The following is a 144,179-nucleotide window of genomic DNA, read 5'->3' on the forward strand; positions in this document are numbered from 1 at the left end:
TTCTACTAGAATTCAACATCATGTTTCAGTATTCATGAATATGGAACGCAAAAGATGAAACACTTGTGTCAGAGACTGCTAACTAACCCAGAATTAGTTCTTTCTTTCCTCTTTATTATCAAAACCTGAATTGTAGCTGGCCACATTGCTGCTCAATTTCCCTTGAAGTTGGGTACAGACTATTCCCAAGTCTCCTGATGAAATGTATTTATGGGACTTCGAGGAAGGCTGCTCAAAGAAAGTTGATTAAATAGGGAGGGGTCTCTCTTCTGCCTTCTTTTGGTAGCCCTCAACTCAGAAACAATGATTGGAGCTCCAGCAGCCATCTCGGACCATAAGGTAACACTAAAGATGAAAGCTGGATGATAGCATGGTGGAACAAAAAGATTATGGCCCTTGCCTCTCATGACATTTAAAAATGCCATCGCAACCTTGGACTTCTTTTATGTGAGAAAGAAATAAACATTTATCTCATTTAGCCAACAGTGATTTTGGTTGTCTGCTATATGCAGCCAGAACATAAGTCTAGTTATTGTAAACTCATTTTGTTTGCCTGGCCCTATATAGTTCCCCCATCGTAATGCTCATCACAGTTTGGTTTAACTGTTTGTTTGGTGGTCTGTTTTCAACACTAGACCCCAAGCTCCTTGAGCATCCTGTCTAGTTCCCTGTTGCTGCCCTAGCCACTAGCTCAGTGTCTGGCACATTTTAGATGCCCAGTAAACATTTGTTGAATGAATGACTGCAGGCACACATAAATCTCAATTTTCTCTCCTCTTTTCCTCTTCTCTATCCTTTATATATTATCCCAACTGTCAAACTTCTCCATCTGATTGCCATCCTTCACGTCTCTCCATCACTAATGACAACCCGACCATCTCTCTATCGCACCCCCTCCCCCACCATTCCAGCTCTCTCCAGCACATCCTTCATTCCCAAGTCAGGGATGCCTGGGATGCACACCACCAATTTCACAAGGGTCAAGGACCTGAGTCTTAAAAGGGAGAGCTAGGATGCTAATATGGGTGTTCTCTCCAAGTTCACTTGAAGCTGGATCCCATGTGGCACCTGGGCCTGGGGTTCCAAGGACTCTGAAGGAATTCTGAGAGGCAATTCCAAACCTAAACCATGGTCTTAACAGTTCTCAAGGTGTCCCTTAGCCATGGCCTGGGCCAGGGCTTGGTGCAAGCCTCCCCCCTTATGCGACAGAATTAGCACTCCCCCTTTCCCAAATCCCTGTGGTCTCAGGCCCAGGTTCTGTCCCCAAGACCTGGTACAGTAGCTGTTCAGATGAGGAAACCTGCCCATGCAAGTGAAAGGCTGCCAGGGATGTCCACATGGAGCTGCTTTGTTCGCTCCCCTGACAGAGGAGGAGAAAAGCCTTTAAGAGGCCCCACCCTCAGCGCAGCCAGATCGAATCCATCATCCCCCAAGATTTTATTTTCCTAAGAGAAAAATGCAGAACTTCCAGAAGTAATTCTGTGTGGTCTAGAGGCAGTATGTTATTAAGATGCTGGGTACATGTGGTATGGGATTTAGCATCTACTTCTCCTTCCTAATATATATGCCTTACTTCTAATCTTTGAATCTCTGCCTCCTCCCTAGTAAACCTAGTAAACCTAATACCTAGTCTATTTCTTTCTTTCTTTTTTCTTTACAGCTTTAAAAAAATTATAGTAAGATATATGTAACATAATGTTTATTATTTTAACCATTCATAAGTATACAACTCAGTGGCATTAAATACATTCACAATGTCATGTAACCATCAACATCATTTATAGCCAAAACCTTTTCATCATTTGCAACAAAAACTCTGTACCCATTAAATGATGACTGCTACTCCTGGTCTGTTTCTTGATCAGGGACCCTGCCTCCATCTTGGCCATCCCCTGGCCTCAGCCATATGGTTAGGTAGGTATTACCTATTTGCCAACAATCTTCCTTAATGTGATTTTCTGCCTGGCCTCTTGAAGAATACACCAGGATGACCTACTTGTTATGACATCCCTTTGCTGGACCACGATACTGGCTGTCTCTTTGATCTTGTCCCATTTTGAAAGTGCCCTATAGTTGCTGGTTGCCAAAATGAATGCTCTCTAAGCATCTACAGGCTAAGACACAGTCTGTCCCACCGTTGGGGACTGGCTTACTTATAGGTCATAACTCCTAATTCATGCCAGTCTGTGAGTCTGCTGAAAGTAACCGGGCTGTTGTATCCTTCTGACAACCATCTCCTTCCCAAGCACTTCAACCTCCTTGTCATTCGCCTCCCAGACTGCAATCCCTTTGCCACTTCTCATTTTCCTAGTCTTCAGTCCTTCTATAGCTTCAGTAACTTCTGGAAGTATCCTAGAGCCAAAGCCAGCAGTTTGATGTTGTCTATTATAGTCTCTTACAAGTTTCTCATCTCCTTGACATTCTTTGATCACTCTGCCAATGTCTTGCACTGAGTTATTTGAAGAGACTCCATGAGATGTGTTAAGAGACTTATCTTTGGAGTGAGATGTGAGTCCACTCCTGGCTTAGCTACTCCAGAGCTGGCTTCGGGGGCATGCAACTTGTGCAGTCACAGGGGGCCCAGCACTCAGAAGGGCCCCACTTGCTTTTGAAATTATTATTATTTTTTAAAGATTTTATTTATTCATTTGAGACACAGAGATACAGAGAGAGAGCATGAATAGGGAGAGAGGCAGAGGGAGAGGGAGAAGCAGGCTCCCCGCTGAGCCAGGAGCCCGATGTGGGGCTCGATCCCAGCACCCTGGGATCATGACCCGAGCCAAAGGCAGACACTTAACCATCTGAGCCACCCAGGTGCCCCTGCTTTTGAAATTATTAATAACTTTATCTTTGAACTCGTGTCTGTACGTCTGACAGGGAAATGGAGCAGGCGTGTGAACAGAGGAGATAGGTATGATACATGTGCCCAGCATTCCTTGCTGCCCCATTCACACAGGGCATTCACAATACCCCACGAACACAGAATTCCAGTGGACCCACAGTGTGCAGAAGTTTAGTGAGACTCAAAGTGAGTACAAAATATGCCTGTCATGTCTATGACTGAGCAAGCAGGGGTGCTGATAGCCCTTGGAGGCCACATATTCCTTTGGGACCAGAACTTGGTTTGAATGCAGAAAAAAAGCAGTGGCATTCTAAGAAACACAAATGATGGGAACCTCATCATATTCTTTCTTGTTCATGTTAATAGCCAACAACTTACCCTAAATAGATGACACAGAAGGAAGGAGAAGGACAGTGTAACCCATAGCTCCTTTTCCTTTCAGGCCTTCCCTATTCTTCAATAAGCAAAGGTAGAGAGTGTTGGTAGAATACACACATATAAAAAAATAAAATAACAGTTGAGTTTGTTTTGTGCTACATTTCCAATGTTGTGGTAAGAGCAAAGGATATATGCACGTATGAGCTATGAAAAACAAACTGTCTAATTTTGGTGATTCTACATACGAATTAGTGCATTTTAAACAGCCATTGCACAAAATAAATATGAATGGTAAAATTCATGCCATTAATTTAAACCTCTAATTTTCCTTGACTTAGAATGAAATTAAATAGCAAATAAAAAAATGCCATGGCAAGTTGAGGGAGAGACCACAGAAGAAAGGAAAAGGCTTTTTATGTTTTAATACCTTTAACAGCACTTTTTCTTACTTTTTGAACAAGCAGGTCTACATTTTCATCTTGCAGTGGGACCCTCACATTGTACAGGTGGTCTTGACTACCTCTTTCTATGTGATTCTGGGCTTCCTTCCTTCCTTTAAGCCCTTTCTGATCATCAGTTTCTTTGTCTGTAAAGTGAGAATGATGCCAAATCATGTCAACCTACATCAAGTGGTCTCTGCTGCTGGGCAATCATTTTATTCATTTCCTATTTTTTTTCCTATCTAACTTCCATGAAGATATCTATGGGGCATTCTGGTGAGGGGGAATTTATGGATAAATGGAGGAAAAGAAAATTATATAAAAGGGGGGGCAGATTAAGCCTTTAAGAGGGTTAGCAGTGATTTTTAGAGAAAAATCCATTGAAGGGGTCTGTGATACTTGGCTTTTCCCCCCAATTAATGGAGACTTTTGCATGTTTGCAGGCAGAAAGAAGGAATTGATAAAGCAGGAGAAATAAGAGAGTTAAAAAATAATTGTAGGAACTCCTTACATGTTTATATGATTTTCAATGCTCAGAGATTTCACATTTCAGCATTCTTATAAGAAGGCAAGGTAGGCATTTCTCTCTCCAAGAACTGAAGAAGCTAGTTCTCAGAAGAGACATGAAATTAGAAGCCAGAGTCTACCCTGGAAAGGCATTATGTGTTAGCACTGGCTGTCAATCCGAATTATTCCAGCCAGCTTTGGGATGCCTTTAAGTTACTACCAGCAGGCGGCGCTTTCAGGTAGGCCTCTGAGCCTGTTGTTCTTTTTTTTTTTTTTTTTTAAAGATTTTATTTATTCATAAGTGACAGAGAGAGAGAGAGAGAGAGAGAGAGAGGCAGAGGGAGAAGCAGGCTCCCCGCTGAGCAGGGAGCCCGATGCGGAACTCGATCCCAGGACCCTGGGATCATGACCTGAGCCGAAGGCAGACGCTTAACCATCTGAGCCACCCAGGCTCCCTGAGCCTGTTGTTCTTAAGAATTTAAAGTACACTTGTAAAATTAAAGTATTGGCGATTGGTAGGCAAGTGCCCATTAGCGGTGGTATTGAGTGCAAGGAGCTTTCACCAGCGTTGCATCTTTAGAAAAACAGCTATTCTAGTGTACAAATTTAGTATTGCTAGGTAATAATTTACCTCCAAACTACGTCGCTTAATGTAACAACAAACATTAACTGTCTTCAGTTTTTATGGGCGGGGGGTTCAGGAATGGCTTAGCGGTGTCATTTTTGGCTTGGGTTCTCTCAAGGACCTAAATACATGATCATCCACTGTTGGATTTGAATCACCATATTCCCTAGGATGTGGGAGTTATTCTCTGGCTCTTGCCACCTGTGGCCTTGTCAGGTAATCTTCCCAATCTACCATCTGCCTGGTAGTCTCATTAGCTAGTCTTACCTCAGGTACCCCATGAGGAAGGGAGAGCTGGACATAAGTCAGCCTAGTCCTTCACTTAATGTCATACTTATTCCCATGTTGTACTTTTGAGCCTTTGCCTAGAATATACCATGGCATCTAAATAAGAATCAAAATGTATAGATTGGGCTCTATAAAGTATTATAGAGTTTATAAAATGGAGAATCAATTACAAATAGCTGGAGAAGGTGTCAAAGAGAAGATAAGACTTCAGCCTGGTTTGGTATGTCTCTTTTCTTTTTCCTACTGGCCCCGACACAATCAAATCCCCATCTCTGCAAGTTGTTAGATGTGTTCCCTGAAGCCTCAGTTTCTTCATTGGTAACCTGAGGGTTATAGCACTCTTTAGAGTGGTTGCTCATATTAGGGACAATTTATGTAAGTTCATCATTACAATAATTGATACATGTTAGGAGCTAGTAATTGGTAGCTATTGTGTTGTCATTATTTGGATACTCTTTAAAAGTTGGGAACCTGTCCTCTATGCCTGACTCTGATAAAGCACCTGTCAAAATGCACTGGAGTTTAATAGGTCTTGTTGAGATGGTGAATTAACATTTCTGGCCTTCCTTCTTAATGACTGAGCCACCCAGGCGCCCCTCTGGCCTTCCTTCTTAATTCCTAGACCTACTCCTGGGAAGTAAGAAAATGTTTCAAACAGTATCTTTCATTAGGGTCAGAGTGAGGATGTTCTTTTTGAGGAAAGACCTCTTACAGCTGATGAGGTAAAGTGGTAGGGTGCACATAATCTGCTAATGGAAATCAATGTCATAAACAAGAGAAAAATTTATTTAAATACCTTCTGAAAAGTTTCTGGTCTGTGGGAACCTTTTTGTGCTCCTTTGCTCACTAAGTTAGAATATCAGACTCCCAGGATGTAGCAATTAGATGGACTCTTAAGAGGTCAGTCATCTAATCCCAGACCTTTAATTGACAGTAAACAAACAAAAGAAGTAGGGGCAAAATTCTGCTGTGTGTTCAATGATAAATATTCTTTCATCCTGAGATTCATGCTACCATTGGTGTGGTGTTCTGCCTGGAAGCAGCCAGGAAAATAAAACTATATCAAATACAGATTGCTACAGTGCTGTGCACGTATTTCCAAAAAAGAATGGAAGGTCATAAATCTGTCTTAACCAATAATAATAATTTTCAGATAATAATTTTCAGATGGTCCATTTTCGGACAACCATTTTCTTTTCTTTTCTTTTTTTTTTAAGATTTTATTTATTTGACAGAGAGAGACACAGTGAGAGAGGGAACACAAGCAGGGGGAGTGGGAGAGGGAGAAGCAGGCTTCCAGCTGAGCAAGGAGCCCGATGTGGGGCTCGATCCCAGGACCCCGGGATCATGACCTGAGCCAAAGGCAGACACTTAACAACTGAGCCACCCAGGCGCCCTCGGACAACAATTTTCATGCTATGTGTCAAGAACTATATATATATTTCATTTCATTCTCCCTTAGGCTCTATGAGGCATTATCATTTGATCTTATAGACAATGAAAGTGAGGCTCTAAGCGTTCATTAATTTGCCCAAAGTCACATACCTAGTTAGGTTGAGTCAGGATTTGAATTCAAGCCTCCCTCACTTCAAACCGTCCTTTTTTTTTTTTTTTCCCAATGAAATATTTCAAACTTTTAGGAAAGTACAGCAACTCATCTATCAAATGCCAGTATAACTGCCACTAAACTTCACAGAATTATTCGTAAAATATTGCCATGCTGACTTTAGATCTTCCTTTAAAACAAAAGATAATGGATACAGTAGAAACACTCTATATACCCTTTTCCTACCCCTTCCCCAATTCTCCTTCTCTTTCCAGATATAGCTATTATCCTGATGTAGTATTTCTCTTTCACAGTCATATGTTTATGTTATTACTACTGATGTAAATGTCTAGAGACAATAGCATTGCTTTGCGTTTTTTAAACTTATATAAGCGTTACTATGCTTTTTGTGTCATTTTGTGGATTGTTTTTATCAGCCAACATTGTTTTCCATTGCATGAAAATGCAGTAATTTATTCTCTCTTGTTCTAGGTTGCTGCCAAATTTTGCTATTACAAATCATGCTACAAAGACCATTCCTGTACTGGTCTCTTTGGGCAAATGTGTGAAAGTTTTCTGGGGTAAACACCTAGAGTTTTCACTTTTCCATTATCCTCTCCCAGGCCTCTTGCAGTCTGTGGTGAATTTCTGAGCAATGTTGGGATACCAGGGTCTGGGATATTGGATACAAGTAAGGGATTGTGAAGGAACAAGGGACTTATAGAGGATTTGGTGTTGACAGCCCAAGTCACTTGGGAGAGGGCTTGAATTTGCAGCTAAAGCAGTGGCTCTTGGGCATAAGGAGAAAAGAGATTGGCTTCTCCTTTGGCTTGATCAACTAAAAAACTAATCCTTTAGCTTGATCAGCTGAAAAACCAATTTCAAGCTGGACTTGGAGATGTTGGTGGAAGTAACAGGAATGGACCAAGTGAAACAAGAACACTTGGAAGAGGTTGTTTGGTGCTTTAAGTCGATAGTTTTTAAGCCACGTGTCCAGGGACCCCAGAGTTCCCACTGAGCCTCCTGGAGGGCTACCTGGGGGTGAACGTGGGGGAGACAGGCAGACAGTAGGGTCACCCCTTTCTGCTTCACCTGGAGCACCTCTACTCTATTTTACACATTGGAATTTTTGGTAAGACTTTGTTTCAGTAAACTATTGTAGCTGAATGTTTTTGAAATCCATTTAAATATATAGGAAGACAAGTGACTCATGAGAGATATTTATTTAGGAGGTCCCCAATTAGATGTAGTTTGTACCCCAATATTCCGTCTCACGCGGGTGTTACGGTCGAGCACTTAAATAGACGGAGTAGGCTGCATTCTGCAGTACTGGAAGCAGTAAGCCATATATAGCCCATAATTCTCCTGACGTACCAAATTGAGGGTATACATAGGTTAAGAATAATAATAATAGCATTTGACTGTTTATTCCCCTGGCAGGAACACCTTCATGCCATGGTGACTTCGGGGAATAATAAGTAATTAGGCTACTTGGCTGGAGAATCAAGTAGGACCCAGATCAGGAAGGGCCTTATGAACTAAGTGGAGTCATTTGGGCTCTGTCCTGAGGGCAGAATTGATGTGGCATTAGCAGGAAGATCAGGTGACCACCAAAGTTTCTGCCAGACCTGGATTCTCTTCCTTTAGAGATTCATATTTGTATAAAAGCCAAAGACTCCCTCAAAAGACAACATTTTAAAATGTGAAGAAGAATCCACCTCTGAGTCATGTTTAAAAGGCAGATAAAAAGTTTAAACACTTGAACATGAATTGAATTTTGGTTTTATTGAGGACCTTTGAGATCCATTATTTATTTTATTTTATTATATTTTAAGAGACAGAGCACATGGCGGGGGGGTGGGGGGGTGGACAGAGAAGCAGAGTGAGAGGGAGGGAGAGAAGCAGGCTCCACACTCAGTGCAGAGCCCTACACGGGGCTCCATCTCATGACCCTGAGATCATGACCTGAGCCAAAGTCAAGAGTTGGATGCTTAACCAATTGAGCCACCCAGGTGCCCCAAGATCCCTTATTTTAAAATATGTTTTCTACCAGGAAAACATGCCAGTGGTTTGCAAATATCATTTATCAATATTGACTCTATAATACAAGCAAACTTCCTTGCACTTAAAATACAAATATCCATGATGATTTGAGTATTCTTGCTTTCTCCAAAGTATCCTTTCCCGAAAATGATGGCAAAAGGACTTTGTTTTAACTTGATCCATCTTTCGCAACCCAGTTTAATCATTTTACAGATTCCCTTTTGAAACAAATGGGCTAGATTGTCAGACAATTGTGGCAGATTTTTATCATTTCAATAACATTTGCAAGAAATATCATTAGTGAAATTTGTGTATCAAATTTTCCTTTGTGTGACTTTTTTCTAATGAGTTTAATACTAAAGTGTTGGTAAAGTAAAACCTTATTAATTCAAAGCAAGGAATGCCATGTGACCATAAAACATCTGAATTATAGAAAAATGTTTAGAGAAATCTGTTTTGTTACTTTAAAATAGAGTGCCTAATCTGATCTCAGGGTCCTGGGATTGAGCCCCGAGTCAGGCTCTGTGCTCAGTTCAGAGTCTGCTTGAGATTCTCTCTCTCCCTCTTGCTCACTCTCAAAAAAATAAATAAATCTTTAAAAATAATAAAATAGGGGTGCCTGGGGGGCTCAGTTGTTAAGTGTCTTCCTTCGACTCAGGTCATGATCTCAGAGTCCTGGGATCGAGCCCCACTTCGGGCCCCCTGCTCCGCGGGACGCCTGCTTCTCCCTCTCCCACTCGCCCTGCTTATGTTCCCTCTCTCGCTGTGTCTCTCTCTGTCAAATAAATAAATAAAATCTTTAAAAATAATAATAATAAAATAAAATAGAGTACCTATTATGTAGTAAGGTAGAAATGAGTACAAATAAAAGGAAGGTCGTATGTAAAAATTTTTCCAGTGAACATAAAACATAAAAATCTCAAAGACAAAATTTTATTTCATCCTCTAGTTACTAGATTTATTATAGGAAGCTTTGTTTTTCTTTGGTTCTCATATTAAAATTATTAAAATCTTCATTGAAAGGTATAAACGTGAGTTTATTTTTTTAAAAAGATACACTCCATCAGAATGAATGTAAATTTTGAATTTGTGTCATATGAATTAATAGATATTGGAGGATATCCACTCCCTACTAAATATGAAAGTATTTGCTTGGTTATCACCTAGAGAATGCTGCCAGGTCCTCCACATGGCATTTTCATTGCCTCTCGCAACCTTTCCTCTACCTAATGTTCAACTTCTTCTCTAGACTGGGGTGACGAAGGCACCATTCTACAGAGCTTCTTTGCAGATCCATCTCATCCTTAGGCCATTTCCAGTGCCACGGACACTCCTGCTCAGGATTTCTCTAGAAAGACCACCTCACGAGCCCTGTCTAAACCAGACCCGTCCGAAAATCACCTCCTTTTGAAACTGAATCCAAGTAGGTCTCTGTCAGTATCAGAGTGCATCTACCGGAGGTATGCTCACAGATGATACATCAGAATGATTGTCCTGATAAGAGGGGAAAGGCCAAAGGCAACGAGATTGACTTGCTCCTAGCTTTGAGCCATTCACTGTAGTGCCAAAGTCCCATGTTAGAATATCCTTATTTGTATTAAGCAAAATAAACCTCTAGGTGTAAATCCCTATAAAATATCTCCTACCTTTACATCTGGACATGAAAGGGTGTTTCAGTTCTGATTTTAGTTTTCCTCCTTAGTAGTCCCTCTTTCTGACATTAATCATTAACCAGTAAACTAACTTACCCAAATTCTTCAAGCTCAGTTTACATAAAAGGAGAGTAATCTTCAAGAAGGTTATACCCATGGTTTACTGCGAACTCCAGCCATGGGCCTTTGGGGCACACTCTGTTTTTTAATATTCCTCGGTACAAGTTGGGGACAGGAACAAACGTAAGTAAAAGAACCCATCTTCATTTTTCAGTGTATCTTAGGTGAGAGGAGTGGAAAATTTAACAGACCGTGTTAATTTGAAAATAACTTTCTACTTCCTAGAACACCAAGTGAATAGTCTCATCTCTGAATGAGAAAGTCATGGAAGCATCTTGATGTGATGAGTGGCTACCAATACGGCAGCTTTATGGGATTATTATTTATAAAAGTTTACCTAAGTGATTGTTGGAATTCCTCTTCCAAAAAGCGCAAAATAAACTCAAAATGATAAACTTTCTTGCCATTGATTGCTTATTTGTATTTGGTACATAGTTTTTTCTTTGTATGTTCCAGGTACTGCACATAGTAAAGCAAGTGTTACTTTGGGGTCAGTTCTAATACTGTGATTTGAAAAAACGATTGTAATTATTTCTAAATTTATGAATTCTTCACAAATTTCAGTGTTATTACTGGAATATTGTGCATTTTAAGGTATGTCTTAAAAATACTGATTTTGTATCTAGAGATAACATTTATTATTGAGAAGGAACTGGAGAGTATCTAATTGAATCTACTCATTTCACAAATAAGTCCAGACAGAGGGGAAAGTGACTTGCCAAAGATCATGCTGCTGGAGGGAGACAAAAGCAGGGCTTTTATTAAAGACTCTTTTTTACCACTTCAATTCATTTTTTCATTTGTCATTTCATTTGAAAAATTTCATTTTTCATTTGTATATATATATACAAATATGTAAAATATAAATATATACTCAGGATATCATAAATTTATAACACTCTCCCACCCCTAATCTGATTTTCTCACATGGCCACAATCACCCCATTCCCCAAGTAGTTCTTGTATAACCCTTTTTAAAAGACAAGTGGCAGAAGTTCAAGAGAGATTGAGATTAGCGAGTTCAAATCAGTGGTAGAACTAGGACTAGCACCCGGGTCCCCTGATTCTGAATTCTTTCCACGACACTGTACTGGCCCTTAATAAGCATCTCCTCTCTTTCTCTGAAAAAAAAAGCGAGAATGTACCATTTACAGCATGGCAACCAATTTAATTAACTTGATTGACTGATTGATTCAACAAAAATTTATTGAGCACCTACCATGTGATAGGCACTAGGGATACAGTAGATGGTATAAAGCTTGCATTCTGGTGGGAGAAGCAAATCATGGATGGGTGAATGAACCAATGAATGAAGGAATAAATAAGGTCGAGTGGTTATTATGCAAGGAGGAAAAAAATAAAGGAGAATCAGAGGATAAGGAAATGATGGGGTCATTACCCAAAAGTGTAGAGAGGAAAGGTTCTTTAAGGAGGTGATGCTCAAACAGAATTTGAAGGACGTGAGGCGAAAGCAAACTATGCAAATATCTGGGGAAAGAACATTCCAGGTAGAGGGCAAGATAATATTGTTGCCTCTCTGCAAGCTCAGTGGCCTGATCCTCTTAAACTATTGAAAGAAAATAAGAAAAATGTGATATATTTTTTAAATATGATTTTTTTATATGAATAGATTGTGGTCCTGATAAACCAGTAAAGACCAAAATCTGTATGATTCCAAAGCCATCTTTTAGAGACTTCTAAATAATGAATATTTTATGTTTTATCACTGCCACCACCACATAGACAATTCAAAATTAAAACAATATGAAACTGAAAAAGATAAAATTTGCAAGAATGCCAAAACTAAAAGAGCTTTTTTTCCCCTAGATTTTTCAGATTGCGAAACTCTTGCTAAATCCAGTTTAGTATAGCAATTGAAATTGTTAATTCCGGAAACAGGCTGCTTGGGTTGAGTTCCCAATTCTATAACTTAACTGTGTGACCTTGGGCAAGTTCATTATCAGTTTCTTCATCTGTGAAATGGGAGTAATAACAAGACATTTCTCACAGAGTGTTTGTAGCCACACAGTGAGTTTATATATATATAGTCCTTAGAACAGTGCCTCGCACAGGGTAAGATTTCAGGAAATATGCCTTATTATCAGCAGAGCTTAACTTTTCTCATTTTCTACTGTTCCTGGGTAAGCATTTGAGGAATTCAGATGATGGTTGGAAGTCTGGAGATTCTTTTCCCTCTTTTATCATTTGTCTATAAGTGATTCCAAGTTAGTTATCATGTAGGAGACTGACAGATGTTTTAAAAGGATGTAATTGCTTCCAAATTAATTTTATGGTTACTAGAGACTCGTTGGCTCTTTAAATGTCGTAGTGTTGGCAGGGGCCTGTAAGAATTCTGCCAGGTGCGGTGGCAGGTGGCCTCCAGGCCTGTTCGGCCACTTGAATTAGTCACTATGACCTTTTGTGTTGAAGCGCACTTCTCTCTTCCTCTGTAAGAGCACATGTAGCTCTCACTGTTCAAATTAGATACTTTCATGATATTTAATTAATAGCCTAGTTTATATTCTAAGTTTTCTTTTCATAAAACATTGAAAATACACACATTTTAAAAATGTTACTTCAAAGACTTATATAAATTCACTTCCATTCTTGTATAAACCACATGAAAAATAAAACTGGAAATAATAGCCTGTGGTTGTGAACATAGCTTCTAATCTTGACCTCAATTATACACGTTAACGACTGAGAGAAAGATGTGACTATAAAGTTCTGCCTCATTCACTTACAAGCCGTGTGACCATGGTCAAATTATCCTCTTTTCACTTGCAAAATAGGAATAATATCAGTATCTACACCATTGGCCTGTTGTAAAAATTAAAAGAGTTGTATATAGAGTGCCAATGCAGCCTCTCCTATGGTGATAATATTCACTTAGTATCATCATTGTTGTATGATTGTTACTATTCTTCAAAGACCTCCATCCCTCCTTCCATTTCTAAATGCATTCCCCCAGCTCACTCTTACCGTATCCTTTTCTTTATCCACTCATGGTATAACACAATACTTCTAAGATTACTTCTTTTTAACTAATTTAGTGAAATTAATGAATCTTAACATTTATTGAGTACAAAGCATGCTAGGTGTTTTCATATACACATTCTCATTTCCTCCTCACTGCAAGCTGGTCAGGAAGGTGATATTTTCACAAGTCAGTTATTTTGGTCTTAGAAAGTGTGAGTGACTTTACCATGGTCACTCAGCCAGTAGATGACAGAGTTGCAATTCAAGCACTGGTGTCTTTTTTTTTTTTTTAAAGATTTTATTTATTTATTTGAGAGAGAGAGAATGAGAGAGAGCACATGAGAGTGGGGAGGGTCAGAGGGAGAAGCAGACTCCCTGCCGAGCAGGGAGCCCGATGCGGGACTCGATCCCGGGACTCCAGGATCATGACCTGAGCCGAAGGCAGTCGCTTAACCAACTGAGCCACCTAGGCGCCCCACAAGCACTGGTGTCTTTGTTGCCTTTTTCTTCATTGAGCAAAAATATTGACCCTATTTACATGTTCCAGTCAACAGCTTTTTAAAAGTCTTTCTCTGCTGCAGTAGCTCAGGGAAAGTGTTATTATTTCTAAATGTTAACTAAATCTCCAGTTCTGTTTCTCAAGTCTTAATTCTAAGCTACTTCTTTTTGGAAACTATGTTGAAATTATCACAGATCACTTATAAACTTTGATTTAAAAATAATCATTTTTAAGTTGAGAAAATGTGCCTATTTGAGTCTCTCAAGTGAGATGAAAAAATTAAGAATATAATGAAATACATCACCTCAAGATATTGGTCCTACTCTTTTCCTGTTTCAACAGGTATGTCATTTCAGCCCCAAAAGTATTCCGTGTCGGAGCATCTGAAAATATTGTAATTCAAGTTTATGGCTATACTGACGAATTTGATGCCACCATCTCTATTAAAAGTTATCCTGATAAAAAATTTAGTTACTCTTCAGGCCATGTTACTTTATCCTCAGAAAATAAATTCCAAAACTCTGCAGTCTTAACAGTATGTATTTATTCTTCATTTTCTTTATACATACAGGATATTCTCAATAAAATGTGTACCAGGTTTGAATGTTGATAACGTAGAGATTTGGGCCATTTGTATCACCCACCACTGTGTGATTACTAAGCGATGTCAGTCACCAATGATCACATGGATGAAACAGAAAATTCTAAATTGGAGAGTCGTATCTGCTTTTTGTGCAATGCATGTAAATTATGATGTTTGTATTGGAAAATAAAATTGTACTAATGTACATATTTGGAAATGAATTGAAAATACTTGTTTACTGTGAAAATTATCATTACATAAAATAGAAAAATATGAATATGCATCTTGATCTGTAATGCATTGCCTACAAAAACCCAATTAAACTCTGATATTCATCAATTATAGCTTCCAAAGCTAATAAAATTATTGATTACTAAACTGAATAGCTCTCATTGGAAACCTGTAGTTAATACAAAGAACAATATGGATCAAATAACTTTTCCTTCTATTTAGATATCGTAGTGTACCTTGGTTAGAGAAGCACTTGCAACTCATTTCTAAGATTTTATTTATTTTTTAGAGAGCGAGCGAGAGAGAAACAGCATGAGAGGGGAGAGGGTCAGAGGGAGAAGCAGGCTCCCCGCAGAGCCGGGAGCCCGATGTGGGACTCGATCCCAGGACCCTGGGATCATGACCTGAGCCGAAGGCAGACGCTTAACCATCTGAGCCACCCAGGCGCCCTTGCAACTCATTTCTTATTTAAAATTCTAACTAAAAATTACTTTCATACTCAAAATATTGTTTTAAAGTCTGATAAAAATTCAAAAATAAAAAACGAGAAAATCAAAGACTACTAGAATTGGAAGGGGCTCTGAGGTTAATTTAGACCAGTGTTTATTTTTATTTTTAAAGATTTTATTTATTTATTTGACAGAGAGGTAGGAGAGAGCACAAGTAGGCAGAGCATCAGGCAGAGGGAGAGGGAGAAGCAGGCTCTCTGCTGAGCAGGGAGCCCAATGCAGGGCTCGATCTCAGGACCCTGGGATCATGACATGAGCCGAAGGCAGCTGCTTAACTGACTGAGCCACCCTGGCACCCCTAGATCAGTGTTTCTTTAAAGTGAGCTCTTTAAAAAGAAATTTAAAATTTAAATTTTAAAACAGCTTAAGATTAGAATTATATTGATATTTAGTATTTTGAATTTATTTTGTATATTTGTTTTGATTTTATAATTATGTAAAACTCATAAGCATAAGATTACACCCAGTCTTAGGTTTGTACATATTTAAGTACCATTGTAATAAAAATAAATTTTTATTATATTATAAATAATAAGAAGTCAGCACTGAGAGTCCTCCAGAACATTTTATCCTTTAAAAGAGGTCTGTGTATTACTCAAGTTTGAGAAACACTGATCTAAATATGTTCTAACCAAATGTAAGAATTTTTTCATTAATGTTCTTGATTGTAAACGCTTGAATTTCTTAAATACTTCCACTTACTAGATTTATTAAGAATTAAAATTAATTGCCCAATTAATTTCAGTGGACACTCTTATCTGATGTCACTAAGCTGTTTAGTGTGGCTGTTACCTTTAAATTTAGATCAATCAAATTTAACTATAATAAAAAATTCAGTTCATGAGTCACAATAGTCCCATTCCAAGTGCTCAAATAGCCACATGTGACTGGCAAGTACCATGTTGACAACATAGATATAGAATGTTTTCATCATCATAGAAAGTTCTCATGACTCGTGCAGACTCAGTTAATTGAAAGATTAACTAGAGATTCATAAAACTGCATGCATATCTTCAGCATTTAATTTTATCTTAACATTATAATGTATCTTTGTTTGCCAATTGTTTGATGTCATGCCAAGGTCTTTAAGCATGGGTCCCCCGGTTCGAGTGTCAAATCTTATTTATTACATGTCATACCTTTAACAAATCATCTTTGCTTACAGTTTCTGTTCCTTTAAAGTGGAGACGGAGCTTAAAGACACTTGCAAGGCAGTCTGAGTGCAGAATCTTTATAGGCTGTTACTGTCTGTCTTCCAAACTTTGACAGTGCTCTCACGTTTGATTCCATAGCAGTTGGTTTTAGTGATTTACTTTTATCCCATGTGTCCAAAGCCTGAGTTTTCATAAAAACACTCTTCTTTCTTTTATTTACTCTTTATGTATTATATTTGCATATCATGCAATGTAAAGTGGATAATTACAATTACATACACCAAATGAGAAAGCATGCAGCTCAATGGGTGGGAGCAGAGGGATAGAGATATAGTACAATGTGTCCTGAGCATCAGTCAGGATGTTGAACTGAGGGAGTGGACAGCATATTAATCAAGTGCTGACCAAGTGAAAGTTTGTTAAGAAGCTTCTGTGGTAGGGGCGCCTGGGTGGCTCAGTCATTAAGCGTCTGCCTTCGGCTCAGGTCATGATCCCAGGTCCTGGGATCGAGTCCCACATTGGGCTCCCTGCTCGGCGGGAAGCCTGCTTCTCCCTCTCCCACTCCCCCTGCTTGTGTTCCCTCTCTCGCTGTCTCTCTCTCCATCAAATAAATAAATAAAATCTTAAAAAAAAAAAAAAGAAGCTTCTGTGGTAGTAATTTTACTAAATACATATAAAATTTAGGAAACATGGAAACCAAAAGACTTTTAATTGCTTAAAGCTAAATTTTTACTATGATATTTGACACTGACAGGCTTTGGGTAAAATGTATTCACTATTCTGTCTCTACTACTTTTTAAATGGTTAAATACATATGCTCTTTTTTTGCGTGTTTTAGTGAGGTGACAGTGGTATTTAGATAATCAACATGTTTTATAACCTAAGTTATACTCTATTCTGTCATTTTTTTTTTTTTACAGATACAACCCAAACAATTGTCTGGAGGACAAAACCCAGTTTCACATGTATATTTGGAAGTTGTATCGAGGCATTTTTCAAGATCAAAAAAAGTGCCAATAACCTATGACAATGGATTTCTCTTCATTCATACAGACAAACCTATCTACACTCCACAACAGTCAGGTATGGTATAAGATGCTGCTTCCTCTGGTGGAGAGGGGGTGATTGCCATATTGTAGAGATTTTTTAACACTTGAAATTAAGTGCAGACAAGTTTCCAACTTGCTTAAAGAGTCTCAACTCCTAATGACTTTTACATTTATAAATACCATTTTAATTTAAAAGTTATATGGAAATTGCTAAATACATAATTTAAACTTAAACATAAATTTTAAGTTCATATGGAAACTGCAAAATCTACAATTACATTATCTGCCCCATTAGTTATTTTTATGAAGAAAAAAGCTTTTTAAAAATTGTGAAATGTTGTGTTATATCTTATTTATTAAACAAGTGTAAGACGTAATTGCAAATATAGTTTTGACAGTGGGAAAATAATTTATTATAGAGCCATGTTCATAAAAAAAATTCCTTTGACTTTGGAGCTATTCTTCAAATTCAGAAAATAAATCCAACCCTAGGGGATCAGATATTTCAGCAAAGAATAAACTAGATCACAGAAATATATAGATATTAATTTTCTAAGGGGAATCTACCTAAGAAAATTTCTAATAGAACATGGCTTCATAGTCATGGTTCCTCTGTTAGTGGGAAAAAGGGCAGAATAGAGATAATAGAATTTACCTCACTGAATTGTTGTGAGAGGTAGCTGAATTCATATGGGTAAAGCATTTAAAACAGTGCCCAGAACAGAGTAAGCACTAGGAAAGTGTTTTCCATTACTGTTTAATCTGTGGAATAGCACAAAGCCTTATTTACACAGAAGAAAAAAAAAATTACTTAAAAGTAGTTCTCTTAGAAATTGATTAAATCTTGCTATTTATAGCTCTAATATCCTAATCCACACATTTAATCTGCAGATCCTTGAGGGATTTTTAGTATAAGCATCTTTAGGATAAAGGTTTAAATCTTCAAGGCTTTGTAGGGTAAGGAATTTAGCATATTGACCAAAATCCTTCAATGCCATGCAGCCTGTGTCCTGCCTTCCCCTCCAGCTTTCTCAGTCACCATGCTCCCCTTCATCTGTGGAAACCAGACCAAATGACCTCTTTCTATTTGCTTTCTCACACTCTTCCCCCCACCCCCCACCCCCATATGAAGACCTGTATATCTCTGCCCGGTACATCCATTCCCCGCCCCCCCACCCCTCCACTTTGCCTTATTAATACCTATGCAACCCTAACATGTCATCCCTAGAGGGCAGCCTTCTCTGACCTCTCTGATGGCTTCAACTCTCCTTCTTCTATGCTCTCAGGAAGCCGGGCAGTGCTCTTTGTAATGCTCCCCACCCTGGAATTGTACATACACTTGTGTGATCATGTGTTCACTCTCTCCTCCCCTCCATTGGAAGACTTCCATGCCTGATCTGTCTCACCGCCATATCTCCAAGTGCAGCATAGTGCCTGTACATAGAAGACATTAATAAGTTTTTTAAAACCTAATAAGCCATATCTTTGGTACTAAAGAATTAGATTGATCTTGCCTCTGATACACTGTTGCTATGAAGACAAGATTAATTCTATTCTAAACACAAACTGGGTTAGAAATTAGATAAGTAGTAGGCATAGAAATAATAATACTAAAATAAAAATAATAAGCATTTATTGAGTAGTTATTATGTGCCAGGCTATATAAAAGCTTTGTCTCATTTAGTTCTCATAACACTATAAAGCAGATACTAGCGTTTCTGTTTTAAGATGAGAGAACTAAGATTTAGAGGGATTTAGTATCCCATTCCAGGGCCACTAGGAAGTGGTAGTCGTAGGAGTGAAACCAAAGTTTTGAACTCCAGGGCATGAGCTCTTACTTTTTTGTGATATACTGCCTCTGGCAGCCTCCCAGTGATGCTCAGGGATGAACTGGGTATGTCCATAATATAGGAGGGAGCACACAAGGTGGGAGAAGAATATAGGAGGGAGGACGGAAGGTGGAGGACACAAGATGGGAGAAGAATATAGGAGGGAGGACACAAGGTGGGAGAAGAATATAGGAGGGAGGACGCAAGGTGGGAGAAGAATATAGGAGGGAGGACGCAAGGTGGCAGAAGAATATAGGAGGGAGGACGCAAGGTGGGAGAGGAATATAGGAGGGAGGACGCAAGGTGGGAGAAGGGGGGGACAGCAGAGTGTGTATGTGTGTATGAGGGATTTACTGAACATTTTGCTTTGACCTTATGGTCTTAGTGAAACCAATTTTGGAGAGTTTAATGTGACTTCTCATGTAGAGCTTTACATAGTACTGACCCTTTAAAGGGCTTATGGCTCCAGTTCAGTTTTATTTTGTGAGTAAAGTTTTGGCCATGAAATGATTTGAGCCTCAGTAAATGAACATCAGAGAAATTACAATATTTCATATTGGAAGGAACTAGAACAGCATGTCTCAAGCAGCTAAGAGTTCAATTCTAGCAGATGCAATTGTTTAAAAGGCAGGGATCTCTTAATGGACAGAAACAAATGAAAAGAACTAATTTTTCTTGAGCTCTTGCCATTACTCATTTAACAATGATGGAACAATTAAAGGATCTGGCTCAATGAATCTAACAAAACCATACAATTCAAAGCTGCCTTTAGCTACAATAAGGGATACTTTGGGGACTTTTTGGTTTTTATATGTGCAAGAGTGTATAATGTCAAAATCAAACTATCTAATTTTCCATTAAAATCTACAACTCTAGGGGCACCTGGGTGGCTCAGTCGTTGGGCGTCTGCCTTCGGCTTGGGTCATGATCCCAGGGTTCTGGAATCGAGCCCCGCATCGGGCTCCCTGCTTGGTGGGGAGCCTGCTTCTCCCTCTCCCACTCCCCCTGCTTGTGTTCCCTCTCTCGCTGTGTCTCTCTCTGTCAAATAAATAAAATCTTAAAAAAAAAAATCTACAACTCTAATATGAGACAATATAGTATGCTCCCATATAACCATATGGGAGAGATTACTGTTTTGCTACAATGAAATTCTCAATAAACAATGGTCTAATGTATGTTCCCAAAAAGTTGTATGGAAATATATTTTAATAAAGTGGACTGTACTTTAAATTCACCAGGAAAAGTAGCTCTTTAAAGGAATCCAAGAGGGTTCTCTTTAAAGGAAAATAATCTTTAGTAATATATATGTCTGTAAACTAACTTTTTCTCTCCTTTAAGTATGAATTTTTGTGATATGATTTTTTAAAAATCATACTCATCTCCTTTAAGGATGATTATTGTAAAAAATCAAAATACCCTGTGTTTAGCAGAGGTTTTGATGATATCAATTGTTCTTACAGTAAAGGTTAGAGTTTACTCACTGAATGACGACTTGAAACCAGCCAAAAGAGAAACTGTCTTAACTTACATAGTAAGTATGTTATTTATTTATGTAATAATTTAATTCATCTTTAGGGTAAGATACATTGTTCCATAACCCTGCCCTAACACCACACTAACTCATTCAATGTTGGGTAAATGGTTCCTGAACATCTTCTATAAGTATAACATTGTAAATCTATACCTCTGCAATAGATATATGTAAAATGCTCATGAAAATTCACTTTCAGCAAGTTATGATTTTGAACTAAATCCTTTAAATATATACTTCATGGTTTCTTTCTTAGAGAGCATCAATCAATCACTATGAATTGATTGAATATTAATTGAGTATTACATATGAGATTTTTGATTTGTACAATTCAAGATAAAGAATTACAATCTGGGCACTTACACTTAAGAAACTGAGGTTAGTAACATACTAGCACATGTGAAAAATAGTGTTAAACCATGAGATAAGGATCAGCAGTTATCAACACTTTACCAGTGATGTGTAACAGATGACATGCCTACGTGCAAAAAGCTCCCATGGTCTTACCCAGTTTGTGTCACAACCCTACAAAATTATTGTGGGGAAATAACTGCCCACCTATTAACAGTAGGTATATTACCCATGGCCCTTCCCTGTAGGCTGCAGCACTTGTTTTCCTACTAACAAACCCTAGAAGCTAAAAACCCTTACCAGAACACAAGTAAAAAAGAGGAATGTATACGGATAACTTTGAATGCTTTATAGCCTACACAAATCATAAACCTTTCACAAACTTTAACGTCTGACTATTTTATAGTGGATTACTTGTGAAACATCAGAGTATGCCAAGACTGTGGTTGATAACTACTGATATAGACGGTAAACTCCCGTAGTCCAGAAAAGAGATCAGGGAGGCTAAGGGACCCGTCAAGGTAGAGGTGAGATTTGAACTGGGCCTGGAACAATGAGTAGGATTGAGAGCAGTGGAGAAGACATGGGCGGGTTGCTGGAAAGGAGCAACAGACAGCAGTTCGAGGTGAAAGGGATCGGACATGAAGAAAGCAACCTGATTCCAGGGCAGAGGCATCCCTGGGAACAGAGAGGAAAGTAAGATTTGAAAGTTAGGCTAGGGCCACAGACTTGAATCACCAGACCTGGAAGTGAAGACTTCACGTGGCAGGTGGTAGGGAGTCCCTGCAGATTTACTGAAGGGACAGGACCAAGGATGGAAGGGAAATGTGTAACCGTGAACCCCACTGCGGTGGAAGTGAAGGAGTATGCAGTGAGGGAACCCTGGGCTGGGCTGCGGCTGAAGCCCTGATGCAGGGAGAGAGAAGCATGCTGTCAGCAGCAGGAGAAATGCAGAGAATGGCCTCCCAGACAGCCTGACTGAGGGCGGGGAGAGTCACATGGAATGCCGCAGGGAAGTGGATGGGAAGCTGACTTGCCCTAAAGCTGTGTGTCTTTTCCTCTGGAACCCAAGATGTGAGTGTAGGAACAGACATACACACTGGGTAGATACTACAGGACAAAACCACACTTAGAGTACAAACCAAACAAACGATACGGTGGGGCAAATGACACATGGGCTCAGAAGGCAGACCAAATGGAGGTAAGAGTCATGGCTGACAGTGATCCTTTTCTGGAATAGAATAGGTTTCAATTAAAGGAATAGACACAGAGTTTTACAAAATAGTGAAGAACTTCCTATTAAGAAATAGCACGAGTTTTCCAATGGCAGCAGGAAGGACTAAGAAGTGAGATAGCAAATAAACTGGCCTAGTGGTATAGGGAGTCTGGAAGGGAATGAAGGAGAGTGTCCAGCTCAAATGCACTTTTTCTGTCAGAAAATACTAGAGGGTGTGGACAGATGCTTTTTATTTTATTTCTCCTGGTTGAGCTTGAGTGATGAAAAATCCTGGCACCACACAAGGAAGAGTGGATGCCAGTTGTCTCATGTAGGAGCTGCCCCAGGAAGAGAGGATTGAGGAATCTGATCCCAGAGCGGCAGAGAATCAGTATACAAGAAGTGTCCTGAAAATGGTGCTCAAGAGAGATCATCTTAGAAGCACTGTGCATGATCAACTGCAGGGATAAAGAGCAGCCCAGATGATATTTAGCTGCGATCCTTACCCTTGTTCAGAATAGATCTTTTTAAGTCCAGGGAAAAATACCTTAAAATCCTGGCCATGAATTCCACAGTCATGACACATTGTGGTAAATTTCTGTGTTAAGGTCAAAAGGAACCTCTACATGTAGTCCATGTTTTGATAATTTTCAAACCCACACACAAAGGGGAGTTTATGGGGAAGCTTTATGAAAACTTTCAAGTTTGTTTAACCATTTTGAGTGTTTTATCAAGTTCAAAATGTCCATAGTACACAGTTATAAAATGTCTAGCTAGTTAAAGCATTTTATAGAATATTTGCTTTGGAAAACTTCAAATGAACAGATATGAAATTTAGATTCTGGTATCTATAAAGCCTGTAAGTTCACATTTGGTTAGTTGTAACATCAATTATTGTTACATTTCTTTTTTTAGTTATGCAATAGAAAGTTGAGTCTCTTCTGGATAATTGAGGCTAGGATATCCTTGATACCAATATAAACCTTCTTTCCCTCCCTTCCTCTGTGTGTGTGTGTGTGTGTGTGTGTGTGTGTGTGTGTGTGTAGCAGGAGGTGGAGGAGAGTTTCAAAAAGGAGGGAAGTAGCTTAAATGAACCCTATTTGCCTTCCACAACATTTAAGTGATCTTCCTCCTTCATATTTAATTTGAAGACGTAGATTTTGTTAGTAAATACTTCTGTAGGTCAAAGATATTATAATCAGCTGATTTTTTAAATGTGGCTTAAGTGCTTTGAGGATGTTTGTTTTTATTCAAAGGATCCCGAAGGATCAGAAGTGGACATTGTAGAAGAAAATGATTATACTGGAATCATCTCTTTCCCTGACTTCAAGATTCCATCAAATCCTAAGTATTTTAAAGATTTGTTAATAAAGTTTTCTCTAGAAAGCACATCTGGATCTTTGGGTTGTGAGGCAGATAACCAGTCAAATGGAGCTACCTGGTGTTAACAAAGGGCATAAGCGTGGAAGAAATGAGGGTGTGCAAAGGAGTGTACTTGGGATGCGCACGGGGTGGTGTACAGAATTGTTGCATCACTTTATCGTATGCTGAAACTAATATAACACTGTATGTTAACTCACTGGAATTAAGATAAAATAAAACAGATAAAAAGTAGAAAGACCCTAAAATTTTTTAAATAAAAAGTGAAAAGGACATAATGTAAGTTTGAACATTAAAAAGAAAATTTAAGTCTAATGAGAAGTGAGGCTCAGTTTCTGGCAAACAAAAACCTCCCAATACTTCCCACCAATCCTCTTTATATATAGAAATAAAAATTTGGAAGAGGCAAAAATAGTCCGTGGGCTTTTTTTCATTAAAACCATCAACCTTCTACCCTTCAAGGAATCTAATAGACTATCAGTCTAAAAGGCTGGAGTGGTCCCATGCCTTGCTCTGAGAGTTATAAAAATATTGATCCTCCATAGTCTTTGTCTGCATAGATTACCAGAAGGCAGATTTCAAGAGGGAGAATGTTCTCAGAGCCATTTCCTTTTTTGACCTCATATTAAAGGATTTAAGAACACATTTTAACAGAATGCAACATAATAAATATTTGGTGAACACATTCCTGGTATGTGCAAAGCACATAGGGAGTGAGATATACAAAATAGAAATGAATAATCCACAGCCCCTGCCTTCAAGGAACTTATAATAGAGTAGGAAAATAAGTGTACTTATAAATGGTTGAATATAACTTTAAAGCAGAATCTCCTTGTGGTCATTTTTCTGCCCTCTGGAAGGGAGTTCACAATTAATTTGTTGTTTGTAGTTAATTCACTGAATATTTTCTAGAAATGTGAGTGAAATTGGGGATTTAATTTTTAAATTGTATACTTCCTTGAAAATACTACATGCTCTATAATACAGAATTGATCTTATTACTTTATAATTATTATCATTTATCCAACTATTATCCAACTTTATTTTGTGCCATTTGCCCCTTGACAGATTACGTGTCAGACATGGTGGTCTCTCATGATCACTACTTTTCTATCCCAGTACCTTTGCACATGTTGTTCCCTCTCCTTAGAATGTGCTTCAGCTTGCTCTTCACAAGGCTGCCTTCTCATTCTTTAGGACACAGAGTAACTGCTCCCTTTTCAAAGAGGCTATTCCTGGATGCATAGTTTATTGTAGTCCCTCTCTTTTTCTAACTCTCTTGTTTATTTACTTCATGGCACTTATCTCAATGTTACACTTATTTGTTTTTTGTTTATTTGCCTTTTTGTTTTGTCTGTGTTGTTCACTGTTGTATCTTCAGCACTTTAACATAACAGGCACTTGATACATATTCATTGAATTAATGATGATGATGATAGTCATAATATTAAGTGTATTGATTGCATAACCAACATGCAAGATAAATATTATTTTTTCATTGCACAAATGAGGTTAAGCAACTTGCCCAAATCCAATCTGCCAGTAAGTGGAGAAGCGGGAATTGGAAATCCCATGGACTGTTAGCTCTATGAAGGCAGAAATTCTTCTGTTTTGTTCATTTTTATCTCCTGTTCTTACTCCAGTGCTCAGTAAATATTTTTAAATGAAGATTGTTAATTAAATTCTGGTCATTTTCCTCTTTAAACGAACCATACTTTGTCTCTAACCATAACTTCTTTTATGTGAGGTGTGAGTTTTATCATCTGGATCAGCTTGACCTGTTGTATGTTTCTAGAGGCGTTAGTATGGATGTCCTACTAAAGTGTGGATTTTAGTATTATGTTAGTATACTTATGGTCCAGGATTAAGTTAATCCTCAAGTTTCATAAGCTCTTCAAATCAGAGCTTTTGACTATATTAAGACAAAATATCTGAAAAAATAACACAATATATGAAAGACATTAATGAACAGTTTTTATTATCCTAGAAACACTCAATTATTTCTGTTTATTACTTAAAGTTCTACACAAAATGGCTAAATACATCTCTACTTTCTTTTTCCTCTTTAAAACAGCAATCGATTAGATTTCCTCTGGGCAAATTGAAAACATTTGATGACTTCTATAAATTTGAATATTTTTTCTCCACAGATACGGTGTGTGGACAATCCGAGCTAAATATAAAGAGGACTTTTCAACAACTGGAACCACATATTTTGAAATTAAAGAATATGGTAATTTGTGACAATTAAAAGTTTACCTGTAAAAAGTTAGTGTTTTTGTAGTTACGCTTTTCATTAGTGAACTTAATGCCAAATCACTCCCAGATGAAGATGAGGCAGCCTGGCTGGGATGGTTAGAAGTACAGGTTGAGGAGGTTGGGGGAGTGGTCGTTGCTGGAATGCCTAGACTCTAGTTCCAGCATGCCCTTGTTACCCTTGAACAAGCTCATCAAGTTCTCTGGACTTGTGTTCCTCATCATAGAGCCAGAAGAGACCTACTGCCCCATGGAGCTTGACGAGTTAAGGTCAAAAATTATGATTTTAGAAGAAACTTAAATAGGCAGAGATGAGGTGAGCAGAACCCAGTAAGACTAATGATTTACTCAAGTCATTACAGCCAATTAGTGACAGTACAAGAACAACTGGATTTCCATCCCCCGTTCAGTACCATTTTCCTTCTGGCTCACAAATCCCTAATATATTTATCTGAAAATTTAAGATATTCTTATTTTGAAATCAATCATATTAATGGACTAAAATTAACATATAAATAGCTTATCTTTCCATTTCTTTTTCTTTTTAAAGATTTTATTTATTCATTTAACAGAGAGAGAGAGAGAGAGCACGGAAGGGGAGTGGCAGGCAGAGGGAGGGAGAGGAAGAAGAAGGCTCTGCCCTGAGTAAGGAGCTCAATGCAGTGCTCAATCCCAGGACCCTGGGATCATGACCTGAGCCAAAGGCAGACGCCCAACTGACTGAGCTACTCAGGCGCCCCTATCTTTCCATCTCTTATAGTTGTTTACTAGAGCACTTAGGTGTTCTGATACCAAATTTAGATTTCTTTTGCTTGAAGTCATTTTTTATTCCTCCAGAAGACTTATAATATGGAGAGTAAGTACATAAATTTTAACAATTAGCAAACAAAACAGTGACCCAAAAAATTTGTTACATTGAAACAACTTTAAAGATTTTGGGCTCTCAATAACCTATAATCCTAACTGATCTTCCTTCCTCCAAGTATTTTTACTGCTTCCTGTGTATATCTAGAATTCATCCACCTCTTACTATCTGTGGCCACCCTCATCAATTCATCACCAGGCTCCCTCCTGGACTACTGCAAAAGCCTCCTAATTGCTATCTCTTCTTCCAAGCTATTTTCACTTGGTATTGGCCAAAATCTTGAAATGCAAATCTCATCATGTTATTTCACTTTTGAAAAGTCCCCAATAGTTCCTCCTTCCTTTGCTAATCAAAATCAAAATCCTAATTTTGAGCTGGCCCCCACCTTCCTCCTCTCGAGCCTCATTTTATACCATTCATCCCCTTCCCTCCAGCAGTGGTGACTTTGGATATGATGTTCCATCTGCCTAGAATACTTTTCCCTCCCTGATTACCTAGCCAGCTCCTACTCATCTTTCAAGTCTCAGCTGAAAAGCCATTTATTCAGCAAATCTTTTCTTAACTTCTCTTTCCTGAGAAGGATTCCCTATACTTATATATTGGTTTTCATAACTGTGGTGTAGGTGTTTATCTGGGTAATTATTTGCTTATCGCTGTCTTCTCTGCTTGACTGTGAGTTCAGTAAGGACAGGATTTGTGCCTTTCTGTTCACTGGGATATCCCCATTAATAGGAGTGTGCCTGCTGTATAGCAAGTAGGTACTAGACGAAGGGATGAAATGTTTTCCTCCACCTCATACCATAGAGAGAACACACCTGCCTTCATCTTTGGTAACATAGGAATGCAGCCTAGAGCAACAAAGTGCATTCCTCTTTTAGACTTCTCTATCTAGAAAATATGAGCCATATCTGAAGCCAACTATCTCATATTTATCTTATATTTATGTGTCAATCTTTATCCAGAATATCAGGGCCACTTGTTACCCAATTTTCTATTAATGGTTGTGCTGGTTAATAGAATTAGAGTTCATGAGCCCTGGTACATGGTCTTAGTTGGTCTAAAGAGAAGGCAGTGCCATTTTGACAGGTGAAATGATTTTCTCTTAGGCAATCAATGAGAGAGAGGGAGAATGCCTTCCTTTCTGCCCTAATTTTAAATTTTGCATAGGTGGTCTTTCTTTTAGCTAATTGTAAGCTTTCTCTTCTTGACTAAAGTCAGAGTTTTATGTTGGAATTTGGAGACCAGATGGGTTTTATCTACGAGAAATAAGAGGGAACTCTTAAATGAGCAAGAGTTTTCATTTTCTATTTTTTTTTTAAAGATTTTATTTATTTGACAGAGAGAGACACAGCCAGAGAGGAAACACAAGCAGGGGGAGTGGGAGAGGGAGAAGCAGGCTTCCCGCTGAGCAGGGAGCCAGATGCGGGGCTCGATCCCAGGACCCTGGGATCATGACCTGAGCCGAAGGCAGACGCTTAATGACTCAGCCACTCAGGCACCCCCATTTTCTATTTTTAATTTAATAAACCTTCATTGAGTGTGTACTATGTTTAAGACTCATGAAAAGGGTGGGAGGGGGAGAGATACAAAGATACATAGAGTATAGTCTTTTCTGTTTTCAAGGAGCCCATACTCCAGTGAAGGAAATAAGCAATTGCCTATAATAAGTGCTATAGTCGAAGTAGAAGCAAAGTGCTTCTGGTACATAAAGCTGGAGAGACCACTGACTGGTAGAGTGACAGGTGCCCCACGGATATTGTTGACAATGATGATGATGATCTTGACGATGAAAAGGTGGATGTTGTGTTGATGTTACAGCTTGTCCAACTATACCAGAAAGAAGGCTACTCTAACTTAAATGGTAAAATCACCTCTTTGTTTTTATTTTCAGTGATGCCACATTTTTCAGTCTCAATAGAACCAGAAAAGAATTTCATTGGCTATAAGGACTTCAATGATTTTGAAATTACTATAAAAGCAAGGTAAAAAGTTTCTTTTCTTTTTTTTTTTTCAGATTATCCAGCTAAATCAAGAGCCAAGTCTTGTTGGTGATAGTTGCTCAAGTGAGAAGTGTGATTTCCCCCCACTTTATTGAGATATCATTGACATGTAACATTGTGCAAGTTTAAAGTGTACAATGTGTTGACCTAAACACACATGTATTGTTGTGATCTGTGATTTAATGGAAGTGTTTTCTATGACTTTGGGATTGACTGATTGAGGAGACATCAGGCCTATAGTTTATTTACTCATTCCAATTTTCACTGATTCTGATTTTAGCTTTTTTGGTTACTCAAAAGCAAAAAAATCCTAAAGTTTTAAGTTCAATGTGTATGTTTAGGAACCAGCATGACTTAGGATATTGGGACTGAGATATGAAGCCTTTACTTCTTGTCATTTTTTAAAAAATATTATTTATTTATTTATTTGACAGAGAGACAAAGGGAGAGAGGGAACACAAGCAGGGGGAGTGGCAGAGGGAGAAGCAGGCTCTGTGTGGAGCAGGGAGCCCGATGCGGGTCTTGATCCCGGGACTCCAGGATCATGACCTGAGCCGAAGGCAGTCGCTTAACCAACTGAGCCACCCAGGCGCCCTTCTTGTCATTTTTTAATGGCTTAATCAACCAGCTAATGCTACATGACTACTTCAAGACCCAATGCTTTAAAACCACAACCATTTACAAGACAGCTGGCAATTTCGCTGATCTGGGCCAGGCTGAATGTCAGCTGAGCTCACCTGCGTGCCTGTAATCAGTTGGCAGGTCACCTGGGGGCTGACTGGTCTAGGGAGGTCTTACTCACATGTCTGGCAGTTGACTAAAGCGACAAAGACTGTTGGACTTCGTGCATCTCTCATCATCCAGCAGATTAGCCTGTAGTAGCAGCAATGCCCACAGAAAGAATGTGGCAGAATGGAAGTCCTCTTGAGACCTGAGCTTAGGACTGGTTCACCATGACTTCTACTACATTCTTTTGTCCAAAGCAAGTTATAAGACAAGCCCAAAGGAAATAGATTCCCTTCATACCTTTCATCTGCAAGGAGCTACAAAAGTGGTGGATTTACGGGGCGGTGGAGAATTGCCATTAGTTTTGCAAGAAAACTCAGGTCATTTAAAAATGACAATATAGGGCGCCTGGGTGACTCAATCAGTTAAGTGGCTGCCTTCAGCTCAGGTCATGATCCTGGAATCCCAGGATTGAGTACCCGCATCGGGCTCCCTGCTCTGTGGGGAGTCTGGTTCTCCCTCTGACCCTCCCCCCTCTCATGCTCTCTCTCTCTCTCTCACTCTCTTTCTCTCGAATAAATAAATAAAATCTTAAAAAAAAATGACAATACAATGTAGTAATTAGTAACAATAACCAATTTATATAACTGTATGTGTTGGGCATTTCTCTAAGTACTCTATATATTAGCTCACTTAATCTTTATGAAATCTCTGTGAGGCAGATACTATTTCTATCTCCATATGACAAATACAAAAACAGAGGTACATAAACATTAAATTATTTGCCCAAGATCACACAGCTAGTAAGTTGCATGGCCTGTCTGGTTTCAGAATTCAAGCCCTCAATACTACCCTATACTGCCTTTCTTATTAGCATTTATTCCTAAGATGGAGTGTTACATAGCCTAAACCAACACAAAGGCTCATTTGACAGAGAATTCTAGAAACTGACTTCTTTTAATGGAGATACTTTGTTCAGACTATGGATAAGGAAGGTTAGCTCTTGCTATAGTGTTATTTGCTATGCAGCAAATTTCCTTTAGCCTCATTTTAATTCCAAACTAAAAAGGAAATATGCAGTTAGAATGTTAAAAAAGAACTTATATTACAATGAGATTGGGCATGCTGCTTTTAAAGATGTAAAAGAAAATAGGGAACTGAGCCCCACTGATATCAAAATCATCAAGGAAGCAGTATATCCTAGTCCTGGACCTGAGACCTTTTGATCTCCTCAAGATCCGTTTTTTCATCTCGCACAGAGTAATAAAAATCTGCACTTTGGTTTTATTTTTATAGCTTTATGAGGATGAAATGTAATAGTGGATGGAAGACACATGAAAGTGTATCAGGTGCTTTACGTAATTTTAAATTGTTACATTGGATCTGAATTTTATTGTAACCATGTTAGCAAAACAATTTTATGGTATTATTGTTTGGCAGATATTTTTATAATAAAGTTGTCACCGAGGCTGAAGTTTATATCACTTTTGGAATAAGAGACGACTTAAAAGATGATCAAAAAGAAATGATGCAAAAAGCATTGCAAAACAAAATGGTAAGATGTTAAGATGGGTTCACTTGTACCTAAAGACACATCAGGAAGGCTGAAGAAAAGTCACTTCCAAATCATCTAGTCCAACCCCTCATTTTACATAGGTGTGGGAATCAAAGCTAAAATGCTCTCTTGGCTTCTCCTGGTCCTCAGGATAAAGTCCACTGTCCGTGACATCAGCTTCCCTCGCCAGCCTATCTTGCACCCCATTTCCTCTCCCTGGTGCTGGTCACTCCAGTTCCTGGAACTTACACTAGTCTCTCTTGCCTCCAGGTGTTTGCAGTGCTTCCCCGTCTACCTGGGAATGTTCTTTCCCTTTGTCCCTTCTGCTTCTTTGATGCCTGGCTAATTCCTTCTTAATGTCTCAGTGTTAACTCCCTTTCTCTGGGAAGTCTCTCTGACTCCTGTAAACTAGGTTGGCTGCCCCTGCCAGGTACTCCCTTAGGCCTTGAGCCTCCCTTAGTGGAGTATGTTTCATACTTTATTACAGTGGTTCTCAACCAGAGACATTGTTTACAACCCAAGGGGACATTTAGCAATGTCCAGGAACATTTGTGGTTGTCACAACAGGGAAGGAGGGTGCCACTGGCATTTAGTAAATAGAGGCCAGGATGCGCCAAACTCCTGCAGTGCACTGAGCAGCTCCCAGCAGCAAAAAATTCCCCTGTCCAAAATGTCAATAGTGCTGACATTGAGAAACCCTTCTTTATTGCTGTGGTTTATTTATTTATCATTCTCTACACCAAACTCTCTGTGGGTCTGAATTGTTCCTGTTATATGCCCAGAGCCAACCTGAGTCCTGGCAAAGAGTAGGTTCTCTATAAATATCTGTGAGTGAATGAATTCACTGGGAAGTTATTTGTCCACAGTTAAGGGCTAGTGGTTGCTGGAGCTCAAATTTGAGCCCTGATCCCCTTTTCCTTGTTCAGTGTTCTTGACATTATACCTCAGATGATAAGGACTCCTGTCATTCTGCTCACTCTTGCATATCCGTGTGGTTTGTATCATCAGTTAATTAGCCTATGCTTTTCCAAAGAGTTTTATTTATTCAAGATATAAAGCAGACAAAAAAAAAAATTAAAAAAATTAAAAAAAGATATAAAGCAGACACCTCTTTTTAATGTAAGATTCTATGCTAGACACTGAGATTTGAAGGTAAACGACAAAAATCTCTGGCCTCAAGCTACTCAATTTTAGAAGAAAAAATAAGGCAAAAATCTATTTTACTATTGTGGTTAATAATTAAAAAATATGACTTAACTCCATCTCCCTCTATCCATTGTGTGTTTTTAAATTAGTGTTTCAATATGTAAGCAGTGAGGTACAAATTAAATAGCATAAAACCCAACAAACTCTCTGGAGCAAAAGTAAGCTGGAAAGCAGGCCCAGAAGATGGACGATGACTCAAAGATCGGGAGAAGGAATCTTTGTCAGCTAGTGCAAAAAAGTCCTGTTGAACCACGTAATGTTTATGACTCTTCCTATACATCTATATCTATAAGGTAGAAAATAACATTCTGGGCTTATTTGTAGACTTAATCATTCACCCTACTGATGACAATAAACCATTCCTCTAATAGTTGCCTTCTATTCAGAAGCTAGTAAAGGCAGATTTTGTTAATTTTTCTCTGTTAAGTTCTTCTCTGAAATACTTCTTTCATTTTCTGCTTTTAAAAGTTGATAAACGGAATTGCTCAAATCACATTTAACTCTGAAACGGCAATTAAAGAACTGTCCTATGACAGTCTGGAAGATTTAAACAACAAGTACCTTTACATTGGTGTAACAGTCATAGAGTCTACAGGTAAGTTTTTTTTATTTTTTAACTTTCTCTTGAATAATATTTAGACAGCATATTAAAAGTTTAAATAATTTCTGTAATTTTTTTGTATTTTATTTTCTTTCTTAGTTAAATTTTACTTTTCATATCATTAAAAACAGATTAGAATAGAGCTCTCCCACACTCTAGTCATTTGTTCTCTTATCACCCCAAGTGCAAAATGGGATAGCATCTGCCTAATTGATATTGATATCCTGATATCTGGCTTGAACATCTAGCACCCCAGTGTTCTTACCTGGTAAGAATAAAAATCAAAATGAGATTATATATGTAAAAATGTTTGATAAAGTACTATGCAAATGAAAGATACTGCATTTAGTCTCCTTATCTGTACAATGATGGAGTTGAACTAAATACCTCCTAAAGCCCCTTTCAGCTGTAATATTCAGGAATTCTATAAAATTGGAGGTAATGTTTCTAAAATGGGTACAATAATAGCATATACCTCATAGGGCTGTGGTGAGGATTGGAGAGTCAACATATGCAAAGTACTTAAAACAGTACATGTCACATAGTGAGAACCATATAAGTGTTAGGCCCCCTCCTCCCCCTTCTCCTCTACCTCCTTTTCTCTTTCTTCTTCTTCCTATCCTCCCTCCTCCTCCTCTTTCTTCCTTACCCCCTCCTTCCTCCTCCCCTTCTTCCTCATCTTCTTCATCCTCCTCCTCCCCCCTTTCTTCCCCTTCTTCCTCCTCTTCCCCTTCTCCTTCTCCTCCTCTTCCTTCTCCTCCTCTTCCTTCTTCTTCTTCTTCTTCCTCCCCCTCCTCCTCCTCCTCCTACCTACCTACCTACCTACCTACTACCTTCTTAGCATCCTTAAAATCTTATCTAATGCTCTCAACCCATTCCAGTGGTTTTTAATAGTCATTAATTATTACTCCAAATTAGGTCAATTTGTCTTACTTCTGGTATCTTGATTACTGATGTTCTTTATATTTTCAGGTTTATATTGAATCCTTAAACTAACTTGAACAAATAATTTAACCACACTAGTCCTTTTTTTTAATAACATGGGAATTAGACCAGATGATCCCTAATGCCCCTTCCACCTCTTTAAATTTGTCCTTTAAGAGTAGTAGAATGAAGTATTGAGATAATTATTCAGTTGTTGAGTTCCTTGTATATATCAGATGATCAATAGATATTAGAGAATGATACTCCTTGCCCAGGGTATTATTTTTGACATGACTTTAATGTTTCTTTTTTACTTTTACTTTTTCTCAATTTATTTCAAATAAATACCATTAAACAATATTTATGAGATTTTCAGAGTGTTGCTAAACATACAGGCTTGCAAATATGAATGATGTATAATCCCAACACTCAAGTGGCTTACCACTAGCATCAGCTGTAAGACAGGGAAACAAAGAATTTTGTTATAAGCAGGAATTCTATTTGTGCTCAATAAGCAAAGTACTTAATGCTACTGATCTCCAGAGGAAGGTAAGCTCCTAGGTGACTATTGAGCAACCACAGACAATATCCTGAAGATGATCAATCTTGAAGGATAAGTAGGGTTTTGAGGCAGGGATGGTAGATGGGGGTGAAATGGGACACCCTCTATAGAGGGGATGTACCAAGGGTGGAAGACAAGACTTGATCTTTGAGATTACCCAGTTGATTATCCAGTTGGCTGAAGTATAGGATATGTATAGGTGTGTTAGGGATGAATACTGGAAAGGAGTTTAAGGATACTGGAGCTTTGTATGTTATTGGGCTCCTACCGGTGGACTCTCAGGGCTCCTTTTACCTCAAGCACTCTTTCTATGTCTTCTCCATTTCTCTCCATATCCCTGTGAACCCCTATAAACTTAGTGTCTAGTCCTTTCCTTCTTTCCATCATCCCTTGTACATATTCAACTGAAACTCAGGTCACTGACAAAAAGTGGTGTCCCTTCCTCACAGTCCTCCTCAGTCCAACCCTATAGTCTCCTTCTACAAGGGGCGACTCTATACACAAGCCTTGGATGCAAGGCTTTGGAAACACCTGAGGTGTAAACTTTTCTCTGCACTGTCCCTTGGAATCAAGACCCATGCCCAACTTACTCCTGATGAATGAATGCAGGAATGGAGCCAGTGAGTGAATGAGTCTGTGGAGACGCACTCAGGTAAGCTAGATCCCCATACCGAGCGGTATAGCCCTCAATGTGATGCATGTCATTTCTTTAGGTGGATTTTCTGAAGAGGCGGAAATTCCTGGCATCAGATATGTCCTCTCTCCCTACAAACTGAATTTGGTTGCTACTCCTCTTTTCTTGAAGCCTGGGATTCCATATTCTGTCAAGGTAGATGAAAGAGAGAAAATTGATAAATATGGTTGTCTTTTTCTGTTTACAGAAAGCATGAGGGTGGCAAACAGGGGCGGGGTGCTGGAGAAGGGAATCACAGAGAAAACTCATCTGCAAAACCTGCCCCTCCTAGAGATGAGGAGGGGGGTAGGAGACTGCAGGTCAGCTTCAGCCTCGGGAGCGATTTCAACCCTCAGAACGAGTGTCAGTATTTAGGAAGGTAGACTGTGTTAGGCACTCCCTTAAAAAGCATTGCATTTAATTATATGTAAATAAAACACCATAAGCCTGTAGTTTAAAAAATGCTAACATTTAAAATTATTTGGTGGCATGTTCTCCAAAATCCTTAAAATAGGAATATCATTCCTTGAAAGTAAAACCCCATTCTCTCACTATTTTTTACTTCCTGTGTCATCTCCGTTTGCATTTCTGTGCTTTTCAGTCTGCCCCTGTGGTCCTTGCCATAACTCTTGTCTCATGTTCTCTCTCTGTACCATTCTCCATTCTTTCCATTTTGGCTCTTTTGGTCCTTGCCTCTCTATTCTCTCTGTTCTCTGTTTTTGGGGGGTTTTTTCTTCTTCTTCCTTCCCTTTTAATATTTTCTCTCCTCCTTCCACTTTTCCTTTTTAAAATGCTGATAATACAGTGTTAATACGTTCATTTGACTTTCTAATTCTATTTTATTTAGTGTTATATATTTCATTATATGTAATACATATTATATTTTTAAGATGGAAATTTTTGTTCCCTGTCTTTAACTTAGAAAGCTAGAACATAGGGTTTTATTTTTTTATTCTTAAAATGTGTTGCTTTTAAAAATCAAATTTGGTATAGTTAAAATGTACTTAATACTCACTGTCTTAAGAGAGTGGCTTAAGTGATCACTGGCTTTTAAGAGAAAAAGATTTGCCAAGCTAAAGTAACCTTTGGATATGCTTGTAGCTTCTTTCATACATATAAGTATATTATAATATATGTTATTATAGGATATGTGTGATAATTTATGGTATATTATAGATAATATATAATATATAAAAAATACCATAAATATAATACTATTATATTGAATATATCTATATTATTTTAAAATCTTTTGTATATTTTCTATCACATATAAAAATAAAATAACATAAAGCATATCTTTGTGGAATTTATGTATGGCCACATGCATGGCAGTGAGAGGTAAAGGTTAAGAGAAAAAAATATGAATGTATTATTTGTCATGTCTAAGAGAATTACTCCCAGAAGTGATTGCCTCATTTTCTCCTTTATCCAGTTCTAAACGCACTGAAGAATCACAGAAGTTAGGTAGCAGAAGACCTTATCACATCTACTTAATGGACTTAGTAGAATGATATTTATGTCCTGAGTCTGCTTGATGTACAGGGAATGCATTCGAAAATGACATAACTAAATAACTAAATAGAACCTTCCTATAATCTAAGAACATGCTTCTCTTTACTGAAGTAAACATGAATAATTTATATTTTTGTGGGGAGGAAGAAAAATTATTTCAGAATTGTTCTGCTTTTAAAAAGTAGTGACGAGCTACTTTGGACTATTCTGACAAACAGGTGCAGGTTAAGGATTCGCTGGATCAATTGGTAGGAGGGGTCCCGGTGACCCTGAGTGCACACACAGTTGATGTAAACCAAGAGATGTCTGACTTGGAGTCAAAGAAAAGTGTAACACGTTCCAGTGATGGAGTAGCTTCATTTGTGATTAATCTTCCATCTGGAGCAACGGTGCTGGAGTTTAACGTGAGCTGAATTCTCCTGTTGAATTTTCTAGGACAGTGTGTGCTTTTGATTGTGTGTTTTGGCTAGTGTGCAGAACAGATGCGGCAGATTTTAAACATGAGTCCAGAGATCCACAATTTCACATCCAAAGGGGGAAAACCCCACCATAAGAACCAGAGGCAATATGCTAATCCATTGAATGGTCCTTGAGGAAGATAAGTCTATCATTTTTTATTTGGGAATTAATTATTTTCTTTTATATTAGTAAGACTATATTAGAATCTAGAAGCTTCAGAATGGCTTCTTTCAGTAGTGAAAGTCAGTGGTAGAAATATTCTCTCCTTCACTCCCACCTTTTATCTTTTTTCAGGGACACAAAAAGGTCAAACATGGAAGCTTCCCTTTTTCCTAGCTGCATAAACCACTTCACCTTCGAGCTCAGTTAATAGGCTTCTTTCCTAGCAAATAATGCTTAAGTTCCCAATCCCAAATAAAAAATGAATAAATTAATAATGCACATCAATGACTGCAGCATGTACGCATTCACTGTCATCTACTGAGCACTTACGAAATGCTAAGAGCTTTATGCAGAACACATTTAATACCCAGTTAGTCAGCCCCATGAGTTAGAGAATATTCTCTTTGCCATTTTGCAGCTGAGGAAAGGGGGGCTTCTAACCTCTCTTGTGATTAAATAACTTATCCATAGTTAAAAAACGGCAGCCCTGGGATGCAAACCAATGCCTATCTCACTCCAGAGCATGAGCTAATAGCCCCTTTGCTGTCAAAAGTGGATATTGCTGCCATGATACCATCTCTGCCCCATTCCGTATTTATAGGTGCATCTCTTGTGCCACCACTTCACACTGAAAGTGGACCAGAGAGTCTGTGTGATGTTCGTTTACAACTCTTGTCCCCAGTCCTCAAGACCTTCCCACTGATACCCTTCTCTTACCCTGCCAACCCATAGGAAGAAGAGTCCTCAGATTGCCATGACATTTCAGGGAGAGTGCTAATATTTGTTCCAGTAGCATCTTTCCCTCTTCACTTCACCAGACTTTCCCACCATAGCTCATAATTCCATATTATTCCAATTATTGTCCATAGTCTTTGTTACTTGATACCACAGCTGTACAAACATTGGAGTAATGGAGTCTTTTTTTCCTTTAGCATTTGGTGTTGTGAAATTTAGAAATTTATAAAGCAAGGAAAGAAATTTAAAACATATTTTTTCACAGAAAATATTTCATCACAGTCCACATGTCTCTTTTGAAATTTTTCTTTTCAGGTCAGGACTGATGACCCAGATCTTCCAGAAGAAAATCAGGCCAGCAAAGATTACCAAGTAATAGCATATTCATCTCTCAGCCAAAGTTACCTTTATATTGACTGGATTGAAAACTATAAACCTTTGCTTGTGGGAGAATATCTGAATATTATTGTTACCCCCAGAAGTCCATATATTGAGAAAATAACTCACTATAATTACTTGGTAAGTACAGTAATGATAAATTTACATCTGTCTCTTCCCCTACCTGGACATCTCTCTTTATTAACAGAGGAACATGAGAATGATCCCTTACATTTGTTTTTACAAAGCACTTTCAAGAACATAATCGAATTTGGTAATCAGTTTTTCAAAAACCTTTGAGATGGGCCATGATTTTCATGACCGTTTCCTAGATGATGAAACTGAGGAACAGGGAGGTTAAGAGGTTTGCCGTGGGGCGCCTGGGTGGCTCAGTCATTAAGCGTCTGCCTTCAGCTCAGGTCATGACCCCAGGGTCCTGGGATCGAGTCCCGCATCAGGCTCCCTGCTCAGCGGGAAGCCTGCTTCTCCCTCTCCCACTCCCCCTGCTTGTGTTCCTGCTCTCGCTGTCTCGCTCTCTGTCAAATAAATAAATAAAATCTTTAAAAAAAAAGAGGTTTGCCATGGTCACTTAGCTAGGAAGAGGAAGATTTCTATTTGAACGGGAACCTCTGACTCCTTGTCTGATACGCCTTTCACCAAAGAGTGCCTGATTATTCCAGAGAGAGAGCCTGATTAAGTCCTCACATTACCTCTGCCCTAGTTCATGGCCACAGATACATGCCTAGACCTATTTCAAGTGTGTGCGTTTCGTTGGCATAAAAGTCCTGCTCTTAAGAGTTGAGTCATACGATACCTACTCCAATTCTGTAGTTTAGCAGCATTCTTCTTATGTCACTTATATTAAACGAAGGTGGTCAATCAAGCCTGTGGGTAGAACCTTAGGACAGAAGGTGGGGAAAACCCTGACAATTTTCAAAGAAATGGGACATGTTATTCCGATGGCCAGGCCAAATGGGTGGTGATGGCTTTTTCAACATTTTTGAGAAAGAAATTAAAAAAGAAATGAGGAACACAGATCATAGCAACTGATGAAGAATTGTGGGACCTGTGTAGGGACTGTGTACCAAAACCACATATGCAGTCTTGCTCTCCAAGGACAATTTAAGGGATCTTTGAAGACATTTTGGCTTCATATGATTTGTAAGTTTTTTTGTTTTTTGTTTTTTTTAACCATGTGCCTCCAGTTTAGAACCTAATCTCTGGCGTTAAAACTTAATTCCCAAATAAGATGCACTCCACTTACTCATCTATTTTTTTTTTAATCAATAAAACGAAAGAGATTTTAGTGACAGTGTGATGACTTAAGCAGATTTGGGGTGAAATCTTAGCTCTCTGATTTCCTAGTTATGTGATTTTGAGCTAAAATCAGTATGACATTTAGTTAATTCCTGAGCCCCAGTCCCTTTATCTATCTGCACAATGGTGGTAATATTCCTATCCTGGTTCTTGTGAGAAAGAAAGGAATTAAGTGAACGTAAAAGTTTCTAACATAAAGTGGGCCCATGCTTGTTAACTTTCTTTATCTTTCATATAATTTCTACTCCAGCTCTAAGCTCCATCCTGAAGCAAAGAGTTTGTTGGTTTTTTTTTTTTTTTGCATTTTATTTTATTTTATTTTATTTTATTTTTTTTTTTTTTAAGATTTTATTTATTTATTTGAGAGAGAGAGAACACATGAGAGGGGATAGGGTCAGAGGACGAAGCAGACTCCCTGCCGAGCAGGGAGCCCGATGAGGGACTCGATCCAGGGACTCCAGGATCATGACCTGAGCCGAAGGCAGTCGCTTAACCAACTGAGCCACCCAGGCGCCCCTGCATTTTATTTTTATTTTTATTTTTTTATGTTATGTTAGTCACCATACAGTACATCATTAGTTTTTGATGTAGTGATCCATGATTCATTGTTTTCGTATAACACCCAGTGCTCCATGCAGTACGTGCCCTCCTTAATACCCATCACCAGGCTAACCCATCCCCCCACCCCCCTCCCCTCTAAAACCCTCAGTTTCTTTCTCGGAGTCCATAGTCTCTCCTGGTTCGTCTCCCCCTCCGATTTCCCCCTTTCATTTTTCCCTTCCTTCTCCTAATGTCCTCCTTGCTATTCCTTATGTTCCACAAATAAGTGAAACCATATGATAATTGACTTTCTCTGCTTGACTTATTTCACTTAGCATAATCTCCTCCAGTCCCATCCATGTTGATGCAAAAGTTGGGTATTCATCCTTTCTGCTGGCTGAGTAATATTCCATTGTATATATGGACCACATCTTCTTTATCCATTCATCTGTTGAAGGGCATCTCGGCTCTTTCCACAGTTTGGCTATTGCAGACATTGCCACTATAAACACTGGGGTGTATATGGCCCTTCTTTTCACTACAAAAGATTTTGTTTTTAATGGCTACTACTGCTGTTTATTTTTTAGATTTTATCCAAGGGCAAAATTGTTCACTTTGGCACAAGGGAGAAACTTCCAGATTCATCTTACCAAAGCATAAACATTCCAGTGACACAAAACATGGTTCCTTCAGCCCGTCTCCTGGTCTATTACATCGTCACAGGAGAGCAGACAGCAGAGTTGGTGTCTGACTCAGTCTGGTTGAATATCGAAGAAAAGTGTGGCAACCAACTCCAGGTGAGCCACAAATTATGAGTCACAACCAAATTTTCTTCTGAGTAAAGGAGACTGTAAATGTCACTACTTGTGAAGGTTTGTCTCACACAAATGACCTTTTCTTTTCTCTTTCAAATATCTTTTAGGTCCATCTGTCTCCAACAGCAGTTGCATATTCTCCAGGCCAACATGTAGCTCTTGATATAGCAACTGAGTCAAGTTCCTGGGTGGGTCTATCAGCAGTGGACAGTGCTATATACGGAGTCCAAAGGAGAGCCAAGAAGCCTGTGGAAAGAGTTAAGTAGTGCATGGCCTTGGTTGCTGCTGCATGGGGTGACTCTCTGCAATGCTTCATGAAGTATGGCCCTAGGATAGGTTGTGGGGAAGAATTAGGGGATGACCAGGCCTGGTTTTCTGTAATATACTCAAAACAATGGTTCTTAGGAAGGCAAGGCAACCCCACATTAGTCCCTAAAGCATAGATTTATCCTTTTTTGTTTTTCCAAGTGTAGAAATAAGCACTTTTTTTTTAAAGATTTTATTTATTTTTTCATGAGAGAGAGAGAGAGAGGGGCAGAGGCAGAGGGAGAAGCAGGCTCCCCGCAGAGCAGGGAGCCCGATGCGGGACTCGATCCCAGGACCCTGGGATCATGACCTGAGCTGAAGGCAGACGCTTAACCGACTGAGCCACCCAGGCGTCCCGAAATAAGCACTTTAAAAACATATGACCAAGATGGCAATTATACTCATGAGGCAAAATTGCCATCAACTGGGGGGGGGGGCTTGATATTGAAGAATTGGGGGCTTTATAGTAGCAGCACAATAGAAGCCTGGAAGGCAGCCTCTGGAAGGTTTTTGGTTTTGTTTTCTTTTTTCACTCTCTTTAAAATCTATGGCACAAAAGAATGAAAATTATTCAATTCCCCTAAATTCCCATTTATCACCCCTACGCCCTGCTAATATTATCTAGGCTTGAATTTCTTTGAACAAGAAAGAAAAAAAAAACTATACAGTTAAAAACATTCAGAAAAGAAAAAAAAAATTGGGGATCAAAATTAAAACTGGAATAAGCTTCCCCAAACAAATTCTCACCCACTTAGAACCTAGAGTCTTTTTACCCAAAACACAAGAGGTTGTGCTCCTTTTTTTTTCTTAAGCAACTTAAAAATTAATTTGTCTGGTAATTCACTAATTCGTGTGTTTATTTATTTATTATTTATATGTTATATTGATCACAGCGTGCGTTCTATGTACAAAACAGCATGGGTTGGTTCCTGAGAATCTTCTCACCAAACTTAAAACTTAGTTCTTGTTTTAATTTTCAATACGTATGTGTTTGTAAATATAAAAGGTCAAACTAAAAAAATGAAGTTGGGAAATTTGGTTTTTGACCGTTTGACAAATGAGTGATCTCATTTGTTATAACCATGTGACAACTTGTACCTTTAGTTCTTCAGAGGAATGATTTATACATCTAAATAGACTCAACATGTTGCCTTTAGTTAACTCCTAAGAATTATTTAATTAGCTAATTACCTTTGGACAGGTGTTTCAAGTCTTAGAGACGAGCGACCTGGGCTGTGGGGCAGGTGGTGGCCGCAACAATGCAGATGTATTCCATTTGGCTGGACTCACCTTCCTCACCAATGCAAATGCAGATGACACCCAAGAAAATGGTAAAATGTTAAGCATTTTTTGTTTATTCTTCAAATTGATTACTGAAATTTACATTGATCATTTTCCTCCTGGACATCCTTTTCGTAATTCTCTTCCACAGTATTCTCTACACTGATCTTAGAGACACATGACTACATAACTCCCCAGTACAAAATGCTTTACTGGCCATCAAGATAAAGTACAGTTTTTAGTGTGGTCCTCAGAGTCCTCCATGATCTTCTCCCCATCTCTCTCCAACTACCTTTTGTCTTGCTCTACCTTACCTTATGTTTAAGCTGTACAGAACCAAGGGTAGTGGCATTATGCTTGGTGGCCATTTGGGTGGCACTGTACTATTGTACAACTTTAGGCCTTTCCCCCTCAGGACTGCTTTCCCTTATATTGGCCTGAAGAAGCTGGTGAAAGAATCACCTCCTCTCTCAGGCCTCTTCCCCATAGAGAAGCCTGACCCTCCTCCTTTCATAGGGAGGATACTGTAGGAACTAGCTCTGTTTATAAGCAACACAGCAGCAGTGCATCACGGCACGTTCTTGCATTTAGTTATGTATCTTGTCTCAGCCGCTGCACTGCGAGCTCTTTAAGGACAAGGACCACATCTTAACTATATTCTTTCTGTGGCTTTAAAATTGTTCATAATTATATTTGACCTATTATTCATAATAATAGAGCAAAAAGAACAAATAATAAAAGTAGCATACCCAACAAAATCTTTGCTTACTTTCTTTTTTATTTTATTATGTTAATCACCATACATTACATCATTAGTTTTTGATGGAGTGTTCCATGATTCATTGTCAGCATATAACACCCAGTGCTCCATGCAGAATGTGCCCTCTTTAATACCCATCACCAGGCTAACCCATCCTCCCAACCCCCTCCCCTCTAGAACTTTCAGTTTGTTTCTCAGAGTCCGTAGTCTCTCATGGTTCGTCTCCCCTCTGATTTCCCCCCATTCATTTTTCCCTTCCTACTATCTTCCTCTTTTTTTAACATATAATGTATGATTTATTTCAGAGGTACAGGTCTGTGATTCAACAGTCCTATACAATTCACAGTGCTCCCCATAGCACATACTCTCCCCAGTGTCCATCACCTAGCCATCCATCCCTCCCACCACCCACCACTCCAGCAACCCTCAGTTTGTTTCCTGAGATTAAGAATTCCTCATATCAGTGAGATCATATGATATATGTCTTTCTCTGATTGACTTATTTCGCTCAGCATAATACCCTCCAGTTCCATCCACGTTGATGTAAATGGCAAGATTTTATTCCTTTTGATGGCTGCATAATATTCCATTGTACATAAGTACCACATCTTCTTTATCCATTCGTCTGTCGATGGACATCTTGGCTCTTTCCACAGTTTGGCTATTGTGGACATTGCTGCTATAAACATCAGGGTGCACGTACCCCTTTGGATCCCTACGTTTGTATCTTTGGGGTAAATACCCAGTAGTGCAATTGCTGGGTCATATGGTAGCTCTATTTTCAACTTTCTGAGGAACCCCCATACTGTTTTCCAGAGTGGCTGCACCAGCTTGCATTCCCAACAGTGTAGGAGGGTTCCCCTTCCTCCGCATCCCCGCCAACATCTATCGTTTCCTGACTTGTTAATTTTAGCCATTCTGACTGGTGTGAGGTGGTATCTCATTGAGGTTTTGATTTGGATTTCCCTGATGCCGAGTGATGTGGAGCACTTTTTCATGTGTCTGTTGGCCATTTGGATGTCTTCTTTGGAAAAATGGCTGTTCATGTCTTCTGCCCATTTCTTGATTGGATCCTTTGTTCTTTGGGTGTTGAGTTTGATAAGTTCTTTATAGATTTTGGATACTAGCCCTTTATCTGATATGTCATTTGCAAATATCTTCTCCCATTCTGTCGGTTGTCTTTTGGTTTTGTTGACTGTTTCTTTTGCTGTGCAAAAGCTTTTATCTTGATGAAGTCCCAATAGTTCATTTTTGCCCTTGCTTCCCTTGCCTTTGGCGATGTTTCTAGGAAGAGGTTGCTGCAGCTGAGGACAAAGAGGTTGCTGCCTGTGTTCTCCTTTAGGATTTTGATGGACTCCTGCTTCACACTGAGGTCTTTCAACCATTTTGAGTCTATATTTGTGTGTGGTGTAAGGAAATGGTCCAGTTTCATTCTTCTGCATGTGGCTGTCCCATTTTCCCAACACCATTTGTTGAAGAGACTGTCTTTTTTCCATTGGACATTCTTTCCTGCTTTGTCGAAGATTAGTTGACCATAGAGTTGAGGGTCCATTTCTGAGCTGTCTATTCTGTTCCATTAATCTATGTGTCTGTTTTTGTGCCAGTACCGTACTGTCTTGATGATGAAAGCTTTGTAATAGAGCTTGAAGTCCGGGATTGTGATGCCGCCAGCTTTGCTTTTCTTTTTCAACATTCCTCTGGCTATTCGGGGTCTTTTCTGGTTCCATACAAATTTTAGGATTATTTGTTCCATTTCTTTGAAAAAAGTGGATGGTATTTTGATGGGGATTGTATTGAATGTGTAGATTGCTCTAGGTAGCATTGACATCGTCACAGTATTTGTTCTTCCAATCCATGAGCATGGAACGTTTTTCCATTTCTTTGTGTCTTCCTCAATTTCTTTCATGAGTATTTTATAGTTTTCTGAGTACAGATCCTTTGCCTCTTGGGTTAGATTTATTCCTGGGTATCTTATAGTTTTGGGTACAATTGTAAATGGGATCGACTCCTTAATTTCTCTTTCTTCTGTCTTGTTGGTGGTGTATAGGAATGCCACTGATTTCTGTGCATTGATTTTATATCCTGCCACTTTACTGAATTCCTGTATGAGTTCTAGCAGTTTTGGGGTGGAGTCTTTTGGGTTTTCCACATAAAGTATCATATCATCTGCAAACAGTGAGAGTTTGACTTCTTCTTTGCTGATTCGGATGCCTTTTATTTCTTTTTTGTTGTCTGATTGCTGTGGCTAGGACTTCTAATACTATGTTGAATAGCAGTGGTGATAGTGGACATCCCTGCCGTGTTCCTGACCTTAGGGGGAAAGCTCTCAGTTTTTCCCCATTGAGAATGATATTCGCTGTGGGTTTTTCATAGATGGCTTTTATGATATTGAGGTATGTACCCTCTATCCCTATACTCTGAAGAGTTTTGATCAAGAAAGGATGCTGTACTTTGTCAAATGCTTTTTCTGCATCTATTGAGAGGATCATATGGTTCTTGTTCTTTCTTTTATTAATGTATTGTATCACATTGATTGATTTGCGGATGTTGAACCAACCTTGCAGCCCAGGGATAAATCCCACTTGGTCGTGGTGAATAATCCTTTTAATGTACTGTTGCATCCTATTGGCTAGTATTTTGGTGAGAATTTTTGCATCCATGTTCATCAAGGATATTGGTCTGTAATTCTCCTTTTTGATGGGGTCTTTGTCTGGTTTGGGGATCAAGGTAATGCTGGCCTCATAAAATGAGTTTGGAAGTTTTCCTTCCATTTCTATTTTTTGGAACAGTTTCGGAAAGATAGGTATTAATTCTTTAAATGTTTGGTAGAATTCCCCTGGGAAGCCATCTGGCCCTGGGCTTTTGTTTGTTGGGAGATTTTTGATGACTGCTTCAATTTCCTTAGTGGTTATAGGTCTGTTCCGGTTTTCTATTTCTTCCTGGTTCAGTTTTGGTAGTTGATACATCTCTAGGAATGCATCCATTTCTTCCAGATTGTCTAATTTGTTGACATATAGTTGCTCATAATATGTTCTTATGATTGTTTGTATTTCTTTGGTGTCGATTGTGATCTCTCCTCTTTCATTCATGATTTTATTTATTTGGGTCCTTTCTCTTTTCTTTTTGATAAGTCTGGCCAGGGGTTTATCAATCTTGTTAATTCTTTCCAAGAACCAGCTCCTAGTTTCATTGATCTGTTCTACTGTTCTTTTGGTTTCTATTTCATTGATTTCTACTCTGATCTTTATTATTTCTCTTCTCCTGCTGGGTTTAGGCTTTATTTGCTGTTCTCTCTCCAGCTCCTTTAGGTGTAGGGTTAGGTTTTGTATTTGAGACCTTTCTTGTTTCTTGAGAAAGGCTTGTATTGCTATATGCTTTCCTCTTAGGACCGCCTTTACTGCATCCCAAAGATTTTGAACAGTTGTGTTTTCATTTTCATTTGTTTCCATGAATTTTTTTAATTCTTCTTTAATTTCCTGGTTGACCCATTCATTCTTTAGTAGGATGCTCTTTAGCCTCCATGTATTTGAGTTCTTTCCGACTTTCCTCTTGTGATTGAGTTCTAGTTTCAAAGCATTGAGGTGTGAAAATATGCAGGGAATGATCCCAATCTTTTAGTACCAGTTGAGACCTGATTTGTGACCTAGGATGTGATCTATTCTGGAGAATGTTCTATGGGCACTAGAGAAGAATGTGTATTCTGTTGCTTTGGGATGGAATGTTCTGAATATATCTGTGAAGTCCATCTGGTCCAGTGTGTCATTTAAAGTCTTTATTTCCTTGTTGATCTTTTGCTTAGATGATCTGTTCATTTCAGTGAGGGTGTTGTTAAAGTCCCCTACTATTATTGTATTGTTGTCGATGTGTTTCTTTGCTTTTGTTATTAATTGGCTTATATAATTGGCTGCTCCCATGTTAGGGGCATAGATATTTACAGTTGTTAGATCTTCTTGTTGGATAGACCCTTTAAGTAGGATATAGTGTCCTTCCTCATCTATTATTATAGTCTTTGGTTTAAAATCTAATTTGTCTGATATAAGGATTGCCACCCCAGCTTTCTTTTGGTGTCCATTAGCATGGTAAATCGTTTTCCACCCCCTCATGTTCAATCTGGAGGTGTCTTTGGGTCTAAAATAAGTCACTTGCAGACAGCGTATTGATGGGTCTTGTTTTTTTTATCCAATCTCATACCCTGTGTCTTTTGATTGGGGCATTTAGCCCATTTACATTCAGGGTAACTATTGAAAGATATGAATTTAGTGCCGTTGTATTGCCTGTAAGGTGACTGTTACTGTATATTGTCTGTGTTCCTTTCTGGTCTATGTTACCTTTAGGCTCTCTCTTTGCTTAGAGGACCCCTTTCAATCTTTCTTGTAGGGCTGGTTTTGTGTTTGCAAATTCCTTTAGTTTTTGTTTGTCCTGGAAGCTTTTAATCTCTCCTTCTATTTTCAATGACAGCCTAGCTGGATATGGTATTCTTGGCTGCATATTTTTCTCATTTAGTGCTCTGAATATATCCTGCCAGTCCTTTCTGGCCTGCCAGGTCTCTGTGGATAGGTCTGTTGCCAGTCTAATGTTTCTACCATTGTAGGTTACAGATCTCTTGTCCTGAGCTGCTTTCAGGATTTTCTCTTTGTCTCTGAGACTTGTAAGTTTTACTATTAGATGTCGGGGTGTGACCTATTTTTATTGATTTTGAGCGGGGTTCTCTGTGCCTCCTGGAATTTTTTTTTTTTTAAGATTTTATTTATTTATTTGACAGAGAGAGACACAGCGAGAGAGGGAACACAAGCAGGGGGAGTGGGAGAGGGAGAAGCGGGCTTCCCGTGGAGCAGGGAGCTCGATGCGGGGCTCCATCCCAGGACCCTGGGATTCTGACCTGAGCCGAAAGCAGACGCTTAACGACTGAGCCACCCAGGCGCCCCTGCCTCCTGGATTTTGATGCCTGTTTCCTTCCCCAAATTAGGGAAGTTCTCTGCTATAATTTGCTCCGATATACCTTCTGCCCCTCTCTCTCTTTCTTCTTCTCCTGTGATCCCAATTATTCTAATATTGTTTCATCTTATGGTATCACTTATCTCTCGAATTCTGCCCTCATGATCCAGTAGTTGTTTATCTCTCTTTTTCTCAGCTTCTTTATTTTCCATCATTTGGTCTTCTATATCACTGATTATCTCTTCTGGCTCATTTATCCTAGCAGTTAGAGCCTCCATTTTTTTTTAATTTTTAAATATTTATTTATTTATTTATTCTTATGTTAATCCCCATACATTACATCATTAGTTTTAGATGAAGTGTTCCATGATTCATTGTTTGTGCATAACACCCAGTGCTCCATGCAGAATGTGCCCTCCTCAATACCCACCACCAGGCTAACCCATCCTCCTACCCCCCTCCCCTCTAGAACCCAGTTTGTTTTTCAGAGTCCATCGTCTCTCATGGTTCGTCTACCCCTCCGATTTCCCCCGCTTCATTCTTCCCCTCCCGCTACCTTCTTCTTCTTTTTTTTTTTCTTAACATATATTGCATTATTTGTTTCAGAGGTACAGATCTGAGATTCAACAGTCTTGCACAATTCACAGCGCTTACCAGAGCACATACCCTCCCCAGTTTATCACCCAGTCACCCCATCCCTCCCACCCCACCCCCCACTCCAACAACACTCAGTTTGTTTCCTGCAATTAAGAATTCCTCATATCAGTGAGATCATATGATACATGTCTTTCTCTGTTTGACTTATTTCACTCAACATAATACCCTTCAGTTCCATCCACGTCGTTGCAAATGAGAGCCTCCATTTTTTATTGCACCTCATTAATAGCCTTTTTGATTTTGACTTGGTTAGATTTTAGTTCTTTTATTTCTCCAGAAATGATTTCTCTAATATCTTCCATGCTTTTTTCAAGCCCAGCTAGTATCTTTAAAATTGTCATTCTGAACTCCAGTTCCGACATCTTACTAATGTCTGTATTGATTAGGTCCCTGGCAGTCAGTACTGCCTCTTGTTCTTTTTTTTGAGGTGATTTTTTTCCATCTTGTCATTTTGTCTAGAGGACAATAGATGAATGAGACAAAATGCTAACAGGGTAACAACGACCCCAGAAAAATATACACTAAACAAATCGGAAGAGACCTGAAACCAGGCGAAAAGAAAGGGAAAGAAAGAAAAAAGAAAAAGATAAAAGATAAAAAAAAAAGAATATGATTAAATATGATCAGGCTGGTGCATAGATCAGTGCCACACACTAGATTTTGGGCGTGTTTTGGTCTGTTAGAAGAAAGTGCCTCCCAAAGTTTTAATGAAAAAGGGTAAATATGATGAAGGGATGGAATATGACTATAAAGATGAAAATTATAAAAGAATTTAAAAAAGGTATTAATAAGAAAAGAAGTTGGTTGAAAAAAGAAAGAAGAGGAATTAAAAAGGGGGGGATAGAGAATGTGATCAGGCAGGAGACTAGAAAAGCCATACACTAGAGATTTAGGGCACATTTTGGTCTGTTAGAAGAAACTGTATCCCAAAATTTTAAAGAGAGAACAACTTATATATATATACCAAAAATAAGGTTAACTACTATGAAGGAATAGAATATGACTCTAAAAATGAAAAATAAAAAAGATTTTTAAAAATGGGATTGATAAGATGTTGGTTGAAAAAGGGAAAAAGTACAATTCAAAAAAGAAAAAGAAAACAAAGAAAATTTAAAAAATTAATTTTGAAAGACTAAAGAATCATGCTAAAAAAGCCATGGATTCTATGTGCTGTATGCCCCTAGCTCTGGAGTTCTGCCATTCTCATTGATTGGTAAACTTGGTCTTGGTGGGCTGTTCTTGCTGATCTTCTGGGGGAGGGGCCTATTGCCATGGGTCTCAAATGTCTTTGCCTAAGGCAGAATTGCCCTGTCCTTCCAGGGGCCAGGCTAAGTAATCTGCTTGGGTTTGGTCTGGGAGCTTTTGTTTCCTGCAAGCTTTTGTACAGCTTTGGAGGACGAGAGTGAAAATGGCGGCCTCCCAATCTCCGCCCTGAAGGAGCTGAGAACTTGGCGCCCCACTCCTCAGTACTCCCCCAGAGAAAAGCAGTCAATCACTCCTGTCTCCCCAGTCTCCGGCTGCACTCCGTGCTCACCCAGCCTGTGACCGAGCATTTCCATCTCTGGCACCTGACTCGGTGTGGAGTCTCCAAACCCAGCAGATCCCTGCGGTGCACTCCTGTGCTGCTCCTCCTGGTGGAGGAAGGGGAGTCTCCCCGGATCTGCCGCTTGTTGGGTCCCTGCTGGAAGAGCAGTGGCCTGACAGCTGTGGATCATGGTTTATGGCAACCCCGAGCTGAGAGCCTACTCCTTGGCTCTGTCTTTTCAGCTGGCTACCCGCTCCAATACCTGGGAGCTCTGCCACACTCAGGCACCCCCAGTCTTTCTGTGACCCCGAGGGTCCTGAGACCACACTGTCCCAGGGAGGGTTCCACCCCCCACTTAGCCACTGGAGTGATGTCCCTCAGCAGAGCCGACTTCTAAAAGTTCCGATTTTGTGCTCTGCTGCTCTATCACTTGCCAGTAGCGGCTGACAGAGGCTCCCTCCCCCCGCCATCTATCTTCCCAAATATCCCCTCAGATTCACTTCTTCACACGTCCTACCTTCCAGAAAGTGGTCGCTTTTCTGTTCAGAGAGTTGTTGCTATTCTTTTTTTCAATCTCCTGTTGAGTTTGTAGGTGTTCAGAATGGTTTGATCCCTATCTAGCTGAATTCCTGGGACCAGACGAAATTTAGGTCTCCTACTCCTCCGCCATCTTGCTCTTCCCCTAAATTTTGCTTACTTTAAATGCTTATATATTTCTCTCTAATCAGTGGATCAAAAGCATTGTAGGATTTAGAACCAAATTCAAATCAAACAAGCCAAAGTGGTTAGATGACACTAGATCGTGAGCTCCTCTAAGCTAAAACAAGTCATATTAAGATGTGTGGTGCACCATGCCTAATCGAAAACAGGATCTCAGGATTTGTTGAATAAAATGAATGACTTGTAAATGTTTTAAATACTTGAATAATTTCATGGAATTTTCCTTCTTGATATTTTATCTCCTTTTTCCCTTCTATGTTTTGTTTTTTTAACAGATAAGCCTTGTAAAGAAATTCTCAGGCCAAAACGAATGCTGCAAAAGAAAATAGCAGAGGAAGGTACTCTAAAATTTCATGTGGTTGTGAAAAGGTTATGATCCTATTATTCAAAAGCTGGAGAGAACTAATCATTGTCTAATTTCCCCTAATCCAAATAGAATGGATGAAAAGAAAGATATGTACAGATGTCCAGCTCACCTCTTTCAGAAAGATTAATCCAAATAAATCCAATACTTCATTTGCTATAACTTCAATCTGAAGAAAATAAGTATTATTTCTATCTCTAAAATCTAAAAGATTAACTTTTATTTGTTACAAATACTTCCTCTCTACAGACTTCATTTGGCAACTAAAATTATATTCTTCCATTTTATTCTTACAAAATCTGTGATTTGATTAACTTTGAAATGTACCTGGAAACCTATTTCTTCTATTTTATATATTTAACAGCGAATAGTATTTTGGATTATTCTTTAGGAAATCAATCTAATAGAAATTATTTTTAAACAATTATTTAAATAGAAATATGATCATTGACAATGTTAAAATAGGAAGAACCGACTTCCTAGAGATTTAGGTAATTGGAAGTCAGTCACCTGAGTTCAACTAATAATCACACTTCAAGTAATAATAATTCCTTCCCCCATCCATATATGAGTTATTTTAATGTTAACCTTTGTTCTAAGTTCTAATGAAATGAAAAAGGAAGACGCTGAGTAATTTGAGCACTTCTCATGAAGGATGATGCCACTAGTGATGGTCTACAAACCATGTCACATAAGAAAAGTTTTTAAAAACAGGATCTGTAGCTTCAAGAAGGAAACACTTGTATAGTGGTGATACCTATCTTCAAATATTTGAAGGCTTCTCAGTTAACTTATTTTACTCAAAGGGTGCTGAACCCCAGGTGCCCGTTTCAGAAGTTAGTATTTAGCTTAGTCACAAGAAGCTCTTTAACCATTTAGTGTGAATGAGAATGATCTACCTGGTGAGGCCACATTCTCCCCATGCCTAGAGCGGCTGGTCATTCACCTAGCAGTGGCTGTTGTGGGGCAGTAGAAACCAGGTACCCCTCGAGGTCCCTCCTGAGGCAGAGGTGTCATGACTCTGCATAATCAGAGACACTTGCATCATTACCATTTCAGTGGCTAAATACAAACATGCCATATTGAAGAAATGTTGCTATGATGGAGCCTTTCGTAACTATGATGAGACCTGTGAGAAGCGCGCTGCCCGGATTAAGGTAGGACCCAGATGCGTCAAGATTTTCAAGGACTGTTGTAACATCGCCAGCCAGCTCCGTTCTAAAGAGCATCATAAAAACATCCAGTTGGGAAGGCTGCGTAAGTTTGACATTTTCTATCAGAATTCTGCCCCGTTTGGGGAATCTTGGGTAATTCTGCGCTGCTAAGAAAGGGCAGTTTTCATGCTTTATTTACAGTTGAAATTAGAAAAGATGACTTGTAAATGCCCATCAGAAGGAAATCAGTTATCATTTTTGGCAATCAAAAGAGGTACATATAGTATAGAGCAGAGCACAGGAGCCCGTAGTCAAGACCCCAGGGCAAATTTAAAGCCAGCTCATTCTATAAACTTGAATAACTGTATATCCTCTCTGAGCCTTAGTCTCATTTTTCAAGCAAGAAGCTTGAGCTACATGATCTCCAGTATGCTTTTGAGTTCTAGAATTCTATGGTTCTGTGATATTACAATCATTAAAAATTTTGTTTATGCCTATACTGATCAAATATAGCCAAAGATTTCTAAACTTAGCACAAGGTTAAGTGTACTTACATAGAAGATGAAATCTTATTTCCGTTGCAACCATAAAATATGTTTTCAGAATTTATAGACCTCTCATTAATAGGTTTTCAAAATTTTTAGGACTTTCATTCATTTATGTACAGTCAAAACAAAATGAACAAAAGCAGAATGACAGCTCCTGTTTCAGAATCTGATCATTTGTCTTAACAGCATGTCTTTAAATATCGTCCATCTAAGTGGATATATTTCTGTAAACATAAATTTTTGTGGCCATTTATCCAAACTGTGTTATTATATATATTTAGGTTGTTTTCAGTTTTTTGCTTATTACAAGAAGCACTTTCACAAACATTCTAGTACATATATTTTTCACTGTCCTATTTTTCATCTGATTTGGCTTCCGCTGCATGGAACTGAGTCTCTGCTACTCCCTCCCTCCTCTCTGGTACTCTGCTCTGCCCCTCGTTCTAGAAAGCCTGGCCTCCCAAAACTCCCATAGGTGTTGCAACTCTGCAGGGGTCTGCATGGGTTTCTCTCCCTGCTCTGCAGCCTGCAAACTGCCTCCAGACAGTAAACCTGGACAATTCCAGGGTTCACCTAACCTGTCTCCGTTCTCTCAGGAATCATAGCCCTGGATCACTTATGCTGTAATGTCTGAAAACTGTTGTTTTATATAATGCAACTGTTTTTTTAATTTGTTTTTTTTTTTAATTTTTGTTTGTTTTTAGTGTGTATGTGTATGTTTAAGACAGAAGAGTAACCCCTATCAGTGCCTCTTGGACAGAAGCAGAAAATCTGTCCATTTTTATTAAGGGAATTATAAATAAATTTCCTTTATGTAAACCTCCCTTATTTTATAACATAAATGCAATTACTGTAATCATAAGAATGCAAATAACTTTATAGATTGATCAGAATCTTTTATCATCTCAGGAACACTAAGCATTTAGCAATTTAAGAAACAAGTCATTGAAGTTATTTTTATGCTTTATTTGCTTTGTCAGTACCAAGGCCTTGAAAGTTCTATTTTGAAATCACTAAACAAAATGTTTCATTGACCTTTTAGAAACTACTCAAGTTATAGATTAATGTCCATGTTTTAAAATTTGGCTCTAAGTAAAATTTGTGTTGTTTTTTCATAATCACACATACTCCCCCGCCCCCCACCCGCAGATATAAAGACCCTGTTACCAGTAACCAAGCCAGAAATAAGGAGCTATTTTCCAGAAAGCTGGTTATGGGAAGTTCATCATGTCTCCAGAAGGTATTATACTTCCTCAACATTCCTCTGAAAAATGTGGGAAAATGCAAATATTATAGCCAAAAATCTGGAAACTACCCAGTTCCCAATAGTTTATTTAAGAGTTAAGACAGTATTACCATTTGATCAAATTTTGTTTTATTTGCTTCACTTTTTTTTTTAATGTGTGCTTGCTCTAGTAACTAGTTCTAGGGCAAGATTAACTAACTCTTGGTGAGGAAGGGTGCTATTGCATTTAATTTCATTCTACCTCAGTAAGTCTATACTGAACACAAATGTGTGCTATATGCTATAGTAAGCAGCCATTTTCATCCTGAAATAGCTATACTGTAAAATAAATATTGATTAATAAGAAGAAAGGTTCTTTTCTTGTTATTCACCACATTTTTATGGAATGCCTACTCTGTCCCAGGCACTGAAAACAGTGATGAACAGTGCTGAGTCCCTGAGCATCACCCTTCCCTGGGGACTCAAAACATTGACTTCGAGGCGCAGTGTAAGCCCTGAGGCCCAAGCCCACCATCAGTCTTAAAATGGGTCTTCTCATCTCTACTCTTGTCCTCTCTAGTCCTTCCTCCACAGTGTTGTCCATTTCAGCTGGCATTGCCCCTTGGCTAGCACTTCCTCTGGTTAGCCTTCCCACCGCTCTCCTCAACCCTACCAGTGACTGGATTAATTAGCCCTCCCAACTAGCCCTGTTGCATTTAACATACACCTTTATAATGGCCTGTTTACCTGCCTGTCTTCCACATTCAAATGATACTTCCAGGACAAAGACTAAATTCAGATTACTGCTTTATATTCAGGACCTGGCATAGAGTCCAGCTTGTAGAGGCACTCAAATAAATGTGTTGAATCAATGCACACTGCCTCTGAACTTTTTTAAATGCTTTATTGGTACAGCTATTATAGCGAATTGCAATTTATTTCTTTAACTGCTTCTACTAGACTATAAACTACTTGAGAACAGCACTATATCTTGTAAGTGCTGTGTACTCAGTGCTGTGCCTGACACAAAGGTGGTGGACAATAGCTGTTTGTTGAATGAAATAAATAGATAGATAAGCTTAATCTTAATCAGAAATTTTTAGTTATGTTGACTTTGTTATGAGCCATGTTAAGATGCATGACTTTGCTGCCCTATTTTAGAACATACCGCACAATAAATATCATTTTGTATGTTTTGAATTTGTGGTGTTTCTAAGGCATCTTTCTGAATTTGAATTCTCTTCATACAAGTGAAATATTTAAAAACATGCAACATGTAGGAGAGTTAATGAATATATTTTTCTTGCTTGATTTTTCCTTAATACCTGATGTATTTTTGCTTTGTTGTGATTTTTTTCTTTCTTCTAAAGTAGTATGAAGCAAAAATTCTGTTAGTGAATGCTGGCAAGTTGGGCTAATCACTGTATTTGAATATTAACATTTTAACTTTCAGAAGCCAATTGCAATTTGTGCTACCTGATTCTCTAACTACCTGGGAAATTCAAGGTGTTGGCATTTCAGATAGTGGTAAGCGAACTTAAGTTATATACTCATTTCAGGAGTGATTTGATTAGCAAAATGTAGTTTTTTTGTCATAATCTATATAGTTCACCCAGGACTTAAGTGGTGTCATTTGTTAAATATCCTTCTTAATGTATTACAAAAAGACTTGGATATGCCCATATCTTTGACCATATTAATTTGTTCTTCTGCTCTTCTATTAGCCATCATTTTATCAATGCTGATGTCAAGTCCCCATTTTCCTTTATTTTTCTCAGTGACTGGGAGCTTGAGTAGAGTTAGAAACAAATGTATGACTTCTCTCCTGGGCGAATGCCCTTTTGTGGCGATTTAGTACAGATACTTTATTAATAACATCAGAGTTGGTTTTGTTTGTTTTCTAATTTTTATTTAAAATCTTGGTTTCCACAATAAAAATTTTATACCCATTAAATAGAGTCAATAATGAATATCTAAAAAGGGATTTGGTACTTAAGGTGATAAACATTCTCATGCCTTGGGTAGAATTAAATCTCTGTTAGACAAATGAAGCTTTCTATTAATACCAATTATTATGGAAATACAGATCAATGAGTAGAAAATTCAAGGACATGACAGTGCAGAGAAGAACATGTTATAATATTCCTTTTTCCCTGAAGCAAAGCAAATCTGAGACACAGTAGTACTAATAAGGCATTGTGGAATTCCCTAATATGCCTCTACTTTGCTTTCACTTTGGACTGAAGGTATATGTGTTGCTGATACTCTCAAGGCACAGGTGTTCAAAGATGTCTTCCTGGAAATGAATATACCATATTCTGTTGTACGAGGGGAACAGATCCAATTGAAAGGAACTGTTTACAACTATAGGACATTTGATATACGGGTAAGTAGGTATTTATTATATGTTCAAATAAATGGAAAAAAGGAAGAATTCTCTGATTTTATAAGAATTCTATTAATGGAATTATCACATACACAAAAAACAAAAATTCAACTCAATGAAGGGATGAAGAAAGGAGGAAGACTTACGAACAAATTTTCTTATAACTCCAATTTAAAGAAGAATACAAGGGGCACCTGGGTGGCTCAGTTAGTTAAGCATCAAAACTCCAACCATGGCTCGACAACTTGCCTTCTTTTTGTCAGCACATGACTAAAGAGAATTATACAATAGGGTGACGGATTTCACTTGAAAATAATAGTCACAAAACTTTATATGGGAACTCAACATGGTCCAAAAATCTAACTATATTTTTTGAAAAGCTCTAATTTCATTCTTAGAGATGAGTATTTCAGTGGTTTCCAAAAATTTTGCTTACATACTCTCTAAATTTTGAGGGGGAAACTATGTACCCCATTGGCACATTTTTAATTAGCATCTAGAATTTTTCATCATAACTATAATTTTGGGAATATTTAAATATTAATGTTTTTTCAATGAGATGGTTATAACAAACTTTAAATGTATACAGCAGAATCTAAACACCATAACATTCCATTTAAAAATGCCCAAATAAACTGTTATTAACAACAGATTAGATATCAATTCCTTTTTCTCTGTGAACACATATTCCCATTTCGCTCTCCTAATGTTATATATTTTATGCTTGAATGTTTTCTACTGAACACCTCATACTTTGATTCAACAAAAATATGTAGATATATTGAAATTGAAATGTTTTTGAATTCTCTAAGACTCTCAGTGTCAAGTAATTGCTTGTGGATTTAGTTAAAATTATGTAAGCATTTTGATACATATTGTCCTCAAGTTGTAAATTAATGTAAGGGAAACCGACCTGCCTACAATGCTGAATCTTTTACATCTCTTTGTCCTTTTGCTTTATTCATTAGGTCAGTGGCCAGCTATTGCCCATAGGCCCAAACTGACCTGCTGCATCTTGTGGCCTGTACTCTAAGAATGGTTTTTACATTTTTTTTTAAAGATTGAAGGAAAGAAGAAATTTTCATGGTGCATGAAAATTATATGAAATTCAAATTTCAGTGTCCACAAATAAAGTGTACTGCCACACTTACCTGTGTAGGTATCATCCATGGCAAAGTTGAGGAGTTGTTACACAAACCACTAAAGTGACGCTTTCATTGCTCAGAGTGCTGACGGTTGCAATAACACAGTTGTAACTCAACAGGCTTTTAAGTGACATGCGTCTCACTGCACTGCCACATTTTGTTTAATTTTTAAATTATCAGTGCATTTTCATTGTATCAAAATAAGAAACAAGAACATCTGTGGTATCTCAGGGTTAGTCCCTATTAATTCTTTCCTCAAGTATAGGTCACATTTTCTTATTTCTTCTTATCTAGTAATTTTGGATTGGACCTTGGACCTTATTAATGAAATGTTACAGTGACTCTGGGGTCGATCAAGTTCCTCTGAAGATCTTCCATTTTGGTTTGTGTGTTTTAGCAGGCAGTTGGCTGAGTTCAATCCCAAAACTCTGAAATCTCAGTTCTGTTCTATTAGCCTTGGTCTGGATGCGTGGAATCTGTGCTGTGTGTTGTTCAAGGGTTGGCCAGGTTTAAGCAAAGTTTATATGCTGAACTTGGAACACCTTTACATTTCAGCTCTGGTGGCTGTTTCGTATTCTGTCCCCTGGTTCTTCAAGCCAATAAGATGACAGGTTCTACCAGGGGTTTAGCACTCATCAAGGCACTACTGGGGCCTTCCCTCAGGTGAAAGGTGTAATCAACAGGAATCTCACCCAGTATCATTCTTTCCTTCCAGCTGCTGCCTTCCTTTCCACTCTCTAGTGCCTTTAGGTTGTGTGTGTGTGTGTGTGTGTGTGTGTAGTCGAGAGTTTATAGTTGTGTTTGCAGAATGGTTGTCCAACAGGATCTACTTGGCCATCACTAAAAGCAGAACTCCTGCTGTAGGCTTTTTAAATTGATATTCTATGTCTGAAAACTGAAGATACTCAGTTCTAAACATTCTTTTCTATTCCCAACTTACTAAGAATTTTTATAATGAATTTATGTGGAATTCTGTCAAACCACTCTTCTCCTTCCCCATCCTACCCCTGCTATCCTGGGGGAATGAATCATTGGCCTTGGGCAACCCAGTAGGCTTCTTTAACTCCTGTCCCACCCATGCAGGTTGTTGTGTTTCCCAGAAAGATAATTAAGAGCAAAAAAGAACATTCCATTTTTGAGAAATTCTTCAGATTAGTTGTTGAATATTGGCATTCTTTCTTGTTTACCTGCTTGATTTATTCTGTATCTTACAATTTTATGCTTTGGGATATAGTTCTTAATTCTATCAGTTCACTAGATTTTGAAGTGAAGATGAAAAATATTCACTGTTTCAACCAGAAGTAGGTAGGTACTATTATTATTATCCCCATTACAAAGATGACGAAATGAACAGTTAAAGAGGTCATGTGACCTGATATTGTCCTACGTAGGGGGCACAGCCAAGATTAGAACCTAGATCTTTCTGGAGCCCATGTTTGGTTGTAAAATGGGTCCAAGTGGGGAATTAATAAGCGACAAGATTAGAAAAATAGGGTGGGGACATATTGGGCAGGGCCTTGAATGCCAAGAGATGGCGTTCTCAGTCTTTCCTAAAATCATCATGTGTTGAGTACCAAAGGCTGAGCTAAAAGATACAAAGGGGAGTAAGACACATAAAGTGCCTCAGCCTGGGGTTTCCACTGCCTAAGGTACAAGCATGTAAAGAGACCATGCAACAAATGGTATGACGTGAACAAAGAACCTGAGTAGCTTCACACCTGATTTAGAAGGTTATAATCTAAGGAAGGTAAGACATTTCAGAGCCGGGGCTGAACTTGCCAGACATCCCTTCATGTTGCTAAACTCTACAGCAACTTGTGTATGTTTGAAAATCTAAAATGAGCTTTATCCTCTGCCTTATAATCGAAGGAATTCTTTATCACTGTAAAAATCTCAGGGAGAGTTTGTATCCAGACGAAGAAGGTCAGGGCATACTTTCCTTACCATAAAGTGTTTTAATATAACTGTTCACTGGTAATATTTCAGTTCTGTGTTAAAATGTCTGCTGTGGAAGCAATCTGTACATCAGGAAGCCCAGCCATTGACCACCAGGGCAGCAATCCCTCCAAATGTCTGTCCCAGAGAGTAGAAGGTTCCTCCAGTCATCTGGTGACCTTCACTGTGCTTCCCCTGGAAATTGGCCTCCACAACATCAACTTTTCACTGGAGACTTCAGTTGGAAAAGAAATCTTAGTAAAAACATTACGAGTGGTGGTAAGAAAGATACGCTTTTTTTCTGATTCTTTTTAAAAACACCTTTCTCATAGGTGAAGGTGAAGAGTATACTTAGCATGGTAAGTAGTGTATGGAACTGTCAAGTCACTATGTTGTACACCTGAAACTAACATAACACTGTGTATTGATTATAATGGAATTAAAATTTAAAAAAGGAAAGAAAGAGAAAGAACAATAACAAACACTTTTTTCATCCAGAAAAACAAGTTGTCAGCAGCTTATCATTAAGTAGATCAGAAAAAGAACACAGAGAAAAATAATATAAATGTAAATGTAACAAAATGCTAACATTTGAAGGAAACTGGGTAGAGGTTATCTCAGATTTATTTTTGTACTATTCTTATAACTTTTCTTTAAGTCTGACATTATGTTTTAAAAATTTAAATAAAACAATGGTACTTGCTTATTGTATATGTATATTGTATATGGAATAATGAAAAACCACAGAGAAGAAAATTAAAATCACCGATAACTCCCACACCCAAAGATATCCAACTGTGACAATTTGGTATATATATAGCCTTCCAAGTTTTTCCCCCTAACACATTCAAAAGGTGTGTCTTGAAATCGATGTGCCAGACATTAGGCAGGTACTGGATTTCCAACAATAGATAAGATACAGCCCATGCATTTACAGTTTAGAATTTATAGTCTAAAAAATGTCCCATTTACAAATGAGTAAACAGACTAAAAAAGGAAGAAAACTATCATTTATTAAGTACTATTTACCCACATAGGCCATTGAGTGTTTTCTTGTTATCTTACTAAGGTTAAGATTCTTGCCAAGAGGCACATGGCTAATTAATGACAGAACTGGGCCTTCTTAGGTCTTCATTCTCTGACCTCTGTTTTCAGCCATGAAATCACTTCAGTAGACATGTACTGACTTATTTTGTGTACGGCATGTCCTATGCATCCTTGCATGGTGGTTCCATGCACAGACTCTGGAGACAGGCTGCCTGGGTTTGAATCCTGGCTCCACCACTTCCTAGCAGTGTGACATTGGATAAGTTTCTTGATTTCTCTATGTGTTCTTTTCCTCATCTATCAAATGGGAGTAATAATAGTTTCTACTTCATAGAGTATTTTTTTAGGCTAAACGAGCTAATACATACAAAGCACTTAGATCAATTACCTGGCTTATAATAACTTCTATTTAAGTATTTGCTCTGGTTATTATGCAAGTAGCCAGAGAATCTTATTCTTGCATGTATGGATATAAATATTTACACATATTTTGCCTTTAAAAAAAAGAATTTTTCAATTAGAAAGTCTTCAAGTTGATCCAAGAATTCAGGTCACATAAATTTAATTATATTCTTGCGTCATTTGAATAGGCAGCTGAAATCCAGTGAACAAATTAAGGCTCCACTGAGGGAGTTAAATTTAATTATATTCTTGACAATGTTTTCTCCCTTTTTAGCCAGAAGGTGTCAAAAAGGAAAGTTATGCTGGTGTTACTCTGGACCCAAGGGGTATTTATGGTAGGCAAAATGGTTTTGTATTTGTACGTCTTCTTTTGCTCTAGAAATTAAAGTGTCTAGGTAACCTGAAACACTGTTTTTCAAAATGTCAATCGTCTGGAATAAGAAATATCCACTTCTTAGTTCATTGACATTCTTAATAGCATGTGTTGTATTGTAACCTGGATGGGTTTAGAACAAAGAAAAAGAATTCCATTAATTTTAAGTGCAAAGCATTGAAATAGTAATAATTGCATGACTTCTCTGCAATAGTAGTCATTTTCTATCCATCACAATAATAATTTATAATATTTTCTTATAGAACCATCAATCCCAAAGAACACCTAAGAAAAAGTCATTTCCATACTTCTTTAACATGCAGTATTTAAAAACACAATAATGCTGATTAGTCACTTAACTAACCCATTCCTCATTGTTCCTGCTTCCCTGCTTTTATCCTTCAATAAAGATATTCTGAATCTTCTCACAGTTAGAATTTTGCGAATATCCAAGCATTTAATCAAGGCCCATACATGTATATATGCGAAATTTAGAATGTGTTCAACTAACAATTCTTTTCAACAACAAAAAAAGATAGCCTGCCATAGTTCTTATTAAATGGTTAAAACTTACCTTATTATTGCATTGAATAATTTTTCTTTGTTTTTAGTGATATAGCAATGAGGAAAAAAGTTTACTTATAAATCAAGACCATCATACTCAGAGAGCCATTTCCTCTGGGCAAGCAAAGAATTCAGACCTTTACCTTTAAATCAGCTGAGTATCCTAAGTTAAGGATGACTTCAACAGAGTAACAGAAAAATCCATCCTAGATGCATATATCCAGATGCTCCCATTTTAAAAAATTTTATCTTCACACAGATCTTCTTCCAGCCCGTCTGTTGTGAAGGATCTGTGGGTAGAGATATTACAAGTTCTGAGGTTTGGGGCCTCATACAGTTACATCAAGCCTCAGAGCCACTGTGTCTTTTTTTTCTTCCCGTTTACCCTTGTGCCCCCTATACTGACATTACTTCAAACTGATTTCCAAAGTGGCCCTGTCTTGTACATCCCAGCGGTGGACATCAGGGCCACAAGATGGGAATGATCTTTTGTCTGGGAATAAGTCTCTCAATCAAAAATCTTGGTAAAAAAAATAGTAATATTAAAATCTATGCCTCTTTCCAATCTTGCCTTATGACTTTTCCCCTTATCGTTTTAGACAACTTAGATTTAGGCAGCTTTGTTACTTTCTAGAGGGCTAAATAGGGTAAAGATGACAATTAATTCTGTCCAGTGAGTTCGGAGAGTTTATTAAATACTTCCAATATTTATATGTCGGAATTGGTATACCAATACGATACTTTATAGAATTCCATTTTTTTTAAAAAAGATTTTATTTATCTGACAGAGAGAGACAGTGAGAGAGGGAACACAAGCAGGGGGAGCGGGAGAGGGAGAAGCAGGCTTCCCGCTGAGCAGGGAGCCCGATGCGGGGCTTGATCCCAGGACCCCGGGGATCATGACCTGAGCCGAAGGTGGACGCTTAACGACTGAGCCACCCAGGCGCCCCTAGAATTCCATTTTTTTTTTTTAAAAAGGCCAAAATACATTTGGAAAAGTAAATGGACAATAACCTCACTGGAAATTTGAAAAAAATATCCGTGAGGGAGAAGGAGGTATCAGAACAAATTGTAAAATAATAGGAATTAAAATAGTGTGGAATCAGCTTAAAATGAGGACTAAATGTGGAAACTCAATCCAAAGAGCCCTCTTGGTTCCTGCTTTCTCTCCCCCACAAGCCCTTTACCTCCAAATCTTTTCTTCTCTGGGCTGCAGGGAGTTCAGCTCCTCACCACCCCCACCCACTTCCTGGCACACCGAATGGTCTGGGCAGGCCCCTCGTGTTTTCTTCCCTCCCTTCATTCCTGAACCCTGCTCCTGTTTCCCTTCCTTCAAATGCACCCACTCAGATCCTACTCTACATCCTCCTCTCTTTCTTCAGTTTTTAAACTCAACATTCTGTTTTAAAGATACACTCACTGCTTCTCACATAGTGTTTCAGAGTATATTCCACCACAATTTTATTTATCCATCCTCTAGTGACAGATTCCCCACCACCGTGAGCAATGCTGCAGCGAACATCCTTATACGTCTCCCTTTACAAACCTGTGCAGCATGTATCTGGACTGTATATCCAGGAGTGGGACCGCGGTGGCAAAGGGCATACGTAGACTGAATATTATTTACTGCCGTCACACTGGTCTTCAGAACGGCTGTGTTAGTTACACATCCACCAGCACTGTGTGAGGGTTGTCATCTCTCGACATCCTCACCAACACTTGGTATTATTACTGGCCTCTCTAAAATGTGCCATTTATGAGAGGCTTGGGTGCCATCTCATTGTTTTAATTTGGATCCTTCTGATTACAAATGATTTTAAACATTTCTCCATATGAGCTTTCCGCTTGACGGGAGGCCTGCTTCTCCCTCTCCCACTCCCCCTGCTTGTGTTCCTGCTCGTGCTGTCTCTCTCTCTGTCAAATAAAACCTTAAAAAAAAAAAATTCTCCATATGCTTATTGGTCATTTGGGCTTCTCATCTGTGAATTGCCTATTCCTATCTTTTGCACTTTGTTCTATTTTTCCGTTTGGGTTTTCTTGTCTATTTCTTATTGATTTTTGTCTCTGGTGTACTCTCTTAAAAACATATTTATTTATTTGAGAATGAGAGAGCGCACGCGAATGAGAGGGAAAAGGGGCAGCGGGAGAGGGAGAGAATGTCCAGCAGACTCCCTGCTGAGCACAGAGTCCGGCGGCAGCAGGGCTCAATCTCATGACCCTGAGATCATGACCTGAGCAGAAATCAAGAGTCAGACACTTAACTGACTGAGCCACTGAGGCGCCCCTCTGGTGTACTTTTTTTGAGCAATAATGAACCCTAGTGGGTTTTGAACAGGAGTCCTTTATTCTGATATAGTCAAATTCATTATAACTTTACTTTATAGCTATTGTATATTTTGGGGGTAATCTTTAAGAAGTCTTTCCCTGCTCTTAGTTCACAGAGATATTGTATATTTTATCCTATTGGTTTTACAGATTTGACTTCTAAATGATTTAATCTCTCTGGTGTCTACCTCTATATGTGATGTCTTGATGAGTCTTTTTATTTTTTATTTTTTTAAGATTTTATTTATTTATTTGTCAGAGAGAGAGTGAGCACAAGCAGGGGGAGTGGCAGGCAGCAGGAGAAGCAGGCTCCCCGCTGAGCAGGGAGTCTGATGAGGGACTAGATCCCAGGACCCTGGGATCATGACCTGAGCCGAAGGCAGATGCTTAACTGACTGAGCCACCCAAGCGTTCCTTGATGTATCTTTTGTCATGATTTCTGACAAGGAGTAATATTGACTTCTCTTAGTTTTAGTTTTCTCTTCTGTACCTTTTCAATCTGCTAGTAGAGTTGCTAATAAGAATTGAAATAGTCAAGGGCAGGTATCAATGGAAAAACTAGTGGAGGATCAAATTTAGATAATTTCAGACAACCGACTATTATTAAGTACAATGTACTGAGCATGAACTGTTTCCAGGCTCTTTGTCTATATTATTTTCACCCTTATAAAAATCCTTTGAGGAAAATATTATTACCTCTATTGATCTGACGAGCACATCAAGGCATAGAAAGGTGAAGTCTCGTACCCAGTGTCACATATAGAGTGAGCTCCTTCTGAACTCCATGCTTTCACCCACACCACAAACCTCTTATATGTCTTCACTGAATTTTATTTTAATATTATATCCTCAGCATTTATTAAAAGTTAATGAAGAAAGAAGTCACCTGAGGAACATTCTGTCTCTTCTGCAAAGCCATGTGGCTTGCCCATTAAATGGCAAAACGTCACTATTTTCTTTTAGCATCTGCCCTATGCCAAGGACCATGCTAAATGCTGGGACTACAGCTTCCAATAAGAGATGGTTCCTGCCCTCAGAGCTTTCCTGGCAGGACAATGGGCGGTGGGGTCTCTGTGTGGTGACTGCTGTGGGTCTGCAGTAAAACTTCTGAGCTCAGATCCAAGCTTCATCTGTGCCCGCTCTGTGACCTGGAGCAGCTTGCTCTCTAAACCTCAGTTTTCCCATCTACAAAATAAAAATAACAATAGACCTAGCAAACAGAGTTGTTGTAAGATCCAGTATAACAATGCATTTAAAAGCTTAGCAGAGTGCTTAGTGTTCTATCAATAGAATGATAAAGAACATTTTTATGAAATAAACCAATGATTAAAGTAGAAAAATGCTCTGATACAAGTACACTAAAATTCTGTTATTGCACATAGAGAAAATGGGTCTAAGTTAGATTGAGAGAAAGTGAAAAGAATTTCAGGGCATGCTTCACAGTGGAGCTAATCTTCACATATCCTTGACTAAGGAATTACATTAGTTATTTTTAGCTTTCAGTTCCGAGAATAATTTTCTCTCTTTGGACAAAACGGCATGCTCCCTTTTTCTGGTAGATAAAATTTATATAACCTATTTATTTCCTATCTATCTTGTAATGACCAGGAAGCTTACAGTTAAATTTAATGCTCTAAAGAGATTATATAAGCCTAGGGTTTGATAAAAATCCTTGAGGGCGCCTGGGTGGCTCAGTTGGTTGAGCGACTGCCTTCGGCTCAGGTCATGATCCTGGAGTCCCAGGATCGAGTCCCACATCGGGCTCCCTGCTCAGCAGGGAGTCTGCTTCTCCCTCTGACTCTCCTCCCTCTCCTGCTCTCTGTCACTCATTCTCTCTCTCTCAAATAAATAAATAAAATCTTTAAAAAAAAATCCTTGATTATTTTTAACTTCCTTTTTAAATTTTAATATAGTTATTATAAAAGGGCCTTTTATTTTAAAACAATTATTTGGAAGCTAGTATATTATAAATAACCTGCAACTGGTGTTCCTTCAAGAATTCTGTGTAAATCTGTAAGATACCACCTCACACTGGTCAGAATGGCTAAAATTAACAAGACAGGAAACGACAGATGGTGGCGAGGATGCAGAGAAAGGGGAACCCTCTTACACTGTTGGTGGGAATGCAAGCTGGTGCAGCCACTCTGGAAAACAGTATGGAGGTTCCTCAAGAAGTTGAAAATAGAGCTACTCTATGACCCAGCAATTGCACTACTAGGGATTTACTCCAAAGATACAAATGTAGGGATCTGAAGGGGTACCTGCACCCCAATGTTTATAGTAGCCATGTCCACAATAGCCAAACTATGGAAAGAGCCCAGATGTCCATTGACAGATGAGTGGATAAAGAAGATGTGGTATATATATATATATACACAATGGAATATCACTCAGCCATCAAGAAAATGAAATCTTGCCATTTGCAGCGTGGATGGAACTAGAGGGTATTATGCTAAGCGAAATAAATCAATCAGAGAAAGATAATTATCATAAGATCTCACTCATATGTGGAATTAAAAAAAAAAACAGAGGAGCATAGGGAAAGGGATAGAAAAATAAAAAAGATGAAATCAGAGAGGGAGACAAACCGTAAGAGACTCTTAATCATAGGAAACAAACTGAGTGTTGCTGGAGGGGAAGGAGTGGGGTGATGGGGTAACGGGGTAATGGACATTAAGGAGGGCACGGGATGTAATGAGCACTGGGTTTTATATAAGACTGATGAATCACTGACCTCTACCTCTGAAACTAATAATAACAATATATGTTAATTAGTAGAATTTAAATTTTAAAAAAGAATTCTGTGTAAATCTAATAATTTTTTTAAATTTCAGGTGTCATTAGTAGACGAAAGGAGTTCCCATACAGGGTACCATTAGATTTGGTCCCCAAAACAAAAGTCAAAAGGATTGTGAGTGTAAAAGGTAAGGTGACAAATGCCATTTTTATTTTTCATTTCACTTTATGCTTCAAACAGCAATCAAATATCCTCATGATTATTCTGTTTTTCCTCTTCTCTACTCAGTAGCATATACAAATCCACCTCTGGGAGAACCCTGCTCCTTCTTCCACCTTCAAATCCCCAACCGCTTTTCTCACTGTTTTCTTCCATTGGCCTGATTTAAATGGAGATTCATTCTCCCATGATGAAGGATGGGGGCTATCATTGACGCAAAGACTTCTCTAAAACTTTCCATGATCTTAGTGACCACTCTTGCTCCAGAGGCTTTATTACCCACCAGAGTTGCACTGCTCTGCTGAAATATCAGTCCCAGAGGGGTTCTCTCCCCTCTGGTACATTTGCAGAAGTGGCAGCTTTGGTGGGTTTCCTCTGGTCTCCAACCTTTATAATTCAGTAATAAATCACCAAAACAATAGAATGTCCTGACTACATTTTGTCTCAGTTAAAGCCCTGGACTCACAGAATGTTAGTACTGGGAGAAACTTTTTAAATCATGTGCAATCCTGGTGTTGGGTATGTGAAAATTGGTTTGCCCAGTATCGCACGGTGAGTTTTAGACAGAGCCCCCACAGCACTCCCAGAACACTCACAGCCCAGGCTTTTTGCTTTGCTTTGTGGGAGTGATTGATTAATAGGGTTTATGATGTCTAAAGCTGTCAGATTGAACGACAACGAATTTGCCATGTCCTCTATGCATTAATCTGCCTGCTACATTATGCCATCTTACCACAATATTCCAGTGACATTTTTAAGCCTTTTCTTGGTGTTTCTTTTAAACCCATATTCCTAACTAGATCTTTTTTGTCTCTCCCCAGCTAAGAAGTAATTCAACTGCCTAGATAAAAAGAAAAGAACAAGGGTGTGCCTGGGTGGCTCAGTTGGTTAAGTGTCCAACTCTTGATTTCGGCTCAGGTCATGATCTCGGGGTCGTGAGATCGAGCCCTGAGTCAGGCTCTGCACTGGGTGTGGAACCTGTTAAGATTCTCTTTCTTACTCTCCCTCTGCCCCTTCTCCTCACTGCCCCTATGCTCGCTCTTGCTTTCTCTCTCGAAAAAAAAAAAAAAGAGGAAAGAACAGGGACAGTTGCTCTTCTCTCTATTTAAAATATACTATTACTCAGAAGTTGATAGAAATTGATTGTGTCTACCTTGATTTTTTTGTTTGTTTGTTACAGGACTGCTTATAGGTGAGGTCATGTATGCAGTTCTGAGTCAGAAAGGCATTGACATTCTTACCCACCTCCCCAAGGGGAATGCAGAGGCAGAACTGATGAGCATTGTCCCAGTATTCTATGTTTTTCACTACCTGGAAGCAGGAAATAATTGGAACATTTTTTCTACTAATTCATTAACTGAAAAACAGAACCTGAAGAAAAAACTAAAAGAAGGTAAAAGAAAATCTATTTTACATATTGTACCTAAAAGTGTTGTGATTTTTAAACTAATGGTGCAGTTAAACTAATATTTAAGTTCTTATAAATTATACAAAAGCGTAATTGTAAAAGCATTTCTGCAAAAAGAAAATTGTGAGATAGACACAACTATATAAATAAATACTATTTTCTGTAGCATTTTGGCTTAACTTACCAAAATGCCTGGATGAGAGACAAGACACCTGCATTCCAACCCCTACAGAGCACTTCCTTCCCTCTTGAATGAGCTCAGAATGTTCTACTTGATAATTCCCAATTCAAGTGATTCATGATTCATATACTTCTTTTGAGAAGTGTAACGCTGGCCACAGAGCACATGCTTGCTGCCCAACACCAAAGGAAGTTTACCATTCCCAGGAGCTAATAAAGCACTCTTTGTGTAGAAATGAAGGTCAGTGAAGCACTATGTTCTTTTTCTGGTGCCTCTTAGGGTTGGTGAGCATCATGTCCTACAGAAATGTTGACTATTCTTACAGCATGTGGAAGGGTGGAAGTGCTAGCACCTGGTAAGTAGAAGGTTTGATTTGCATTTTCATAAAATAGTTGATTAATTAAGGAATCTTAATGGAAATTCCATTCATCCAGTTGCTCAGGATAAAAGTCTAGTTATCCTTCATTGCCCTCTTTCTCTTACAAGTCACATCAGACCTAGCAAATACTTCTGGCTGTACCTTCAAAATGTGTCCTAAACTTGACTACTTCTTACCAACCCCACCATGCCATCCTGGCCCAAGCCACTCCCATGTCTTATCTGGATTATTGTACTAGCCTCCTCTGCTCTTTCATCTTCAGCCCTTCCCCCTCTTTGTCTATACTGAACATAGCAGCTGGAGTGACCCTGTTAAAACATAAGTTAGGTCACGTCACTCAGAACCATTTGGGAGCTTCCCATCTTACCCAGGGTAAAAACCAAACTTATTGTGAACTATAAGGCCCTTCATGGTCTGGCTTCATCTCACCTCAACTGCATCCCCTACTATTCTCTTTCCTTCCACTCAAGCCCTACTGACCTCTTCAATGTTCCTTGAACATACCGGGCATGCTTCCACTTGAGGGCCTTTGCACTCATGTTCCCTCTGTCCGAAATGCTCTTCAGGTATCAGTGGCTAGTTCCCTTACCTCCCTCAGGTCTTTACCAAAAGTCACCTTCTAAATGAGGCCTCTACTAATCATTCTGTCTAAAATTGCATCCCATTCCCATCCCGACGTTTCATATCCTGCTCCCCAACTTTCCCTTTCTCCTTAAAATTTATCATTAACATTCTTACTTATCTCACTTATTATCTGTCTTGCCACTAGAATGTGAGCTCCACGTGGGCACTCCCAAGTATTCCTAGTGTCTGGTATATACCTGACACATAGCAGGTGCTCAGTAAGGACTTACTCAGTGAAGCATAATAACTTCCTTATTTTTGATGCTTTGAGGGCGAGACTGTCTGAATTAACTGAAAGTCCACATGGCAATCTGTTTTCAAAAAAAATGCTATCATGCACTGACAAAATACTCAATGAAAACATAGTGTTCCAAGTGCTTTATAAATTTTACTATATGAAACACTTTTAAGGATCTTACAATCTGGAATAATTGACTTTTACGAGACCAGTGCTCTAACCCCTGAGCTACGGAGCCAATAATTGACTTTTAGATTATGCCCTGTAACTATTGAGAGTCCCCAGGATTTCATCTTTGACCCTCTTATTTTCTGTAGTCTCTCCTTGTGCAATCTCATCTTTGCCCATGATTTCCATAATTTCTACACAGATGAATCCCTAATTGATGTCTCAAGGCCTAACTTCTTTCCTAAGCTCCAAATCCACATTTCTAGAGATCTGGGAGCCAGAGGCCCTTCAAACATAATTCATGCCAAATTCAGTCTTTTGTTTTGTTTTGTTTGGGTTTTCTTAGTCTGTAGGCAGCAATACTCTGTACAAGTTTGAATCATCCCTTTCCTTTTGGCTCTATATCCAATCACTTATCAAGTCCACAGATTGTACCTTAGAAGTGGGTCTAACCATGTGTGGGCGGCACATTTTAAAAGACATGTAGACCCCTGGAGCATGCCTACCGGAGGATACCAACCAGGATGCGAGGGGTAGGGGTTCGAAACCAGCACGGCAACAGCTGGGGACTAAATGCTTAGAGGACGAAATGCCCCCTCTCCCCAAGAAGATGCAGTAGCCTCTCAGTAAACACCTAGGGCCTCTTGAGAATTCTGGGCGAGACTGAGTGGATGGTGTTCAGCCAGAAATACAGAAATATTTGGATACTGTCCTAGAACCCAACTCCACAAGTTCCTTGAGAGAAACATACACAGAAGAAAATGGCCAGTACCTGAATACTTTCAAAATATTTTTTTTTGAGAAATACAAGGAAGGTACAAAGAAAAAGTACAAAAAATAATATATCACTTATTTTATTTTATTTTTAAAGATTTTATTTATTTATTTGAGAAAGAGCACGCGAGCAAGCACAAGCAGGGGGAGGGGCAGAAAGAAAGGGAGAAGCAGGCTCTCCACTGAGCTGGAAGCCTGATGTGGGTCTCAATCCCAGGACCCTAGGATCATGACCTGAGCCGAAGGCAGACGCTTAACTGACTGAGCCACCCAGGTGCCCCAACATATCGTTCATTTTAGAAAGAAAAATGAAAATAAAATATTTTAAGTGAGAGAGAGAGTCAAGTGGTCTTACTCTCAGAAATGAGGGGCTGAAGAGTGGGTAGCTCTGGGTACTCAGAGAGTGCGGGAATGGGAGTGGGGGTGGGGGCGGGGGCGGCTAAGAGACATTGTGGGGTTATGAATTAGATACTCTTGGATATTCTTTGAGAGATATTAGTAGAGACTGAAATTGCTTCAAAAAGCAAAAAACAAAAACAAGAAAGCCTCCATAATCATGATAGTTAAAGCTTCCTTGTGAGGTAGTAAGTTCTACATCAATGGCCTGGCTCAAGAGGAAGTGAGGTAAACACTCTGGTGAATGTCGGGGAAGGATATTCAGGCCTCAGACAAGACTTTAGATTAGACAGCTTGTGCACATTTTACAATCTAGAATTTTAAGATTTTACTCTTCCAGGTCTCGTGTTCATATATCAGTGCCCTGACTCAAAACTATTTGCTTCACCACTATTGTCTTTAACTTTAGAGTAATTTTGTTTTTAATCATCAGGCATCAGTTTTTAGTTTGTGTGCTTGTTAGCAATCCTGCAATCACAAAATATGTGTTGTTCACATTTGTTGACTAAACGTTTTTGGAGATCTTCCTAAAATCTTCTCTCCCTTTGTAAAATGGTGACAACATACTTTGAATTGTATGATTTAAAATATTATTTTCTTTTAAAGAATAAATATCCTATTAACACACATAAATTGAAAGCCAAAGGGATTGAACATCTAAATATTAATTATTTGATTTTGTCTTAAAGGTTAACAGCTTTTGTTTTAAGAGTACTTGGACAAGTAAATAAATACATAAATCAGAACCAAAATTCAATTTGTAATGCTTTATTGTGGCTGGTGGAGAATAGTCAACTAGAAAATGGATCTTTCAAGGAAAACTCCCATTATCAACCAGTAAAATTACAGGTAAGGAAACCAAATATATAGATTAGCAACAGTTTTATTTACAAGTCTGAGTTTTGTTCTCATCCTATTTTAGAAGTTTGAAGAGAAGAAAATATATGTATCCCTTTAAGAAAGTCCTGTTGTGTACAGGCAAAGAATATGAAAGTTCTTCTTGCACTGCTCTTCACACAATTCAGTATAGGTCAGACGAGTGATGCCTTTGACATCTCTTGTGTAACAGGCACCAGTGGTCCACAGGCTGTAAGTGCTACAGATCTCAGAACAGGTAAAATGTATCATCTGTCCACATACCCTTGGTATAGATGCCATACCTGAAATTCAGAGACTTCTTACAGGTCAAGGCTGCAAGGTGTTGTCATGAAAGATGGGACCCTATTTATATCCTGTCAGTAAAAGAGATTGGGGTCAGTTTTATTAAACTGTACACCGAAGTGTTGCTTGAGATTAGAATCTATTTATAAACTTGAATTACAAAGGGATTATAGTATCTCTCCAAGACACCATTACAGTATCTCCTACTCCCTTCTACTCCTTAGAATGTTTCTTTAAAATGGAACAGTGTTTTTTGTTTCTTTGTTTGTTTTTTTGGTTTTTTGCCTGCCCTAATCCAATCCCTTTCTGGCAAGATATCAGGCATAAATGGCTCCCTGGGTAACAGGGAACTCATATGGTCCTCTGCTGCACCAATAGCAGATTAGGACTCCCACAAGAAACAGAGGGCAACTGACATTATCCAGGTGCTATTTGAAGAATAAAATACTACAACATTTTTTTTTCTTAAGATGCCCACATATCCATCCATCCATCCATCTGTCTGTATTTATTCAACAACCATTCACTGAGCACCTAATACATGCAAGGGTCTATTTTGAGCACAATCAGGGAGGAAGTGTGGGAAGGATGGACTACCACAAAGCTCACACTGGTAGGGAAAGTGGGCTATACATACTACCAACTCTAATCTACATATAATTGTATGTGTTCATTTACGTATACAAGAAATACTTACTGAATGTGTACTAAGTGCTACATGGTAGAGACACAAGAGTGAACAAAACAAGTGTGGTCACTGAGGCCATAGAGCTTATGATGTAGCAGAGAAGTCAGATGTCAGTAAGTAATTTCAAGTGTGCGATACATGTTAAGAAAAGGGAAATATAATTTCATCAAAAGTGGGGGATCTAACCTAGTATGGGGGAACTGAAAAAAATGAGTTGTCCAGGATCCTGGGAGTTAGGTAAGAGGAAGGCAGGAAGAGTGTTCCAAGTGATGGCAAAGAGCGTGCCTGGCCTTTTGAAGTGGAGAGAGAGGGTGGTTCATGCAAATAACTGGGGCCAAGAGAGCTAGGGGGTGAGTGGCATGAAATAAAGCTGGAGAGGTAAATAGAGGACACTTAGGAAGATCATATAAGCATTGCATTGGTATGTGAGTGCCCTAAGAGGAAATAATACGGGAGAACAGAGTCTGAATAGTGCTTCAGAGAGGAGGTGGTATTTTAACAGCGTCTTGAAGGAGGGCGAGAATCTGTGGTGAAGGGGTATGAAGTGGAACTTCAGGGTGGGGAGGTGAGGGAGAGAAAGGCATGGAAGGTATGCAAGTGAGGAAGACCCAGATCTTACTGAGAAATGGCAAGCAGTCCAACTGGAATGCATGAAGGGAGAGGAGGAGATAAGAAACAGGTCATTTCACTTTAAGGACACCATTTCACCCTCCTTTTAAAACATTGCTTATTTTTAGGGTACCTTGCCTATTGAAGCCCAAGAGAATGTCTTATATCTTACAGCCTTTACAGTGATTGGAATTAGAAAGGCTTTTGATATATGCCCCACAGTGGTAAGTAAGAGTTTCCTTCCTCTAACACTGCTCATCTGTTTCTGTACCATTTAGTGGGAGGGGCCGCCTTGAAAATAAATTTAGCTCCCAAATCAAAAGATTTCAGAATTATGATAGATATTAGAGATGCTCTGGTCCAACCTACTTGTTGACAGTTGCAAAAACTGAGACCTGTGGGTAAGGCAGGTTTAATCGTCCAGTGTCACAGGCTACTAAACTGTGGAGCTGACAGAACCAGTAAGTTGTGACTGAGGAGAAAATGACGTGGTGTCCCTAGCTTCCTTCCAGTGTCTCTGGTGATGTTACGATGTGTATGTGACTGTTAGCCTACAGTGGAGGCATTTTATATCATGGAACTACTAAGAACACGATAGCATGTTTGCCTCTTTGGGCTGTGCCGTTTCACTTGCTTGGAGGCTGAGGGGAGTAAGGAGAAGATTCACCTGAGCGAGTCAACGTGGTAGACTCCAAGGGGTAGCAGGGATGCTTCCCTGATCTGGGAAGAGACACTTCCCCACACTGAGGTCAAACACGCCTGCCTACAAATCAGAAGTCAATTAGACATGTCCTTCAAACCAGCCTACAGAAGAGACATGGAAAAACCCACGGGGGTTTGCAGGACTTCAACCACAAAACAAAATACCTTTTTTAGTTTGTTTCAAGAGAATTGTTATTTATACTTAACAAGACAAAATAATCAACAAGGGACAAGTTCCCAGGGCCCTAGAGGACCAGTTGACACCTAGTGGTACATGAGCAAGAGACAGTGGAGCCGGGAGAGAAGGAGCTGGGCGGGTTGACCGCAGCAGTGCACCAGACTTTGTCCTCATGCACTTATCCAAAATAAATACTTCAGTTGTCTCAGGACAAAGTAATAGAGACAATTTTCCCAGGAATTCTTAGGATCAAAAAGCGCTCCGGCAGCTTGGTTCTTTTCCTGCTATTTATGGTTTTATTTAGTAAAATTCATTTTGAAAATGTGAGTCTGTCCCAGCTATGCTGAGGGGGGGACGTGATGAAAGCTGTGTCTATGCTTCTTCTTCCCAGAGACTACATCTGATATGGGAAACAGAAACTAAAGGGAAAAACCTCAACAGATGAGAACTGAGGGGCAAAAAGCTTGACCCAGTTTGGACAAGCACATTTTCCCTTCTGAGATTGTACTCTGCTCCTTCTCCCAGAGGGATTTGCTTCAGGGAGACCCCATCCACTTCCATTAGGTCATTTCTCTCTACGCTTCATCTTGCCTGCCCCAGGATGGTGCCACCCCGGGGTAGTTCTCATCGGTTGATAGGTTGAGTCTTGACAAACCTAGATATCTTTTGCTCTTGTTTCCAGAAAATCAGCATGGCTCTCACTAAAGCTGACACCTTTCTGCTTGAAAATACCCTCTCAGCCCAGAGCACCTTTACACTGGCCATTTCTGCTTATGCTCTTTCCCTGGGAGATAGAAGTCACCCACAGTTTCATTCAATTGTCTCAGCCCTGAAGAAAAAGGCTTTGGTTAAAGGTATGACTTGTTTCGTACATTTATTCGGCAAGTGTTTACTAAGCATATAAAGTCTGCTAATTCTGGGAAGGAGGTTAGGGCATGCAAAGTTGAGTAAGACACAATGCCTGCCCTAAAGGAACAAATCATCATAATACAATATAGTCAGTGCTGTTATTCACTGAGTACCTCCTACATACCAGACACTGCTACAGGTTCTAGAGATAAAGCAACACACCAAAAGAAAAAAAAAATCCAGGTCCTCGTAGAACTTACATTCCAGTTATGGAGACACAAACATGATAAATAAAATATTCCATACAGTGACTAGGTTGGCGATGACTGATATGAAGAAAAATGAAGCAAGGGAGGGAGACAGGGAGAAGGAGGAGGTTGTAATATAAGCCTCCCTGAGAAGCTAGTACTTGAATCAAGACCTGAAGAAGGTGAGGAAGCAAGCTGTGGCTATCTGAAGGATGTTCCTGGTGGAGAAGCAGTGTGTGCATATGCCTGAGGCAGGAGGGTGCCTGGAGTTCCAAGAATGGCAAGGAGGCCAGTGTGGCTGGAGAGGAGTGAGATGATGGGGAGGCCAGGGAAGGAGAGGGTGAGGGAGGGAGGGAGGGTCATATACAGCCTTGGAGGTCATCACAGGAGCTCCGCAAGACTCCTGTATACAGTTGTGCAATGTGCACAGCTCCCAACCCGGCCAGTGAACTGAGGCTGAAATCCAGCCTGTGAATTCCCCTAGCCAGGCACCCTGGATTGGGTCTGCCTCTGCCCAGACCAAGAGGTGCCTGTGTCTCATTCATATCCAGGTGCTGTGGGGGCCAGGGGAAGCCTAAACCTTTAACTTCCACTTCAAGTGAAAAGGGAAGGTATTGGAGGATTTTTAGCAGAGAGAGGTGTACTCATTGCCAGTTTATTGCACTTTACCCTCTGGCTTATCCTGTATTGGGTTGGCTATATGGGTATTTCATTTTGAAAAATAAAGATACCACTTCCTATGGGTCAGGAGTAAAGAAATAGAAAGAGGATAGCCGTGATCACTGGCCAGTGTTCCTTTTTTTTTTTTTTTTTTTATGTTGTGTTAATTACCACGTGTTCCTAAACCAGCACGGGCATGGTTGGACACTTCTGAGCCCTCTCCTGGCTGAGGTTTTCTAAAAGCTTAATAATAATGTAACATGAAGTGTACCACTATCCATAAGATTTGATTTCTGTCATCATTTAAAAATGACTGAATCTTAAAAAAAATAAAATAAAATAAAAATGACAACCTCAAAACCACTTGTACGGTGCTTTTAAAATAACGCAAAAGAAGTGTCTTGGGTCTTAGAAGATGGGGATCATAAAATCATAGAATTTAAGAAGAGGTCTTAATGATTCAGATAATGTTTGAGCTGCAAGTATCTTCAAAAACCAAATTTTTCATTCTAAATGTAGCAAATCTGAATTTCTGAGAGGGAGGAGAAACATTGTCCAAAGTCATGCAAATAACATAATTATGAATTGTAAACAGATACATTAAGATCTTGACTAATCTTCCAAAATGATTTCCAAGTACACCTTACTGTTTTTTTTAAAGATACTCTATTTAAAAAAGGATGTAAAGTGACAAGTTTAAATTACTAGAGCAATAACAAATATAATTTAGAACCTAGTTTATGAAAAGTATTGCATATATGAAATTATCTTTAGTGCTTTACATTGAGAAGAGATCATAAAAGACTGAACTAAGGCTTTGAGCATGATCTCATAATTTCTAGGACATAGTTTTTTTTTTTCTGTTAGGGAGAAAAGTTCTCCAATTTATCTCATAGTGCTGATAATAACGGTAAGCCTTTCTCTGTGTATGGTGCTTTCTGGTGGATTAAAAGTTACATTTAGTATCTCATCTGAGTTTCACTGCAAGGAAAAAAGTACTACATACACTTTAGGTTTTAGAAAATTAGGCCCACAGGACTAAAAGAATTTATCCAAATTGACATGGTCAGTTCCTAGTGGAGTAGAGAGCAGAACCTGGGTGTACTAGTTACCAGTTTATTGCACTTCTCACTCTGCTATACTGCTCTTCCCAAGTACACATGGACTCTATGAGATGACCCTTTCAAGTCAAGACAAACAGCACTGTATTAAGGGATCTTATTTTGTATTGGTCCCCTTGAGGAAGTTCTTCTTACAAACGAGTAAGAAACTTCTAGACCTCAAAAGGCCACTACCAGAAGAAACTTCTAGAAACCTCCTAGAATTATGTCAGATTCAAATTTTTAAGTTATATTAATGAATGTGATTTGTTGATGTTCAGGTGACCCAGTCATTTATCGTTTTTGGAAAGACGATCTTCAACAGCAAGACAGATCTGCCCCTAACTCTGGTACAGCACATATGGTAGAAACCACTGCCTATGCTTTGCTCACCAGTCTGAGCTTGAAAGACATAAATTATGTTAACCCAGTCATCAAATGGCTATCTGAAGAGCAGAGGTATGGAGGTGGCTTCTATTCAACCCAGGTAACATTTCTTTGTCTTGTTTTATCCTCATGAAATTTGTCCTCTCCCCGCCGCCCCCCGCCACTACACGGTCCACACTCATTCTGACCTCCATGGTTTTGTCCACCAAATGAGCATACCATAGATAGGAGTCAATGACTAGAATCAAAGGACCCTTAGAGATTATCTGCATTGATAGCCTTCTTAAAGAAGGAAGTCAGTCCCGGGAGGTTCATTCATGGAGTTAGTGGCAGAGCCAAAGTCAAAACTCACATCTCCTAACTCTAAATCCAGTACTTCCTTTATGATTCTTAATGATCATGAAGGGCTAGCAAGGCTATCAGCAATTCCATGACATCCTACGTAATAACCATGTGGACAAAAGTACTGATATTCCCTCCCCCCAAAATAAATAAAAAGTGAGACAAATACTGGTTGTTATAGTTTATCTAGCTACCAATGTAAACTCATTCTATGTTAGAACTATTTTAGTTGAGGAATATACATCTGCATTCAAAGTTTAGCTCAAATATTGGCATCTTCTCTGTTCCTTGGATGTTTGGATGATGACAAAATTTAGAGTTAGAGGGGTCCGTCGAGATTACTTCAGAGATTATCTAATCTGGGGAGGCAAATGGGTTTCATCTTGGAGACGGGTGTAGGCTTAGCAAGGAAGAGTGTCCCATTGATGAGCACGCCATGGACACAGGCAGACGGGGTAGCCACATATTTGACATCTCTGAGCTAGTCATACTTACCAATTTTATAGATGAGGAAGATGAGACCTAGAAAAATAAAGTTCATCCATTTATTCCTAGAAAAATAAAGTTCATCAATTTATTCCTTCAACAAATACTTGTTCAACAGCTACCATGTGTACCTACAAAATGTAATGGATGCCAAGAAAGACTTGCCTCCAGAAATCTTACATTACAGTGGACAGAAGGAGAAAATTAAAACAGAATTAGGGGGAGGGAGAGCTTATTGATGGCCTCACTGTGGAGTTATTTGAAGTGAGACTTAGGATAAAAAGGAGAGAGTCATGCAAGGAGTTGGAGGCATTCTGTAGAGTGACCTGCCTATGGTCACGCACTCGGGATGCATGGAGCACCGGCCCTGAGGCCACACTTCCTTCCTCTTCCTGCCAACAGCAGCATCCTTGCTGGGGAGGAAGAGACCTTCCTCTCATCTCCACCTGGGGGCCCTTCACCAATTTCCCTCACTCAGCTGGAGTTTCAGACTGCATCCCCATCCTCTCATAAAAAAGGGTATTTGTAAACACAGGGAATATATAAATGAGCTAAATCTATTTTTGTGCCTTGCTGATTGTTGATAGGATACAATTAATGCCATCGAGGCCCTGACAGAATATTCACTCGTGATTAAACAACTCCACTTGAACATGGATATCAATGTTTCTTATAAGCATAAAGGTGACTTCTACCATTATAAGATGACAGAGAAGAATTTCCTTGGGAGGCCAATAGAGGTAAATGAAGGACTTTTGATAATATTTTATAACTGGATGGGACCTTTGAAATCATGTGTTTCACTCTTATTTTACAAATATATCTATTTACTACTAAAAAATACACTAAGAGTACCTGCTATGTCCTGGGCAGGGGTACCTGCTATGTCCTGGACACTGGGGATTCAAAAGCAAAGTATATGAAGAAACTGTGTGTTCGGGGAGACAGTTGTTTTAACAGACAGTGAAAAATAAGAGCCTTGACAGGGACATGAAAGGACAGAGCAGGGCCTCCTGACCCAAGGTGAGAGGTAGGAATTTGTCAAATGCATCCACGTGCGCAGGTTGAATCTGGAAGAATCAGAATGACCTAGTCAGGTGAAGAAAAGGGAAGAAGATTCCAGAGAGAGAGAACAGTATGCAAAAAAGTATAGTGGTAGAGTGAGAGAAAACACATTTGGGCATCCACCAATGGTTCCACCTGGTCCTGTCATACATACAAACTGTGGCCTAGCTGGAATTGGCTTTTAGGTCCTCCAACAGCTTACCCCCTGTACCCTGCTGGATTTTTTTTTTTTTAAGTGGGCTCCATGCCCAGTGTGGAGCCCAATGTGGGGTTTGAACTCATGACCCTGAGATCAAAACCTGAGCTGAGATCAAAAGTCGGATGCTTAGCCAACTGAGCCACCCAGTCTCCCCTGGATTTTTTTTTTTTTTTTATGAAAACCTTGATGGCCTATGAAAATTTCCCAAAGAAGAGAAACAGAAAAGAAAAGAAACGTTAGAAAAGCTAATTTCTGTGTCAATTAGAGTAGCTGCCAGTAAACAGCTGCTAAGACACATTTTTCTAATTACCACATTTTTAGATGCTTTTAGGTCATATTTAAATATACAAATAACTGGAAATAGTTTTTAACTGTCTTGCATCCTCTACAAATTCATGTTTGGGAAAAGTAAATAGGCGTGAGAAATAAAATGTAATGCAAAAAATCACAAACTATTGGCCCATAGTAAAAAAAAAAAACAACAAAACAGGTATGGATATATAGATAGAGATACAGACATATTCCAACACTTAAAAATCCACAGACTTCAAAGAGAAATCTGTTTCCAGACTCCTTTGAAAAACCGTAGGATCTGGCAGCAGCAAGCATTCTTCAGTCTGTCCCAATTCCCACAGTCACGTGAGACGCGTGTGGGCACTTGGTCCGTACGTTGTGCTTAGGCTTCTGCAGGCACGTGTACTTGGGGCCCCTGGGTTGGTAATGTGTCTGCTTTCTCGGGGAGCCTGTAGACTTCACTAGAGATTCACCTTCTGCACCCATGGTCTAAGCTCTCATGAGGAGCTCCTGACCTGAACAGCACGGTAGGCCCACTGGAGATAGCTGGAGTTACTTCTTCTCTGCAGGGGTAATGCTGTAAGGGGCCCCTTGCCATTTCTAAATAACTTAAACCTCAGCCCATGATACTGTCTTTGTATAAAACCCAGGCTAGTAGTATCGAGTTTGGAATTCTCTATGTCAGCGTTTCCTGAAATGTGTTACATAGAAAAGGTTTGGTGGTCAAGTAAGTGTGGGAAACTGTAGCTTAAATGAAGTTAAACAAGTTCTTTCATAGAGGATAGCCCATCTTTAATACGTATGTGACTAAGTGTGGTGACTCTGGGGAAGAATGGGCAATGGAGGGGCATGGGGACATGGCAACAGTGTTCATTTCCCAAACTTACAGGTCACTTGTGTTCATAGAACCCATTCCTCATGCAGCATCTTGATGTGCTGGCTTTTCAATCAATGCTGCTATATTCCATCAGGGAGAACAAGAAAGTTGGCCTTTTTACGTACATTTTCTAAAATTTAGAGGAAGGGCTGATGACTTTTCATGCACACCAAACCCCTTTTGCTCTAGTGTGCTAAGTAAGGGAAGGGCAGGCTGCAGACTTGGAGAGAGCAAAGAACCAACTCTTCCGGCCTCTTGCACAAAATGATCTCTCCCATGCTTTCCACAAATCAGGGGACATTTGTATAATAGAGTTCTTCTGGAGAGGAGAATTCCTTAACCCAGTTCATACCTTCACTCTCCTCTTAGAAGGATGGGGAAAAGACCATCAGCACCTAAGGATTTGGCAGGCTTAAATGAGGTGCTAGGGGTTTGGGTGGGGTGCCAAGGGTTTTGGTAAACAGAGACCAGTGGGATGTGGAGGAGACAAGCCATCATGAGGCACTGAAAGGAATTTACTCAGTTGGCAAAAGGAGATGAAGATCCAGTTTTATCATAACCATGTATAAATGAAGATGTAACCAAAAATGACTTCTGATATGTTGGTTTCTCTGGCTTACTCAGGAGATCTCAGACATCTTATTTACATGTAGAAGGGAAAGTGGAATTTCCAGCACTTTTCGTGTCTGTGTGCACAGGATTTTCACTGTCTTACACATTTAATCTCACAAAAGCTCTGAGAGAGGAAGCTGGCAGGTATCTGCCCACCCTTTTCATTGTTCTGTCCTCCCTCCCTATTGAATAAGAAAAGAAAGCATGGTTTCTTATCCCCTTTCCAGGTGCCTCTCAACGATGACCTCGTGGTCAGTACTGGATACAGCAATGGCTTGGCCACAGTGCATGTAAGTATTTCACTGAAAGCCAATTTCAATGATGTGTCCGCTTGTACTAAGGAACATAAAAGAAAGTTAGGGACTTTGCCACAAAGTTACAGAAATCTGGGCTTGGGTAACCATGACTAAAGTAGGATTCATTTATTTAATTCTTTTTAGCTATCTTGGTAGCTGTCCTCACAATTGCTTTTTGCAAATGGTTATGTTAATCCTTGTATGCATATAGTCTTTTATACATATAATTATACTTACAGATACATAATTTTATGGTTCTATATGTATATATACATATGATGCATGTGTGTGGATACACACATTTATATATCCATGTTTTCTATGGTTCATAACATAGTCACACCTCATTTATCCAGCATCATTGCAGATTGATGTATAAACATATGGGCTTAAGTTTCTTTTATTTTAGCCATAGACTGCATGCACATACATAGACAGCTTAGAAAAACTTGCGACTGCCAAGTGGCTAACATAAGATAAATTATATATTCTAAGCATAATTTAACATTCTACTGATGATTTTAATTATGCTCTTATCTTTAGCACATTTATTTCTTCAGAGACTTCATAATATTGCATGGTTGGGTTGGTGGGGAGATGGATTGTCCACTTCTCTGTCACTTCTAGTTGCTCTCAATATACCTACCTCTGGTAGCACCCGTGCCCTTCCATGCACACCTATAATTTGTTGTTTACCACGGTGGTGTGGGAGCTAGGAGAAAACCATATATCCTAGCCTTGTAGTGTTATGCATAAAATTAGAGTGTACAGGTTCAAGGGTGAGAGGCTTAGGAACTTTCCTACAGTGAGGTGCTCAGATTTAACTGCATGGGATTTGGCAAGGTTCTGCCTGGCTAGATGTCATTTTTTTCCCCTACTTGGGCTTCTCAGCCATGTTTCAAATTGTGGGGTTTGCTGAAAGTCCAGCTATTGTGAAATGAGTCTTCATTTCACCCAATTTGCACTGGATTATGGAAATGATACTTCAAGCATCCCATTTGCAGCAACAGTACTGCCATAATGCCTTTCCCACTATCCTATTTTAAATAGAATATTTTTGTTCACTCATCTCAATGTAGGTAACAACTGTGGTTCAAAAAACCAGCACCTCTGAGGAAATTTGCAGCTTTCATTTGAAAATTGAAACCCAAGACGTAGAAGGTAAAACAGCATGATTTACACTGTAATTTTGTACCTTCTTTTTTCACCTGGGGACTTCACCTCCCTCTTCTGGTGGGTTGGTTCTCCCCTCCACTTCAAAAGCAAGTCCCGTTGCGTACTGTAGTCCTCCTATAACCATGGCCCTGGGGTCAGGGCATATGCTCTCTTCTGCCCTGGGAGCTTCCATTGTGGCTCAAAGACCTATCCCTACAGGCAACTTTCTCGCTACCAGTGAATCCAGGCATCAGCTCCTTCTCCCTGCAACCTTCCCCAAACATGTTACCTTAAATAACTCCTTCCTTAAATTATAAGCTCATACAGGAATTCAGTAAAGTGGCAGGATATAAAATCAATGCACAGAAATCAGTGGCATTCCTATACACCAACAACAAGACAGAAGAAAGAGAAATTAAGGAGTCGATCCCATTTACAACTGTACCCAAAACCATAAGATACCTAGGAATAAATCTAACCAAAGAGGCAAAGAATCTGTACACAGAAAACTACAAAATACTCATGAAAGAAATTGAGGAAGACACAAAGAAATGGAAAAACGTTCCATGCTCATGGATTGGAAGAACAAATACTGTGACGATGTCAGTGCTACCTAGAGCAATCTACACATTCAATGCAATCCCCATCAAAATACCATCCACTTTTTTCAAAGAAATGGAACAAATAATCCTAAAATTTGTATGGAACCAGAAAAGACCCCGAATAGCCAGAGGAATGTTGAAAAAGAAAAGCAAAGCTGGCGGCATCACAATCCCGGACTTCAAGCTCTATTACAAAGCTTTCATCATCAAGACAGTACGGTACTGGCACAAAAACAGACACATAGATTAATGGAACAGAATAGACAGCTCAGAAATGGACCCTCAACTCTACGGTCAACTAATCTTCGACAAAGCAGGAAAGAATGTCCAATGGAAAAAAGACAGTCTCTTCAACAAATGGTGTTGGGAAAATGGGATAGCCACATGCAGAAGAATGAAACTGGACCATTTCCTTACACCACACACAAATATAGACTCAAAATGGTTGAAAGACCTCAATGTGAGACAGGAGTCCATCAAAATCCTAAAGGAGAACACAGGCAGCAACCTCTTCGACCTCAGCCGCAGCAACTTCTTCCTAGAAACATTGCCAAAGGCAAGGGAAGCAAGGGCAAAAATGAACTATTGGGACTTCATCAAGATAAAAAGCTTTTGCACAGCAAAAGAAACAGTCAACAAAACCAAAAGACAACCGACAGAATGGGAGAAGATATTTGCAAATGACATATCAGATAAAGGGCTAGTATCCAAAATCTATAAAGAACTTATCAAACTCAACACCCAAAGAACAAAGGATCCAATCAAGAAATGGGCAGAAGACATGAACAGCCATTTTTCCAAAGAAGACATCCAAATGGCCAACAGACACATGAAAAAGTGCTCCACATCACTCGGCATCAGGGAAATCCAAATCAAAACCTCAATGAGATACCACCTCATACCAGTCAGAATGGCTAAAATTAACGAGTCAGGAAACGACAGATATTGGTGGGGATGCGGAGAAAGGGGAACCCTCCTACACTGTTGGTGGGAACGCAAGCTGGTGTGGCCACTCTGGAAAACAGTATGGAGGTTCCTCAAGAAGTTGAAAATAGAGTTACCATATGACCCAGCAATTGCACTACTGGGTATTTACCCCAAAGATACAAATGTAGGGATCCAAAAGGGTACGTGCACCCCGATGTTTACAGCAGCAATGTCCACAATAGCCAAACTGTGGAAAGAGCCCAGATGTCCATCAACAGATGAATGGATAAAGAAGATGTGGTACTTATGTACAATGGAATATTATGCAGCCATCAAAAGGAATAAAATCTTGCCATTTGCAACGACATGGATGGAACTAGAGGGTATTATGCTGAGTGAAATAAGTCAAACAGAGAAAGACATGTATCATATGACCTCACTGATATGAGGAATTCTTAATCTCAGGAAACAAACTGAGGGTCTGTTGGAGTGGTGGGGGGTGGGAGGGATGGGGTGGCTGGGTGATAGACATTGGGGAGGGTATGTGCTATGGTGAGTGCTGTGAATTGTGCAAGACTGTTGAATCACAGACCTGTACCTCTGAAACAAATATTACATTATATGTTAAAAAGAAGAAGAAGAAGAAGATAGCAGGAGGGGAAGAATGAAGGGGGGGAATCAGAAGGGGAGATGAACCATGAGAGACTACGGACTCCAAGAAACCAACTGAGGGTTCTAGAGGAGAGGGGGATAGGGGGATGGGTTAGCCTGGTGATGGGTATTAAAGAGGGCACATATTGAATGGAGCACTGGGTGTTATACGCAAACAATGAATCCTGGAACACTACATCAAAAACGAATGATGTAATGTATGGTGATTAACACAACATAATAAAAAAATTATAAGTTCTTTAAGAGCAGAGAACTGTTATAATTATTGGTATTGTCAGTAGCCGTGAATTTCCATTAAAATCACTAGAAGTGTCAACTTCCAAATCATAAATTATTTTTAAGTGTGTTCGGAGACCTTTTCACTAATTATTCTGTTCTAACAGGTGCAAAACAGCTAAAAATGGTTTACTGTCATTTCTGTTTGCTTGTTTGTCGTGTGTGCTAGCATCCAGCTACAGAGGCTATGGCGACTCGGATTACAAGCGCATCATAGCTTGTGCCAGGTGAGCCTGTTTCCACAAAGGGGAGTGCAGACTTCAAGGTCTGAGGTCTATCTCTTTACATCTTTTTGAATTTTAAGATGGCTGGAAGATGCAAAATTGTGCATTTTTTAAAATGCAGGACATAACGGGTGTTCTTAGATAGCTACTCTATAGAACCACTTTGTTTTTGCTCATAGTTTTCCCTCCCACTTTTGACCTTCTTCTAATTCAAACACTATTTTTTTTTTCTATCTTCCAGAAAGGTAGAGGGGAGAGAGAAGTATTAGGAAAAGAAAAAGAAAAAGATTTTCTTATAAGCAGCTCCTACTCTCCTACTTAGAAAAATCACATTCACCCAGCAAAATCCCTAGCCCATATCAGCCAGTAGTTCTCAACTCAGGCTGCACATGGAAGTCAGCAGGAGCACTTTTAGAACTACCCAAAACTCTGGCCTCACCCCTAGAGGTTATTCTGATGGTAGCCAGCCTTGAGAACCACTGGTGCTGAACCCTCTGCAGAGTAACTCCAGAGGCCTAAATTGGCCACTGTGGCAATTTCCTGTTGCTGCTAGGTAACAATTTATCAGAAACTTAATGGTGAAAAAACCCAAACTGATTCTCTTATAATTCTGGAGGCCAGAAGTCCTAAAATCAATGGGCTGCTTTCCTCCTAGAGGCTCTAGGGGAGAACCCACTTCCTTGCCTTTTCCAGATGCTACAGGCTGCAGACATTCCTTGGCTTGTGGCCCCTTCCTCCATCTGCAGAGCACACAGCACAGCATCTTCCAATCTCTCTCTGACTCTGACCCCTGTTTCTATCATCACATCTCCTCTGGCTTTCCTGCTTCTTTCCCTTATAAAGACCCTAATGATTATATTGAGCCCACCTAGATAATCCAGAATAATCTCTTTATTGCAAGATCCTTAATTTAATCACATCTGCAAGTCCCTTATTCAAGGTACAGGGGATTAGGACATGGACATCTTTGGGGGCCATTATTCTGCTTACCACAGCCACCATCCTAAAATGCTTATAAAAGTGTAGGTTTTTGGGGAGCACCTGGGTGGCTCAGTCAGTTAAGCATCTGCCTTCGGCTCAGGTCATGATCCCAGGGTCCTGGGATCGAGCCCCACATCGGGCTCCCTGCTCAGTGAGGAGTCTGCTTCTCCCTCTGCCCCTCTTCCCACTCCCCTCTCCTCCCCCTTCCCTCCCCTTCTACCCACTCCCCCTCCTCTGCTCCTGTTCTCCCTCTCTCTCTCAAATAAATAAATAAATAAAATCTTTTTTTTAAAAAAAGCATAGGTTTTTGAAATTATGTACACATCCCTTAGTGATCACCCAGAGTAGTGGAGCTGTGATCAGAACACAGTCTCCTCACCTCTTCCTTTCATCAGCCCTCAGCACCTCCTGTTGTGCTGTTTCCTTCACTCTTCATATTCTCAACAACTGATTTCTGTGGTTGGTATTCTGCTGACTTTACTTATAATCACACGTGATGTCAAAGCACTTAGAAATTCCATAGAGTTGTATAATAGATTCGAGCGGAAAAGGATTTGGGGGATGATATAGTGATCCCAGAAGCTGACACACAAAGAGGTGAGGTGACCTGCTGAGTTCTCACGGACTTGGTGGCAGAGCCAGGGCCTCAAGCCCCAGACCCTGATACTCAGTCCAGGATCTAAACTACCTCCTTCAGTCAGTATAAACCGAGACCAGTGACCTCGAGGAACAGCATGCTGCTTCTCACCGCCTCCTTCCCAGCCATTTCCCATCCTTGTCCAGTCTCTCTCTTTTCAGGATTCCCGCACTGGGCAGCCTGCTCAAAATACCTCCTTCGGTCCTTGGTCAGTCTCTGCCCTCTGTTCCCTCTCAAACACCCTTCCTTGTTCCCTCATGTCTTCCTGCTAAAGTTCCCCTTTCCCATCCTCCTAACTGCCATTTCTGCTCTTAGGTACCTCTCTTCTGGGGGAGGAGGCGTGATCACAGTTGTGTTTAAATTTCTAACACTGGTCACAGAGAGGTGTGAGCAGACTTGTTGAGGGCAGAGCCAGAATCGCTGCATGGGACCCTACTGTGGGCACAAAGGAGGGCTCTGATGGGGCAGTGGGACACCTGTGGGGCAACCTCTGCCATGAAGTACTCAAGTGATCTGTGGCAAATCAGCTTGCTTCTCTGGGCCTCTTCTGTAATGCAGGGATACTAAACTATCTGATATCCAAGTGTCTTCCAGTTCTTATGTCCCACAACTCTGCTATACATAAAAAGGTTCTTATCAAAAACTCATTCATTTAAATTCATTGACAGGAGGCCTCATTCCAGATTGTCAATATACAAAAGAAAGCAAATGGAGATGTAATATTGAATTTTCTATTTTGGGGGGGCTTTTAAAAATGGGGAACAGAATGTTCAAAAAAGCCAGGTGGAATATGGTTTGGCTCTGTGAAGCTGAAGTTATGTTGGATAAAGTCCAAAAGTAACTGTGTAGTACTTATTCAGGTGAAAAAATCTTTGCCTTCAAATATTCTCTCTCCTGATTAAAAAAATGCCAGCATACAGTTTCTGTATTCAGGGGGTCTCTTTCCTGTATTTAGCTTTTTACAACCTCCCTGTTGTATCCATAAGAAAAGAGAAAAGGATTTCATTTCTCTCCTTCTCTCTGAACAAAATGCCTTTGGGGGAGATTGCTGTCTTTGGCAGCAGGCAAAGGGCTTCTTGAAAGGAAGGTTTCTGTTCCATGGTTGAAACAGTCACCATGACAACCAGTCATCAGGCTCCAGCAACTTTTCATAGACATTCTCCACTCAGGAGGCCCTTTTCCATTCTGTTGACAGAGTATTTGCATCTGTGAGCCAGAGTTCTCTGCTTCTGGTGATACTCACCCATCCATTTAGGGAGATGTCCAGATGTCATTTTACAGTTCCATGTTGTCTTATAGTCTGTTGTTAACTGTTAATTTGGTGAAGAATGGGGTTAAATTTTTGTAAACCAGAGATTTTATAATATCTTTAATTGTTACAGTAAATATTACATCCAAAACATCTAATAGGGTCTGCCCTCATAAGGTGTGATGGGGGAAAAGAGATCCCTTGCCACCTCACTAACTCACATAAAACCTTCCATTTCACTAATACTCATTCCTTCAGGTGAGATCAATTTATCTTCCCCCTATGAAGCCGTCCCTCCAGTTTCTTCCTTTAATTCCGACTGATCTTCCAGGCTCCACTCTCAAATGCCCAGCTACCTCTCAAGCATCTTGAGCTGAAGCTGGAACTGAAACTCAAACTTTGCAGAACCACCCTCACTCTGCCCCCGTCCCTGGTCTTCAGTCCCTGACCTGCCAACTTGCCCCCTTTAAATCTTCTAATTCTGCTTAATGGTAGCACCAACCTCTGCCACTCAAAACGAGGCCTTGGAATTATAAAGGTAAACTTGAAACACAAGTTTATACTCCCTCACTGTTTATTTTACAAATACGAAAATGAGCTCCAGAAAGGGAAAACGATTTGTAGAAATCTCTCAGCAGAACTGGGGTAAAACCCAAGTTTCCTGATTCCCCAGTTCAGTGGGGTTTTCTCTCTCTCTCTCTCTCTCAACAGAAAAAAACAAAAAGAAAAACAAAAAAACACCAAATATCCCACTTTACCCCCTTTGCCTTTTTCCTTAGCTTCATCCCAAACACAATTCCTAGACGGAGGATGGTCCTTAAAACATTTTTAAAAAAATAAAGTATTGTGGGGCGCCTGGGTGGGGCTCAGTCGGTTAAGCGACTGCCTTCAGCTCAGGTCATGATCCTGGAGTCCCTGGATCGAGTCCCGCATCGGGCTCCCTGCTTGTCAGGGAGTCTGCTTCTCCCTCTGACCCTCCCCCATCTCATGCTCTCTCTCTCTCATTCTCGCTGTCTCAAATAAATAAATAAAATCTTTAAAAAAATAAATAAATAAAATAAAATAAAAATTAAAAAAATAAAGTATTGTGGAAAATATAGAAAATATAGAAAAAGCATGGAAAAGAAAAGAGATAATCACTTATAACTTCACCACCCAGAGAGAGTAGTTGCTAACATTTTAGGGTATTTCCTTCAAGCCTTTTTCTGAACATGCTTATTGAGTCTCTTTCAAATATAGAACACATTTTCTTTTTCGAGTATGCTCCATCAGAAAAAGAACTAGAATGAGAATCAAGAGACTTATGTAGCTTTGGGGTGAACTAGTCATGTGACCTTGAATGAGTACCTTACTCTCGTCCTCAGTTTCCTTAACTAGTTAATTAAGAGCTTGGACTGAGTGACCTCCACAGGTCCATTTAAAGTATCAGTCAAGGGGCGCCTGGGTGGCGCAGTCGGTTAAGCGTCTGACTCTTAGTTTCCGCTCAGGTCGTGATCTCAGGATCATGACCTAGGGTTGTAAGATAGAGCCCCTTGTTGGGCTCCACACTCAGTGCAGAGTCTGCTTGGGGTTCTCTCACTGCCTCTCCCTCTGCCCCACCCACTCATGCTTGCTCTCTCAATAAAGTGTTGGTCAAGTGAGCAAAGAGTTAGAATCGATGACTCAAAGATCTCTTGCAACACTAACATTTAGAAATTGCAATGCATGTATTATAGAGAGGCAAGTAAGTGGAGACCCAAATTAAAAATTAAAGCCTAAGAAATAAGGCCTTTTCTTAAAGAATCTTGTCTACTTATTTATTCCAATTTCCTATCTCTCATTTATTTTAGCTACAAGCCCAGCAAAGAAGAATCATCATCTGGATCTTCCCATGCAGTGATGGATATCTCTTTGCCCACCGGAATCAGTGCAAACCCAGAAGATTTAAGAGTTGTAAATGTTCTCTTTTACATATTGTTATGAATGCTTGGTTTTCTTTACTGCATTCTTTTATGGATAAAGCTATTTCCTTTCATTTTAATATATCACCTTCACAGAATCACCTAGAATATTCTTTCCAAACCAACAATCTACCTAAATTTTTTTTTTAAATGTCTCCAGACATATTTTCTTTTACAGATTTTATTTATTTGTTTGAGACACAGAGATACAGACAGAAAGAGAGAGCATGAGCAGGGTGAGAGGCAGACAGAGAGGGAGAAGCAGGCTCCCCGCCGAGCCAGGAACCCAATGTGGGGCTTGATCCCAGGACCCCGGGACCCCGGGACCATGACCCGAGCTGAAGGCAGACGCTCAACCATCTGAGCCACCCAGGCGTCCCTACCTAAGTTTTAATTTTTCAAAGTAAAGTGGCGGCATAGACTCGCATGGTCTGAACAAAATGTGAATGCATATGATTACATGTTCAGACTTTTTCAAGAGGAGGAGCTGGCTCTTCAACTTTTTTGAATAGTGGATTACATCTCCATGTCTAACATCCCAATATCGGGTGAATACATTTAAACAAAAAGATCAACTTAAAAAAAAAAAAGATCATGAAATTAAATCCAAGCTTTCTCTTTCCTCTCTTAGCTTGTGGAAGGGGTAGATCAGCTACTAACTGATTACCAAATCAAAGATGGACATATTATTCTGCAACTGAATTCGGTAAGTTCCACCTTCCACCAGTCCCCATTTCTAATCACTGTTCAAAATTTACAGGCTGAAATGCTGAGTCTCTTCTCTCCCACAATTTCCTCAAACCTTGCATTTGTCAGATTCCTTCCGATGAGTTCCTTTGTGTTCGATTCCGGATATTTGAACTTTTTCAAGTTGGGTTTCTGAGTCCTGCCACTTTCATGGTATATGAATACCACAGACCAGGTAATCAACTCTACTCTAAAATTTCTTCAGAGGACTACTTTGCCTTCATTACAGTATTCATTGCATCTCTCCTTTTTGGAGAAGCTCACATACCGCCCCCCCCCCCCACAGTTTCTTTAATCCTCCCAGAATCAACTTCTTATCTCTATTCTCATCACATTTTGCAGAGAGCTCCATTGTAGCAGTTGTCACATTGCATTGTAGTTATTTGTTTGCATATCTTTCTCACCAAACCCAGACAGAATGTTTTCATCCTTGTCCCCTAGTATCTAACACAATGTTCAATACTGTATAGATAAATGTTGAATCAGTGACCCCACATTTGATCACTCAGCTTTTTCTGGGAATACTAAGTGATTGGAGAGCTCTTTGGTTCACAAGACAGACAACTCCACTTTAGGCAGTTCTACTTTTTTAAAAAAATTCTTAAAATGAACCAAACTCTACACCCATTCATTCTAGTTTTATCTTCCAAAATCACATGGAACATATTTGGCACCCCCTTCCCCTGTTCTTCTCCAGCCTAAACAATTACAGTTCTTTCAGTAGACTCTCATGTAACATAATTTATTTCCTCTCATTCATGGAAGCATCAAATATTTTAATTCTAAGAAATATTGAACAGTAAAATTCCAAGCACAGAAGGGGAAATCATTTTGAAGGAGGGTAGAGGGACCCATGCTGGGAGAGACAATTCACAGTTTAACCTCCCTGCATCTAAGTTACAAAAAGAAATTTTGGAAGAAGTCATCTCCAAGGCCCCATGGGAGAGACTCACTGATCCATAAATGTATTGTGTGTTAATCAAGCCACCTCTCCTAACTATGCTTTCATTGCCACAGATAAACGATGCACCATGTTTTATAGCCCATCCGATGCCAAACTTCAGAAAGTCTGTGAAGGAGTAACATGCAAATGCGTAGAAGGTAAACTTCATGTAACATGTTCAGGCTGCATGCTTGTTTAAAGCAGCCACTCGTAATCCAGGGCTAATCTGGCAGAAGCTGTTTGACAAACTTGTTCCTCAGAAGTAGACATCTCAGCTGACTGAAAGCTGATTCCTTGAATACTGCAAAGCTACTTCTCGACAACCCTGATAGGTTCTACTGTACAAAGACAGAGAAACCCCAGCTAGATGATTGTTCATATCAGAGGGATAACAGGATGTGAAATTCTTACTTTTCACCTGGTCTTTTTAATGTAATAGGACCACAGCTTAAGAGAACAGAGGCTCAGGACTGAGCCATTAGCCCCATTCTTTTTCCTTTTCCTTAACACTTAGTGACATCTCTGTTTATTGCCCAGTTCCCTTCAGTCTTCTGTAAATCCAAGGCAGGGTTCTTGGTCAAGGAAAAGACCCAGAACTCAACAATCATTAACAACTGACTCCATGAGGGTCTGGGTTGTTTTGGGGGTTATTTTGTTTTTCAAAAACCTTAATAGCTATACATTTCTTAGGTACTTATTGTACCATTTTATAGCTGTAAATCAGTCCAGTTATCATTTCGGTTCCTTCAAGGGACTTTTAATTATACTCAAAATGGGAAATTTTCCTCCTTTCTTTAATGAAAGCATATACATTTCTAAAGAACTGAATGTGGAGTGACAACCCATTCTAAACTTCATGTCCAAGATTTTGTTTTTGTTTATTTTGTTTTCTTTTTGCTTTATATAATGTTTCACTTTATGGAAGAGGAGAAAATGGCATTTGTAAGATTATACTGGATTGTCAGGGCTTATGAAAACTGTGTTTACTGCCAAAGGGAGTGTCTGCCTCTTTATGTTAACCTAACTTTTGCCATTTTTCACAAAATCCAGCTGACTGCGGACAAATGCAGACAGAACTGGATCTGACAATCTCTGCAGATACTAGAAAAGAAACAGCATGTAAACCAGACATTGCCTATGGTAAGTTCAAAGTTTCTATATAGAGTTCCATTAAACATAAAATTTTATGAAAACATGATCTGTTAGAGAGATCAACAACTTTTCATAGTGACTATTTGGATACTACATGCCATGTGTTCCCTTGAAGGAAAATGCCATCGATTTTTAACATTCACATGCAAAATTATTTATCCTTCAGCAAAGAAATGTGACTTTCATTTAAAAGTGAGTGATGGGGCGCCTGGGTAGCTCAGTTGGTTAAGTGACTGCCTTCGGCTCAGGTCATGATCCTGGAGTCCCTGGATCGAGTCCCGCATCAGGCTCCCTGCTCAGCAGGGAGCCTGCTTCTGCCTCTGACCCTCCCCCCTCTCATGTGCTCTCTCTCTCTCATTCTCTCTGTCTCAAATAAATAAATAAAATCTTTAAAAAAAAAGAAATAAAAAATAAATAAATAAAAGTGAGTGATGTACACACCCAGCTGAGACACTTTGCTCCAACAGAGCCCATCGAATTAAACATACTGAACTAAAATATATTCAAAGAGAACTTATGAGAAACCACGAAGGTGTAAGATTTCACTATTCTTCCAGTCAGTTGAGCAGAGGCAGAGACAAAGGTGGTTTGGGGGCTTAGAATTTTTCAAACTCCCTTCAAAGACAAGGTAAAAATATCAATACTAACTCATTTTAAATATATGCAGAATTGCAATCTTCCACTTCAAAAGGAGCATCTCCTTCTGGTTGTCCAGGATTCAGAGCTGTATCAGATGCCCAAGTACAGTTGTAGTCTTGTCTTAAATTCAGAGAATTAGCTCCTTTGTTTTCTTTTTTTTCTTGTGTGTGTGTGTGTGTGTGTGTGTAAGTTCCTTATATATTTTGGATATTAACCTTTTTTTGTCTTTCTTTTTTTAATTTAAATTCAATTAGCCAACTTATAGTACATCATTAGTTTCAGATGTAGTGTTCAATAATTTATCAGTTTTGTATATAACACCCAGTGCTCATCACATCAGGTGCCCTCCTTAATGCCCATCACCCAATTACCCCATCCCTCCCACCACCTTCCCTCCAGCAACCCTCAGTTTGTTTGCTATAGTTAAGAGTCTCCCACAGTTTTTCTCCCTCTCTGATGACTTCCCATTCTGTTTCCCCCTCCCTTCCCCTGCAGTCCTCTGCCCTGTTTCTTATATTCTACATAAGAGTGAAACCATATCATAATTGGTTTCTAATGTTTATTTCTGGCTTCATTTTCTTTTTTTTAAGAGAGAGAGAGAGAAAGAGAGTATATTGTACATGATCTCAAACCTTTTGTGTGTGTGTATATGAAAGTAGGGTATTATTTATAAATGAAAGGTGGTAAGTACAGTTAATTCAGCACTTTCTGTTTACTGACTGCTTTTATATATGGTTTCTCATTGGGGTCTCATAAGACCTCTTTGAGGTAACAGAGGATTATCTGTATTTTGCCAGTGAAGAAACTGAGGCTCAGGGAGATTAAATAATTTGTTCAAAGTCATGCAGGAATTAAGTAGTAAAACTAGGATGCATCCTGGTCTCCAATATTTTTTCCATTATATTACACCGATCTCACTTACTGGAAATATAGCCATCAGAATAAATTGGGTATGGTTTATAGTCTTTCCATAGAATTCATTTTTTTTTTTAAGAGTTTACTTATTCATTTGAGAGAGAGAGAGTGAGCAGAAGAGAGCATGGGTGAGGGTAGGGGGCGGTTGTGGGAGAGGCAGAGGGAGAGGGAGAAGCCGACTCCTCTGCTGAGCAGGAAGCCTGATGTGGGGCTCAATCTCAGGACCCTGAGATCGTGACCTGAGCCAAAGGCAGACACCTAACTAACTGGGCCACCCAGGCGCTCCTATTCAGGACATGTTAAAATCTGTTTTAGGCTACTAATTCACTTGACCTTTGGTTCTGGCACAGTGAGTTCATTCATTCATCTAGCTAGCTGGAATCTCAAAAATGGACAAACCTTTTAGGTCATTCACTTCAACCCCATCAAAAACAAAAATAAGAGAATCTTTTCTTAGGTTACATAGAAGGGATAGGTCCCTTCAAGCTGCTCATCCCAAAACTGAGATCAAATACCATGGATTAAAAATCGATGCCTGAATGAAGAGAAAACAGGATAGAGAATGTCTCGTGTCAGATAGCTGCCAATCCCAGCAAAGATGCGTCAGAAGACCAAATCCTATCAAAATCCAAAGATCAGAGCCATTGGAGGTATCCAAGGAATCAAGACAAGGGAACAGGAGGCCCATAGGGCAGGCCTGAATGATAGATAAAGGCCCCTCTGTGGGCAAATGGAAAAGGAAGGGGCTCTTCCATGTTCCCTATGGGCATGACCCCACTAACTTAAAGGATCAGAATCTGAACTTTACGTCTGACAAAGGCATATTTTGTTTGTTTAGTGTGCTTCTGTCTTTTAATTTAATGCTGCTGTTATCCTAATCAGCCTGTTCTATAACAGTGGCTAGGTCTAATGATTCCTAGAATGAATCATTAGTCATGATCAGTAGAGTCAGATTGAGAGTGTTTAGGAAGGCTTTTTGGAAGAAATGAGATTTACCTCAGTGTGCCCGTAAGAGCTTGGTATGCTACATTTCTCATTTGTTTGACAAACTCTGACTTCTGCTGGACATGGCATTAGCGATATTAAGCATGAATTCTTATGTTGTTTCTTCTACCAGCTTATAAAGTTCGTATCACATCTATCACTGAAGAAAATGTCTTTATTAAGTACACTGCAACCCTCCTGGATATCTACAAAGCTGGTGAGAATTCATTCATTCATTCTTTCACTCAACAAATATTTAGTACTTACTATGTGCCATTAATGAGACATTATGTTGGTAGACTAGGCATTATATTAGTCACAGAGAATACAACTTGAATAACACAGCCAGAGTTCTTGCCTTCATAACGTCTATATTCTGTTTGAGGAGATACATTTTAAAAAAAAGAAGAAAGAAAATGAACAAACAAATTAAACAATTACAAATCATAACAAGTACTATATTTGAGACACGTAATTAATGTGGGAAACTCCTTCACTGTGATAACAGATGGCGTGTTTTGGGGGTGGTATCAGGAGTTAGCCATTCTTAAAGGGGTGGAGTAGAGAGGGAACTGAATATGCAAAGGCCCTGAGATGGCAAGTAACCTGGCACCACCAGGGAGCTGAAGAACCTAGTATGAGATGAAGCCAAGAGGTAGGCAGGAGCTGGGTTGTACAGGGATTTATAAGGCATGGCAAGAAATTTGGATTTTATTCTGGAATTCCAAAGGGAAGTTAATAAAAGGTTTGAGGTACGCAAACAACATGATCTGATTTATGGTTTTAAAAGATCATTCTGGTTTCTTTTGTGGGGGGGATCAGGAGTAGAAACAGGGAAACCAGTTAAGAGCGTCCATGAAGTACAAAGCTGTAGGTTGGATGCCATGTAAGGATAAATGAGACTTTTATTAACTAACCAACATAATAAAATGAATTCACATGTAAAATAACATATAAAACATTTTAAAATATGTTCCCTTGTATTCTCTAATTAAACTAAGCTGTAAATATTATAAAACTGCTTGTCAAATTATGTAAATTGTCACACAAATGATTCATTAGATCATTATAATAATTCCAAATAAGTTTTTTATTTTTAGAAATTGTCAGTCTTATTTTGCTTGACTCACTACAGGATTGCCCCTGTCTGAGCTTGGATTTGACAATAAGGAACCACATCAAACTTTTCTGATTACATCTTTATTGAATTTATAGTCTTTACACAACCTATAATCTCAATAAGTAATTTCTCCTAATAGCAACAATATCGTTCATGGTCCTGAAGTCTCTATCAGCTTCTGCTAAATTGGTAGTAATTACATTCAAAATGTTTCTAGTCCTTTGGACACTGTCTGACATTTTTATGTATTCAGTGTATCTCTATTATCAGCTGAATCATGACAACGATTTATTGAATTTTTTGAAATTTGAAAATTTATTGAATATTTAGTTTTCCTAATTTTCTTAACTTTTATTGCCCTTGAGAGTTTTACAAACACCATAGACAAAGTTTTAGGATTCAGAATTTTTTTTAAAAACTTAAAAGTTCATCAAATTTTTTACTTTTGCCATTAAAACAAAAACATTTTCATATAATTATCTTTTCCCTTAAATTGATTTTATTTTGTTTTATATCAAATTTGTAATCATTCTTGATTTTGTCAAAAGCTCTTGCTCCACTTTCATAGTTTCCTTTATTTTTACACAATTTCATTATTCATTCCCTAATCTGTGAACTTATTAAAGTTGAAATATATTTTCTTGAACATCTGAAGATAGTATTGACATAATTGCTAGACTATCATGAGCAAATCACCAAAAAGCATATCTGAAATCTATCCACTTTCTAAATATTTGCTCTGATATCACAGTATCTATCTAAGTGAACCAAGCAAGCTTGATATAATTTCCAAACTGCCTTTGTGATCCTTGCACTACCAGCTGCCTGTCAAAATCCCAATATTTTTCCTGTTTTCATTATCATAATTTTTTTCATTATTGCAATTTTTAAAGCTTTTCCTATTATTACTTACTTCTGCCTAGATATGCAGTAGTAAACACTGAATTTATGAAGACAATATTTAAAGTGAGATTTTGCTTGGCTCCTATCTTTGTAGTGTCCAGAGACACTTGATACCTGCTTGACAGGTAATTCAGTCAACACCAAATTGAACAGCTGGGAACTTCAGAATTCTTGCTGAAGCCTGACTCTTCCCTGGCAATCTATTTGTACCGATAAGGTGTTCACATAAATATTCCTCATTGACTCCTTTCTCTCACAAACAGTTTGATATGTTGTTCAGTTGTTCCTTCCAGTACCTTGAAATCAACAAAACCCATTAAGTGGTCTTCAAAGTCCCCAATTTTTTATTTTATGTTATTTTAAAGATCTTTTTTTAGTTGATTTTCTCAATGATTGAAATTTTATCACCTTATTTATATTTTCCAAAAAGTTGTGTTCTCATTTCAGTAGGTTTAAATTTTGCAATAAGTAGGACCATAAATCTAAATTGCAACTTTATGTTTATACTGATTTTCTTCTCTTTTGAAATTCTATCAGGTGTTTCAAGTATGAAAATTCTTCATCATTTTTAGCCATAGACTAGAGTTAGATTCTAATAATACTTTCTAAATCTTTATTTGCTTGATGGATACTCTGATAAAAATGTTTTTCTGGTTTTTATTATTTCAAATGTTTTACTGTATGAAATTGATTTGTGATGTTATTCTATTTTTTTCTCATTGATGATCACAAATTTTCTTTATCTGAATCATGATTGTTATTCTGACCAAAATAGGTGTTTAGCACTCTGATCTTTTCACAGTCTAACTTTTGAGCACCATTTGCATCCATCTTTCACATTGTAAGGAAGAAAGAATAAACCATTCCTATTTTTACTGAAATAATCAAGTGCTTTTCATTCCAGAAATACAAATTATTTGTCTTCTATTGTACCAATTCTTGCATAGTATCAGAAGACATCCCAGGCTGTTCTGAATGTTGTGCAGTATCAGATGATTCCCAAGCTGTAGTTCTTTATCAATATCATCTCTTCTTTGTTCTCCTGTCCATTCAGAAGATTCATATTTATGATATTTAAAAGGAAATGTTAAGAAATGTTTGCATATTTTATTATCTCTTCATTCTGGGTGTCCATTTTTTAATATATACAAATTTGGAATTTATATAAATATCAGAACATCAAACATTTACCACTTACCCCAAGAATTGCTGCACACAAACAATAAGCCAACCTAAAAACTAAACTACTTAGAACAGAGGACAACCACGCAGTTCAAGGATAATGATAATTGGTGTTTCCCCTAAAACATAGGGTGCTTGGAGTGAAGATATAAATGGAAAAAAGATCAGTGATTGTGGAAGCTGAGGTTAATTAACTAGTCCCTCTTCTGAATATGCTTGAGATTTTCTATAACAAAAGGCTTTTAAAAATAATGATAAGGCTCCAGCAGCCACACTGTTTACCATGACAGGGGCTGAACTGGTAAACAGTGCTGGGGATGCTCTTAGATATTGCTGCCCGGGGCAGTCATGTCTTAATGGTCATCGGGAGAGTATAAGAAAATCAGCTCAAACTGATGTGTGCACCCTTGTTAAATATTACTAATTAAAGTTTACCATATATGCAGTTACTATTAAGTATACGTTCAGAAGTTTTTCAGGATTTAACAATTAGGATAACTCTGTCAGAGTTAAATAACTGATCATCAGTCCCAAATCTATAGCAATGAGTCAGACCCAGTCCCTGCCTCAAGAAGTTTCCAGCCTAGCTGAAGACAGATATATGGAATGAAACATTGTGATAGAAATTCAAGTATAATGGGAGTAAGGGGGAGACAGAGATATTTATGACAAAGAACATCCAGGAGTGTTTACTGGATACCTCGAGAATTGAAGATGTGTTTCAAGATGGGTAGAAATGCAACAGGACAACAGAGGAAGAATGCATTCGAGGTGACGGAGCCAGCTTCTTGACGACTCCTGAGTTCTTTGGGAATCCCAAAGTTATCCTCTTTCAAATCCTCCCAAGTGCATATCCTGCACTTCTCTACAAAGTCATCCATTGCCAGCTACCAAATACTTTTTTATTTTGCTGTATAACATTTGGGGATTAGTGTTCAACTTTAGAGAAGTTCTTTTAATTCCTGGTTCTACAGGAGTAAGGATAAGAAGCACTTATACCGTGCTTGCTGTGTTGTAAGCACTTCTCCTATATTCACAACAGTTCTACAAGTGGGTTTTATTGTCATTCCCAACTTTCCAGATGATGGGTCTGAACCTCATTTGCCCAGGGCCACACAGCCAACAAATGGCAGTCTTAACCATATGGACATTGTCACTCTCCAATAGCCACTCAATATAGGTTTATACTCATTAATAACTAGCCATGAGGAACTGGAATTGTTAAGAGTTTATACTTGTAATATCCTAACATGAATGTGATAATCTTACTTGTGTGCCTCTCAGGCGAAGCTGTTGTCGAGAAAGTCTCTGAAATCACCTTCATTAAAAAGGCCACGTGTGCTAACGCTGACCTGGAAAGAGGAAGACAGTATTTAATTATGGGTAAAGAAGCCCTCCAGATAAAATACAATTTCAGTTTCAAGTAAGTCATTTTGGAGTCTCTGATCTTTCCTTCAAAACTAGGTGTCATTTATCCTTAATTACTTGTTTCTTATATGTCCTGCTGTTAACCAACAAACCATTAGGAGCATAAATGCAATAATGTGAATTTACACTTGATCTTAGCCATAAGGCCAAGAAGCAATGAAACAATATGAATTTAAAACGAAGAACCACTTAAAACCATGAGGGCGGCTGAGCACTCACTGATGGATAAACCAACTGAGGACCTGGGTCTGAGGATGCTTCTGAAGGCGCTCATCCATCCCCCTCTATACCACATCTGCCCCCCTCAATAAGTTCTTGGACGGTTCTGTTTGTAAAGAGAGAAATGTTTAAATATGCATCTTATTGTCTCTTTTTAAAAAATAGATCTTGAAAGAGACACTGTTCCTGCCTTTAATCATGGGAGCCCCAAGCAGTTTCCTGAGATTTGGGGGTTTGTGGTCCTTCCCAGGGGGAGGCCAGTGAGGCAGAGCCTGGCTGACAGTGTGGCCTCACAGGGATTAAGCAGGCTGAGCAGCCTGAGCTCCGTGGAATTCAGCTCTTCTCTATCTGTGGCCATCACCACAACAGTTTCATCATCCTTTTTTCTTGGCAGGTACATCTATCCTTTAGATTCCTCGACCTGGATTGAATATTGGCCTACAGATACAACGTGCCCATCATGCTCAGCATTCTTGGCAAATTTGAATGAGTTTGCTGATGACATCTTTTTAAATGGCTGTGAAAACCCCTGAAGTAGTTCAACTATGCACAGTTTTCACTGTGGACTCCTGTTGTTGAAGTGTCTTCCTTTTCTTTTTTTTTCTTTTAAACATTCTCAGTTGGTCTTATTTGGAAAGCTCACTTTACTTAGAATTAGTGGCACTTGCTTTTATTAAAGAACAATTTTAAGAGCTGTAACTTTCTGAAATAACATGGCCTTGGGGGGCATGGAGACAGATACTCATTCCAAGGTTATCGGACACCAGAAGCAATAAAAATTGGAACGTCTCCTAAAACCTGCCACTCAGGAATGTTTGCTGGGGACGAAAGAATAGCTCCATTGAAATGTAGTATCTTACAATAACATGGCCTTTGCTTGAAAGAAAATACCAAGGAACAGAATACTGATCATTAAAACCTGACTTTGCTTTCAAAATTTTCAAAAAAGCAAAAAAGCCTGTTATTTTATGCTAGGGCCTCTTCAACCACACAGACGGGTGAATTGAAAGGTGGACAGAGGCAGCAACGGAGACCTGACAAGGCCTAATGTCAGAGCCTTCTGCAAACTGAGAAGGTAGGAGCGTCTGCCCTGGCCCCTCCCCTCCCAGTGCCCTCTCCTCACCCTCGTGGGGATCCCACTCCTCCCTGCCCCTCCCTCGCAGCATCTAGTCATTTCCCCCAGGGACTTGCTCTTGCCAAGACTTTCTAGCCTGGGAAGGGAAGCCGCAGTGCAGCAACCTGGGGAAGAGAAACCGAGTGGGAATCAGGAGACCTTTGCTCTGGTCTCTGAGCCTGTTTGAACTTTAGAAGAGGATTTGTAATAGGACGTTCATTTTTAAGTGACATTTTGTAAGCACTTTAGATCTCATGAAAGAATTTTCACCTAGAGTCCCATTTCCTGTCTCAAGAACCTCACGAGGTGCAGGGATTTTTATTAACCCCACTTTATGGTTGAGGACATTGAAGCTCAGAAGAGTTAAGTCATTTTTCCAGCCTAGTAAAAGGCGGAGTTGGAGACCAAAGCCCACTTGCTCTCAGTCCACACATGTCCCTCTTCTACATCATTACACCACCACATTGCTTGTCAGGTTTAATTTTCTAAGACCAATGTAGGATGTGGCTGGAGTTTCTTAGGTAGAGTTTAACCAGCTCCACTGAAATCTCACAAGGAAACATGAAGATAAACTCTGGATATAATAGTGGCAGTGACTGAAATGCATTCCCTTCTTGAAAAATCTGCATTTTACCACTTAGGTGAAACGACATAAGGTTTACAGTGTGCCTTGTAAGTAATACTAAGATTTTCCACTTCCAGAAGCTAAGAATTTATTTTTGTTAATGTCAAAGCTCACGTTGTAGGCACTCCCTTGGCAAAAACAACCCATGTGTCCAATATGCCCAAACTCTGCCAGCAAGGAGTGAGGCCCACTGCCCCCCGGCTCCCAGAGTAGACCTGAAGCATCTCCTGTCACCTTCTTGCTGAATGCAGTGCTCAGAGGCACCAGAGTCTCTGAGCTGCTGGTAGCCCTCTCCGTGAGCCCCGTGGCAAGTAGATTGGGCCACAGTGGTCTAATTAACCCTGAAACACTGCAGGTTTCAAACAACAAATCAAACCTTTCTGAGTTAGCCTGGTACCATTTAGAAATCCACCAGCTCCTCTTCAGCTGACTCTTATGCATTTAAACATACTACTTTAGTGAGACTTTCATAATCCTCCAAATAGGATGGGGTCCCTACCGAACCCTGCATTTCTCTTCCAAGGCACTTGCAACTACTTATTTAAGCACGTATAATCGTTTATTTAGTGTACAGCTTCCTAGCACCACTGTAAGCTCTGTGTGGTCAAGTCTGGATCTGTTCTGTTCCCACCACTATCTCCTGTCCTGGGCACAATGCTGAACACATTAAAGGGACTCATTGCTTGCAGATTCCCACTGAGGATGGGGCATCAGAAGGTCCAAGTTCTAGTCTTGACTTTGCCCCCGCAGGGACTTGGGGCAAGCCTCTTCATCTCTTTGGTGGCCTGAAAAAAAAGGGAGTTAATACTCAAATGCCTTTCTATAGCTCTAAGAAGATATTTTATAATCTTATGTTGTGAAACAAAACAGAACCACATGGTGTGTAAGCATGACATGTATTTTTTTTCTGTGAGTATGGGGGGAGCTCAGCGAAGTGAGTGAGTGCGAGAGCTGGGGGGGCTTCCTGAGGCCTGAAGAAGGGCACATAGGATTTGCGTAGGTAGAGGGCGGCAGAAGGATCTTTGCGGTTGAAGGGAAAAGCATAGGCAGGCTTCCACTGGGGTAATAAGATTTAGGTGCTACAAATGAACACTATTCATTTAATAGCCATATGTTTAATTTTTTTAAGTTTTTATTTTAATTCCAGTTAGTTAACATACAGTGTTATATTAGTTTCAGGTATATGATATAGTGATTCAGCTATATGTTTATTTTAACATGTATTAGAAAAAATACAACTAGTACCTCAAAGCTGTGATATACAATTTTCTTTGAAAATAAATGTATTTGTCAAAAAGTAAGTCTATTTAAGGAAAAGTTTTAAGTAAACAAAAGCATAGGTTGTTCTTAGGGCAAAAATCAGGAGGTTGGCATGTACAAGATTGACGTTTAGGAAACTCTGTCTTAAGAAAATATGTGAAATTGACAATGAGCCAAGCTTAAGGCAGGCAGCCTCACTCCATATTTCTCAGTGAGGGATGCTGAGCCAAAGTCATGTTCAGTCTTACTTTCCAGCCTCCGTGATGCTAGTTTATTCAGCAACATCCAACAAATATGTCTTGATTAGTAATTGTAGGCCAAGCCCAATTCTAGGCACTTGGTACCTAGATCCCCACCCTTGTGGGACTTAGATTCCAGCTGGGGAGACACAACTTGAACAATAAAGACAGTAGTTAGGCGTCTGACCCTGACTGTTTTAAATTATTATTATTATTTTTTTAAGATTTTATTTATTTATTTGACAGAGAGAGATACAGCGAGAGAGGGAACACAAGCAGGGGGAGTGGAAGAAGCAGGCTTCCCGCCGAGCAGGGAGCCCGATGCGGGGCTCGATCCCAGGACCCTGGGATCATGACCTGAGCCGAAGGCAGACGCTTAACGACTGAGCCACCCAGGCGCCCCCTGACCCTGACTATTTGAAGGGGATAGAGCTATGGGGAAAAGAAGAGGAGAGCAGAGTAAGGGAGCTGGGGAGTGGTCGAGGGTGTGGTTGCAGTTTTAAATAGAAGGATCTGGTCAGAGTAGGCTTCAAAGTGAGACCTGAGCAGAGACTTGGAGGTGGTGAAAGAGGGAGCCATGTGACCACCTATGGGACGAGTGTTCTGGGCAGAGGGAGCTCCACGTTCCCGCACCTGAAGCAGGAGCGTGCCCAGTGTCTTACAAGAGGAGGCAGGAGGCTGGTGTAACAGATGTAGAGTGAGCCACTTGGGAGGGTGGTGGAGAGGAGGCCAGCGAGGGCACAGGGACCAGATCACGCAGGTCATGGAAGGGCAGTAGCTGTACTCAGAGGGAAAGGGGAGCCACTGCAAGGTTTTGAGCAGAGGGATGACAGTAGGAGGTTATTGCAGTATATCAGGCGAGAGATGGGGCAAGTGAACAAAGCAGAGCTTTTCACCTCTGCAGTGAAAGAGAACGCACACCATGGGAACCATGGAGCTTCTCAGAAAAGGATGTTAGGATTTCTTACAGGATTTGGGCTTGTGATGGATTATTTTAGGGAGGGTTTAAGGAAGCAGGGCTTTGCTCTGGATTGGACGCTGTCAGGAAGCAGGAGTAATCCTATGATTGAGTATCTGAATTCTTATCTAACTAGAAGGAAAAGAAGTAGCAGTCACTCACATTGGCCAGCAAAGGGGGGATGTTTGGTCATTTTTGTGGTTTGGATAATGTTCTTGTCTTATTTTCTACTCAAACATCATTATGGAAAAGTCTCTTTTTTTTCCCCCCTCATCTTGATCCATTTTGTCTGATGTGATGTCTTTGTGTTCTGTGATGTCAGCACAGCCTGACTCTGAATACCAACAAGGTCAACTCCTAGGGTCACCAAGCCCAGCTCCCAGTCTAGCACCCCCTGTCTTCTCTCTCACAGGCCCTTTTTTCCTAGAAAATGCACACACACAAACGACGCACAGATTTGCATCCAATTTCAGAAGCCCCTGTGAAAGTCCAGCGCGTGGGCCTGAGGACCGCCTCAGGAGCTGGGACTCCATCAGCCAGATCGGAGAGACTCCCACAGACACAAGGCAGCTCTGCATCATGTTTCCATAGGTCTCCCTACTCCTGAAAACACTGATTCTGCATACTCAGTGCGATGTGAGAAACGTGTCACCAGGGACATGACATGATCTTTAACTTTGATTGGGAGGTTGAAATATTCCTTTATGGTTCTGAATCAGAAAGGAATTGAGGAAGAAAGGAATGGAGGAGAGAAGGTAGAGGAGAAGAGGAGAGGGAAGGGAAGGAGGGAGGGAGGGGTTTATTTTAAGACAAGATGAGAACTCCATTTCTCAGAACCTTCTGGATTCTTCTCAGCTGGCAGGGTCCCCACCCTGACAGACATGTTGGCAGAGGCAGATCTGTTCCTTGGAACACAGGGTCTGCTCCTTCACTGTTTCCATCATTATAATCAGATATGTGTGCATTATACACACAGTCATGAATTATATGATCCTGAAATGTCCAAACCAAGAAGGACCTAGAGCTCCTCTCATCCAATTCCTTCATTTTCATCTGGGAAAACTGACCCAGAGGAGCAGCTAGCTGGTGGTCAGAACCCTGTTAAGTGGGAGGTTTGGGACACAAGCCCGAGGCATCTGACTCTTAGCCCGGCGTTCTTTCCACCGCGTAAATGAGAGGAGGTTACAAAAAAGTCGTTTTTGGCTCCCTCCAAAGAAGCATTTTCTTATAGCCAGAGCTGTTCCAAGACAGAGGAGGCTCTCTGGGAGGGACCAAGTGCCCAATCACTAGCCCCTTCCAGGAGTGGTACGGGAGACATTCAGTGTGGGAGGTTTGCCCCGATAACATCCAACGTGCCTTCAGCTCTGAGAGGTCATTAAGAGAAACAAAAATGTCCACTTTACTTCCTAAAGCCTCCATTTTCACATTTGAAAAATGGGGAGTACTAATAATTCCCACTTTAGAGGATTTCTGTGAGACTTAAGTGAGATAATACAGACCATGCATATAAAGTGATGGGCACAGTGCCTGGCACGGCAAATGTAACTTGGGGTGGTTAATAATACAACCCTGGCACAAGATGGATGATGAATTTAACACATTTCTTGCCTGGCATCATGCAGATTGCATTACGTGGAGCATCTATCGACATTTCACAACCCTGTGATGATTGTCATCATTCTTACTTTTAGGAAGAAAACAGCTGAGGATCTGGGAGGTTAACTTGCCCTAGGTCATACACCTTCATAAGTGGTAGGGCATCTTCTAGACCCAGGGGCCCAGGCTCCTAGCCTCTGAGCTGGATGGCCTTCTCACATACCGGAGGGGTAGTATTATCTCAGGGCACAGGTGGGGCAGAGTGTGGCCGACGAGAGCTCTGGGTACAGCGCACGGGGGCAGTGGGAACACAGGGTGTACAAAAATGAAGGGAGGCAGCCCCAGAGATCAACTCTGCAAAATGTTACCTGAGGTCATTTTCCACATGGATACAACACAATTTGAAGAACTCTCAGTGGACAGGTCTCCCCACGTCCCCTCAAAGGACTTGAATTTGCCAATAGAGTTGATGTTTCCTCCCTTGTGAACCTCCTATGTAGAATCATAACATATGGAAGTTTAAAGGTCTCCTGGAGGGGCATCAAGGTGGCTCGGCTCAGTCTTGATCTGATTTCCTAGAGATCATCCAATCAACCTCTCCCCATTTCATTGATGAGGAAACAGGCCAGGAAGGAGCAGGGGCTCATCAGGTCTCCCACAGGGGAATCAGGGCCAGAACCTCATATTAGCACCTGGCGTCTCCTCCTACCAGTGGGACCTAACAGGCAAACAGAGACCAGAGCCCCAGGTGGGGTCCAAGGCTAACATTTTCAACAGATGAGATACAAGAAGTCAGAACTATCCTAGAAAGAGGGTTTTCTGTTTGGCTGAAGCTTGGGTGGTTGGGTGTGTCTGTCTGTGTTTTATGTGTTTTGTGTTGGTGTTTTGGAGGGTAGATGGAAAGGGGGTGGTGGCTGAAGCTGACTAAGGCAAGAGAAATCAGGACTGAGGAAAGAATTACTTAGCTTCATAAATTTTTTTCCAAACAGAGAATCTTTCAGAAATTAGAGCCAGGACTGAACTTGAATTCTCTGAGAACAGAGAAGGAGAAAGGAGATATGCCCAGAGTAGGAGGAGAAAGTAGAAAGGAGGGTTCCTGGGTCTGCTGGGGCCTTGGGGCAGGGTTGGTCAGCATCCAACCCTCCTCCTGCCATCTCCTTCACTGCTAAAGGCAAAAGGCCAGCATGTGGCCTGCTCATTAATTAAATGCTGAGTGTGGAAATGAAAAATAGCTCTTTGGTTTGGCTGCTGTGTGTGTGTGTGTGTGTGTGTGTAAGAGACAGACAGGACTTGTTACTACGGGGAAGTGATATGATGAAGAAGTAAGAACTGCCATTGCTTGTGACCTTGGGAATGTTCTTGAACCTCAGCAAGTCTCTCAGTTTGCCCCTCTATGAAGACAGAGTAGCATTATCAGCCTTGGAGGGTGGCAAGGATTAGAAATAGTACCCAAGTGCCAGCCCAGGGGGCACAGTCTGTGGGGGCCAACGGCAGCCAGCTGGCTGTGGGATTTCTTTCTTTTTTTTTTTTTTAAAGATTTTATTTATTTATTTGACAGAGAGACAGCAAAAGAGGGAACCCAAGCAGGGGGAGTGGGAGAAGGAGAAGCAGGCTTCCCGCTGAGCAGGGAGCCCAATGCGGGGCTCGATCCCAGGACCCTGGGATCGTGACCTGAGCCGAAGGCAGACGCTTTAAAGACTGAGCCACCCAGGCACCCCTGGCTGTGGGATTTCTACCTCTCAGAGCTCTCTGTGCCTCAGTTCTCTGTTTTGGAAATGAAGTGAGATTCTCCCAGCTCAATTTACAGGGTTGTTGCAGGATGAAATAAGATCAAACACATGAAAGAATTTTAAGCTGTAGAATTTTGGACAAATATGGAAAATATCATTAATAACCGAAAGCATTTTTGTGCTAAGATACCACAGGCAGAGACTGCCTGATACGCTTTTAAAAGACTGGCAAGGGGTCCACTATCTTAAAAAGTGATCTCCCCCAGTGCCTCAGATTTTCCCATCTTCCTATGAGGCCTCCTTCCTTTGATCCTGGAGGCTGTCAGTCTTAGGGCAATGCTTCACCAAGTGCCATCCCCTGACCAGCAGCATCCCCATCACCGTTAGAAATGCAAATTCTCAGGCCTCACCTCAGACCTACTGAACAGAAACTCTGAGTGGAGCCTAGAAATCTACATTTTAAAAAGATCTCCAGGAAAAGCATAGGCACATCAAAGTTTAAGAAGTATTGTTTTGGAGCTTGTGGGAGGGCAGATTCTGATTCTTTAGGTCTGAAGTTGCCTGAGATTCCTCATCTCCCAGGTGATGCCTATGGTGCAGGTTCTCAGACATAACAAGGTTCGAGAGTGTCCTACAAAGTCAGGATTTTTGCATGAATGGAAGTAACGCCTTAATAACCAAGACTTCAGTTAAGAGCAGTTGTGCACAGGCCTTTCAGGAATGGGTAGCAGGAAAGCCTGAAGGATTCTGGGAGCAAGAGAAACACAGGGAAGCCATGAGAAAGAGGTCTTAAGAAAAAAAGAGAAGGTAGGAGATCACTGAAGGTAAAGTAGGCTGCCCTTGCAGAATATGCTCAGGGCAGATCCAGGCGTTTATTAAATCCATTCACCCACTAAGTGCTGTCTATATGTTAGGCACTGTTCTGTATTTTTTACACTCATCAACTCACTGAGTCCACTAACAACCCAGTGAGGCTGGTACTATTTCCATTTTACAGAGGAGTAAACTAAGGAACAGAGAGGTTAAGTAATTTGCCCAAGATCATTCAGCTTGTTGGAGCCGGGATTTAGAACTCAGGCAGCCTGACTTATTAGCAGTAGACTGTTCTGCCTCAGATATAGTTTCTGCCATCAGGAAGCTTACAGTCCCATGAGGAGTGCAGGCTAGGACTAAGAATGGCCAACACTTGGATGATGCCTATTATGTGCCAGGCACTATTCTGAGCCCCTTACAACACATCTACTGTTTTAGCTCTTATAGCAATTCTAGGAGATGGGGCAGGGCACTGCTGAATGGGCCTGGCTGTGCGCAGAACTGCATAAAACAGGTCTCTCTGTTCCTGGAGGTTTATGCATAGATATCTCAAACACCTAAAGTCCCAGACTCCCTGTGCTAAGCAGAAAAGCTCCAATCCAGAAATAACCTGGTATTGGAGACCAGGGCCTCCAATACCTGGTCCAAGCCCCACTTTGTGTCCTCGGCCTCCACACCCTCTTTGCTTCCCAACCTGGCCTCCAGAATTAGGCCTCACTGTGCAGAAGAGCAGGTGTACTTGCCAGCCCTTCGGCTCACCCTAGCTCCCACAGCTACACCCACGTTCATGCAGCAGATGATTCCCCCTGTGTGTGCTGCCCAGGCAGGCCTGCGAGGCCAGGCTGTGGACCCTCCTGACAGGCACCAGAATGAGGGGCCTGCTGATGGCTGGTCCCTGCTGCTACTGCCTCAGCCCACCGGGGGCAGCAGCTCTCACCCGCCCTCCCTCCCTGCCCCACACACCAGACATCACTACCTTGGCCCTTGGGAGTCAAGAAGTTGCCCAACAAATGAAAACTGACCTCACGTCTTTGCAAACCACTTTGACAATACATTTCAAGAGCCAAAATATGTGTCTATCCCTTGATCCAGTAATCCTCCTCCTGTTGGATTATTTACAATAAATTTCCAAAAGTAGGGGGGAAGGTTCCTACACAAAGATCGTCTGTGCAGGATTAACTATTCATTTAATAAATATTTATTGAGTTCCTCCTGTGTGCCAGACACAGTTTCAGATGGTGTAACCAAGATAAACAAGGTCCCCGCTCTCCTGGGAATTAGAGCTGTGGGAAAAGACAACAAATACCTACATAAATGATGAAAAATAATCTATTTACAAAATTATCTGCAGAGAATTAAAATAAGGGTCTGTGGTGGAGAATAACTGGGTGGCTGCTCTTGATTACGGGGTCAGGGAAGATCTCTTAAATGTCAGTAAATAAGATGACCTCTAAAGCTGAGATTCTCATGATGAGAAGGAGCAGCCGTTTAAGGTTCCAGAACAGGAGGCTGGTGGTCCAGGGAGCTTCAAGAAGGCTGATCAAAGAAAGAAAGTGATCCGAAATGAATTCAGAGGTGGGGGAGGGGCAGATCACTAGTATTTTGTAAGCACGGGTGAGATGTTTGAACTTAATTCAATAGTTAGTACTAAGCAAGGGCATGCGACCAGATTATAGATGAGAAAGGGGCAGGGAGACCAGTTAGAGCTATTGCAGCTATTTTGGTGAAAAGTGATAGTAGCTTGAACTAGAGTGGTAGAAATGGAGATGAAGAGAAATGCTAGATTCAGGATATTTTTAGAGGCATGGCTAAATGGGTTTGTTGAAGGAACTGGGATGGGGGTAATGAAGGCAGAGAAATCAAGGATTATTCACGGATTCTTGACTTGAGCTACTACAGCTGCCAATTATACAGTTAGGGAAGACCAGAGAAGATAAAAATTTAGGAAATGAGAAGGGAAGATGTTATGGGTTGAACTGTGTCCCCCTGAAAAAGATAAGTTGAAATCCTAACCCCTGGCACTGCAGAATGTGACCTTTTTTGGAAATAGGGTCTAATCGATATAATCAGTCAAGGTAAGATGAGGTCATACTGGAGTAGGGTAGGCCCTTACACCCAACATGACTGGTGTCCTTATGAGAAGAGAGAAATTCGGACACAGAGACAGAGACCCACACACACGGAGGAGAATAGCACGTGAAGACACGGACACTTGAGGACGCCAGCCACATGAGGACGGGACAGAGCTTGCAACTGCCGGCTCGTCATCAGAAGCTAGGGAGAGGCAGAGCAAAGGTTCTCCAGCAGAGCCCTCAGAAGGCACCCATCCTGCCGACACCTCGAGTTCAGACTTCTAATCTCCTGAACTGTGGGAGAATAAATTTTTGTTGTTTTAAGCCATCCAATGTGTGATACTCTGTTCTGGCAGCCCTGGGAAGCCATCTAGAAGAGGATAGGAGAAGAGCTTGTTATGTTTCCATGAGAAGTCTTGTAGATACCCATGTAGAGCTATCAAGCAGCGATCGGATACATGAGTCTAAGCTTGTGGTAAATAAAGCAATGCACCATAAGCTAGTGACGATACATTAAGTACGATATACAAAGTGATGGCCTGAAGAGGTAGAAATGATTACACACATTCTATGAAATATTATGACGCCTCTGAAGGGAGTCATTATAAAGACTAGGTAGGAACCTGGAAAAATGCTTATGATAGTGTTACACACACAGGGCCCCGTGATTGCCATTCTGTAATGACTGTCTGTGGGTGAGAAGCAGGTGTCAAACCGTCTGATTCAGATCCCAGCTCCAACTCTTTGGAACGGCCTGGGATAAGTTGCATGTCACTGCATCATGCAGGTTATGTTTGTTCAATACATTTACAGCTCCAGGGTAAGTGAACGCAAGGCTGCATTGCAAAGTGCTGAGATGGCAGAGTGAAGAAGCAATCAGGGTGGAAGTAGAACTAAGCCAGGAAGTCTTCCTGGAAGAGCTGGCCTTTGCAAAATAAGTGCATGGCCTGGGGCAGAATGCCTACCATAGGCCAAGCATTGTGGCAGCATCAGGGGATAGGCTCCGTAAAATCTCCAATAAGTCATTCTCTGCAAACACACTTGTGTGGAATACTTACCTACCATACACTGAATGTCCTGATGGCTTATCCATGTCCCTTCATTCCTATGTGAGTGAGAACTTTGAGGACTGGGGCTGTGTCTTGTTCCTCTCTGTATCCTTAAGCACAAGACCTGGTACAGGGGAGATATAAATTAAGGTCTATTACATATAATAGAACATCAGAATCAGAATTTGATTTTCATATAGGAATGTGCAACAAAGGACCACTGATAACCGAGTCCATTGACCTGTGGACATGAGGCTCCTTAAAATCCAGTCAAGGTAGGGATCTGAAGACTGAAGCACAGCTGAAATCTCAGTGCTGTTAAGCGACTTTATCTAAAGTGAGCACAGGGACTTAATTGCTTTGGAAGATAGAAGCAAACACCGCCCATTAGAAAAATATAACCGAAGAAGCCAACCCATTTTATAATAGCAAAGAGGATCAATACATTGAGTAAATAAGACTCACAGTGGATAATCATAAATCAACTTAATTTCGTTTCCCAACCCCCCAGTGGGGAGATGCCCTTTCTCTGCCCTTTAATGAGAACTCAAGCATCCTACAACTTTTTTTTTTTTTAAGATTTTATTTATTTGTTTGACAGAGAGAGAGACAGAGAGAGAGGGAACACAAGCAGGGGGAGTGGGAGAGGGAGAAGCAGGCTTCCCACTGAGTAGGGAGCCCGATGTAGGGCTCAATGCAGGGCTCGATGTGGGCCTCGATCCCAGGATCCTGGGATCATGACCTGAGCCAAAGGCAGACGCCTAATGACTGAGCCACCCAGGCGCCCCGCATCCTACAACTTTTCTGATCACTCTCAGGAAATAAAAAGTCCTGTGATCACGTCAGTCACCAAACAAACTCTATTCATAAATAACTCAGTCCCATACAAAAGCAAAATTCCAAATTTGATTTAAAATTCAATCTTTTCTTCCAACTGGGGCTTGCTGCAGGTGGGACCCCTACAGCTGGGAATAGGGGCATGGACAGCTGCTTCTTTATTTTCCCCAGACTTCTCTCCCCAGTTTGCTAAATGTGACTTCTGACTTCTCCAGGGCTATAGGGGTGGGGGGTTGGGGAGGTGAGGAGAGGCAGAAGAAAGGAGAGCAGGAGAGATCCTACCTGACCAATGCTATCATATGATGGCTTTAAAGCTGACTCTTGTGTAGACACATCCATGGATTTTTCAGACACTCCTCCCATAAGCCCTGAGGACCTCCCCATTATGTGGGCATGGCACTGCCTTGTATCCCATTCTTCACTCCTTCTGCGTCCTAAAAATCCAGCAATACCTTCAGCTAGCCTCCCCCACCACCCCCACCCCGTTAGATACACCTGAGAGGCCTTCACATCAGTTCTTCTAGCGCATGGCTAACTTCTAGTCCATGGGAACAACATCCTTTGCACAAACCATCTTGAGGCATTCAGGCTGATCTGAGCAGTGCCACCTCTCCTTTGTCTTGTTTGCCCAAGATGGCACCCATCTCTCATCCTTTAGACTCTCTGGTGGCTGTCAGAAGCCAGGCCACCTATCTCCCCATCTCAAGGTGAGCACACATTAAGCTCTCTGAGTAGACTCCGTGGAGCATCTCTCTCTCTCTCTCTCTCAGGGTAATTAACAATGTGATATTAGTTCCAAGTGTAAAGAGCTCCCCTTTCTTGACTCGCGAAAGGGAGACATGCATTTGCTCACTCCAACACAATCTTTGTTCAACTCTAATCTATTGGCAGCACCGAGGGCCTCAAGGCTCTTTCTATAGCACCATACGGCTAAGCAGTAATGAAGGGTACATGTGTGTGTCTATGTGTGTGTGTTTCTCAAGAGTTTCAGTCTATTAGGAGAACTAGAACATGTATCCATAAGGTTAGCACAAGGCAGTCGAGTTCCTGTTGGACACCATAGGGAAGGATCCACGGAGAAGGCAGCTCTGAGCTGGGTCTTAAAGAAAGACTAAGATATCCATAAGCTGAAATGAAAGAGAGAGGGAATTATATGACTAAATGTCCAGTGGTGGAATCAAGGACGTGTGTACGGACGCCACTAGGTAGTTTGTTTAAACAAGACAAGTGAAAGATTAAGCCAAGCCAGACCCAAAATGAACAAGATAAGGGGTTTGGATTTTTGCCTACAGGAAATGAGTTTTGAAGGTTTTGAACAGAGCAGCAAGATGGACGATGGGTTTAGGAGGGCAGTGACTAATTCTTGGTGAAATGTGCTCATTTCCTTGAGTCATTAACCCGGGTCCCATTAAGAAGAAAAACAAAACAAAAACCTTCCAGGACTTGCTTTCTTTTCCAGGAAAGCCCTTGCCCTTTGGAACTTCTCATGAGTTCAGTTTATAAAGCCATCCAATCCTGTTTTTACTCTTAGTGAAGGGCACTTGGCCCAGCTGCCAGTCCCAGCACCGTCCTTTCAGCCCTGAGGCCCTCAGCTTCAAGCTTGATGGGGCTGCTCAACCCATCTCCCCATGGCCCCAGACTGCCCTCTTGAAGAGGCCAGGGAGAGAGGTGGCCCTTTCTGAGCAGGAGGGCCATGGAAACCTTGCCTCCATGAGCCTGCCTACAAAGTCTTCACCCTGGGCCTTTTGAAGCCAAATGGGAAAAATCCAGGAGGCTGCAAAGCCAAGAAAACAGCAGGTTTGGATTCAAATCCCAGCTTTCCCCTTACCCTTACCTAATCTTGAGACCTCCCTCAGCCTCTATGTGTTAATCTGTAAAATGGAAACAGAACCACTTACCTCGGCAACAATGGTGCTGTGAAGAGTAAGCAAGAGGGAATTCGTAAGCATAGCTATCACATAGCAGATGCTCCAAGAATATTCCTCCATCTCCTTCCCCCCAACATCTCTGTGTCTTGGTTTCCTTGCCAATTAAATGTGATAGGGATTCAAGGATAAAGTCGAATCTGATGAATTTCCCAAACCCCTGACACTTGCCCACACAGAGGCCAGTGAGAGCAGAGGGCCTTTCTCTGCCATGTCTGAGCTCTGGAAGCTATTTCTTCTTTTATTATTTTCAACAATTAAAAAAAACAAACAAACTACAAAGTAGTTAATAGTAGTATGCATTGGCACATACTTAGAATGAGCCTACCTTCCCCAACCTCTCCCCATTAGCACCGTCTGACTCAGTTTCCCCATCTGTAAAGTGATTGTACCTGAGGTAGCTCCCCTCTTTCACTCTCTGCAACTGCCCACTGGGTTGGGAGGATGGAGCCCGGCAGAGGGCATGCTGAGTGTAACCTCTTGGCCAAGGCCCTGGCGAAAGGCACCCAGCCAAGGAAAATTCTAGTGGGAAAAAAACGAAGCAAGGATTCCAGGTTTATGAGTCCCAGACTTTGAAAAACAAAACTGCTGAGTTGTCTCCTGAGTTAGGGGAAAAGAACACCACAGCCGCCTTGAGATTTCCAGGAAACAATTTGTGAAGGCTTTGGGCAAGGCTGGCAGGGGGACTCAGGGAGGCCCAGCTGGGTTGGATGCCCTGGGAGGTAGGGGATGGGGGTGGGTGGTGTTCCTGTGGGACTCTGAGTGTTCAGGTGCTCCCAGGCACGGTGGAGTTACGTGACTGTACGCGGGTTATATGTGCCTCTATGGGCACACTTGTTTGTTTGCCTGTGGGCAACCCCCCAAGTACTTATTGAGCACTTTCTATGTTCCACTGGGCACAGTGCTAGGGGGTGGGAATGCAACAACAAAGAAAACACAGTCCCTGAGCACAGGGAGCTGAGTTTAGCAAGGGATGCGGATTATCGGGCATTTCAGTTGGGAGTACAAACATCTGGGAGGCAGTTTGTATCACCGGCCGTTCAGAACACCGACTTTGCTGTCAGGCAGCCTGGGATGCAAGTCCAGCCACCCACGAGCTCCACGACTTTGGAGATCTCCGACTCTCAGTCTCCTCAGCTGGAAAGTGACCATATTAAAATGACATCCTGGAGATAGCATGCATATGTAAATGTTTGACGACCCGTCTCCGTCACGTGCTTGCAAGGTCTGCACCTGGATAAGCACATACAATGTGCAAAGTCTGGGTGAGCTGTGTGCAAGATGTTAGCGCATCTGCTTGGGTCATGCATGTGGTGTGCCAGGCTCTAATCGGAGGTCACAAATAATGGCCCACAGACATAGTTTGTGGGGACACTCACCCAGTTTGGGTCTGGTTTCTGGCTCATGATGTATTCTAAAACTCAAGACATTCTTCATCCAATCCCGATTTCCAGTTTCCCTTCAAACCCTGGACAATCTGGCCATCCTGCAAGCATTTGCATGTGTGTGCCTGCATGCCGTGGTCTCTGCTTCCCATAAATATGTCCTTCCCAGGAGCACTTTCCCTCCTGGCTGGTCTCCAGGTCTGTCCTTGGAGGGGCTCCAAGGTGGTTCAGGGGGGCTCTTGTGCAGACATGTTCTCTACGAAAGGAGAAGCAGGACTGGGCAGAAGCTGGTGCCGGGGCCCCCAACCTCCCTGGGCAGCTCCAGTTTTGGTCATCAGAGGGGCAGAGAGAACTGTGGACCCTACCCCAGGCTCCGGCCATGCGGCTGGACACTGGTTACCAAAGATCGTAACCAAGGATGGCAGCTGGACAAAATGGCTTTTCTTATCTATTTGATTTTGCATTTCAAAAATGCCTCAATTATAGCTCCAAAATGATTAAGACAATGATCTTCTCAGAAGGTGTTGTGGAATGTATATACTATGGTTCTTTTTTAAATGAGCAAATAGGGGGCACCTGTCTGGCTTAGTCGGTAGAGCATGCAGTCCTTGGTCTAGGGGTTGTGAGTTCAATCCCCATGTTGTGGTGTGTAGAACCTACTTTAAAAAATAATGATAAAATAAAACGAGCAAATGGGGTCCTAGTATAAGCTAAAAATGTATTTGTTAAAATACATTTTGGGAACCTACATGTGTGAAAGGTAAGACTGACATTTTCCTACTGTCCCTGGATCCTCTTAAGATGGCAAATCAATCCCTCATAATAGATATTTACTAGGCCCCCATTGTGTCTAGCATGTAGGCATGGGCAAAAGGGGGCTACACAGATGAATATGCCCTGCTCCCAGGCCTTCGGGAAATTCAGTCTTATGGAGAGACACCAAGGAGAAATGAATGCAGAAACAAGAAAGGATGGGTATTATTGAGACATCTTGGGACCAAAGAACACCAGAACATGGAGGAAGACCTGTGACTTACTGTGCAAGCTCGTCCCCCTCTCTGGACCCCATTTTCCCTTTTGTAAGATAAGAAGGTCAGAAGAGATGGGCGAATACCAACCCCACATTCACAGCCCTGCCCAGCCACCAGCTTCGGCATTTTTTTGAGGGAGTACAAGGTGTAGCCCCAGTTCTTTGCCTCTTACTCCCCACCCCACATTCTTGTTTCCAAGTCTTGGCTTGTGCTGGGAATTCATCTGGCTTGAGCTCTGAAAGAAATTCATCAGAGGAGGTTTTTCACATTGCTTTCTCTTAAAAAAAAAAAAAAAAAAGTCTGGAGTCCAAAAAGACGAGGCATCTGGTGGAATCTTCCAGCATCCATTATTGGGGTTCCTGGCCCAGGTGGGGAGAGCAGCCCCCAGACAGGTGGGAGAGTTTACCCCTTCTCTAGCACCAGGGCTTGCTGTGAAGGATTCCTCTGAGGTAATTCTCCCACTTCGCAGATGGGAAAAATGAGACCCAAGGATAGGAGGGACTTTCCTCACAGTTCTGATTCCTTAGCAAAAACTCTCCCCACTATTTTTCTCTCTCAGGCCGAGTCCTCAGGACAGAGCGAGCTGAAGACCTCCAGGCCACGTCTGTTCTCAGCCTGATGTTGACTGCTGTTGAGCTCAAACATTGAGTTATTCTTGCTCTGCCCCGGCCAAAGGCCCGAGAAACCCAGTCTCACACAAGTCTGTGTAAAGGAAGAGCAGTAATTCTGTAGCCCAGAAAAAGGCCTTGAAGGCCTGGGGTATCCACCTTTAGGAGAATCTTTGTTGCCAGAGTCCACAAAAGAAGGAATTTAACACGGATAAAACCAATCTCTTAGAGCAGTGCACACAGGTGACCAGAGATAGCAAAGAGAAGTAGATTGACTAGTATTTATTCCAAAGATGTTTGCCTTGCTTGTTATTGGCATCTTGGGAGCTTGTCAAAGGGATCAAAGGGTCCATCAGCCGAGCTCTTCGCCTCAACCACATCACTATTCCCATGAGTGTCATTGGCACTTTTATCATAAATTGAAATTCCCATCTCGGTTTCAAAGTGGCCAGTCCCACAAATAATTGGAAAAACCCTAGGGACACCTCTGATGCCTACAGTTCAAAGAACTTCAGAGACACTCTGTTGCTCACCTTAAAATCTGGAAATCGGTTGAGAAAGTGAAAATCACACGACATAGAAACTCCCTTCAACAAACAACCCCAGGTTTCTTTTCGGATTTTTGTTAGAAAGCTATCTCTCTCTTCACAACACCCTAAAAATGGCCAAGTCGAAGATACTTAAATGTTTTTTGATGATGGTAAAATCATCAACGGTGTTCCCCTTAACTAAATATGTTTATGGAGAGTGCCTTGCATGTTAGTCACCCACTGAACAAATGTTTATTGAATGCCTCCTCTGTGCTAAGCCAGGGGAAACAATAATGAAGAAACCAAATACAGCTCTACTTTAATGGATTTAATTAACTTAATGTCCTATATTCCTTATAATTCATATATTCTAGTGGAGCAGAAAGAAAAAAACTTTATTAACAGGCACATTGTGTAAATTGCCAGTCATTCTAAGTGTATTAAGAACCAAGATGGAGAATAACAGAAGGAAACGTGGGACATTTTTAATCATCACACCAAGGCAGAGGGGATATACTATAGGGCTACAGCTTTCACAAGATCATTTGGTGTATATCTTCATTTTGTTGTTGATATCACTTGTATGTAAGTTACCCTCGGGAAGTATTGAATTTGGATTGAGGAACCCAGTATAATCTGGTCTCCTACTCTCCTAGGTGACTAACCTGAAATCATCCATTTAATTAAATTTCTTGGCTCAGGAATCAGCAGTTATCAGAGGAGATTAAGATAATGCTAACAGGAAAGTTGGTCACTGTTTTTTTTTTTTTAAAGATTTATTTATTTATTTGAGAGAGAGAGAAGGTGAGCAGGGGGAGTGGGAGAAGGAGAGCGAATCCTCAAGCAGACTCCCCGCTGAGCAGGGAGCCTGACACAGGGCTCAATCCCAGGACCCCAAGATCAAGACCTGGGCAGAAATCAAGAGTCGGATGGACAGAGCCACCCAGGTGTCCCACTAACTGTTTTTACTAAACACAAACTGTAACAGACAAAGCGTGTTGCTGGCAATGAGAAGAAAGCATAGAAGGGCAAAGTTGGGAGTACTAAGTGTTTATAAGGAAAGGGAGTATAGCCCATTTTGGGCTCCACATTTTAAGGGTTGATGACAAACAGAGGCATGCCCAAATGGCTGTCAGTAGCTGACTGCATTCTCGCAGCTAGCTCATGCACATCTAGGAGGTAGCCGTGGTGGGGCCAGGAGCCGCGTCTGCCTCGCTCACAGCTACAGCACAGGGCCTGGCTTATGGCCTAACACAGTGTGAGTGTTCAAGTGAAATCAATGAAAATGTCTGCAGCAACGGTGACCCATCGTCTATCCCTCCCCCCGCCGCCTCCCCCCAGGATAGACTCTCTGATTTCCTTCTCCTCTCCCAACCTGCCCTTAGGAAGACTCCTCCTGACCCCTAAATGGAGCCAGTGACTAAGCTCCTCTCCTCTCACTAAAGAAGACCTCAATTTGTCTCTTGTTGAAGCAATGTCAAGAGTTAAGGGGCTGGAGAGGGGGCTGGCATACTGAACCAGAATGAAGAGTCAGGTAACCCCACTTCACCTACCTGTACCCAAGGCCTGGAATTCGTAAACTGGAGGTGATGGTGTGCAAAGGATCTGAGGGCACCTGTCCCACTCTTATGATCATTTTTACCGTGGCCACAAACCCCAATCCTCCAGAGGCTTACTTAGGCTGCAGTCTGATCCTGCCTTCTTCCAGAAGGCCAATGACCCAGGCCAGGGTAATGTCTCCCTCCTCTAATGCCCTGGCTCACCAGCAGCCTGAACCACAGCACGTGCAAAGGCACAGTTGTCAGAGTGTAGGCTGAACGGGCTGGGATAGCAGAGACAGGTCAGATCAGGAGAGGATCCCAGTTTCCACATTTGGGAACCTGAGCACATCTCATTAGGTCCATGATTTTTAAACCATGTTCCTGGAGCCCAGAGGTCAGGATAGGGAGGACAGAAGCCCCGTGCACAGGCTCTGGGCCACCTGCTCTGCTTAACAGAGCATCTCTGCCTCTAGCAGGTTTATATATTTGGGTTCCATGACAGAAAGCATTCAAAGACACAGTCCTACAGCTAATACAAAGTTTGAAAAACCCAACACATTCTATGATCTTTAAGGTCATTTTCCTCTATCAAAAAAAATCTATGAACTGCTGTTTTTTGAACTGTTATTTAAACATTCGTTTAGTCATCTTCTGACTCCCCCTTCCCCCAAACAACTGGTTTAGAGGCAAGGAAAAAACAAACAGAACATAAGTCTGACTCCTAGTCCAGTGCTCATTCCAATACATAAAAATATACTCCAATATCACTACAGATTTTCAGGTGGGGGCAGAGAGAAGGAAGGTACAGCTCCTTTTCCTCCCAGCACCAAATTGTCAGAGCTTTGTCAGTTTTCGCCAGTTTTCTGTTCTCCGTCTTAGAAGGGATTAAAGATCTCTGCTCTTGGAAATAGGGGAGGCCAGGAGAGGGAAGACACTTAGGGGCTTGTGACTTGTGCTCTACCAGCCCAACACAACTCATAAAACTGTAACTATCCAGAGTCCTCTGACCATTCAGTACACAGTACCTTTCAGGAGCCAAGGCCCCCAGGCAGGCAGCTTCAACATCAAGAGCCCGATGGCTGAAGGATGGGGACAAAACCCCCATCCTTTTGGAGCCTTTTGGTGCCTCCTAGGACAAACACAGCAGAGAGGGATGTGAAAGGGGCCGCGGGGGCTCAGACATTCCCCACTTCCCCCATTTGCTTTCTTGTTCCTCAGTCAAGGCCTTGCTCTCAGACCACCAGATCTTAGGGCTTAGCCAGATGGACTACATTTCTTTTTAAACTTATTTTTAGAAAAAAATTTTTTTTCTCTACCGGGTAGAGATGAGTGGTCTCCAAAAGGTCTCATTTCCTTTCTGAGTCAGGTTCAGCCTCCTGGGGCTTGGCTTTCAATTTCTTCAGCTGTGCTGTTCCCTGAGCCCTCAGAGGTCCTCTGGTGATGCCCCCTCAATTTCAAGAGCCCCCCAAAATAAGCCAAATGACTACAGATAAGTTTTTGGTACTTTCCAAAATTAAACTATTTCCCTTGGTAAATTTCCACCAAATGAGCTCATTAATTTGAAAACAGGAAGTGACACATGAAGAGAGTGAGGTCAGGTTGCTTGTTCACTTACACTGCTTTATTTTGGGGACAGAGAGGACAGGATGGTTGGGACCGAGGTGGGGCCAGAGAATGGTTTTTACAGACCCCACATCCTTTGTGGATTGGACCCAGAATCAGTGGATTTTTAAACCAGAGACTCAAAACTCAATCCATTTCTCTTAGAATGCAAAGACCCTATAGAAACCACCACTGGTCAACTTCCCCCAGATGGCCTCTATTGGAGGCCCCGGAGAGCCTCTGCTTGTTTGTAAGCAGATGTCTCCCCTCCAGGTTGGACCCGAAGCTCTTCTTTCACCAGCAGGGTTCCCTGTCCTGCAGCATGAGCTGCTCCCTCAGAAGCCGGCAGAAGCTCTGCTCTGGATGGATCAGAGGCTTAAATACGTCTCACCTGAAAAAAACAAAACCAGGGGCGCCTGGGTGGCTCAGTTGGTTAAGTGTCGGACGAGGTCATGATCCCAGACCGATCCCAGGGGCCTGGCATCCAGTCTCGCATGGGGCTTGCACATCAGGGAGTCTGCTTCTCCCTCTGCCTGGCGCTGTCCCTGCTTGTGGTCAGTCTCTCTGTCTCTCTGACAAATACATAAAATCTGAAAAAACAAAACCAAAGAAATAAAGCACAGTTCCCATATCCAGTTGGGTATCAACACACACACACACACACACACAAATGAGACCCTGATACATAAAGAGAATTTAATGGATGCCTCTGAGTAACTAAAACAAAACAAAACCAACAAAGTGGGCAGCCTCACTCCTCCCTCAGCTACCAATCCTGCAGATATCAGAGGTCTGATGGAGGAGTCTTTGACAAACTCGTAAAAATAAAGGTTGTATCATTTATTTATTTATTTATTTAAAGATTTTATTTATTTATTTGACAGAGAAAGACACAGCGAGAGAGGGAACACAAACGGGGAGTGGGAGAGGGAGAAGCAGGCTTCCCGCAGAGCAGGGAGCCCGATGCGGGACTCGATCCCGGGACTCCAGGATCATGACCTGAGCCGAAGGCAGTCGCTTAACCGACTGAGCCACCCAGGCGCCCTGGGGCACATGCATTTGATTTAAAAAATACGTATTTATGCTGATGCATTTAAATAAACATTTTCCAGACATCATACCCTTTCAACCCCTAAATTATTCAGTATGCTTTTTTTTTTTTAAGATTTTATTTATTTATTTGAGAGAGAGAATGAGAGAGAGTATGAGAGGGAAGAGGGTCAGAGGGAGAAGCAGACCCCCCGCCGAGCAGGGAGCCCGATGCGGGACTTGATCCAGGGACTCCGGGATCATGACCTGAGCCGAAGGCAGTCGCTTAACCAACTGAGCCACCCAGGCGCCCAAAGGTTGTATCTTTTAGACAAAAATTCCATCCCAACACTAAGTTCCATAACTATTTTGACCGATACACCCAAATTCATAAAGAATATGTGCTCCTGTGCGTGTGTTTAGATGAAATCAGACACGGTTCCTTCAAACGTCGGGTTTTGTAGAGGGAGAAGGCCGCTGGAGCCGCTCTGTACCGCTTCTTTGCCGACCGCCCCAAACCAGGAAGCTGGCGCGAGCCGGGCACTGCGCGAGGCTCTCTGCGGGGATCCGAGAGAGCTAAGGCTGCGGACCCATCCCCACGCGGGAGTTCAGGCAAGCGGGAGACCGGGGCGTTCAAGTCCCAGGTCTGTTTTCGTTTACTCTGCGAAGGCTTTCCGAGGCTTCCGGAGTCCTGCCCTTGCGCCGGAGCCACGCGCGGGGCGAAGGGCAGCGGCAGCGAGTCAGTCCCCACGCTGCACACGCCGCCGCAGCCTCAGTTTCCCCCCCTGGGGCGAGGCGCTCGCCCCGCCCTCGGGGCGGCCCCGGGAGCCGGCGGGGCTGCGAGGACCCGCCCCCGCCCTTCCCAGCTTCCGCCTCCCGGGCCACGTCCCCCGCGCCCCGCCGGAAGCTCCCGGCGGGCCGCGGGGAGGCTGCGGCGGCGGCGGCGACGGCGCCGAGGTTGGTTGCGCTGCGTCCCGCCCCAGCCCGCCCCGGGTCTGCTCGAGGCTCCGCCGCCCCCGCCCCCGCGCTCCCCGGCCCGGGACGCCCCAGCTCCCGCTCGCTCGGGCGGGGGCTCCCCCAGGGCAGGCCTCCCCGCGCGGCCCGGGACCTGGACTCCACCGCTGCAGAGCCCGCCCCCGGACTCCCTACCCCAGCGCTTCCTGCGGGCGGCCGGGGCAGCCCGGGGGCTCGCCGATCCTTGACTAGTCGGCCGCGCTGCACTGCTCTCGGCACGGGGCACGCACCTGGAGCAGTGGCGGTGGCGAGGGGACAGTCACCCGCCCCGGGGGGGCAATGCACGAACGGGGCTGGGGGCGGGGCACAGGCAACCCGGCATCGTCGAGCCGGGCGACAGCGGGGAGAGGGGGCTGTGCTCGGGTTGGGGTCGCGATGGGCGCCCAACCCCATTCTGGGGGCAGACCACCGAGACTCAAGGGGTCTAGTCCAAGTGCACCCCAAAGGTCAAGTGGATGGCTGGCGAGGGGGGGCGTACGCGGCGCAGAGAGACTCCAACCTTGTAGATCCCCCCGGTGGAGTCACGGAGATGGGACCAGTGGAGGTTCAGAGTAGAAAAGGGGTCAAGGAGAAGATAAAGAGCAGCCAGAGAACTGGACGGAGTGGGTGCAGAAGCCAAGGGAAGGAAGGGAATTTGGAAGGAGGGCCAAGAATGGGGTCAGGTGTTGGCCAGAATGCTGGTTAGATAGAAACTGGGACAGGCCCTGGGCACTGGTGACCCCAACACTGAGAACCCTGGGGAGATGGTTCTGGAGATTCGAGTGAGGAGTTCTGTGCGTAGACAGTCTTTTCTACAAGTTCTATTAAAGTGTGCAGAGAGTGTAGATGTGGGAGAGAACTTTGGGATATGGGTGGAACGTGTGATTAGAGTACAGGCTCTGGGTTCAGGAGTCCCCACACACTATCTGTAAGACCTTGGGCAAGTCACTTAACCGGTTTGTGCCTCAGTCCCTGATCTGTAAAATGGGATGATGAAGACACTCCCTGCCTCAAAGGGGTCACGTGAAGATTAGATGGGTGTTTAAAAGTACTTAACAAGACACTAAAATGCTGTAGCTATTATTTTTCACTTTTGTTATTGAACAGGGCATACCTTGATGCTGATAGGAAGATCTGGTAGAGAGGGAGGCATTGAAGACAGAGGGGAGAGTACAGGGACCAGGGAGAAAGGGACCCAGAACTTGGATGGGGAGACAGGTGTCATTCTATGCCAAATGAAGGGAAAGAGGAAATTGGTGGGGATGCAGGGAAGTTTGCAGGCTTGGGGTATGTGGTTAAGGGAGTGCCTTTCTGATAGGCCTTCTCCGAAGTAGGCCTCAAGGTCATCTGCTGAGAGGGCCAGGCCACAGCTGACCCAGGTGAGGGTGGAGGTCCCGATTTACACCTGCAGCGGTAGGGGGCCATGTCCTCTCCGCCAGCAGCCCCAGTATCGCTCCAGGGAAGGGGGACGGTTGAATTTTTCTAGGGTCAGAGGACATCAGACCTGCCTTGCCCACTTACAAGGCTCAAGTAAAGTTGATGGTTGTGGAAACGCTGTAGAAGCATAATTCACCATCTTAGTTCTTTCCCTTGATCTTGAGGAGCCGGAAGGGCTGTGGCCGTCCCTGGGATACAATGTCCGAGCCTTCCAGGCACTTCGCTTGGGCCGTGTGCCATGCGATGCTTCCGCCCACCCCCTCACTTGGTCACCACAACAGTCAGGTAAAGTAGACTTTATTATTCTCCCCCACTTGACAGATGCCAAGACTGAGGTCCGGAGAAGTTAAAGGCCATGTCCCAGGACCCACAGCCAGTACATGGAAGACCTGGGATCCCAGCTCAGATCGGTCAGACCTCAAGGCCTGGGATTTGAAAGCACTGTGGAAGTTTGCAGAATCCAGCAGGATGGGAAGAGGTAGAGGGATCATCTCCTGCATTTGGTAGATGAGAGAACAGGCTGGACGCTCTGACCTCCAGCCCCAGCTCTGTAAGCACCGCCAGGTCGCCTTGCTTTCATCTCTCTTCTAAGGGTAGGAAACACAGAGGCTGCAGTTCCTCAGACCTGGTCCTAATGCTACTCCCCCACCTGGGGCTTCTGACCAGACCAGGCACTTCCTTTCTCTGTGCCTAGGTGTTAAATTCCTGCTGTCAAATCCCCAGCAGTCGCTTGGACCAGCTCCCTGTGACCTAGTGTTTATTTAGAGCTTTGTTCTCAGGGCCGGGAAAGTTGCGGCGCCTGACCCAAGTGTGTGGCCACCTGTGACTTCCTGAGTGGGGAAATGGGGGAAGGGCCCCAAGCAGTTCATGGCCCCGAGGCCTTGCTTCAAAGGAGTGGGGAGGGTCCGGTGTTGTCACCATGACTGATGAGGAACGCCACAGGCAAGGTTGGGACATCAGAAGCCTCCCGGCTGCCTCGGGTTGCCTTGGCCATTGGGGTCCCAGCATCTTAGAGCCCAGAGGGACCTTGGAGACAGCCTGTTACGAGTCCTTTTTTTTTGTTTTTTTTTGTAACAGATGAGGTTATCCAGACCCACTGTGAGGAAGTGACTTTTACCTGGGGGAGACTCTGGCCAGGGTAGAGCTACAGCTCCTGGAACTTGCATTTTTGGACAGAACCCTGGGGATTTCCACCAGGGCAGCGAGCACCCTCACCGAGAATTCTGGGCTCCCTCAAGGTCCCGGGGAACACAGCAGCCATCAGCTGTGACTCTCTGCCGATGTCCCCAGGGAGGAGGAGGAGGAAGCCAGCAGCCGCCCAAGGTGCTCAGACAGGGAAACTCTGATTGCAGTTCCTGAAAATCTGGGGCCCAGTTCTTTTTTCTCTCTGACTTGTTTTCTTTTTCTCTCTCACTTTAAAGAATGACTGGACACTCCTAAAGCGTTCTGTCACCATCCAGGGGATTTTTTGCACCACGAAGGGTAATTCCTGCCCCATCCCTGCTGTGACTCAGCTGTGACGTTGAACCACACAAGCCGACGAAAAGATAAAGTCGTCAGACTCCTGCTCACCAGACAGAACTCACCTCTTCTCTCAGCACAGATTCCACAGGGCTGGTCTCCTCCCCTCAGTTGCTTAGACCGGGAGCCCCTGGCCAACTTGGGACCCCAGGATGGCGTCTGGCCCAGCCAGCAGCCCTCACCCAGCCCCTGATGAGAACGAGTTTCCCTTTGGGTGCCCCCCCACCGTCTGCCAGGACCCAACAGAGCCCAGGGCCCTCTGCTGTGCGGCCTGTCTCTCTGAGACCGTGAGGTGAGGGGTCGGAGGAGTGGGGGGGGTGGGGGGAAGGTGTCAGGGAGGGACCCCTGACGGGAGGCAGGGGTGAGAGGAGCTGGTGGCTTTAGGCAGGTGACTTCACCCCCCGGGGCCTGTTTCCACGCCCTTCCCTTGTCATCCCTGGCATGGGCCCTTCTAGGGATGGAGGGAGAAGTAGCCACGGGAAGATGTTAGCTCCCACAGCAGAGGCCAGCCAGGGTGGAGGGAGGGAGAGCCTCTGCATCCAGCAGCGCCGCTTACTGACTGGCCTGGTGCAGAGTGCCCAGCATCCTGAAGCCTCAGCTTCTTTTTTTTTTAAAGATTTTATTTATTTATTTGAGAGAGAGAGAATGAGAGACAGAGAGCATGAGAGGGAGGAAGGTCAGAGGGAGAAGCAGACTCCCCGCCGAGCAGGGAGCCCGATGCGGGACTCGATCCCGGGACTCCAGGATCATGACCTGAGCCGAAGGCAGTCGCTTAACCAACTGAGCCACCCAGGCACCCACCTCAGCTTCTTTGTCTGTGAGATGCCTCCACAGCTCTTTTCTACCTCCTGGGGTTGGGACAAGGCCCAACCAACAGTATGCGGAAAAGTTCTTATAAAAATGAGTATAAACTCCCTTGGTAAATGACAAACTGCTATAAAATCCATCTCCTTCCACAATACCACCCTTCACCTTGTAGGCTGGCAACCCTTTTAAAGGGGACACACGGATATCTATATTTATATATGTCTATATTTATGTATTTCTATAGAATATATTGTATATGTCTGCATATAAATACCTATTTATATTTATATAGAATACACATTTTACATATATATAGAATTATATATATTACACGTATTGTGTAGAATATGTAAAAATATGTGTATATTTATATTTATAATATAAATAACTCAGGTGTGACATTAATATGATCATCAGCATCCCCATCTTAAGCAACTATTATGCACCTACTATAGGCTAAGCACTCTTTCCTTGGATCCTCAGAGGAGCCTGGAAAGGTGGATACTGTTATTAGCCTATTGTATAGATGGGGACAATGAGGCCTAATGGAGAGATTAGGTCAGCTTGCCCCAGGTCAGATTCCTGGCAGATGTGCTCCCATTTTCTGCCATGCGCCCCTGTGTGACCTTTGTTTGGGGCTTTACAGCGTCAGAAGGTGAGAAGACTGAATCAGGCAAGCTTGCGAAGTTCAAAGGCTCAGACAGGGGCGGCCGGTAGGAGGGGAGAGGATGTGGCTGTGGAAAAGCCAGGTGGGGAGTGGGGGGTGGGGAGCAAAGCTTGACTGCTTGTACCATCGAGCTGGTGTTTCTGGGTTCATCTCAGGCTTTTGCCATGGGTCTCTTGGCTTCCCTCCCCATTCCTCCAAAATGTGGCAGAGCAGGGGACGGAGCTGACAGGGTGTCGGAGGGACCCGGGCCTGAAGAGCTATGCCTGGCTCCTGACTCAGTCTACTCTTGGCTAACACATGCGTCCTCAGGGCCTTGTTTTCCTGCCGTGTCAGATGGGCCTGACCAGTGGCTGTCGCTGTGGGTCAGCATCACGTGGGAGCTTTCTGAAAGCACGTAGGTGCTTTTCGCTCTGCTCAGAGTCTGACACCCACTCCTGGTTAAGAAGCTCGGGTTCTCTGAGGCCCCTTCTCATTCTAATTGACTGTGGTCATCTGTCATTCCCGAAAATCAGAGACCCAAAGCCAAACAGAGGGAGCCAAGAAGCCTGTATATAGCCACATATCCGCGATCCCTTACCTGAGCCCCTGGGGTCAGATGTATTTTGGAATTCAGACTCTTTCAGGTTTTAGAAAAGCGAGGCAGTGCATTACTACATCATTCTTCCAGTGGGGATCGGGGCAGTCCCTTATAATCCAGCATATCAGTGTTTCTGCGCTGAAACAGAAATAGTCAACTCAGTGGGGTAAGTAAGGGTGATGGTAGCCTCTGGTCACCCCAGGTCAGGTTTGGCTGCCAACTAAGCTCACAGCAAACTACCGGAAGACATCGGGGGTGCCCAGTACTTTCGAGGTTTGGGAATCGTGGGTCTGGGATGGTGGAGAGCTGGCTTATTGACATCAGCCGCCACACCGGGCAAGGCCTAGGCCTTTGGAGCTATCAGGATGGAGGTTGGTGCCAGGAAGTCATGAATGCTTCACTCAGCAGGATTGTTCATGTATCCCCAGGACCAGCGAGGACCCGCTCTGTCCAAAATGCAGAGGGGACGACCCCCAGTCTGTAAGCCCAGGAAGCCTCCTATCTCAGGAGAAGGTACGTGGCACCACCAGGAAAGGGTATTTAACCACTTTTTTTCTCCTTCGGTCGAGGTTGAAGCCATTAGGCAGCTGGCCACAAAGTCCCAGGCAGGAACCTGCCCCTTGTCTAGAATCTGGACTGAAATTCAGTTTGTAAGCACTGAGGAGCCTGACATTCACCGTGGCAAAGTGACTTGCCCAAAGACACCTCGCTGTTGTGTGACAGATTCAGGGTGAGAACACCAGTCTAGACCGGGGGTCTGCAAGCTATGGCCGGCAGGCCAAAACCAGCTTGCCACCTGGTTTTGTCTGGCCCACAAGCTAAGAATGGTTTTGATATTTTAAATGGTTTGAAAAAGTCAAAAGAATGGCATTTTGTGACACATGAAAATTTTTATGAAATTCAAAGTTCTGTGTCTGTAAATGAAGTTTTATTGGTACACAGCCACAACCCACTCGTTTTTGCATGGTGTGTAACTGCTTTTGCCCTACAACGGGGGAGGTGAGTAGTTGCAATAGAGGATTCAAAGTGCAAAATATTTGCTATCTGGCCCTTTATGGAGAAGTCTGTCACCTCTTGATCTAGACAGTTCTTTCTGCCCCGGTGTGCCCTCAGACAGGGAGAAGTCCTTCTCAGCTTACCTCTCAAGCTCTGCCATGCTGTGCTTCTAGGAATAAGAAACAGCTTTGGAAGTGTGAGGGGCCAAAGAGACATTTTCAGACACCACAGTTTAGAACTCTAGCCCTTCCAAGTTGGAAGAACCCTCACAGGTCCATCTGTCCAGGGAAGAGGCTCCCACAAGCCAACCAGACCTGGTCCATTCCCGCCAGCACATGACAAAGTGATAAAAGTAAGGAAATCGTAGTGAGTTTTTTATAAAACTAAAACCTTTCCATTCATAGAATCAACCTTTGCTCTGGGGTTATATCCTCCCCATACATGTCTTTGTACAAATGAAATGATGGTGATAGTCGATGATAGGATTTTTGATAACGTCTTTACTTGGCAAAATAAAAAAAAATGTCAATCTTCATGTTCATCTTCCAATTAAAAAAACAAACTTGTATTGGCCCAAATCTATAAGAACCACTGCTGCACATCTAGCCCCCGGTCTTACACGTTGGGCCCCAACACCCACTGGGGAGTCTCAGCACAAAACTCCGTAGCACCCGGGGTCTCGCCATTTGGCCACCCTCCCTCTCCGTGAGGTTCCTGGCTGCTTTCATCCACAGCTCCCTCCTTGCCCTGAAACCATGACCCAGCGCTCGGGAGCCTGGTGTCCAGGGATGGTATTGTAGATTCTGTGCATGGCCGAGGTCACGTTCATGCCTGTTTCTCCATGAAGAAGCCAGATTGGCTCTGCAAGGCCAGCTCAGGGCCTGTGATGTCCAGCTTACCTGTCCGTGGCTGGCTGTAAGGAAGCCAGAGACAGACAAGTCTTCACACCTACTTCTCCCTTCTCTTCTTCTGGCCTCTCAGCTTCAGAGAGCTGGAGGAATTTCCTGCCCCCACCAGAGCTGGCCTTGAGGGCTCTCCCATCCTCTTCTCAGCAGCCCCTCCCCTGCAGGCCCTCAAGGGCCTCATAGTAAGGACACCATGCATTTTCCCAGAACGTTCCACTCTGCAACATGGTAAGAGCCAGTTGGATAAACTGACCCGTGGAATGGCTTCCCAAGCCTCCCTGTCTGGACGTCTTAGTGAGCTAACCATGCGACGCCAGCAGACATGGACGTAGCTCTCTGTATGGGCCGCCAGGCTCCACCTGCAAAGGAGAGGCTGTGCTCCCTGCCTTCTAAGGCTCCTGCCCGCTCGAGTGTTCCAAGGAGGTTGTTTCCAATTTGTCTGGTTTTTTTCCTCTTCACAATATTAATACACATTCATTGTACAAATCTCAGATAATAGAGGTAAGAGATATTTTCAATCTCATAATCCAGTGGTGTTTTTTCATCTTTGTGAACATGAAATCCAGTGAGAGTATAAGCGCTCCGATTAAGGGAAAGGCTGGCACCCCATCCTTTTAGTTATCCCATCTCTTTCTCCTGTCCCAGCCCCTGAGGGACTCTGGGGGCTCCCGGAGTTCTGCAGAGCACAGTGGGAAGCTTGCTGCCCTAAATCAAATGAAGTGATCTGATGGTAGAATTACAGGTACTCTGATCGCCCTCGGGGTAGGAGTGGGTGCTGTCTCCAAGGGGGCCAGGGCAGCAGCAGGCCTCCCGCCCCGGCTTCCCCGCCCGATGGGGAAAAGCCGGGGTGGGGGAGGGTATCGCGTGAGCCCGTGGTCCCAGACCCGCACAAAGCCACAGACCGGAAAGACTAGAGAGGCTCCTCTGGCTCCTGACCCCAGTGGGAACTTTGGGGGACTTTTGACCAAAGGAAAGCAGCTGATTAGAAGTCAATACTTTGCATATGTGGTCACTCTGAAGTTTGTGCATGCAGGAAAACCTGGGGACTGGGGGTGTGGGGTGGCCAGAGCCCGGCTGGGTCAACCCCAGAGGCGCCCATGCCATCTGCTGATCAGCGAGTCCTCATCCTCTGACTTCCTTAGATTTGTGTCTCAGAAGCGCTCACAGCCGTAGACGCAGGAGCTAATAGAAGACCCAGATATTAAAGGATCACTGTTGACCTAGTTAGAGGCCGGGTTCTTGCCTGGAATGACTTCTTCTAGAAGTGACAGTGAAATAAGGAACAGCCTGGTGTCTGGAAAATAACGTTCAGTTCTGTCTGCCGTGACCCTGTGAGGAGGATTGTTCCTTTCACTCTCCTGCCTCGGAGACCACCCGCGAAGGCCAAGAGCAAGCTGGCCTCGGACGCCAGTGGCTTACGACAGGCTGCAGGCTTGTGACCCCATGAGACAACCTCTTCGACCCAGGGGGACCCTGATGCTCGCACCGTGTTCCCCTTTGTTTGTACTGAGCCGGATTCTGTTTCCCTGGGGGCCACAAGAGGCAAGTGAGTCAGCCTTCGGCCCCCCGAAGCGGGCCCGCATCCATGGGAAGACATTGACCACGTCCCTCTTGAGTCTGTCCCCAGTCCGTGCACTTGGGGTAACTTTCTCCCCTTTATCGGTGTCCCTTGAAGTGTGTTGGCCCTGTGACATCCTGTGTCATGGGTGGCGGTAATATCCCCGTTTTACCGAGATTTTAGGTAAGATACTGAGGCTCAATGAGAAGGTGCGCCTGGACCCAAGTCCTATCGCAAGGGGGAGGCAAGCCCAGGTTCTAAGCCCTGCCCTCCTCGGCTGGTGGCACCTTCTCCCGGTGGATCACCCCAAGTGTTTTATGCAGGTTTAAATAACACCATCAGCCCTTGAGTACTGGAGTCCACCAGGTGCTACAGGAAAACAGGAATGGGCAAGAATGCTTTCAACTAGGACGCTCAGGCAGGGCTTCCTGGAGGAGGTGGCCGTTGAGCTGAGCAGAAGTTGCCAAAGAGGAAACAGGCTCTGGTAGAGAGGAGGGCAGGAACTGGCAGGCAGACACAGGCTGACCAGGTCCCCCCGTCCCGGTGAAGGACCTCCCCCTCAGCACCAGCTGACCCCCGAGCAGGACCCGAGCCAGCCTCTGTGCCCGGTGTGGCAGTGGGGGCCATGTCTGGCACCCTCTTCATGCTCACATTCTCAGAAACCCACAGGTCCCCTAGTAGGGGGGGCCTGGATGGGACCCCCCTGTTGACCCCATCACAAAGGGCCTGGGTGAGCACGGTGGCCCAGAATAGCACACACCCCCAGGCTTCTCGGACACAGGCAGAAGGACAAGTGTTCCCTCAGGGCTGGGATTTTGTTTTCTGTTTGTTTCCTCCTTGGAGAAAATTCCATGGTGGATTTTATTTTTAGCCATTTGCAAGCATTGGGGCCACTCACAGGGGCCGCTTGTGGCTCCAGGCACACCAGGCTGGACCCAGGACAGATGCCCTATTCTTCCTCTGCAGCCCTGGCCTGATTCCTTCTCCCAGCCCCTCTGGCCCCACCCTTTAGGGGAGGCCACCCTCTGGGTAAGGCGAGGACTCCCCGGTTGGGAGGAAGGACCCTGGTCATGGACTCTAGGTCCCCAGCCTCTACTTCACCTTTGCCCTGAACTGGAAACCACTGGCCGTCCCTGAGCTTCGGATTCCCTACTTACACGAGAAGCAGAGCCTCAGAGCTCCAACCTCCTCCTTGAGATCCATCGGGGCTGTGCTCGCTCAGCTGCTGAGAAAGCCGCAAACCCTTGCAAGGTCTTGTAACTGTGGGCCAGAAGACCCAGGTCCAGGCGGCTCCTCAGTGTTCAAGCTTGCTGTGACCTCAGGCCAGCCCTTAACTCAGTTTTCCATCTGTATTGAGAGGAAGCTAATCCCACCCTACCTGCTCCCGCCCTGTCACTGCAGGGATCCTATGAAAAAACATGCAAGAATGCTTTAGTCCAGTATAAATACAAACATGTTTAGGTTCTCATCTCCCCAAGGAAATCCAATGGCAAAATAGCGTTTTATAGGATTAGTTATTAAGAGTTGAAGATGTGAGAGGGGCGCCTGGATGGCTCAGTTGGTTAAGCGTCCAACTCTTGATTTTGGCTTGGGTCATGATCTTGGGGTCCTGGGATCAAGCCCTGCATCGGGTTCTATGCTCAGCGGAGAGTCCGCTTGAAGATTCTCTCCCTTTCCCTCTCCTCCTGCCCCTCCCCCTGCTCATGCTTTCTCTCTCTCTCTCTCTCTCTCTCTCTGAAATAGATAAGTCTTAAAAAAAAAAAAAAGTTTAAGATGGGAGAATTAAATGAGAAGCATATATATGACAGCCATGGAAGAAAGAAAAAAAAAGATATCCCAAGGGCAGTGCTTGATCCATGGAATAAAAATACAAATAATGTACTACTTATAGCTGCTACTTATGGCTAGCATTTATTGAGTGCTATCGTAGGCAGAATGGTGTTCCCCAAAGAGGTGTACATCCTAACCCCCAGAACCTGTGAGTATGTCACTTTACATGGCTGGATTCATCTGCTCCAGCCACCATCACATAGACTGGGTGGCGTGAACAACACAGATGTTTCTTCTCACAATTCTGGAGGCAAGAAGCCGAAGGCAGGGTGGGTTTCGTCCGAGGCCTCTCTCCCAGCTTTTAGATGCTGCCTTCTTCCAGTATCATCGTATCATCCTCCCGTGGTGTCCAAATGTTCTTGTCATAAAGACACCAGTCATCGGGGCGCCTGGGTGGCTCAGTTGGTTAAGCGACTGCCTTCGGCTCAGGTCATGATCCTGGAGTCCCGGGATCGAGTCCCGCATCGGGCTCCCTGCTCGGCGGGGCGTCTGCTTCTCCCTCTGACCCTCCTCCCTCTCATGCTCTCTGTCTCTCATTGTCTCTCTCGCAAATAAATAAAATCTTAAAAAAAAAAAAAAAAAGACACCAGTCATACTGGAGGAGGGCCATCCTGCTGCCCTCATTTTAACTTCATTACCTTTATAAAGACCCTGTCCCCAAATGCAGTCATGTTCTAGGGGGGTGGGATTCCCAACAGATGAGTTGAGGGACACAACTCTGCCCATAACAATGGCCAAAGGGACTTTGCAGATGTGATTAAATCAAGGATTAAATTGAGATGGAGAGATGACCCTGGATTATCATAAGAGGGAGACAAGAGAGTCAGGGCTGGAGAGATTGGAAGATGCTGTGCTGCAGGCTTTGCAGATGGAGGAAGGGACCATGAGCTAAGGGATGCAGGTGGCCTCTAGCTGGAAAAAGCAAGGAAATGGAGTCTCCCCAAGAGCCTCCAGAAGGAACACAATCCTGTTGACACCTGATGTGAAGGCTTCTGCCCTCCAGAACTGTGAGATAATAAATTGGTGGTGTTTGAAGACATGAAGTTTGTGGTATTTTGTTACAGCCGCTGTAACTAATGCTAGCACTTACCAATATTGTCGCCTGTGATCCCCACAACTCCATGGGGGGGGTGTCCTATTTTTTTTTTAAGATTTTATTTATTTATTTGACAGAGACACAGCAAGAGAGGGAACACAAGCAGGGGGAATGGGAGAGGGAGAAGCAGGTTTCCCGTCGAGCAGGGAGCCCGACGCAGGGCTGGATCCCAGGACCCTGGGATCATGACCTGAGCCGAAGGCAGGCGCTTAATGACTGAGCCACCCAGGTGCCCCCGGGGGGTCCTATTATTATCCTCATTTTGCAGATAAGGAAACTGAGGCAGGGAGAGGTTAGTAAGTCTCCTAGGACCAAACAGCTAGCATGTGAAGAGACTGAAATGGGCTTTGCACCCCGGCAGGCTAACTCCAGAGCCCACCCCCTTAGTCCCTGTGGCACTCCAAGGAGCCAGTGACTGGACTGGTGGTGGGACTGGGGGCCGCCTGGCTGGCCACCTAGGTGTCTGAAGTCCTCCCGAGTCACCCTGCCCATCCTCTGTCAGTCACCGGAGGCCGGCCGTGGCCCACACCCATCCACGCATTGTAATGCATCCAGACCACGCTTTCCAGGCTGCAGTGGGCTTTCCAGACACCAGCCCCTCCACCTGCGGGTGATCTCTCCAGTTCCATCCTTAGTTTTCTCCCTCCTATGACTCACTTCAAGCTTAGGGCCCAGGAACTTACCCCCGGTCTGCTCACCCAGGAACCAGGTCCACAGCCAAACCTCAGGCCCTCTGTTGGTGCCGCCGGCCCCCGCCCCGTGCTCCCACCTGCTGGAAGAGGCTGCGTCACTGCCCACTCCCTGAAGCCAGCGCAGTGTGCCCCCGCCCCAGTGAAACATCTATGTCCTATTCCTTTTTGGGAACAAGTTGTGCTCGAAGGCCCAGGGCGGGGGCTGAAGGGAAGGCTGGCCGTTTTCTGTGCTGTGCTGTGTGCCCCAAACCAACGGTACTCATTAAACCCACAGCTCTTGCTTATTTTACTTTTAAAGAATAATAACTAGGGTGGCTTTGTATTTGCTCAGCCCAAAAGACCTCTCCTCCCACCCCTTGCATCCAAATCTGCCTTCGTTTTGCCCCATGAGAGCATTCTTTTTAAAAAACAACAACAAAGCCCTTGGAGAATCAAGATATTATTGCTATGCAATAAAATCCACTCCTCTTAAGTGTACCATCTGATGAATGCCAGGAGATGTATACAGTCGTGTGACCACTACAGCAGAGGGGGTGAATGTTTCTACACTGGGAAAAGCTTCCTTGGGCCCCTGACTGGGCAGTCTCCCGAGCTGCAGCTCCAGGCAGCCACTGATCCACTTTCTGTCACTCGAGTTTGTTTTCTAGAATCTCTAAGAATGGAGTCGTAGCATGCAGTCTTTGACTTCTTGTAGTGTTTGACTTCTTTCATTTAGCATAGTGCTTTTGAGGTTCCTCCATGTTATTGCATTTATTCGTATTTTATTTTTTTAAAGATTTTACTTATTTATTTAACAGAGAGAGACACAGCGAGAGAGGGAACATAAGGAGGGGGAGTGGGAGAGGGAGAAGCAGGCTTCCCGCTGAGCAGGGAGCCCGATGTGGGGCTCGATCCCAGGACCCTGGACCATGACCTGAGCTGAATGCAGACGCTTAACAACTGAGCCACCCAGGCGCCCCTATTCATATTTTAGTCCATCTGATTGCCAGGGAACTTTCCAGAGCATGGATAGAGCACACTGCGTACCCATTCACCATTTGGTAGATATTTGGATTGCTTCCAGTTTGGGGTTATTATGAGTAAAGCTACCCTGAACATCACATACACACAGAGATGTGTGTTTCAGGTTCTCTTGGTAAATTCCTAGGGATGGAATGTGTGGGTTGTACGCTTACCGTGTAGGCATGCTTTGTAAGAAAGTTGCTTTTTAAGTGTGATTTAACTTTACGATATACTTGCATAAATTTTTCCAAAGTGGCTGTACCATTTGTGTTCTCAAGTTCCTCCACATCCTCACCAAAACTTGGTATTATCATTCTTTTTTTTTGCGTTTTTGCCCACCTCATGAGTCGATAGTATATTTCACTGTGGTGTTTTGTTACAATTTGCATTTCTGGGACGACTGGTGATGTTAAGCATCTTTTCATAGGCTTACTTGTCATTTATATAGCTCCTTTTGGAAGTATCTGTTCATTATTTTACCCATTTTATTAGGTGGCTTGTCTTATTTATTGAATTGTAACAGTTCTTTGTATATTCTGTATACAAGCCCTTTCTAAATAATGCGTTTTGGAAAAAATTTCCTGCCAATTTCCCATGGGCTTATTCTTGATAAGAGTTGGTGATCTGGTATGTGAAGAGCCCTGTGGCCATGCTTCTCCCTCGCCATTCCTTCTTGGGCAGATTCCTTCCCCTCTGTGAGCCTCATTTCTTCATCAGTGAAATGGAACAAAAAACCTATTCTGCCTTCCTTGTAGCGTCATTAGGGGCCTGGGAAGAACTGTGATCATGAAAGCATTTTGTAAACTCCTCAGACCTATAAGCAGGTTAACGGAATTGTCCAGCTGCTGTTGAATACTCAGTTCTGTTGGTGTTGCTGTCCTCGGGCTGTCCATTATCTGGAAGGGACAGCAGGTGCAGGGCAGCCAAGCCTCAGTCAGTCATGGGTGGATGGCTGAGGAGGGAGGCAGATGGGAATTGTGAGGAGAGGCCCCCCTGGGCTCCAGGAGGAAGAAGGTGGCGAGTCCTGCCACCAGCATGTCCCGAGTGTCTCCTCTGTAATAGACACTGCCCCACACTGGGAACACAACTGGGACCCTCAGAGACCCCCCAGCCCAGTGGGGGCAACCAAAGAGTGAATGATGGTTGAAAAGCCGGGTGAGACATGGCCTGACAGAAGCAGCGCTGCCCAGATCTCAGCAGAGGTCTTGATCCTGTTTTGAAGGAGGGTCCCGGAAGGGCTGATGCTCGAAAGGTGGAAAGGAGTCAGCCAGGCAGAAGGAACAGCATGTGCCAAGTCATGTGGGCCAGCCCAGCTTCTGCCCTGGTGGATCCTCATGCTTTACAGAGCCCCAGTGGTGGCCACTGGGACCCCCATAACGTCTGGTGACATGGTCATTGTTTCCAGGATCACCCTGAGGAGGCTGAGGCTGAAGTTGGGTGCCCCTTTGCTGGTGTTGGCTGCTCCTACAAGGTAAGCGTCTGCGTGTGAGAAAGGAGAAGGGTCCACTACAGTCCCAGAGCTCCCAGATTTTCCCACAACAGCAAGCTACTCCTCTTGGTGCCCCTTACATTAATGGCTCTTCAGAGCAACAAATCCCACTAGTAAATCATCTCCATACCGGAGGAAGTTCTTCTGAATGTCTCACCTGAGCACTGTAGCATCCCTAAAATAGGTCCCCCCCACCTCCCCTGCCCCTCTCCGTGGTCCTGAATTAGCACTGCTCTCACGGGCAGGGCAGAATTGTTGCTCCAGAGACTGGGACGCCCACGGCTCACCCTGGGCGTGTCTGATGCCCGGGTCCTCATCCAGATCCCTCTTGCGACACACAAAGCATCTTCCCTTTTGCTGGGTAAATGGACCTGACTTCCCTTGGCAGCCGTTGGGTAGCCGGACTCTCCCCCACTCGCTGGTTCTCCTCAACCTCCTCGGTTTTCACTGACCAACCCCGCTCTCTTGGCAGGGGAGCTCAAAGCTCCTGCAGGAGCATGAGGTCACCTCCCAGACCACCCACCTAAACCTGCTTTTGGGGTTCCTGAATCAGCGGAAGGCCCAGCAGGGCGCGGGCCTGGGCTCTAGGCCCATGGCCCTGGAGCAGAATCTGTCAGACCTGCAGCTGCAGGCAGCCGTGGAGGTGGCGGGGGACCTGGAAGTGGACTGCTACCGGGCGCCCCGCTCTGAGAGCCAGGACGAGCTGGCCCTGCAGCACTTCATGAAGGAGAAGCTCCTGGCTGAGCTGGAGGGGAAGCTGCGCGTGTTTGAGAACATCGTCGCTGTCCTCAACAAGGAGGTGGAAGCCTCCCACCTGGCTTTAGCAGCCTCCATCCACCAGAGCCAGCTTGACCGCGAGCATATCCTGAGCTTGGAACAGCGGGTGAGCGTGGGAGGCAAGCTCCCCTTCAAGGTGGGCTCCGGCGGGGGGGGAGCGGGGGGCCTTGGCCCTGTCTTATCTCCAGAGCAGTGGACCGGCAGCCTTCCTTCTGAGCATTCTCCCTGCTCCCTCACCCCCCTCCCCTGCCGCCATCAAAAAGTATCTGTCCTGTGTTCCAGGACCCTCTAGGAAAAGCACTGAATCCCAGTTATAGTCAAGGTCAAACTCCCCCATCCAGTGTGCTTCATTTCCTTTGCTTGAAGTTCTCCTGTGATAGGATACCTCCCTTCCCAAGCATTTCATTCCACTGGGGGACATTTTTCACAATGAGAAAGTGCTTCCTTATACGAAACTAAAATCAGCCTCTCTCTGTCTTCCCAGCATTGTCCCTGGCCCTGCGTTTCCGGGCCCCCTTAACAAATCTACCTTCCAGGCCCTGTGGCAGCCCTTCCAGGAGAAGCAGTCACTGAGTATTTCCTTCTGGAAGCTCGGCACTTGCAGTGCCTTCACCCCTTCCTCAGAGCACCTGGCTTCACGCTGCCCTCGTAGGCTCTGGCTCAGTCTCTGAAGGATTCTACACACTCGGAGGCGGGGTCCCGGACCAACTCCAGATAATCCGGCTGTCTGACAGTTCCTAGTTGAGCAGGACCATGCCCTCCCTTGTTCCAGAGTTTATACTTTTCCTAATATAACCAGTCACCATGCTAATATTGCTTTTTTTTTTTTTTTCTGTCCAGCAACATTCTGTCACTGCCTCATGTTGTGTTGGGCCTGGATTTTAGGTCCAGCTCCACTGTTAACTTGCTGTTGTGGGTCTGGGCAAGTGACTTCCCCTCTCAGAACTTCAGCTTTCCCATCAGGAATATTAGGGATTCAGTTTCCTCTAAGGACACCCACTTCCATGCCTGCCTTCCCGACCTGAGCATGCCCAAGAATAAGTCTGTTTTTTCAGATATCAATGCGGAGAGCGTACCAGAAGAGCAAGGCCGTGGGTTTGAGTGACCGAGTAAAGCCTTTATTCATGTAACTCTTGCCTCAGTGAGAAGGTGGGCCCCTGAGGCCAGCAGCCGTGTCTCTAGTGCATCAAGAACCTTCCTGGCTCTAGTCACTCACGTGTCGTGCGAGGCCTGGAGGCAGAGAAAATGAGCATGGGTCCAGCCTTCGTTAGGGGAAACCATCTCCCTGGTAGGAAGGGCAAAAAGACGTATCTTAAGAAACTGCTGGAAGTGCCCTGCAGAACAGCGCTGAGAGGGACCAGCAGGGCTGGGGCAGTAGTGGGAGGCTTCCCGGAAGAGGGCTGTGTAAGCCAGGCTCCTGATGGATAAGGAGGAGTCGGCCAGGGGAGCAGAAAGGCCACGGAGGTCCAGGCAGGAGGGACAGCAGGGACAGAGGCAGATACGCGTGCCCGAGGGAGGCATGGTCAGAAGGCATATTGGGGGCAATTCTATCTCCGTATCCTACCGTCCCCACCCTGTCCCCAAGCTGTGCTCTGGGGTCCCTGGCTGAATGGGCTTTCCCGCAGGTGATGGAGCTGCAGCAGACCCTGGCTCAGAAAGACCAGGCCCTGGGCAAGCTGGAGCAGAGCCTCCGCCTCATGGAGGAGGCCTCCTTCGATGGCACCTTTCTCTGGAAGATCACCAATGTCACCAGGCGCTGCCACGAGTCAGCCTGTGGCAGGACCCTCAGCCTCTTCTCCCCAGGTACCAACTCCCCAGGGGCTCAGGCCAGCAGGGGGCTGCAGGCTTCCCTGGGCCCGGGAAACCAGCAGGGACAGCGGCCACGCTGGGGTCGTGGAGGTGGCAGGCTCCCCGCTCAGCCACACGGAGCATGGGCTGTTTGAACCGGGCACGCCTTCTGCCTCCCTGACGTCAGTCGTATTCTGCAAATAGGAATAAGATTGTTGTCTGTTTCATGTGCGTCTCGGATGTGACAGAGAGAGTGCTCTGAGCCAGAGCTTGTGGAAATGAGAGGTGTGCAGAGGATGCTCCCCACAGGTGCTTACCGTAGGACCCCTGCCCTCAGAGCGCCGGTGGTCCGAAATAAGGCCAGTGGAGAGTGAAGTGAAATGTGCGGTTGTAGATCGTGAGTGGCATGTGAGTGAGTGCTGTGCAAGTCCGTGAAGTTCTCATTCATTGCTGGGGCCCCCGGGCCTGGCACAGTGTCATGCAAGGCATAGTTACTCAGGAGATGTTTCTCTTGTTTTTTGGTTCTTTAAAAGATTTTACTTATTTATTTGAGAGAGGGAGTGAGCGAAAAGCGAGAGCACATGAGCAGAGGCAGAGGGAGAAGGAGAAGCAGGCTCCCCACTGAGCAGGAAGCCCGACGCAGGGCTGGATCCCAGGACCCCGGGATCATGACCTGAGCCCAAAGGACTGAGCCACCAGGCGCCCCAGTAGATGTTTCTCTTAATTAATTGGTCTCCATTGATGTAACAACGTGTATATTTGTGCCTAAAATTCTCAGACCTGCGTGCTTGTCCTCTCCTCTCACACATGCGCATCTAAGTAAGCGGGTGGACTGTTAGGAGGATCTGCTGATGACGATTTGAATAGCCTCGCACATTTGCCTGGGCTTCATACCCTTCCTGTCCATCAGCTCCTCTGACCCACCCCCCACCAGCGGGGCTGGGATCCACATAGGCACTGGCGTTTACCGCAAGCCGCAGAGCAGGGCTGGCTCCCGCAGCGGGGCCCCTGTCCTTGGGAGCAGCCCCCTTCATGGGGTGGCCTCACCTCCTCCACAGAGCCCCCCCACCCCGCCCTTCTTTCCAAAGAGGAGAAAAAGATGCAGTGTCTCTGACTTCCTGTTCTACCAAGATGTAAGGGGACAGATGAGTCAGACTGTCAGCCCGTCCTTCCTCCACCTCTTCCTGCCTGCTTCCCCAGCCTGTCCCCTCCCTCAGCTCCTCCCAGAGGGGCCCTCACACTGACAGGCACTGGCGCCCACACTTGGATGGCCCTTTCAGCTGCCGACGTGCGTAATCAGCGGGGATGATTCATCCCCCGGGGGCCTTTGCCAAGGTGGCTCCCCCAGCTTCCAGTGCTTGGGGCCGCTTGGCCTAGGGCCGCAGAAAGAGGTCAGTGTTGTGAGGCAGGAGACTGGGCCCAGCCACTTCCCCTCGCTGGGCTTGGTTTCCCCACTGCAAAGTGCAGGTTGGTTAAGTCAAAAGTGGGGTGCCAGGGCCAGCAGCATCACTGTCCCCTGTTAGAGATGCACGTCCTCAGGCCTCGCCCGGCACTTGGGAGTCAAACTCTGGTCCTGGCAATCTGTGATGCTGACGGCTGGTTGACAGCCACCAGGCCAGATGATCTCCAAGAGCCCGATTGGTCCTCCTTGACGCTCTAGAATTGAGACGAGCGCTGCGCTCCAGCCCCAGATTGCTTAGTTTTGAGCTGCTGACCTTGGGCATGCCGGTTACCTGGTCAGCGCGGGCGACACAGTCCAGCTCCCCCGGTGCTGACTCCTCCTTCCACACTTCAGCTTTCTACACGGCCAAGTACGGCTACAAGCTCTGCCTGCGTCTCTACCTGAACGGGGACGGGACGGGGAAGAGGACCCACCTGTCGCTCTTCATCGTGATCATGAGAGGGGAGTACGATGCTCTGCTGCCCTGGCCTTTTCGGAACAAGGTACGGGCCGGGCGGGGGAGGGGGCGAGCCCGGGGCCTGGTCCTGTCTGCATTTTCAATTTCACCTTTTATAAAACAAGAGCCTGAGTCCACATCTAGTACCCATGGGCGTCATGAGTCCAGGGGCTAAAATGCCTGGAGCAGCGCCCCAGGAAGGCACGTAGCAATGAAATTCACATGGTGGGGTAAATAAGGAGAACTGCCTGGAGGAGGTGCTGCGGGGCCAGTGTGAATTGGAGAAAGGGAAGGAGGCAGCTACCACAACACTGCTCTGAGAATGGCCAGAACACCGACAACGCCAGATGTTGGAGAGGGTACGGAACAGTCAGAACTCTCGTTCACGGCTGGCTGGAATGCAAGACAGAAGAGAGTTTGGCAGTTTCTGACAAAACGAAACATACTCTCACCCTGTGACCCAGAAGCCACCCTCCTTGGCATTTACCCAGATGAGCTGAAAACTTTGGTTCTCAAGAACCTGCACACAGATGTTTATAGTAGCTTCGTTGAGAATTGCCAAAGCTTGGAAGGAGCCAGGGTGCCCTTCCCTGGGTGAGTGGATGCATGAACTGCAGGGCGTTGAGACAGCGGGATATTGTCAGTGCTAGAACGACACAAGCCAGCAGGCCGTGGAAAGACCTAGAGGACCCATAGAGGCCTGTCCCTGAGTGAAAGAAACTGGTGTGAAAAGGCAT

General features: G+C 42.3%; 2 protein-coding genes and 1 long non-coding RNA gene across 10 annotated transcripts in view; 2 read left to right on the plus strand and 1 right to left on the minus strand.

Annotated features, from left to right (window-relative positions):
* The first annotated feature begins 10,402 nt into the window (after positions 1-10,402).
* C5 (complement C5) lies at positions 10,403-102,516 on the plus strand. The gene is made up of 41 exons (XM_035015921.1): positions 10,403-10,564; positions 14,262-14,454; positions 17,317-17,479; positions 20,735-20,805; positions 23,629-23,720; positions 25,903-25,985; positions 28,765-28,855; positions 31,040-31,154; positions 32,829-32,955; positions 35,161-35,276; positions 36,854-37,039; positions 38,307-38,510; positions 40,814-41,023; positions 41,149-41,298; positions 42,549-42,678; positions 51,501-51,563; positions 52,649-52,846; positions 54,441-54,531; positions 55,970-56,043; positions 56,763-56,902; positions 60,034-60,261; positions 61,706-61,766; positions 67,528-67,617; positions 68,830-69,042; positions 69,518-69,593; positions 72,507-72,666; positions 74,404-74,499; positions 75,838-76,009; positions 78,294-78,499; positions 79,815-79,967; positions 82,502-82,564; positions 83,650-83,731; positions 86,372-86,429; positions 91,123-91,225; positions 91,865-91,939; positions 92,050-92,155; positions 92,998-93,081; positions 93,974-94,063; positions 96,747-96,830; positions 101,103-101,241; positions 101,860-102,516. Exons 1-41 carry the CDS (start codon positions 10,500-10,502, stop codon positions 101,996-101,998), a joined length of 5,040 nt encoding a protein of 1,679 aa, XP_034871812.1. The 5' UTR covers positions 10,403-10,499; the 3' UTR covers positions 101,999-102,516.
* On the minus strand, positions 99,361-116,231 carry LOC118017748. Its single transcript, XR_004681232.1, has 5 exons — positions 116,076-116,231; positions 115,593-115,629; positions 112,935-113,045; positions 101,088-101,170; positions 99,361-99,678 (listed from the first exon to the last, which is right to left on the minus strand). It is a non-coding gene; the product is annotated as an uncharacterized LOC118017748 (long non-coding RNA).
* An 8,034-nt stretch (positions 116,232-124,265) lies between these two features.
* Positions 124,266-144,179, plus strand: part of TRAF1 (TNF receptor associated factor 1) — a 22,244-nt gene continuing 2,330 nt past the window's right edge. Inside the window, exons 1-9 of one of the 8 annotated variants that reach the window (XM_035015923.1) lie at positions 124,266-124,366; positions 126,161-126,389; positions 126,917-127,162; positions 127,261-127,652; positions 129,840-129,924; positions 138,896-138,961; positions 139,452-139,862; positions 141,382-141,559; positions 143,340-143,488. In XM_035015923.1, coding sequence (XP_034871814.1) covers positions 127,513-127,652; positions 129,840-129,924; positions 138,896-138,961; positions 139,452-139,862; positions 141,382-141,559; positions 143,340-143,488 — 1,029 coding nt within the window. In that variant the 5' untranslated portion in view covers positions 124,266-124,366; positions 126,161-126,389; positions 126,917-127,162; positions 127,261-127,512. Of the gene's footprint in view, positions 124,367-124,714; positions 126,433-126,916; positions 127,163-127,260; positions 127,653-129,839; positions 129,925-138,895; positions 138,962-139,451; positions 139,863-141,381; positions 141,560-143,339; positions 143,489-144,179 lie in introns of those variants that run through there. The other 7 variants (XM_035015925.1, XM_035015922.1, XM_035015927.1 and 4 more) reach the window with 7 other exon arrangements.

This window comes from Mirounga leonina, unplaced genomic scaffold (genome assembly GCF_011800145.1).
Source record: "Mirounga leonina isolate KUSES-001 unplaced genomic scaffold, KU_Mleo_1.0 Mir_170, whole genome shotgun sequence".
Taxonomy (NCBI): domain Eukaryota; kingdom Metazoa; phylum Chordata; class Mammalia; order Carnivora; family Phocidae; genus Mirounga; species Mirounga leonina.

What these genes read in the sequence shown, in the direction of transcription:
- C5 (XM_035015921.1), top strand. Translation starts at nt 10,500, where the DNA reads ATGGGCCTTTGGGGCACACTCTGTTTTTTAATATTCCTCGGTACAAGT. An exon ending in CAACGGTGCTGGAGTTTAAC is followed by an intron (nt 37,040 to 38,306) that starts GTGAGCTGAATT and finishes TTTTCTTTTCAG; the next exon opens with GTCAGGACTGATGACCCAGA. An exon ending in CATCCAGTTGGGAAGGCTGC is followed by an intron (nt 52,847 to 54,440) that starts GTAAGTTTGACA and finishes CCCCACCCGCAG; the next exon opens with ATATAAAGACCCTGTTACCA.